Source organism: Oncorhynchus nerka, linkage group LG21 (genome assembly GCF_034236695.1).
Source record: "Oncorhynchus nerka isolate Pitt River linkage group LG21, Oner_Uvic_2.0, whole genome shotgun sequence".
In the NCBI taxonomy this organism is placed as follows: Eukaryota; Metazoa; Chordata; class Actinopteri; order Salmoniformes; family Salmonidae; genus Oncorhynchus; species Oncorhynchus nerka.
In genome coordinates, this window is record NC_088416.1 from 1,531,414 (window position 1) to 1,666,902 (window position 135,489).

At 45.9% G+C, this 135,489-nt stretch overlaps 1 non-coding gene and 2 pseudogenes across 1 annotated transcript; 2 read left to right on the forward strand and 1 right to left on the reverse strand.

Moving 5' to 3' along the window:
* Positions 1-48,055: 48,055 nt before the first annotated feature.
* LOC115104389 (claudin-4-like) lies at positions 48,056-48,537 on the reverse strand (annotated as a pseudogene).
* A 12,249-nt stretch (positions 48,538-60,786) lies between these two features.
* On the forward strand, positions 60,787-120,356 carry LOC115103671 (B-cell lymphoma/leukemia 11A-like; annotated as a pseudogene).
* LOC115104422 (U7 small nuclear RNA) lies at positions 87,795-87,850 on the forward strand. Its single transcript, XR_003859727.1, has one exon. It is a non-coding gene; the product is annotated as a U7 small nuclear RNA (small nuclear RNA).
* Positions 120,357-135,489: the final 15,133 nt, after the last annotated feature.

Consider the following 135,489-nt stretch of genomic DNA (forward strand, 5'->3'; position numbering starts at 1 on the left):
CCCCTAAAGGTGCGGACTCCCGGCCGCAAACCTGAACCTATAAGGGAGGGTCCGGGTGGGCATCTACCTTCGGTGGCGGCTCCGGTTCTGGACGCAGCCCCCCTCCTTACGCTGATCCCTCTGCTTCTGTGGAACTGGACTGTGGATCATCGCCGGATGCTCTGGACTCCTCCTCGTCGCTGAAGACTCTGGCGAGGAGCTGCAGTCTAGAGGCCCTGGATTGGGGACCGTCGCTGGAGGCCCCAGACTGGGGACAGTCGCTGGAGGCCCCGGACTGGGGACTGACACTGGAGACCCCGGGCTGGGGACCCCGGACTGTGGACCGTCGCTGGAGGTTCCGGACTGTGGACCGTCGCTGGAGGTTCCGGACTGTGGACCGTCGCTGGAGGTTCCGGACTGTGGACCGTCGCTGGAGGTTCCGGACTGTGGACCGTCGTTGGAGGTTCTGGACTGGAAACTGTCGCCGGGAGCTCTGGACTGGAAACTGTTGCCGGGAGCTCTGGACTGGGAAGGCGCACTGGAGGCCTGATGCGTGGGACCGGTACAGGTGGCACTGGGCTGAAGTCACGCACCTCAGGGCGAGTGCGGGGAGGAGGCACAGGACGTACTGGACTGTGGAGGCGCACTGGAGGTCTAGAGCGTAGAGCTTGCACAACCCGTCCTGGCTGGATGTTTATTTTCGCCCGGCAAATGCGGGGGCTGGCACAGGACGCACTGGGCTGTGCAGACGCACTGGAGACACAGTGCGCAGAGCCGGCGCAGGATATCCTGATCCGAGGAGGCGTACTGGAGACCAGGAGCGCTGATCCGTCCTGGCTGGATGCCTAATCTAGCCCAGCCAATACGGGGAGCTGGAATATAGCGCACCGGGCTGTGACTGCGCACTGGAGACATGGTGCGCATCACCGCATAACACGGTGCCCGACCGGTCACATGCTCCCCACTGTAAGCACGGGGAGTTGGCTCAGGTCTGAACCCTGACTCTGCCAATCTCCCCGTGTGCTCCCCCCCAAAACGTATTTGGGGCTGCCTCTCGTGCTTGCCTCGTTGGTATTACTCCTCGTAACGCGCCATTCTACTTTCGCTGCCTCTATCTCCTCCCTCGGACGGCAATATTCCCTGGTCCTTGTCCAGGGTCCTGCTCCCTCCAGGATTTCCTCCCACGTCCATTCCTCCTGACCACGCTGCTTGGTCCTTTTGTGGTGGGATCTTCTGTCACGTTCGATGAAAGGATCGGACCAAGGTGCAGGTTGAGTAGAGTTCCACATATTTTTAATAAACTGAAAGTCAATAAAACAAAAACAAACAAGCACAAACGAAACGTGAAGCTACTGGTGCACACAGGCAACTATCCGTAGACATAGTCAAGATCCCACAAACACAAAAGGGAAATGACTACCTAAATATGATCCCCAATCAGAGACAACGATAAACAGCTGTCTCTGATTGGGCACCATATCAGGCTAACAGACATACAAAAACCCCTAGACATACAAACACCCTAGACATACAAAAACTAGAGTACCCACCCTAGTCACACCCTGTCCTAACCAAAATATATAGAAAAGCAGAGATATCTAAGATCAGGGCGTGACACACGCGCTGTCAATCAATCTGATTTTTAATCAATCAGTTGACTATTGCTCTAATGAGCTTGCCTGCATTGACTGGATTGATATCCATTACTTTAGTCACTAGCAAAATGTCCTTTCATTTCAGGGTGTTCCCACAGCCATTTTAGAAGAAAGAGGAAGCAGCAGACTCTAGTAGCTCCGATGCAGTCATCTATTTACCAACGTTTCCACATCAAGCCGTCTTCATCAGGGTTTCATCAAAATGTATTCCTACAGCCATAGCATGGAACCGTCCCGGGGAGATCATCTTGTGTAGACGATACATTGATATCTAGTTAAAAATATATATTTAACTAGGCAAGTCAGTTAAGAACAAATGCTTATTTGCAATGACAGCTTGGCCTAGCCAAACCCAGTCAACACTGGGTCAATTGTGAGCCACCCTATGGGACTCCCAATTACAGCCAGATGTGATACAGCCTGGATTTGAACCAGGGACTTCAGTGACGCCTCTTGCACTGAGAAGCAGTGGCTTAGACCGCTGCGCCACTCAGGAGCTTAGGAGTTGTGTTGTGTTGTGTCAATACTGTGGGTACATTTACATGACATAGACGTGCGTTATTTAGCAGACGCTCTTATCCAGAGAGGCTTACAGGAGCAGTTAGTATCATTGATAAGGTTGTGTGGATGTGTCATGCCTAGCAGATGTATGCCTTAAGGCAGCGGTTCCCAAACGTTTTCACTCAGCACTGGGCAACATCCCCCCTCTACTATTACAACTTCAAGATTGAGTTGAAAGCTGGACTGAGTTCCTTAAAAAAAAGTGCATTTATTTATTTTATTTTTATTTATTTATTTATTTTTTTGGGGGGGGGGGGTGTTGTGTACCAGAGCAGAAGTAAAGCTTCCATAGTCAGTCATCTATCTTTCTGTGTTGAGGACAATCACCCACACAACCCTCCACTTCCAGATACATCTCCTCAGCCCCACCACACACACATTCTAAGAAACATACACATTTCTACCATACCCCCCTCTGGCATCCGACACACACACACACACCCCGCCCCCACACAGTCATGTCCTCAGTAGCCTGACAGCGGTAAGGTATAGACCCACAGATCACATCTCACTGTCACCCAGAGAGCTCCAAATCAGTCCTCACACACACACACACACACACACACACACACACACACACACACACACACACACCACAATGAGTTACAGGGTAGCCAGACATAGAGACATTTTAATGAGCTCAGCCTCCTGACACATCCATCAGAGGACGCCAGGGGGGGTGTCGATTTGGCCCCCTCTCTTTAGGAAGGTTCTCCTCTCACTTAGATTTATTGAAATGATATGCAGTCTTGTCGCCCGTCATGAATTTTGGAAAATGTATCTAGTCAACTCTCTTGGAAAACTTTGGGCATAGAGTTGATGCTGAGGACGATTCAGGTTAAGTGCTCTTCAAGGAAGCTGAAGTTCATGAAAAACAGTAGCATCAAATTAAATGTGGGTGTCCCATAGGCTAATAGACCAACTGCTAACCCCTATACCAGTACGTAATTGTTTCCCTGGAAAATTAGAGTCTCAATTATCGTATTCGAAGACAGTTAACATTGTATCATTTCAGCGATAATTAAATAATAATTGAATAATTCAACAACACAGTCAAATGAAACCCTCCTCACACCCTCCTCTTCAAGACTAATCCTGACCTATTCCTCCCCCATTGAGAACGATGTCTCATTGACCTTCTGGAGTAGCCATTTACATATCCAGCTTTATGATGTCTGACCTCATCATGGCTGGGTGTATAGTACTGGAGCTGACGGCTCCTTCTGACATCTCTGTTATCACCATGGTAATTAGGAGGATGGTTGGATGTGTTGTGTCTTTGGCTATGCCGGATTAAGCGATATGACATGCTATTCTATAAAATAATTTATCCGTAATTAATATCACCTGATTGAGCTAATCATGTAAATGTAATTAACTCGAGAGTCAGGCACCACAAAATAATATTTATCTTCCGAATAAACTCTTAAAGAACCAGTAATATTTTTTACATCAATAGCAGTCAATATCAATTGTCATCTTAATTCAGTCTCATCTGAAAGTTGTAAATTCTTGGTTATCTGCACGAACCCTGGCTAACAAGTTGAATCAGCAATACAAAATTGGGTTGAATTATTTATTTACTAAATACCTAACTAATTACACAGACTTACACATACACACAATTAATCATAACTTGATTACAAATTACGTCATAAAGGAAAATGTCCCTAGCGGGCGGAACAGATATGACAGCTGGTTACACAAAAGAAAAGGGGCTGGGTTTGAGTGAAAGAGCGGGAAGACTGAGGAACAAAGGGAAGAAGCTGTGTTATCGTAAATACAGTATCTTATGCATTCTAAGTTACCACCCATTTGGAAAAGGAAAATGCAATAAATATTTACACTGAGCTGCGCTTCGGTAGGTTGGTGGTAGATGGAAGGCCGTGTTGCCCAACCGAGTCTCTGGTGGTCAATTGGTTACTTTGTAGTAACGTCGTTGTGTAGTAGACGGGATACTCTGTCTGTTCCATCCTAACCTGCGTTTGCAGCTGCGGTTGCTAACTCAACGGCTAGGAGGTATCACTTCTGTAGTGAATAAGAGTTTAAAGTTCATACCATTCGCAACCAAAGCTCACGCTGATGTTGGCTTCGTTCTGTAGTTTTTATCTGAACCATTCTGACATAGGACCGTCGTCCTACATCCCCGGAACAGGAAGTTTTATTGTCGTCAAGGGCTTATATAGGAATTGAGAGGAGGGCGTGTTTGAAAAGTTTTATAGTCCCTTCACAGGGCGGGCCACTGATTGAGCAGCCCTATCTTATGAAAACCCACATCTCACATTTTAGAAGCTAAAATCTAATTTCATCCCATCATAAATCATTTCATATTCAAACATTTAAATTGAACAACAATTCCATGTGAATCCGATAACTCTGATGTGTAGACTTTCCACTGTAGAGTTTATGTCATCTTATCATTGATAAGAATGTCTCAGATGACAACCGAACTGACATCATATTCATTAAGTACCACCGCATATGTTCAATTGTTCGGATTACCAGAATATAGTTCATTTCCCCCCACCTACTGATGTTCACAGAATCTCTATGTTAACCAAGGGCTTTGCAAATGTAACCTCAGTAGGGTAGAGAGAGGAAAAAGGGAGGAAGAGGTATTTATGACTGTCATAAACCTGTCCCCAAGCCAACGTCATGACAGATGTGTTGCAATGAGGAAGGGATATTGCAAGAAATGGTGCCGACAGATATGCAGTATTTTACAGTATTTTGTTTTTGTATGTGTTATTTCTTACATCATTAACCGAGAAAATGTTTTGTGTTATTACATACAGTCGGAAATTACTTTTGGATATCAGAGCGGCGGTATCTCACCAGCATTATGACCAGGAATACAACTTTCCCGAATTGGATCCTTTGTTCGTACCCCCCAGGGCAATTGAACTTATCCCAGAGGCTGCTCCAAAACACTTCCGAAGTTCTATCAACACATTGACTGTAGTACTCGCTTAGGGAAAACACTAGATCACGGCTACTCGCCTTTTCGAGATGCCTACGAGGCCCCGCCCTCCCTTCAGGCAAATCAGATCACAACTCCATTTTGATCCTCCCTTCCCATAGGTAGAAACTCAAAGTACCCATGCTAAGGTCTATTCAACCCTGGTCTGACCAATCGGAATCCGTGCTTCAAGATTGTTTCGATCACATGGACTGGGATATGTTCCCTGTAGCCTCTGAGAATAACATTGACACTTACACAGACACGGTGACTGAGTTCATTAGAAAGTGTATAGGTGATGTCGTTCCCACGGTGACTATTAAAACCTACCCAAACCAGAAACGTAAATAGATTGCAGCATTCGCGCAAAACTGAAAGCGCAAACAACTGCATTTATCCATGGCAAGGTGATTGGGAATATGGTTGAATACAAACAGTGTAATTAGGCAATCAAACAGGCAAAACAGAGACAAAGTGGAGTTGCGATTCAACTGCTCAGGGTCTACAGACATTCACAGATTACAAAGGGAAAACCAGCCAGGTCGCGGACACCGACATCTTGATCCTAGACAAGCTAAACACCTTCTGCGCCTGCTTTGAGGATAACACAGTGCATTCGATGTGGCCCGATCCCAAGGACTGTGGGCTCTCATTCTCCGTGGCAGACGTGAGTAAGACATTTTAAGCGTGTTAGGGGCTCCCGAGTGGGGCAGTGGCCTAAGACGCATCTCAGTGCTAGAGGCCCAAATTGGTCTACACGGACAAGCTCTGGCCTGGTTTAGATCTGATCTGTCGGAAAGATATCAGTTCGTCTCTGTGAATGGTTTGTACTCTGACAAATCAACTGTAAATTTCGGTGTTCCTCAAGGTTCCGTTTTAGGACCACTATTGTTTTCACTATATATTTGACCTCTTGGGGATGTCATTCGAAAACATAATGTTAACTTTCACTGCTATGCAGATGACACACAGCTGTACATTTCAATGAAACATGGTGAAGCCCCAAAATTGCCCTCGCTAGAAGTCTGTGTTTCAGACATAAGGAAGTGGATGGCTGCAAACTTTCTACTTTTAAACTCGGACAAAACAGAGAATCTTGTTCTAGGTCCCAAGAAACAAAGAGATCTTCTGTTGAATCTGACAATTAATCTTAATGGTTGTACAGTCGTCTCAAATAAAACTGAAGGACCTCGGCATTACTCTGGACCCTGATCTCTCTTTTGATGAACATATCAAGACTGTTTCAAGGACAGCTTTTTTCCATCTACGTAACATTGCAAAAATTAGAAACTTTCTGTCCAAAAATGATGCAGAAAAATGAATCCATGCTTTTGTTACTTCTAGGTTAGACTACTGCAATGCTTTACTTTCCGGCTTCCCGGATAAAGCACGAAATACACTTCAGTTAGTGCTAAATACGGCTGCCAGGTAGTCCTGAGGCATGGTCCTAGGGCTCAGGTCCTCCGAGAGAGAGAGAGAAAGAGAGAATTAGAGAGAGCATACTTAAATTCACACAGGACACCAGATAAGACAGGAGACGTGCTCCAGATTTAACAAACTGACCCTAGCCCCCCGACACATAAACTACTGCAGCATAAATATTGGAGGCTGAGACAGGAGGGGTCAGGAGACACTGCGGCCCCATTCGATGATACCCCCGGACAGGGACAAACAGGAAGGATATAACCCCACCCACTTTGCCAAAGCACAGCCCCCCCACCACTAGAGGGATATCGTCAACCACCAACTACCATCCTGAGACAAGACCGAGTATAGCCCACAAAGATTTCCGCCACGGCACAACTCAAGGGGGGTGCCAACTCAGATAGGAAGATCACGTCAGTGACTCAACCCACTCAAGTGAGGCACCCCTCCTAGGGACGGCATGAAAGAGCACCAGTAAGCCAGTGACACAGCCCCTGTAATAGGGTTCAAGGCAGAGAATCCCAGTGGAGAGAGGGGAACCGGCCAGGCAGAGGCAGCAAGGGCGGTTTGTTGCTCCAGAGCCTTTCCGTTCACCTTCACACTCCTGGGCCAGACTACACTCAATCATATGACCCACGGAAGAGATGAGTCTTCAGTAAAGACTTATAGGTTGAGACCGAGTCTGCGTCTCTCACATGGGTAGGCAGACCATTCCATAAAACTGGAGCTCTATCGGAGAAAGCCCTGTCTCCAGCTGTTTGCTTAGAAATTCTAGGGACAATTAGGAGGCCTGCGTCTTGTGACCGTAGCGTACGTGTAGGTATGTACGGCAGGACCAAATCAGAAAGATAAGTAGGAGCAAGCCCATGTAATGCTTTGTAGGTTAGCAGTAAAACTTTGAAATCAACCCTTGCCTTAGCCTGTTGCTTCTACTCGGGACGCTTGCGTCCCAACTAGAGCTCTGGAAATGCAAATGCGCTACGCTAAATGCTAATAGTATTAGTTAAAACTCAAAAGTTCATTAAAATACACATGCAGGGTATCGAATTAAAGCTACACTCGTTGTGAATCCAGGCAACAAGTCAGATTTTTAAAATGCTTTTCGGCGAAAGCATGAGAAGCTATTATCTGATAGCATGCAACACCCCAAAAGACCCACAGGGGACGTAAACAAAATAATTAGCATTTCGGCGTTACACAAACCGCACAATAAAATAGAAAACATTCATTACCTTTCACCATCTTCTTTGTTGGCACTCCTAGATGTCCCATAAACACTATTTGGGTCTTTATTTCGATTAAATCGGTCCATATAAAGCCTAGATATCGTTATATGTAGACTGTGTGATAAACGAAAAAAACATCGTTTCAAAACGTAACGTCATTTTTTAAAATTCAAAAAGTCGACGATAAACTTTCACAAAACACTTCGAAATACGTTTGTAATGCAACTTTAGGTATTAGTAAACGTTAATAAGCGATAAAATTCATCAGGAGGCGATGTAAAGATCATTAGCTGTCCGTCTGGAAAAATGTCCGGCTAGAAACTCAACGAAAATATCCGGTCCTAGACCGGAGGAGATACGGTGTCCTGCATGTGTTTGACCAAGAAAAAACTCGAAGGGAAATGACAAGACTCTAGACACCGTGTGGAAGCTGTAGGTACTGCAACCTCAGTCAATTAATTGTGGTTCACGTTTATCAATGGGTTCAAGTAGCGCATGGATATATTTTCCCATTTTCAGTGATCAGTTTTTCCTGTGCTTTTCGATGTAAATGCCGTTCTGGTAAAGCCACAGCAGTGATTTAACCAGTTTTTTAAACGTCTGAGTGTTTTCTATCCACACAGACTAAGCAAATGCATATACTATATTCCTGGCATGAGTAGCAGGGCGCTGAAATGTTGCGCGATTTTTAACAGAATGTTCAAAAAAGTAGAGGGTCGACTTAAGAGGTTAACTCCATAATATCGACAGAAACATGGCAAACCGATGTTTAGAATCAATCCTCAAGGTGCCACTTCGACATGGCTCATCCTAATATTATATATTTCTTAATTCCATTCTTTTACTTTTAGATTTGTGTGTATTGTTAGATGCTACTGCACTGTTGGAGCTAGAAACACAAGCATTTCGCTACATCCGCAATAACATCTGCTAAATCAATTACATGTGATTTCATTTGATTTGAACGTATGTTGAAAAAGTGTGTGTGTGAGTGGGGGGGGGGGGGACTCTTTGTGACTACGCATCTATATTTCCTACTGGGCAGATAAACTGTCATGAGAGAATGGGGCCTGTCTGATAAAAGGCATAGTGACAAATGCACACCATTTTCCAGCTGTCCACCACCAATGTAATGTTATCCATTACATTGCACTGACCAATAACAAATGCCCCATCCAACCTATTATCATACACAACATAACAATAACCTGCCATAAACACGTGAACAGCCTACCAAACGACCCCAACACAGATATCACAGCACTCCCAATCCCTCACAGCACCCCTCTCCTTTCTGTGTTTATGTGGTGTTAATAACAGTGTCCTTTTGCATTCTGCTCGCCAGACCACCATCACATTAGACAGTAGCCTACGGGGGAGCTAAGGACTCTTGACTGCTCAACTGACCTCAACCTTTTCCACTCTTCTCTTCTCTTCTGCCTTTCTTGCACATTTCAATACTTCTGGGAACTACTGTTGTTGTGCTTAGGAAACAAAATGGCCACCGTAGCTGGCCCAGAGGGTAATGTGATGCGGGTGGATTGGTCGCAGCAGGTGCTGCAGTCAGTCAGAGGGAGAGAGGGAGGAAGTCAAGGTTGCCTGAGTCAAATGTCAGTGGCCCTGATGGAAGGAGACATGGGCACCCTATCCCTAGATAGTGCACTACTTTTGACTAGAGCCCTATGGGCACTGATCAAAGGTAGTGAACTATATACTGGAGGGAATAGGGTGCCATTTGGGACACAGGCAGGTCATTGGTCGTGGCCTTAACCTAACCTGATCCCTGACTGCCTGCCTCGCTGTCTGCATGACTGGTGGCCGAGGTGTCTGTGTCTGTGTCTGTGTCTGTGTCTGTGTCTGTGTCTGTGTGTATGGCCCCTGGCAGAGCCTCCTCTACTGTCTCTGGGAGGACAACAACATTCCCACTATACTGTAGTAGACAGAGACAATGGCCCAGAGAGGAAGGGATGGAGAAGGGGAAGGGAGAGACAGGAAGAGAGGACTGGAGAACAATAGAAAGGGGATGATACAGAGACAGGAAGACATGAAGATAAAGAAACAAGGGGAGTAGAGAAAGGAATGAGTGAGATCGGGAACAGAAAGGAAAGGGAGTGAGAGAGATAGAGGGAGGTCAAGAGGTGAATAAACGGGACTTTTCCCACATAACTGAAGTGTTTACATAACTGTTTGCTGTTGCTAGCTTGCTTTAGTTGGTGTGTTGCTGTGTTCTATCTGGCTGGGGCTTGACAACCTCCCCACCACCACCACTACAGCCTTACATGCCAGTGATGATCTCCTCTGACTCAGGTTGCTGCCCTACATTCCTGACACACAGATCCTCCCTTTCATCCCCTCATCCTCCAGTCCTCCATCCTCCAGCCATATCTCCTTACTACCTCACCGCTCATATTGGCACACACTGGGCTAACATGGAGGAGTTCCATTTAATGAGAAGAGAAGCATAGATAAGCATTTATAGAGGCCTTAAAATGGAGTTATGAAGTCTTTATGAGTTGTGGTTAGTTTAAAGTGGGGTTATCGCATTAATAACACTGTAGAGCATGTCTCATATTCATACACTGGGCTAGCATGGAAGAATCACATGCAGTTTAATGAGAAGTGTAGCCTTTAACACAATACCCTGGTCTCAGATCTGTTTGTGCTATCTTGCCAACTCCTATGGTTATGGGTCCGCAAGATAGCATAAACAGATCTGGGACCAGGCTGGATAACAAGGCATTGGTTGGCAGTTACTAAACAGCGCTGGGAGCAGGGATTGTCATGACTTTCCCATTGGAACTTTAAGTAAAACATTTGGTGTTCTGAGTATTTACTGGAAATACAACATGACAATAACTGGTTGTTGTAATGATAATAGTATATGCCAATTATGCAGATGCTTTTATCCAAAGCAAGTTGCAGTGTTACAGTACGCGTGCATACTTCTTTACCACACATTGGGGAGAATAATAGGCAACTCAGTCCAATCGGTTTGTGTTGACGTGTTTCTCTCCCAGGTAGAACGGTTAGAAAGTGTTTGTGACTCTATCAGTGTTGTTTTCAATTAGACAGACGAGAGAGACAAGGGGTGTTTCTCAAAAGGCATACTACCATGCTGCGAGCACGGGAGGGTCGGAGTGTGAGTCCAAATCAGAAGTCTGCGAAACAGAGCACGGAGGTCACTTCTCGAATGCGTACTCCACTTGTACATGTTTTGAACCATGCATCGATGCAAGATTCAACTGAGCGTGTGCAACGGAATATGATGCACCTACTCATTCAAGGGTTTTTCTTTATTTTTACTATTTTATACATTGTAGAATAATAGTGAAGACATTAAACCTATGAAATAACACATATGGAATCATGTAGTAACCAAAAAAAAGTGTTAAACAAATCTAAATATAGTTTATATTAAAGATTCTTCAAAGTAGCCACCCTTTACCTTGATGACAACTTTGCACACTCTTTGCATTCTCTCAACCAGTTTCACCTGGAATGCCTTTCCAACAGTCTTGAAGGAGTTCCCACAAATGCTAAGCACTTGTTGGCTGATTTTCCTTCACTCTGCGGTCCATCTCATCCCAAACCATCTCAATTTATTTTAGGTCGGTGGATTGTGGAAGCCAGGTCATCTTATGCAAAACTCCATCACTCTAATTCTTGGTAAAATATCCCTTACACAGCCTGGAGGTGTGTTGGGTCATTGTCCTGTTGAAAAACAAATTATATTCCCACTAAGCCATAAACCAGATGGGATCGCTGCAGAATGCTGTGGTAGCCATGCTGGTTAAGTGTGCCTTGAATGACAAATAAATCACAGACAGTGTCACCAGCAAAGCACCCCCACACCATAACACCTCCTCCCCCATGCTTTACAGTTGGAAATACACATACAGAGATCATCCGTTCACCCACACCAAGTCTCAAAGAATCTCACATTTTGACTCCAACAAAAGGACAGATTTCCACCGGTCTAAAGTCCATTGTCCACATTTCTTTGCCCAAGCAAGTCTCTTCTTCTTGGTGTCCTTTAGTAGTGGTTTCTTTGAAACAATTTAACCATGAAGGCCTGATGCATGCAGTCTCCTCTGAATAGTTGATGTTGAGATGTGTTGGTTAGTTGAACTCTGTGAAGTATTTATTTCGGCAGCAATTTCTGAGGCTGGTAACTCTAATGAACTTATCCTCTGCAGCAGAGGTAACTCTGGGTATTCCGTTCCTGTAGCGGTCCTCATGAGAGCCAGTTTCATCATAGCGCTTGATGGTTTCTGCGATTGCACTTGAAGAAACTTTCAAAGTTCTTTAAATGTGTCGTATTGACTGACCTTCATGTCTTAAAGTAATGATGGACTGTTGGTTCTCTTTGCTTATTTGAGCCGTTCTTGCCATAATAATAAAGACAAACCCTTAAATGAGTAGGTGTTCTAAAACTTTTGACCGGTAGTGTAGCTAGCTAATTGTTATGAAGTAAAATCTTGTTCTGTCTCTATTGCCATTACCCTGGCTAGAAGAAGGGCGGTTCAGTGAATGGGTCCATAGTAAAGTCCATAGCAAGTCAATAGGACTAACTGGCTAGCTAGCTACCCTCAAGTAATTGACATCTACTGTACCTTGCATAACATTCGTTTTTAGGTCATTTTTGCCTGTTTAACGATTCACATATATATCTAACTGATAATTCTGAAGTAAAACATTTGCTTTGTGTTTATCTTGTTTCGTCTATATTGTTGCCATTGTCCTGGCTGGAGGAAGGTTCAGTGAATGGGGAGATGCAGCGTGAGGTAATACAGTAGGGGGAGTGCAAGTGCCTCTCAAATGTTACATCTTATGCGTTCTCCACCCTCTTGTCCTAACAACAACGTACTCAAGGGAACGTCCTCATAGGAATGCACTTGGAGCATGAGAGTGTGGAGCAAGATAGTATGCATATTGAGAAACACCCGAGGTCGGTAGATTGAGACGCTGTTTTCCATAGTAATTGGATGAACTCATAATACCGGGACCGTGGAGTGTTACTGTCTTATTAGACAATAATGATGGTGGATGTTGAAATGAAGGGTTTGTGAGAGAAGTGTGTGTGTGTGTGTGTGTGTGTGTGTGTGTGTGTGTGTGTGTGTGTGTGTGTGTGTGTGTGTGTGTGTGGCTGGTTTGCAGCATTTATCTGTCATGCTTAGAAACCCCTGTGAGGGACATGTGTGTCTAATGAGGATCCAATGGAGAAGAGATTGTCATTATGTATAAACTGTAAGCTGGAGATGCTTCCTGGAGGCATTGGACAAAACAATCACTAGTTTATGCTTCAAATGCTGATTTTTACAGTTTTAAAGAGATTGCAGCCAGGTCACCCATGATACAAGTATTAGATATCTATCACAGGAGGTTGGTGGCTCCTTAATTGGGGAGGACGAGCTTGTGGTAATGGCTGGAGCGGAATAGGTGGAATGGTATCAAATACATTCAAATTCAACGACAGGAAGTTGTTTTTGTTTTAAGCCTATCCCAAACCTTAACCGTTACGTTAAAAACACTTTGAAATGTGAAGTTTCGAACAACTTCAAAATTTGATGTTTAAGAAACATGGATGACGCGATTACTGGGAGAGCTGGTTGGAAATTGATTGGGGGAAAATTTAATTAATACAAATTTTAAAAGGTCCAAAGCAGATGTTTTTTTGTTTTTTAATTTTTTTTTATCTCAATATCAAATTATTTCTAGGAAACAAATAAGTACCTTTCTGTGATTTTATTTTAAAAAATGTAAAAAATAACCGTTCTTAGCTAAATGAAATTTCTCAAGCAAGAATTGTAGGAGTGGTTTGAGAGAGGGGTCTAGTTAGAGGAGCCTAATGGGAGGGATATGTAACCTGAAAGCGAGCTGTTATTAGGAAAGATGAGGTCAAACTCTTTGTTATGGATCTATTCACTTATAACCTCTTGGTGATGTCAGCAGGAGGTCCAAAACCCCAACCCAGCCAAACAAGCTGACATTTCTGGCAGTCGTACAACTATTACACGAAAAGTGCATTATCATTATCCCATTTCACAGTATTATTCCAACCTCATAATGTGGGAATATATATATATATATATATATATATATATATATATACAGTGTATTTGGAAAGTATTCATACCTGTCACGAAGGGAAATGACCGGACCAAGGTGTAGCGCAGTGAGCGTACATGTATTTTTATTTGATAATGTCCCCAACAAAAACAAGAAACAACAAAGAAACAAAAGAAAACACAAAAAAACTACAAAAACCGAACGTAAAGCTTACCAACGCTATACAGGCCACTAACAAAGTCAACTACCCACAACTAAGGTGGCAAAACAGGCTGCTTAAGTATGATTCCCAATCAGAGACAACGATAGACAGCTGTCCCTGATTGAGAACCATACCTGGCCAAAACATAGAAACAGAAAACATAGAAATAAAGAAACTAGAATGCCCACCCTAGTCACACCCTGGCCTAACCAAAATAGAGAATAAAAGCCTCTCTATGGCCAGGGCGTGACAATACCTCTTGACTTTTTCCACATTCTGTTACTTTACAGTCTTATTCTAAAATCGATTTAATTGTTTTTTTTCCTTCATCAATCTAGTTTGGCACACCTGTATTTGGCGAGTTTCTCCCATTTTTCTCTGCAGATCCTCTCAAGCACTGTCAGGTTGGATGGGGAGCGTCGCTGCACAGCTATTATCAGGTCTCCCCCGCGATGTTCGATCAGGTTTAAGTCTGGGCTCTTGCTGGGCCACTCAAAGACATTCAGAGACTTGTCCCGAAGCCACTTGCATTTTTTTGGCTGTGAACTTAGGGTCGTTGTCCTGTTGGAAGGTGAACCTTCGACCCAGTCTGAGGTCCTGAGTGCTCTGGAGCGGTTTGTCATCAAGGATCTCTCTGTACTTTACTCCGTTCATCTTTCTCTCGATCCTGACTAGTCTCCCAGTCCCTGCCGCTAAAAAACATCCCTACAGCATGATGCTGCCACCACCATGCTTCAACGTAGGTATAATGCCAGGTTTTCTCCAGATGTGACCCTTGCCATTCAGGCCAAAAAGTTCAATTTTGGTTTCATCAGACCAGAGAATCTTGTTTCTTATGGTCTAAGAGTCCTTTAGGTGCCTTTTGGCAAACTTCAAGCGGGCTGTCATGTGACTTTTTCTGAGGAGAGACGTCTGCCTGGACACTCTACCATAAAGGCCTGATTGATGAAGTGCTGCAGAGATGGTTGTCCTTCTGGAAGGTTCTCCCATCTCCACAGAGGAACTCTGGAGTTCTGTCAGAGTGACCATCAGGTTCTTGGTCACCTCCCTGACCAAGGCCCTTCTCCCCCGATTGCTCAGTTTGGCCTGGCAGCCAGTCCTAGAAAGAGTCTTGGTGGTTCCAAACATCTTCCATTTATGAATGATGGAGGCCACTGTGTTCTTGGGGACCTTCAATGCTGCATACATTTTTTGGTCCCCTTCTCCAGATCTGTGCCTCAGCACAATCCTGTCTCTGCGCTTTACGAACAATTCCTTCAACCTCATGGCTTGGTTTTTGCTCTGACATGCACTGTCAACTGTGGGACCTTATATAGACAGGTGTGTGCCTTTCCAAATCATATCCAATGAATTTAATTTAACACTGGTGGACTCTAATCAAGTTGTAGAAACATCTAAGATGATCAATAGCTCAATTTCGAGTCTCATAGCAAAGGGTCTGAATATTTATTTAAATAAAAAAATAAAAAAATATATATTTGCACAAATTTATAAAAACCTGTTTTCACTTTGTCATTATGTGTTATTGTGTGTAGTTTGATGAGGAATTAGTTTTATTTAATCCATTTTAGAATACAGCTGTAATTGAATAAAATGTGGAAAAAGGGAATGGGTCTGAATTCTTTCGGAATGCACTGTATCTATATAAAACACAGGTAAATCTAGTTTTTGACTGCACAACACCGTTTAAAAAATATATGAAAATTTTTTGACATTTTTAAATTCATAAAAATTCACATTACTTCACATAAATGTAAATTTTTCTCAAATTGACTGAATTGAAACAAAACTGACCCCAATCCTGACTCTCCCCACAGTAGAAAGAGAAATGGGTCAGAAACAGCCTCCAGTGTCCAGTCTGTTCATCCAACCCACAGAACAGAGAGGTCTACTGAGTCTACTGAGGCCATATTGATTTTCTCCACTGTGGGCATGAGAGAGAGAGAGAGAGAGAGAGAGAGAGAGAGAGAGAGAGAGAGAGAGAGAGAGAGTGGACTGACTCGTACAAAATGGATGACCAAAAAACAAATGGTATTTTGAAGTAACAGGGTCGTATAGCGGAGGCAGAAAGATTGGCCTGGGTTCTGGTAGCCGGGCAGGAGTGGACAACTCCGGCCAATGAAAGAAATGGAGTCGTGGTCAATTAGAAATGAATCCAACAAAACCCCAACAACTACTTTCCCTTCCATGTTTCTTCTGACAGAAAAAGAAGAAGTCAGCACTTCCCTCAACGATTGAGCAATATTTTTCCTCATTTTGACAAACTAGGTGAGTTTAACTGGTTGCATCGACTGAAATGGACGCTATTTACCAACTGCTGTTCAAATGAACGTTTCAGTTGCAGCTAGTATGGATCTCTGCAGTTGCTTATTGTACCATAGAGTAACATACAATGTCAAGCCAGAAAAGATATCGGATTCACATTCAGGCATTGGAACCCATGTGCAAAGCACAAAGCTCAGATAAGAATATTCTCTCACACATTTCTCATATATTTCCGATCATACGCTCATACATTTCCAATGGCATGGACGAGTAGCCCACATATCTATATGTCGACCGGTGGACATGAGACACATACATACACCAGCATGACCTCTACATTTACAAACTGTCTGAGTTGGATGAAAACTAAAACGTCAGCTACTGAGGACACGGGAATAACACACGTCTATAGGATGAAGGTCAAAGGTACCCACAACCTCTCTCTCTCTCTCACCCTCCTCTCTCTCTCTCTCTCTCTCTCCCTCCCTCTCTCCCTCGCTCTCTCTCCCTCTCTCTCTCTCCCTCTCTCCCCCTTTCTCTCTCTCTCTCCCTCTCGCTCTCTCTCCCTCCCTCTCTCCCTCTCTCTCCCTCTCTCTCCCTTTCTCCCTCCCTCTCCCTTTCTCCCTCTCACCCTCTCTCCCTCCCTCTCCCTTTCTCCCTCTCTCTCCCTCCCCTCCCTCTCTCCCTCTCACCCTCTCTCCCTGCTTCTCCCTTTCTCCCTCCCTCTCCCTGTCTCCCTCTCACCCTCTCTCTCCCTCCCTCTCCCTCTCTCCCTCTCACCCTCTCTCTCGCTCCCTCCCCTCCTTAAACAAGGGGAAACGTTGTGTATCTGTCAGTGGCAGGGTCCACCAATGAGTCCTGACACATCTCCCTTCCTCTGAGGAGGGTAGCTGTATCCTGCACTTTACCCACCACTTCCTTCTGCCCAGATGGAAATAAAAATGTCTGCTTCCTTTTCCGTCAAAGCCCCAATGTCAGGGTCAGTGAATGGAGGTGGATCTTAGGGATCAAGTGATTGGTTTTGGCAGATCCTGTGTTTACTTCACAGACACACTGACACACACACACACATGCCAAAAGCTCATACACACACGCAAGCAAATATACACACACAAATACACACGCACGCACGCACACACGCACACACACACACAAACAACCTTATATGGATAGATGCAGTGCATATGTACGCAGGTACGCACACACATACAAACACACATGCGTGCACACACACGTGCACACAATCAGTAACTCACTCACTGAAGTTACGCAGCTAAGTCTTAACGTTATTTTAGGACACACGATGAGACCGAATCATGACGAGTTGTGACATCGTAAAAAACACCATCATCTTGCTTAATATGGTCATGTTCAACCTAGTGACTGATTCCTTTGTGGAATGAAAAGTGCCCCTCCACTGAAATAAGTAGGAACAATTGTTCTCTGAAACAATTGATACCCACAAAGCCTCCCCAACCCACACACACTGTCACACTCACGGCTTCATCAATGTACGTCCCCCGGCCTGGCGCTGCAGGTGACAGCCAATGAGATTTGGAGCGTCTCATAATCGTATTACCGCTGCACCTCCCCCGGTCGGGATCAAGGCCAAGACACATATTATAGAAATACAACAAGAGACAGACAGAGTGGGGACAGCACAGTGACTGGTACACAACCTTCTGTCCTCTCCTCATCACATTTACTGGGACTAAGCCTAGCTAGCTTACAATGCTACCTGAATAGGGAGTAAACAACACAACCTTCTGTCCTCTCCTCATCACATGTACTGGAACTAAGCCTAGCTAGCTTACAATGCTACCTGAATAGGGAGTAAACAACACGACCTTCTGCACTACGCTGTTCTTCACTGTACAATCGTAGAGGCCGAGTGTTTCCCCCTTCACAAATAAGAAAGAAGTGTATTGTGTTGTCTTTTACAGCCTCCTGTCCTCTGGATAGGGGATATGGGTAGTGGATACATAGGAAGGTTAGCATTAGCAGTGGGTGGCTAATTATAGCCAACCTTTTGCAGGTGCGAACACTGTGGCGCTGTGCTGTATGAGTGATGACGATGGAGAGGAGGAGAAGAGGAGAGGACACCTGGCCCAGGCTATCAGTCGAATGTCACATTTTAACGGCAGGAAGAGAAGAAGGAGGAGGATGAGCAGGAGGAGGGGAATTAGATAGAGTGATGAAAACCTTCGGTTTTAGTGGCACAGAGAGAGAGAGAGAGAGAGAGAGAGAGAGAGAGAGAGAGAGCAAGAGAATGACAGGTCGATAGAAAGAGCGAGAGAGAGAGAGAGAGAGAGAGAGAGAGAGATTGAGTTATCGAGGGACACACTCAGAGAATAGGTGGTAACTTCCTGCTTCTAAATCCAAAATGTATGACTATGGCTGGCATCTCGTCTGTCCAGGTTGGTGTAGTTAGGCAGCTGGAGACAGTCTATAGGCAGGGTGATCACAGCTCAATCATCCAGTCAGCCAGCCAGGCAGAGCAGACTAGCAGACTGGTGTCTTATAGCCAGGGACCATCCATTCCTTATGACCCTCTAATGGACATCTGGGGCATAGTCTCCATAAATTATCTCTGTCTCTTCCTCGCTCTGCTTCTCTCCCTCATTCTTTTTCTCTCTTCCTCTCTCATTGGTTGTCTCTCTGTTAATCAATCGGTCTCTCCAATTCTCTCCTGTGTGTATCTCTCTCTCATCATTTTTTCCCTCTCTGTCAATCAGCTTCTGTCTCTCATCCCTCTCTATTTCTATCCTCAGATCGTCCCCTTTATCTGTCTATCATTCTCTCTCTCTCTCCCCTCTCTCTCTCTCTCTCTTACACACTCTCTCTCTCTCTCTCTTACTCTCTCTCTCTCTCTCTCTTACACACTCTCTCTCTCTTACACTCTCTCTCTCTCTCTCTCTCTCTCTCTCTTTCTCTCTCTTACTCTCTCTCTCTCTCTCTCTCTCTCTCTCTTACATTCTCTCTCTCTCTCCTCCTTCTCCCCACACTCTCCCTCTCTCTCGCCCACTCTCCTCTCCCAGACAGCAGAAGATCAGAATTAGATACATGGATCAGAAAAAAATTGTAAATCAAAGCACTCAAATAGGGCCCTCACCGTCTCTCCCTGTGTCTCCAGAGATCTCCTCTGTCTCTCTAAGCAGTTCATCCATTAGAGTAGTCCAGACTCCGTCCGGAAAGGCACCCTATCCCCCGTGCAGTGCACTACTTTTGACCAGAACCCTATGGGCCCCAGTCAAAAGTAGTGCACTAAATAAGGAATAGGGTGCCATTTGGGACAGCCTTAGAATGGGCTGGGAATCTCAGCGGATGAGGGCTCTTGTTAGAGCTTGTCTGGTAGTAGAGAGTTATGGACAGGTTAATCACATGTTATCTCACCAATGGGAAGACCCCGGGGTATTTCATGTGTTAAGAACGTAAGAATTAAAGAATAAAGCACTGTCTTTAATGTGATTCACTGTAGGGATTTAGGTCTGTGCGTGAGGTAAAGGATGTGTATTGTGTGTCTTAGAGAGACAGAGGGCAGAAGAGAGCGACATATATATACATATATATATATATATATACACACAGAACCACAGCATATACATAGAGAGAGAGAGAGAGAGATACACATGAGAGAGAGACACACATGTAAACACACATTCACATGGAATTCATACGAGTAGCACGCATGCATGCTCAATCAGAGGCACACCCCTTGTACAGTACTCTGAGGGTCTGAGGCCACATCACATCCTGGGAGCAGCCTTGTTCTGATCTGGTGTGTGTAGATCCTTTAACCCAGTAGAGTGTGAATCAGCGTCAACGAGTCAGCTCAGATAACCCTCCAGTAGCACAATCATTCAGTGAAGCACTGAAACATGCTGTACTGTATCGTCTACTGTACTGTGTACTGCACTGTGTACTGTATCGTCTACTGTACTGTGTACTGCACTGTGTACTGTATCGTCTACTGTACTGTGTACTGCACTGTGTACTGTATCGTCTACTGTACTGTGTACTGCACTGTGTACTGTATCGTCTACTGTACTGTGTACTGTATCGTCTACTGTACTGCGTACTGCACTGTGTACTGTATCGTCTACTGTACTGCGTACTGCACTGTGTACTGTATCGTCTACTGTACTGTGTACTGTATCGTCTACTGTATCGTCTACTGTACTGTGTACTGCACTGTGTACTGTATCGTCTACTGTACTGTGTACTGTATCGTCTACTGTACTGTGTACTGCACTGTGTACTGTATCGTCTACTGTACTGCGTACTGCACTGTGTACTGTATCGTCTACTGTACTGCGTACTGCACTGTGTACTGTATCGTCTACTGTACTGTGTACTGTATCGTCTACTGTACTGTGTACTGCACTGTGTACTGTATCGTCTACTGTACTGTGTACTGTACTGTGTACTGTATGTGTCTACTCTACTGTGTACTGTACTGTGTACTGTATCGTCTACTGTACTGTGTACTGTACTGTGTACTGTATCGTCTACTGTACTGTGTACTGTACTGTGTACTGTATCGTCTACTGTACTGTGTACTGCACTGTGTACTGTATCGTCTACTGTACTGCGTACTGCACTGTGTACTGTATCGTCTACTGTACTGTGTACTGTATCGTCTACTGTACTGTGTACTGTATCGTCTACTGTACTGCGTACTGCACTGTGTACTGTATCGTCTACTGTACTGTGTACTGTACTGTGTACTGTATCGTCTACTGTACTGTGTACTGCACTGTGTACTGTATCGTCTACTGTACTGCGTACTGCACTGTGTACTGTATCGTCTACTGTACTGCGTACTGCACTGTGTACTGTATCGTCTACTGTACTGCGTACTGCACTGGAGTGTTTACCACATTGTGCATAGTGTTAAAGGGGCAATATGCAGTTAAACAACAACTTTTTCAAGAATCAATAGTATATCATTAATTCATTTAAAAGTCCAAAAATTGATGCACCAATACCATTTTCCCCTTTAAAATAATGTGGAAAAGCTATCTTAAGATTAACATGATGAAGGTCATGAAATCCTACCTGAGCTTGTTATATATCTGTAAAAATGGGTCTACAGAAAAGGCATACAGTCTATAGCAAAAGGAATAGAGAGCTACTGTACATAAACGCAGACAGGGTAGCCTTCATACTCATAGTTGAGTCACGACTTCACATGGCCCTGGAGTGCTGCTGTTGGCTCTCTTATTGCTCACTCTCACTCTTTCTCATCCCCTTTCCCTCTCCCTCTCTGTCTCTCTCTTTCTCTTTCTCTCTATTTCTCTCATTCTCACCCTCTCTCTCTCTCATTCTCACACTCTCTCACCCTCTCTCACCCTCTCTCCCTCACCCTCTCTCTCTCTCTCTCGCTCTCTCTCTCTCTCTCACCCTCTCTCTCTCTCCCTTTCTTTCTCTCTCTCACCCTCTTTCTCTCTCTCATTCTCACACTCTCTCACCCTCTCTCACCCTCTCTCCCTCACCCCTCTCTCTCTCTCTCTCGCTCTCTCTCTCTCACCCTCTCTCTCTCCCTTTCTTTCTCTCTCTCACCCTCTTTCTCTCTCATTCTCACACTCTCTCACCCTCTCTCTCTCGCTCTCTCTCTCTCTCTCTCTCTCTCACCCTCTCTCTCTCCCTTTCTCTCTCTCTCTCACCCTCTTTCTCTCTCTCTCACCCCCCCTCTCTCTCTCTATTCAGAAACATCTCCTCAGGCATTTGACTTCCCCCTCCGCCAGAGGCTCTGACCCTTACATCACTACCCCTGTTAACGCATCACATCCCGTGGAAGCCGTAGCAACACAAAGTGATTACCTAACACAACCAGGAAGTTACAACACGCATGATTGACAGCCCTGTAATGCATGCCTAATTGTGCTTGATTGACTGAGCACAAATCTCACCTCATGTCTAGCTGATAGCATCACAATTACACAGGCCTATGTGTGTGGAATAGATTAGCATAAACAACAATGGCCGCTCACTCCCATCATCATCAGTTTATGATACCGTAGCTGCTAAGCTATCTAGCGCAGCCATGCTAATGTAAAGCTCACTAGCGTATATGCTAGCTAACGCAGCCATGCCATTGAGGCATTAGCGTATCCGTTAGCTGTCTCACAATTTTAGCTGAAACGACCTTCAATGGACAGAGAAACGTGAAAGAATCCCAAAGACGTACATGATGTGAATCAGGAAATATTCATGACTATATAGGGGATCGGAATCTCTAATCGTAGCCGACTGGCGGGTCATGCACCACCCCCAACCGTGCCGCCACATATCACCATGGGGACAGAGCTGCTGGGAGCTGGGGTTGACGTGGCAGAAGAAGTAGAGGGAGCGGCGTGGGCAGGTCCCGAGTGGGACAGGATTGATTGCCACTTGGCGGAGCTCTACTGCACGCCCTGTAAAAGCTTCCCCTCACTGCTGGATGAAGGTATTCACGGTTCCTCTCCGTCTGGACTCCGCGGTGTGGGAATGTGGCTGCAAGGCTTGGTGGAAAATGCTGAGTGTTTGGACGGTTTGAAGAGGCTGGACTGCAACCCAATGTGGAGGAGGGAGGTTTCTACACGGCAGCAAGCCCAGAAAAGATCAAGTTACCGGGTTCCAGTAGTATAGAGCAGATGGGAGTTGTAGCAGCACAAACTCTAGAGTCTGGACTGGACAGTTTACAGATTAATAGTGTTTAGGTGTACTAAAGGTGTAGTTTAGGGGTAGTTTTCACACACTGTAGTTGGAGTTTTGGTCTTTTATTGTATCCTTGACAACTGTATCGACTTTTCTAGGTCATTTTTTTGTTTGTTTTTTTGTCTTGAAGAGGAAGAGCACGAACGTGTCACTCACCTTCAGCAACCATATGTTCATCCACCCAACACTTAAACACATGAGTACGTCTGCGTTGAGTACGTCATCAACACATTACTTACACTGCGTACATAAAAGTCCTCCATGAATAAAACCGCTCACATTTAGACAACCCCATATAGAAATCCCTATAGGCTCTTTCCCCACATAGACCCAAGTAATAATAGTTATGTCCTGAAGGCCAAATTGAAACTGAAATTGAAGTTAAATTGCTGTTCTTTTGCATAACTTAGGGACAGGCTAAACACTGCGAAAATCATTCACTCCAAAGAAGAAAATTAATGATGAACGTTCCCTACTTTTCATAAGTCCTCGATTTGTTGAGATATACGTCACATTAAGTCCCATTAGGGATATGACTCTGTATGGTAAATATGGTATCGCCCATCTGAAAGCATCGCTATAGAGATGAGTAATGGATTAATGTGAGGCTCTCATTTCGCTCACTCAGACATTATGCTGACTAAATAATGGGATTTAGAAGAGAAAAGAGGATGGAGGAGGGAGGGGAGAGAAAGACAGGGTTAAAGGGAGAGGAAGAGAGAGAGAGGGGCATAAAGTGAGAGGGAGAGAGAGGGGAATATAGTGAGGGGAACAGAGAGAGAGAGAGATAAAGAAAGAGCGAGCGAAAGAGAGAGAGAGAGAGAGAGAGAGATGAGACGTCATTCCCTGCGGCCTACGTACTGACAGCTGCGACCCCTACAGCTCTGCATGTTACACCATCTCTCGCTCGCTCTCTCTCTCTCTCTGTTCTTTCTCTATTCTCTCTCCATCCCTTTTCCCCTTTCTCTATGGCCTTTTGTATCTCTGAACAACCAAAAAGCACAATGTCTTTTGAAAACAGATGATTCTTTGAATCTGTTCAGTTTTTCTGGATCCACCATTCTCACAGGAGACACGTGTTTTAACACAACAGCATAATCACTCATCATCATGCATGTCACAGTCAACAACATCTTGGCCTTATTACCTAATCACGCATCTATCTTGACATGATTACATATTCTACAATATGCTGTCACCTATACCCCAACCTACAATAATATCAAGTACTGCCATCAAGGACTGCCTGTCACAGGTCAGGGGTCACCGTTGAGTGTACTCCCTGAGGGTGCCACTGGAGGGCACCCTTATGTCCAGGTGAGCCTGATTGGGCTTACTGGGATCACCTGGTGTATGACTATTTAGGTCCTCTGTGGACTGGGCCGGTTGCTCAGGTCTCTTGTTTTGTTTAGTGATTCATGTGCCAGTGCGTTGTTGTTTAAGCGTCAGGAAATGTTCTGGATTTATCCTCACCTCTGCCTACTGTGTTTCTCTGCGCCTTGGTCCAAGTTTGTACGGGACTTATTGTCACACTGCCATCAAGGACTGCCGTTAAGGACAGCACCAGTGTGACTCAAAAACAGCAGTCTATTTCTATACCATATCAGCCGCAACATGGCAGGCTGATCTTTGTGCCTGGGGGGCAGTAAGAGAGAGCAGCAGGCAGTCATGTTGCAGAAAAATGTCATCTGCCCCTCAGTGCCTCAGGCTGATGTATGGACATCAGGGAGAATAACAGGCTGATGTATGGGCGTCAGGGAGAATAACAGGCTGATGTATGGACATCAGGGAGAATAACAGGCTGATGTATGGACATCAGGGAGAATAACAGGCTGATGTATGGACGTCAGGGAGAATAACAGGCTGATGTATGGGCGTCAGGGAGAATAACAGACTGATGTATGGGCGTCAGGGAGAATAACAGGCTGATGTATGGACATCAGGGTGAATAACAGGCTGATGTATGGACATCAGGGAGAATAACAGGCTGATGTATGGACATCAGGGAGAATAACAGGCAGATGTATGGACATCAGGGAGAATAACAGGCTGATGTATGGACATCAGGGAGAATAACAGGCTGATGTATGGACATCAGGGAGAATAACAGGCAGATGTATGGACATCAGGGAGAATAACAGGCTGATGTATGGACATCAGGGAGAATAACAGGCTGATGTATGGACATCAGGGTGAATAACAGGCAGATGTATGGACATCAGGGAGAATAACAGGCTGATGTATGGGCGTCAGGGAGAATAACAGGCTGATGTATGGACATCAGGGAGAATAACAGGCTGATGTATGGGCGTCAGGGAGAATAACAGGCTGATGTATGGACATCAGGGAGAATAACAGGCTGATGTATGGACGTCAGGGAGAATAACAGGCTGATGTATGGACATCAGGGAGAATAAAAGGCTGATGTATGGACGTCAGGGAGAATAACAGGCTGATGTATGGACATCAGGGAGAATAACAGGCTGATGTATGGGCGTCAGGGAGAATAACAGGCTGATGTATGGACATCAGGGAGAATAACAGGCTGATGTATGGACATCAGGGAGAATAACAGGCTGGTGTATGGACATCAGGGAGAATAACAGGCTGATGTATGGACATCAGGGAGAATAACAGGCTGATGTATGGACATCAGGGAGAATAACAGGCTGATGTATGGACATCAGGGAGAATAACAGGCTGATGTACAGGCATCAGGGAGAATAACAGGCAGATGTATGGACATCAGGGAGAATAACATTAGGCAATGAGGGAATGTTAATGACTGTTGGTTTACTTCATAGTATGATTACAAAATGTGTTTTAACCTGTAGGATGTTTTTATAGAGTAGGCCTAGACAGAATTGTGGTCATTTATGGACTTGGAGGTGACAATTAACATTTTAAGACTTTTTTTTTTCAACCTTTTTATAAAAGGTAGGATAAAATGACACGTTAGGCCTACAAGGCTGGTTGTATTACACATCCCTTGTTATTTTATGTTTGTGTATTATAATGTGTAGCTAGAATCCTATCAAAGTGAGTCAATGCTGATTTCTTTATTTTCTGTGTTCAAACACGTGACCACCAGCATCCTCTCTTCTTCTCTCTCTACCAGAGTGTTGCACAACTAGCCGCTGCTGTAGCCGACAAGTGTAAAGACAAGCGGCTCTATTTTTAGCTCAGCTGACACTGAGAAAGTCAATTACAATTTTCTCATCTGCGGCTTTAAATAGCAGCCCAGCAGTTCATTTAATCCCATATCCGCTGGTCTGTTCCTCCGTATGGCTACTTGTAATTAGAATTGGAGTAGGCTAAACTAACAACCCGCGCTACCGCTAGGTTAGATTAGCACCTGTTTAACTGGACTATGATAGGCTGAACTACCCCTCTCCGCTAACCGCTACCGCTAGGTTAGATTAGCACCTGTTTAACTGGACTATGATAGGCTGAACTACCCCTCTCCGCTAACCGCTACCGCTAGGTTAGATTAGCACCTGTTTAAGTGGACTAAATTAGGCTAAACCACCCCACTCTGTTCACTGCTACCAATAGGTTAGATTAGCACCTGTTTAAGTGGACTAAATTAGGCTAGGCTACCCCCCTCCGCTAACCGCTACCGCTAGTTTCTGATTAGCAATCACACTGTGCACATCCATTACTCTGCTTGCTTGCCAACCTGTCTCCCAAGTGCCCAGGGATTATGTTATAGTTGTTTATTACCCAGACACCCCAGTCAAAGTTTTACGGTCAACACACTAGCACAAACCAATTGTCCTAGTCAAATATGGCATTTCAGGAAATGGAATCCCCCGACCAATGTTGCCAATGGCTATTTTGGAGAGGATGTTGTTTTCTTTCTGTGTGTGTGTGGGTATGCATGTGTGTGTATATGTTTCTTAGTGTGTGGCCTGTTTGTGTCAGTTGGAATGGGTGGGTGTTGGGTGGGAAGACCGTAGAATGTGATAGCAAACCGGGGTGGACAGCGATGACCTCTGGCTACAGATCTCTTTCCTCCTGCACTGACTTTCATTTCCATGGATGCCTAGCTGGGTTATCTGGGTTCCTCCAGAGTTGCAGCACTACTCTGCTCTGACTGTCAAAGTCGAGGGGATGGATCTTTGTTTGTCTTGATCAATTCTGGTTCAGAGTGAGAGAGAGTGTCAATGAATTGGTGAGTGCACTAGAAAAGTCTGCAGCACCCGGCCTCACCCTACTATAATCTGAAGAGAAATGTTTACTGTCTGCTGATGATCTGGTGCAGCACCTAGATCTTCTGCACAGATTCTGTCAGACCTGGGCCCTGACAGTAAATCTAAGTAAGACAAAAATAATGGTGTTCCAAAAAAGGTTGTTGCCAGGACCACAAATACAAATTCCATCTGGACACCGTTGCCCTAGAGCACATAAAAACTATACATACCTCGGCCTAAAAATCAGCGCCACAGGTAACTTGAACAGAGCTGTGAATGAACTGAGAAACAAGGCAAGAAGGGCCTTCTATGCCATCAAAAGGAACATAAAATTTGACATGCCAATTAGGGTTTGGCTAAAAATACTTGAATCATTTACATTTACATTTAAGTCATTTAGCAGACGCTCTTATCCAGAGCGACTTACAAATTGGTGCATTCACCTTATGACATCCAGTGGAGCAGCCACTTTACAATAGTGCATCTAAATCTTTTAAGGGGGGGTGAGAAGGATTACTTTATCCTATCCTAGGTATTCCTTAAAGAGGTGGGGTTTCAGGTGTCTCCGGAAGGTGGTGATTGACTCCGCTGTCCTGGCGTCGTGAGGGAGTTTGTTCCACCATTGGGGGGCCAGAGCAGCGAACAGTTTTGACTGGGCTGAGCGGGAACTGTACTTCCTCAGTGGTAGGGAGGCGAGCAGGCCAGAGGTGGATGAACGCAGTGCCCTTGTTTGGGTGTAGGGCCTGATCAGAGCCTGGAGGTACTGAGGTGCCGTTCCCCTCACAGCTCCGTAGGCAAGCACCATGGTCTTGTAGCGGATGCGAGCTTCAACTGGAAGCCAGTGGAGAGAGCGGAGGAGCGGGGTGACGTGAGAGAACTTGGGAAGGTTGAACACCAGACGGGCTGCGGCGTTCTGGATGAGTTGTAGGGGTTTAATGGCACAGGCAGGGAGCCCAGCCAACAGCGAGTTGCAGTAATCCAGACGGGAGATGACAAGTGCCTGGATTAGGACCTGCGCCGCTTCCTGTGTGAGGCAGGGTCGTACTCTGCGGATGTTGTAGAGCATGAACCTACAGGAACCCATTGCCCTTTATGGTTATGAGGTCTGGGGTCCGCTCACCAACCAATAATTCACAAAATGGGACAAACACCAAATTGAGACTCTGCATGCAAAATTCTGCAAAAATATCCTCAGTGTAAAACACCAAATAATGCAGAGCAGAATTAGACCGAATCCCGCTAAATATTAAAATCCAGAAAGAGCCTTTAAATTCGACAACCACCTAAAAGGAAGCTATTCCCAAACCTTCCACAACAAAGCCATCACCTACTGAGAGATGAACCTGGAGAAGAGTCACCTAAGCAAGCTGGTCTGGGGCTCTTTTCACAAACACAAACAGACCCCACAGAGCCCCAGGACAGCAACACAGTTATACCCAACCAAATCATGAGAAAACAAAAAGATAAATTCTTGACACATTGGAAAGAATTAACCCCCAAAATTTGCAAACTAGAATTCTATTTGGCCCTAAACAGAGAGTACACAGTGGCAGAAAACCTGACCACTGTGACTGACCCAAAATTAAGGAAAGCTTTGACTATGTACAGACTCAGTGAGCATAGCCTTGCTATTGAGAATGAGAATACAGCCTATGTACACACAAAAGGAGGTGGAAACTGAGCTGCACTATCTTTATGAGGTTAATATTGTTAATATTGTTTTTCGCATTAATTCAGCATGGTTACAGGGTTAATTCTGTGTGGTTACAGGGTTAATTCCATGTGGTAACAGGGTTAATTCAGCATGGTTACAGGGTTAATTCAGCATGGTTACAGGGTTAATTCCATGTGGTTACAGGGTTAATTCCGTGTGGTTACAGGGTTAATTCCGCGTGGTTACAGGGTTAATTCTGCATGGTTATTTAGAATTTAAGGCACACTTAACCAGCATGGCTAAACCAGCATTCTGCTGCGATACTCGATCCTATCTGGTTTGGGTTTAGTGGGAATATAATTTGTTTTTCAACAGGACAATGACCCAACACACCTCCAGGCTGTGTAAGGACTATTTTGACCAAGAAGGAGAGTGATGGAGTGCTGCATCAGATGACCTGGCCTCCACAATCACCCGACCTCAACCCAATTGAGATGGTTTGGGATGAGTTGGACCGCAGAGTGAAGGAAAAGCAGCCAACAAATGCTAAGCATATGTGGGAACTCGTTCAAGACTGTTGGAAAAGCATTCCAGGTGAAGCTGGAATGTTAGAATGCCAAGAGTGTGTAAAGCTGTCATCAAGTCAAAGGGTGGCTCATTTGAAGAATCTAAAATCTGAACTAGATTTTGATTTGTTTCACACTTTCTTTGGTTACTACATGATACATGTGTTATTTCATAGTGTTGATGTCTTCACTATTATTCCACAATATATAAAATAGTAAAAAGAAAGAGAAGCCCTTGAGTGAGTAGGTGTGTTTAAACTTTTGACTGGTACTGTACGTGTTTTTACAACTCCAGTTTAACGACTAAAGAGTGATTGACAGTGAAACAGCTATACAGTGAAACACAGTAGAGTAAAACTCCAATAAGAAAAGCAAAACAGAGATATTGTACATTCCACAATGAAAGGTTGATAACACAATCATGTCTGCAATAGTACGCTTTTTCTAATGCCATTTCCAGCTACAATATAGATGATATTTCAATCCATTTGTTTTACCTCTGATGCTTTTGAGAGAAAGGCTGTGTGGGCGATTTGCACAAACAATACACACGTGAATCGATGGATTTCCTGAGCTGGTTAGAAACAAGACCGGTGGATATTGAGAATGTAAACAACTGTATTTGTTTTCCAAGGCTTAGACAAATTTATGCTCTCTCTCAGTGGATTTGGGAAATGTTATCCCCATTTTCTTGATTATTGCGTTGGAGAGAGACCAGGAGAAAGAGAAAAAAAGAGAGAGGTGAACAAGAGAGGGGAGAGCGAGAGAGAGAGAGAGAGAGAGAGAGAGAGAGAGAGAGAGAGAGAGAGAGAGAGGTGAATTACAGCTTGAGTGGAGACACTAAGGTTACTGCTTGGTATTGTGATCTCTATACAGTACGTCAGCCTTCTTCAGAGCAACACAGAGAAATTTAAACGCTGCCCTTATGATGACAGTAATAAATAGTAGACCTGCTTCCGCTCCTCGATGAGAGCCATGTCTGTCTATGTACATTAAGAACAAGCTCTTTCCATTTCATAGACTGACCAGGTGAATCCTGATGAAAGCTATGATCCCTTATTGATGTCACTTGTTAAATCCACTTCAATCAGTGTAGATGAAGGGACAGGTTAAAGAAGGATTTTTAAGCCTTGAGACAATTGAGACATGGATTGTGTACAGTCTGTGTACCATTCAGAGGGTGAATGGGCACGACAAAAGATTGAAGTGCCTTTGAATGGGGTATGGTAGTAGGTGCCAGGCGCACCGGTTTGAGTGTGTCAAGAACTGCAACGCTGCTGGGTTTTTCACACTCAACAGTTTCCGTGTGTATCAAGAATGGTTCACCACCCCAAGGACATCCAGCCAACTTGACACAACTGTGGGAAGCATTGGAGTCAACATGGGCCAGCATCCCTGTGGAACACTTTCAACAGCTTGTAGAGTCCATGCCCCGATGAAATGAGGCTGTTCTGAGGGAAAAAAGTTGGTGCAACTCAATATTAGGAAGGTGTTCTTAGTGTTTTGTAGACTCAGTGTATATATATATATACACACACACACACACACACACACATGCACGTAAGCGAGCATTCACACACACCAGCCTGATCACTAGATCAAGGTCCCCAGAACATCAATATATGTCTTCCTTGGTGCTTGGAGCCAGAGCATGCTGCTTAGACCACTGCACCACCGCAGTCCACATTGCTCTAGCAAACCGTGAGAAAACTTGATGATACTTGGTAATAGTGCGTTGTTTGTAATTGAAGCCTTCCCCAAACCATAGCCCTGATCTTAACCACTTGGAATTAACGCCTAAACTGTTAACCTTTGATTTGTTTCAGTTTTAACCCTGTAACAGCACAGAATTAACCTTGTAACCATGCATAATTAATGCATAAAAAATAGACATTCATCCATAATAGGTCAAATTTAAAATACAGCACACACACCACCCAAGGGCCAAAATAAATTCTGTTAAAGCCTTGTGATTTATAACAAGCAACAACAAGCCAGCGACATGGGAATTAGCCCCCATTGAGTGTGTGTGTGTGTGTGTGTGTGTGTGTGTGTGTGTGTGTGTGTGTGTGTGTGTGTGTGTGTGTGTGTGTGTGTGTGTGTGTGTGTGTGTGTGTGTGTGTGTGTGTGTGTGTGTGTGTGTGTGTGTGTCTGCAATACATATGGGAAAAGTGGTGGATGAAAAATAATTGAAGAGTGTGTCCTGAATGGTACCATGCCCTCTACACAGTGCACTACTGTAGACTAGAGCCGTATGGGGCCTTGGTCTAAAGTACTACACTATATAGGGAATACAGTGAGCTCCAAAAGTGTTGGGAAAGTGACACGTTGTTTTGTCATTTTGTCACTGTACTCCAGCACTTTGAAATTATACAATGACTATGAGGTTAGCATGCAGACTGTCAGCTTCAATTTGAGGGTTTTTCCATCCATATCGGGTGAACCGTTTAGAAATTACAGCACTTGTTGTATATAGACCCCCCATTTCAGGGGACCAGAAGTATTGGGACAGATTCACTTGTGTATTAAAGTAGTCAAAACTTAAGTATTTGTTCCCATATTCTTAGCACGCAATGATTACATCAAGTGTGTGACTTCAATCTTGTTGGATGTATTTTCTGGTTGTTTTGGTTGTGTTTCAGATGATTCTGTGCCCAATCGAAATTAATGGTAAATAATCTATTGTGTCATTTTGGACATATTTGTATTGTAAATAAAAATAGAATATTCACCCGATATGGATGAAAATTCCTTAAAATTAAAGCTGACAGTCTGCACTTAACCTCATGGTCATTGTATCGTTTCAAATCCAAAGTGCTGGAGTAGAGAGCCAAAATAACCAAAATGACACAATATATAATATTAACCAAAATTTGCCTTCACAACTGATTCAAATGATCAAAGCTGGATGAAAACCACAAACCAAAATGTGCACCCAGTCCTCCTCCAGTCAGACTATAAGTCATGCAGTATGATACTCCAGTCCTCCTCCAGTCAGACTATAAGTCATACAGTATGATACTCCAGTCCTCCTCCAGTCAGACTATAACTCTACTACCCGGAGTCCCCGGCAACGATCCCCGGTCCGGAGTCCCTGGCGACGGTCCCCGGTTCGGAGCCTCTGGCGACGATCCACGGTCCGGTTCCACGGAAGCGGAGGGATCCACGAGTGGAGCAGGGTCTACGTCCCGAACCGGAGCCGCCACCGAGGCTAGATGCCCACCCGGACCCTCCCCCATAGAGTCAGGTTTTGCGGCCGGAGTCCGCACCTTTCCGCACCTTTATTCTCTATTTTGGTTAGGTCAGGGTGTGACTAGGGTGGGTACTCTAGTTTTGTATTTCTATGTTGGCCTGGTATGGTTCCCAATCAGAGGCAGCTGTCATTCGTTGTCTCTGATTGGGGATCATATTTAGGCAGCCTTTTCCCACCTGTTGTTTGTGGGATCTTGTTTTTGTGTAGTGCCTGTTAGTATTGCATTTGCTTCAGGTTTCGTTTCTGTCTGTATTTGTTTTTGGTGATTTTCATTTATTAAAATTATGTGGAACTCTACGCACACTGCGCCTTGGTCCATTCAGTATAACGATCGTGACATACAGTGCCTTCAGAAAGTATTCATACCCCTTGACTTTATTCACATTTTGTTGTTACAGCCTGAATTGAAAATAGATTAAATTGATTGTATTTTTATCTCACCCATCTACACACAATACACCATAATGACAAAGTGAAAACATTTTTGAAAAAAAAATTGAAAATTAAATACAGAAATATCTTATTTACACAAGTATTCACACCCCTGAGTCAATACTTTGTAGAAGCACCTTTGGCAGCGATGACAGCCGCAAGCCTTTCTGGGTAAGTCTCTAAGAGCTTTGCACACCTGGATTTGAACAATATTTGCATTATTCTTTTGTAAATTCTTCAAGCTTCAGGCTGGTTATGGATCAATGCTAGACAGCCATTTTCAAGTCTTGCCATAGATTTTCAGGCTGATTAAGGTCAAAATTGTAACTAGGTCTCTCTATTGCAAACAGGATGCATGTTTTGGGATATGTTTATTCTGTACAGGATTCCTTGTTTTCACTGTCAATTAGGTTAGTATTGTTGAGTAACTTCAGTTTTCTCTGATCATAGCCATTGGCCTCATGGAGACTGAGGTAGGAAGGATGCCTGTATCTTTGTAGCGAATGTGTGTATTGATACACCATCCAAAGTGTAATTAATAACCCTTTTTTTACCCATCTACCAATAGGTGCCCTTCTTTGCAAGGCTTTGGAAAACCTCCCTGGTATTTGTGGTTAAATTAGTGTTTGAAATTCACTGATCGACTGAGGGACCTTACAGATAATTGTATGTTTGGGATACAGAGATGAGGTGGTCAGTATTATTGCACACAGAGTGTGTCCACATGACTTGTTAATACATTGTCTTCAGGATCGGTGGGTCCCCCGTGGGACGGTTGAGCTAACTTGGGCTAATGCTATTAGCATGAGGTTGTAAGTAACAAAAACGTTCCCCGGGACATAGACATACCTGATATTGGCAGAAAGCTTAAATTCTTGATAATCTAACTGCACTGTCCAATTTACAGTAGCTACTACAGTGACAAAATACCACACACACGCCACACACAGGCACACATAGACACACACACTCGTAGAGAATGCAAAGCCTGTACCTCCATTACATAATGAGGTGTTTTTGGCAACATGAACTGTATGCTGCTTGCTGTACTAGTGGCTGTCTGTCTGTCTGTCTGTCTGTCTGTCTGTCTGTCTGTCTGTCTGTCTGTCTGTCTCTCTCTCTCTCTCTGTCTGTGTCTTTCTCTCTGTCTCTGTCTCTTTCTGTCTCTGTCTCTTTCTGTCTCTCTCTCTCTCTCTCTCTCTCTCTCTCTCTCTCTCTCTCTCAATGTATTCTATGTAGAGTGGAAACCTCCCTCAGCTCAACATTATGTAGTTATCTCAATGTATTCTATCTAGAGTGGAAACCTCCCTCAGCTCAACATTATGTAGTTATCTCAATGTGTTCTATGTAGAGTGGAAACCTCCCTCAGCTCAACAGTATGTAGTTATCTCAATGTATTCTATCTAGAGTGGAAACCTCCCTCAGCTCAACATTATGTAGTTATATCAATGTATTCTATCTAGAGTGGAAACCTCCCTCAGCTCAACATTATGTGCTTATCTGAGTTTATTCTGTGTGAACCAGGTAAATCACATGGTGTACCTGGTAGTCATGATACAGTAACTCACACTGCCACCTACTGGTTGACAATGTAAGTACCACTATCTCTTCCATCTGTGTAACAGTAGCATTAACATTGTAAAAAATTATAGTTTCACAAAAATAAAACAAGCATCAGATAATCAATGTTATATAGCTCATTGCCAATTCACTGATTTATATGCCCTCTTTCTTTTCCTCCTAGTTTATCTCTCTCTCCATCTGTCTCTCCATCCCTCTCTCCATGTCTCTCCATCCCTCTCTCCATCTGTCTCTCCATCCCTCTCTCCATCTCTCTCTCCATCTGTCTCTCCATCCCTCTCTCCATCTGTCTCTCCATCCCTCTCTCCATCTGTCTCTCCATCCCTCTCTCCATCTGTCTCTCCATCCCTCTCTCCATCTCTCTCTCCATCTGTCTCTCCTTCCCTCTCTCGCTCCATGTTCGATCCACGCTGAGTCACGGGTCAGATAGAGCAGATACTGCAAGACAGAAACTACCCGGTAAATTGTCTCCAGTCCACAAACCCCAGATGGATCAATATGAGATACTGTAGGCCAATACCTAATGACCCAATATTTTATATCATCTGCCACTATGGAAGTGATTGAATGTCATCACAGTTCAATGTCATAATATTATAGTTTGTCTTGGCACAATGTTTTATGGACTACAATATTCAAATACATATCTACATATGTACAGTATGCTGCACATTCTACAAATGTTCATTTCATACTCGCTACGGGATGGTAAACTTGAAACAACTAGTTGTTATTAGCGTTGTTATACTGTGACACTATTGACTGTAATACCACACAAATATCTCTCTCACTTTTATCATCGCTTCCAAATGTACCTTTAGGCTTGAGGGCGTTTCTCTCTACCCAATCAGCACCACAGTCCTTTCCTCCTTGTTAGCGGTCAGCACCATGGCCCGGTTGAACCCGCTAACAACCCCTCTCTGCCATCGTATTGATTGAGACACAAGACGAGTCATTAAAGTCCCATTCCACTGCTGTTATTGTGAAACCGTTTAGGAGAGAGAGGGCAACGCACGCTTCGGTGTTGACACCGTCTACTAGTGTATGGAGAGAGGACAGGGCCCACTGCCTGGAACCAAGCCAAGGTACTCTGTTATTCTGTGGATCCAGAACATCTGTGAGTCTGCTGGACCATTAGAGAGAGAGAGGGACGGAGTGTAAAGGATAATCCATTCACCCAGTACCCAGAGATACTAAAAGGGTACCATTGATTGTGCTGTGCAGACATGTCTACCAAACTAAGCTAGAATGGTAACCTCAAACGGGCATCCTGCCACCCCCTGGCCTTGTAGTAGTGGTAGTGGTGATGGAGAATAGATGGACTGGGCTGAGGGACAGGACCAGGCCGTCTGGCAGTCCAGAGGGACGTAGGCCTTGTTTCAGTCTCTATCCGGTGTCGATTTCTCAGCTGAACGATACAATCTCATCTTGTTCACGTCGTGACTGGCTAAATTGTCATGCCTCATTCCTGGCTCACCCTGTGACACGGGTTTGGACTGGAGAACAGTCAGGGACATAGACGGATATAGAGAGACAAGAGCAGAGACTCAAACGCACAAACAGATAGGCAGACCGATACACACATGCACACGCATGCACTGACACCTTTTGTTCGGAGTTATGTTCCAAGTCGAGTGGTTTAATCTGTGGTTTAATCCGTGTTAATCTGTGTCAGGTGGCCTTCAGATGCACTGAATCTGTGAGAAACACATTTCACCTTCTCTTCTTTCATCTTTTCTTCTTTTCACACCTCCTTTCACTCCTATCACGTTTGACTCCGCTCCATGAATTCCATTCCAGCCATTACAATTTGCCTGTCCTCCTATAGCTCCTCCCACCAGCCAAGGTTGCGGGAACTCCTTGAAGCTGCTTACCAAAATAAAAGTCCTGCACATGCGCCATGTGTGGTCAAAGAAGGAATCACATTTGGCGGATTCTTATTTTGACATGAGGTAAGCAGAGAAGAGGTGGGTCTACAACAGACCCACGTTTGGAAAGTCTGTTTAATAATGCAACCCTTTAGATACACTACAAGACCAAAAGTATGTGGACAACTGCTCGTTAAACACCTCATTCCAAAATAATGGGCATGTGATTTGGTCCCCTCTTTGTTGCTATAACAGCCTCCACTCTTCTGGGAAGGCTTTCCACTAGATGTTAGAACATTGCTTCCAATCAGCCACAAGAGCATTAGTGAGGTTGGGCGCTGATCTTGGGCAATTAGGCCTGGCTCGCAGTCGGTGTTCAAATTCATCCCAAAGGTGTCCAACGGGGTTGAGGTCAGGGCTCTGTGCAGGCCAGTCAAGTTCTTCCACACCGATCTCGACAAACCATTTCTGTATGGACCTCGGTTTGCTCACAGGGGCATTGTCATGCTGAAACAGGAAAGGGCCTTCCCCAAACTGTTGCCACAAAGTTGGAAGCACAGAATCATCTGGAATGTCATTGTATGCTGTAGCGTTAAGATTTCCCTTCACTGGAACTAAGGGGCCTTAGCCCGAACCACGAAAAACTGCCCCTGACAATTATTCCTCCTCCACCAAACTTTACAGTTGGCGCTATGCATTGAGGCAGGTAGTGTTCTCCTTGCATCCGCCAAACCTATATTTGCTCATCAGACCAAAGAGCTATTCAGTAAGGCCATTCTACTGCTAATATTTGTCAATGAAGATTGCATGCCTGTGTGCTCAATTCTATACACCTGTCAGCAACGGGTGTGGCTGAAATAGCCGAATCCACTTGAAAGGGTGTCCACATACTTTGAATATATAGTGTATTTTGTCACATATTCCCCCGTCATAATGACCAACCGTCCTGCCCAAGATGAAATGGAATTGTACTTAACATCTGGCTTCCTGCGGACAGTTTTTGTGCAACCCAATACAATTGGGAGCAACGCTAGTGTATGTAAACACACTTGCATTGATCAAATTCTGTCAACTCAGGAGGTTAATTGAAATTCCGTTTCCAGAATTGAAAATTATAATTGAAAATCAATGTCCTTTTTAAATGATTGAATCAGAGGTTCAGTTCTGCTGAATGAATTGACGTGTGTGTGTGTGTGTGTGTGTGTGTGTGTGTGTGTGTGTGTGTGTGTGTGTGTGTGTGTGTGTGTGTGTGTGCTAAGTTGTAGGTTCCTGTGTTAATGAAGACATCAGGATGATCTCAGTTTTCAACGGACCAATGTTTTGTGGTCCAGAGAAGCAGAGAAACAAGATTCTCTGGTCTGATGAAACCAAGATGGACCTCTTTTGCCTGAATGCCAAGTTCAAGTCTGGAGGAAACCTGGCACCATCCCTATGGTGAAGCATGGTGGTGGCAGCATCATGCTGTGGGGATGTTTTTCAGAGACAGGGACAGGGAAAATAGTTAGGATTGAGGGAAAGGTGAACAGAGCAAAGTACAGAGAGATCCTTGATGAAAACCTGTTCCAGAGTGCTCAGGACCTCAGACTGGGGAGAAGGTTCACTTCCAACAGGACAAGGACCCTAAGCACACAGCCAAGACAACAAGTCTCTGAACATCCTTGAGTGGCCCAGCCAGAGCCCGGACTTGATCCCATCGAACATCTCTGGAGAGACCTGAAAATAGCTGTGCAGCGATGCTCCCCATCCAACCAGACAGAGCTTGAGAGGATCTGTAGAGAAGAATGGGAGAAATTCCAAAATACAGGTGTGCCAAGCTTGTAGCGTCATACCCAAGAACACTTGAAGGTGTAATCGCTGTCAAAGGTGCTTCAACAAAGTACTGAGTAAAGGGTCTGAATACCTACATACTAATGTGTTATTCTGTTTTTTTTTAACCTGTTTTCATTTTGTCATTATGGGATATTGTCACGACTTCCGCCGAAGTCGGCCCTTCTCCTTGTTCGGGTGGTGTTCGGCTTTCTAGTCACTACCGATCCATTTTTCTGTTTCGTTTTGTTTAGTCTGATTACACACACACCTGTTTTACATTCCCTCATTACATTCCCTATTTAACCATCTGACATTGTAAACATTCTAATAAAGGTGATAAGTGTTAAATCAAGTTGCCTCCTCATTACCCCCCCCCCCCCCCCCCCAAATACCATATTGTAAAAGCGTGGTGAATCTTCTGTGTAATCATCCTGTCCTGCCACACTGATTCTAGACCTGCTCTCTCATTTTTACATAGAGGTTATGGGGAGGGCTGACACAGGTCTTGGTAGTGGTGGTCAACTAGTTAAGTGGTCACTTGCGTAATCACTTCACGTAGCCTAGGCTAGTCGTCTCCCTAATGATTTTGAAATGTGGGAAAGCCAAATAAAAAATGGTTAAGAAAAGGCAATCGATTTTGACATTTTTTTATGTCCCAAAAAATCCTGAGAAAGATGGTGAATCGAATGCAGAAGGAGCCAGAGAACTGTCAGTGCCGGAGAGGAGTGAATGCATCCACGACAAAGTGTCACGAGCAGGTGCAATTTGTGCAATTTGCAGTTCGAGAACAAGCAAACGTATATCCCCTGGCTTGTCATGTAGAATTCAAAGCTGGGCTGTACAACATGCAAAAAAAGTAGGGATTAAACTTGCAAAAGAGTGGGTGGAATGTACAGTAACATCCTCTGCCTCAGACGTAAAACAAAAACAAAGAGCCCTCAGAAAAAAAGTTTTTGAACATTTCGCGAACCGAGGTGCATTTGATGGCAGCAAGCATTGTAGACAAGGCTAAAGAGGACACACAGGTTATAGTTAACACTCAAAATGAAGAAAAAAAAATAGACACCACAGCCAGAGTCTTCAGAACAACCTTAGAAGGAGGCTAAACGTCACAGCCACAACCCCGCCCATGGCTTTGAGCAAGAAATTGACTGTCAGTTAGTTAAATAAAATTGATATGTGGAGAGTCATTGTGCGAGGTTCCTTTACAAACTTGTTCTGTGCTGTGAAGTTAATCGGGATATGTGCTTCATATTATCACGTAGGCAGGAGGCCTTTTCTCATATGTGTGTTCTGCTGCAGCCTACATTGATTTATTTGATTTGAAGTTATCTTCCTATATTGTGATACTTCTACTGCGACATTGATGTCTTGATGATATGGAACGTGGGTCTTGTCAGTCCCTCTGCTGTGTCTGTGTGCAGATGGCGTGTGTTCTAAACTGGGACATGCTTAAATATCACCCCGGCCTTCCTACAATGTATGCTAGATGACCTCAATCTCACAAAAAAATGATCAATTAACCTACCAGGTACAACCCAATTCCGTAAACATGGGCACGCTCATAGATATCATCCTGACCAACCTGCTCTCCAAATACACCTCTGCTGTCTTCAAACAGGATCTCAGCGATCACTGCCTCATTGCCTAGGTCCGTAATGGGTCTGCGGTCAAACGACCACCACTCATCACTTTCAAACGCTCCCTAAAACACTTCCGCGAGCAGGCCTTTCTAATCGACTTGGACCGGGTATCCTGGAAGGATGTTAACCTCATTCCGTCAGTAGAGGATTCCTGGTTATTCTTTAAAAGTTATTTCCTCACCATCTTAAATAAGCCCCATTCAAAAAATGTAGATCCAGGAACAGATATAGGCCTTGGTTCACTCCAGACCTGACTGTCCTTGACCAGCACAAAAACATCCTGTGGCGTACTGCAATAGCATCGAATAGCCCCCACAATATGCAACTTTTCAGGGAAGTTAGGAACCAATATACACAGGCAGTTAGGAAAGCAAAGGCTAGCTTTTTCAAACAGAAATTTGCATCCTGTAGCACAAACTCCGAAAAGTTCTGGGACACTGTAAAGTTCATGGAGAATAAGAGCACCTCCCAGCTGCCCACTGCACTGAGACTCGGAAACACTATCACCACCGATAAATCCACGATAATTGAGAATTTCAATAAGCATTTTTCTATGGCTGGCCATGCTTTCCACCTGGCTACCCTTACCCCGGTCAACAGCCCTGCACCCCCCACAGCAACTTGTCCAAACCTCCCCCATTTCTCCTTCACCCAAATCCAGATAGCTGATGTTCTGAAAGAGCTACAAAATCTGGACTCCTACAAATCAGCTGGTCTAGACAATCTGGACCCTCTCTTTCTAAAATGATTATTGTCGCAACCCCTATTACCAGCCTGTTCAACCTCTCTTTCATATCGTCTGAGATCCCCAAAGATTGGAAAGCTGCCACGGTCATCCCCCTCTTCAAAGGGGGAGACACTCTAGACCCAAACTGTTACAGACCTACAGTTGAAGTCGGAAGTTTACGTACACTTAGGTTGGAGTCATTAAAACTAGTTTTTCAACCACTGCACAAATTTCTTGTTTACAAAACTATAGTTTTGGCAAGTCGGTTAGGACATCTACTTTGTGCATGACACAAGTAATTTCTCCAACAATTCTTTGCAGACGGATTATTTCACTTATAATTCACTGTATCACAATCAATCCCAGAACAATAGCAAAGGACCTTGTGAAGATGCTGGAGGAAACAGGAACAAAACTCTCTATATCCACAGTAAAACGAGTCCTATATTGACATAACCTGAAAGGCCGCTCAGCAAGGAATAAGCCACTGCTCCAAAACCACCATAAAAAAAGCCAGACTACGATTTGTATCTGCACATGGGGACAAAGATCGCACTCTTTAGAGAAATGTCCTCTGGTCTGATGAAACAAAACTGGAACTGTTTGGCCATAATGACCATCGTTATGTTTGGAGGAAAAAGCGGGAGGCTTGCAAGCCGAAGGACACCATCCCAATCGTGAAGCACAGGGGTGGCAGCATTATGTTGTGGGGGTGCTTTGCTGCAAGAAGGACTGGTGCACTTCTCAAGACATCAGTCAGGAGGTTAAAGGTTGGTCACAAATGGGTCTTCCAAATGGACAATGACCCCAAGCATACTTACAAATGTGTCGCAAAATGGCTTAAGGACAGCAAAGTCAAGGTATTGGAGTGGCCATCACAAAGCCCTGACCTCAATCCTATAGAACAATTGTGGGGAGAACTGAAAAAGCGTGTGCGAGCAAGAAGGCCTACAAACCTGACTAAGTTACACCAGCTCTGTCAATAGGAATGGGCCACAATTCACTTATTGTGGGAAGCTTGTGGAAGGCTACCCAAAATGTTTGACCCAAGTTAAACTATTTAAATGCAATGCTACCAAATACTAATAGTGTATATGTTAACTTCTGACCCACTGGGAATGTGATGAAAGAAATAAAAGCTGAAATAAAAGCTGAAATAGATCATTCTCTCTACTATTATTCTGACATTTCACATTCTTAAAATAAAGTGGTGATCCTAACTTACCTAAGACATGGAATTTTTACTAATTAAATGTCAGGAATTGTAAAAACGTGATTTTAAATGTATTTTGCTAAGGTGTATGTACATTTCCAACATCAACTGTATATCTATCATACCCTGCCTTTCTATAGTCTTCGAAAGCCAAGTTAACGAACAGGTCACCGACCATTTCGAATGCCACCGTACCTTCTCCGCTATGCAATCTGGTTTCAGAGCTGGTCATGGGTGCACCTCAGCCACGCTCAAGGTCCTAAACGATATCATAACCGCCATCGATAAGAGACAGTACTGTGCAGCAGTATTCATCGACCTGGTCAAGGCTTTCGACTATGTCAATCACCGCATTCTTATCGGCAGACTCAACAGCCTTGGTTACTCAAATGACTGCCTCGCCTGGTTCGCCAACTACTTCTCAGACAGAGTTCAGTGTGTCAAATCGGAGGGCCTGTTGTCCGGACCTCTGGCAGTCTCTATGGGGGTGCCACAGGTTAAATTCTCGTGCCGACTCTTTTCTCTGTGTACATCAATGATGTCTCTCTTGCTGCTGGTGATTCTCTGATCCACCTCTACACAGATGACACCCTTCTACAGATGACACTGTACTTCTGGCCCTTCTTTGGACACTGTGTTAACAAACCTCCAGACAAGCTTCCATGCCATACAACTCTCCTTCCGTGACCTCCAACTGCTCTTAAATACAAGTAAAACTAAATGCATGCTCTTCAACCGATCGCTACCAGCACCTGCCCGCCTGTCCAACATCACTACTCTGGACGGCTCTGACTTAGAATATGTGGACAACTACAAATACCTAGGTGTCTGGTTAGACTGTAAACTCTCCTTCCAGACTCACATTAAGCATCTCCAATCCAAAATTAAATCTAGAACCTATTTCACAACAAAGCATCCTTCACTCATGCTGCCAAACATCCCCTTGTAATACTGACTATCCTATCGATTTTTGACTTACAAAATAGCCTCCAACACTCTACTCAGTAAATTGGATGCAGTCTATCACAGTGCCATCCATTTTGTCACCAAAGCCCCATATACTACCCACCACTGCGACCTGTATGCTCTCGTTGGCTGGCCCTAACTACATATTCGTCGCCAAACCCACCGGCTCCAAGTCATCTATAAGTCTTTGCTAGGTAAAGCCCCGCCTTATCTCAGCTCGCTGGTCACCATAGCAGCACCCACCCATAGCACGCGCTCCAGCAGGTGTATTTCCCTGGTCACCCCCAATGCCAATTCCTCGTTTGGCCGCCTTTCCTTCTAGTTCTCTGCTGCCAATGGCTGGAGACTCATATCTCCCTCTCTAACTTTAAGCACCAGCTGTCAGAGCAGATCACTGCACCTGTACACAGCCCATCTGTAAATATCCCATCCAACTACCTTTTTGCTCCTTTGCACCCCAGTATCTCTACTTGCACATTCACCTTCTGCACATTTTTCACACCAGTGGTTAATTGTTCAATTGTAATTATTTTGCCACTTTTGCCACTCATCTTACCTCATTTGCACACACTTATGCACTGCTTAGCTTTATCTTGGCCAGGTCGCAGTTGTAAATGGGAACTTGTTCTCAACTGGCCTACCTGGTTAAATAAAGGTGAAATCATTTTTTTTAAATAAAAGTTTTGCTATGTTACAGCCTTATTCTAAAATTGATTAAATAGTTTCCCCCCTAATCAATCTACACACAATACCCCATAATGACAAAGCAAAAACAGGTTTTCAGACATTTTTGCAAATTTCAAAAAAGAAAACACTCAAAAATCACATTTACATAAGTATTCAGACCCTTTACTCAGTTCTTTGCTGAAACAACTTTGGCAGCGATTACAGTTTGGAGTCTTCTTGGGTCTGACCCTACATGCTTGGCACATTTGGGAAAATGTGGGGAAAGTCGGTTCAGTATTACATAGTATTGCTATGAGCAAGAAGGTAGTTAAAAATACACCGTGGGGTTCAGATAAAGCAACATCGACAATAGAGGATATGTCAATAGAAAGCCCCTTGGTAATAACCAGGTCAAATCAGATCAAAGTTGATTTGTCACGTGCGCCGAATACAACAGGTGTAGACCTTACAGTGAAATGCTTACTTATAGGATCTAACCAATAGTGCAAAAAATATGTTAGGTGAACAATAGGTAAGTAAAGAAATAAAACAACAGTAAAAAGACAGGCTATATACGGTAGGGAGGCTATAAAAGTAGCGAGGCTACATACAGACGCCGGTTAGTCAGGCTGATTGAGGTAGTATGTACATGTAGATATGGTTAAAGTGACTATGCATATATGATAAACAGAGAGTAGCAGTAGCGTAAAAGAGGGGTTGGCGGGTGGTGGGTGGCGAGACACAATGCAGACAGCCCGGTTAGCCAATGTGCCACTGTTTGGTTGGCCCAATTGAGGTAGTATGTACATGAATGTAGCAGCAGTGTAAAAGAGGGTTTGGGGGGGGGGGTTGGGGGGACACACAATGCAAATAGTCTGGGTAGCCATTTGATTACCTGTTCAGGAGTCTTACGGCTTGGGGGTAAAAACTGTTGAGAAGCCCTTTTGTCCTAGACTTGGCACTCCGGTATCGCTGGCCATGCGGTAGTAGAGCGAACAGTCTATAACTGGGGTGGCTGGGGTCTTTGACAATTTTTAGGGCCTTCCTCTAACACCGCCTGGTGTAGAGGTCCTGGATGGCAGGCAGCTTTGCCCCAGTGATATACTGGGCCGTACGCACTACCCTCTGTAGTGCCTTGCGGTCAGAGACCGAGCAATTGCCGTACCAGGCAGTGATGCAACCAGTCAGGATGCTCTCGATGTTGCAACTGTAACGACCTTTGTAGGGTCTCAGGACCCATGCCAAATATTGTTAGTTTCCTGAGGGGGAATAGGCTTTGTCGTGCCCTCTTCAGGACTGTCCTGGTGTGACATCCTCCCTATAGGCTGTCTCGTCGTTGTCTGTGATCAGGCCTACCACTGTTGTGTCGTCTGCAAACTTAATGATGGTGTTGGAGTCGTGCATGGCCATGCAGTCGTGGGTGAACAGGGAGAACAGGAGGGGACTGAGCATGCACCCCTGTGGAGCTCCAGTGTTGAGGATCAGCGAGGCAGATGTGTTGCTACCTAACCTCACTACCTGGGGGCGGCCCATCAGGAAGTCCAGGATCCAGTTGCAGAGGGAGGTGTTTAGTCCCAGGATCCTTAGCTTAGTGATGAACTTTGATGGTACTATGGTGTTGAACGCTGAGCTGTAAGCAATAAATAGCATTCTCACATAAGTGTTCCTTTTGTCCAGGTGGGAAAGGGCTGTGTGGAGTGCAATAGACATTGCATCATCTGTGGATCTGTTTGGGTGGTATGCAAATTGATGTGAGCCATCACCAACCTTTCAAAGCACTTCATGGCGACGGATCATGAGTGCTACGGGTCTGTAGTCATTTAGCCACGTTGCCTTTGTGTTCTTGGGCACAGGGACTATGGTGGTCTGCTTGAAACATGTTGGTATTACAGACTCAATCAGGGACATGTTGAAAATGTCAGTGAAGACACCTGCCAGTTGGTCAGCACATGCCCGGAGCACACGTCCTGGTAATCCGTCTGGCCCCGCAGCCTTGTGTATGTTGACCTGTTTTAAGGTCTTACTCACGTCGGCTATGGAGAGCGGGATCACACAGTCATTCAGAACAGCTGATGCTCTCATACATACCTACTTGGGCGGCAGGGTAGCCTAGTGGATAGAGCGTTGGACTAGGAACCGAAAGGTTGCTAGTTCGAATCCCTGAGCTGACAAGTTACAAATCTGTCGTTCTGCCCCTGAACAGGCAGTTAACCCACTGTTCCTAGGCTGTCATTGAAAATAAGAAATTGTTCTTAACTGACTTGCCTAGTAAAATAAAGGTAAAATAAATAAAAAGTGTTGCTTGCCTTGAAGCGAGCATAGAAGTGATTTAGCTCGTCTGGTAGGCTCGTGTCACTGGGCAGCTCGCAGCTGTGCTTGCCTTCGTAGTCTGTAATAGTTTGCAAGCCCTGCCAGATAAGACGAGCGCCGGTGTAGTGGGATTCAATCTTAGCCCTGTATTGACGCTTTGCCTGTTTGATGGTTCGTCGCAGGATTTCTTGTAAGCTGCACCTTGAAAGCGGCAGCTCTACCCTTTAGCTCAGTGTGAATGTTTCCTATAATCCATGGCTTCTGTTTGGGGTATGTACGTACAGTCACTGTGGGGACGAAGTCCTCGATGCACTTATTGATAAAGCCAGTGACTGACATGGTGTACTCCTCAATGCCATCGGAAGAATCCCGGAACATGTTCCAGTCTGTGATAGCAAAACAGTCCTGTAGTTTAGCATCTGCTTCATCTGACCACTTTTTTGTAGACGGAGTCACTGGTGCTTTCTGCTTTAACTTTTGCTTGTAAGCAGGAATCAGGAGGATAGAGTTGTGGTCGGATTTTCCAAATGGAGGGCGAGGGAGAGCTTTGTACGCTTCTCTGTGTGTGGAGTACAGGTGATCTAGAATTTTTTCCCTCTGGTTGCACTTTAAACATGTTGATAGAAATTTGGTAGAACTGATTTAAGTTTCCCTGCATTAAAGTCTCCGGCCACTAGGAGCGCCGCCTCTGGGTGATTGGTTTCCTGTTTGCTTATTTCCTTATACAGCTGACTGAGTGCGGTCTTAGTGCCAGCATCTGTCTGTGGTGGTAAATAAACAGCCCCGAAAAGTATAGCTGAAAAATCTCTAGGAAAGTAGTGTGGCCTGTAATTTATCACAATATACTCTACCTCAGGCGAGCAAAATCTTGAGACTTCCTTAGATTTCGTGCACCAGCTGTTGTTTACAAATACGCACAGACCGCCCCCCCCTCGTCTTGTGCTGTTCTATCCTGCCGGTGCAGCGTGTATGCCGCTAGCTGAATATCCATGTCGTCATTCAGCCACGATTCCGTGAAACATAGGATATTACAGTTTTTGATGTCCCGTTGGTAGGATATTCGTGATCGTAACCCGTCTAATTTATTGTCCAATGATTGCACGTTGGCGAGTAGTATTGACGGTAATGGCAGCTTTCTCAGTCGCCTTCTCCGGGTCCTGACCAGGCATCCGGGTCTTTGTACCTGCGTCACTTCCTCTTGCAAATAACGGGGATGTCGGTCCTATGGGGTGTTTGGAGAATGTCTTGTGCGTCGTCTTTGTTGTAGAAAAAATCTTTGTCTAATCCGAGGTGAGTGATCTCTGTCCTGATATCCAGAAGCTCTTTGTCTAATCCGAGGTGACTGATCTCTGTCCTGATATCCAGAAGCTCTTTGTCTAATCCGAGGTGAGTGATCTCTGTCCTGATATTCAGAAGCTCTTTGTCTAATCCGAGGTGAGTGATCTCTGTCCTGATATCCAGAAGCTCTTTGTCTAATCCGAGGTGAGTGATCTCTGTCCTGATATCCAGAAGATCTTTGTCTAATCCGAGGTGAGTGATCTCTGTCCTGATATTCAGAAGCTCTTTGTCTAATCCGAGGTGAGTGATCTCTGTCCTGATATCCAGAAGCTCTTTGTCTAATCCGAGGTGACTGATCTCTGTCCTGATATCCAGAAGCTCTTTGTCTAATCTGAGGTGAGTGATCTCTGTCCTGATATCCAGAAGCTCTTTTTTGCCGTAAGATACGGTTGCGGAAACATTATGTACAAAATAAGTTACAAATAACGCAAAAAAGAAATACATAATAGCACAATTGGTTGTGCGCCCGTAAAACTGCTGCCATTTCTTCCGCCACCATTTTACACAGGTCCAGAGTATAGCCACGGTTAACATGTTGGATGAAGTCCATAGAGCTCAAAAGATTCATAAATTCAATGGCCTTGGAGACAGTCTTTTTGTTAACATGAATGTCAAAATCGCCCAACACAATGATTTTATCATAGTTCGTAATGAGGTCATTCACGAGAAAGGCTTTACTAAGGATTGCTCTAACATTTAAAAGTGCCATATTCAATGACTGTGGGCCACTCTATCCCTGGGGCATCTGCCTCGATGTAATCATTATGATTGGACCCTCAAAATACCAATTGGGGCCCTAGCCGGTGTAGAGCGTGGCTCCCAGCTCCCTTTGGTAGCCTGAAAGGGGGTTGTAGAAGTCTTGGTCTTGGATGATGGTGTTGGCCAACAGACTGGGACTAAGACCAGGAGGGCAGTGATGAGGAAGACGACCCAGCTAGCGTTGTATACCTTGGCCTTGGACCTCTCGTCATCCACTGAGTTGATGCACTTCCCCCCGGCGATGCCCAACAGGATGGCGTACACTCCGGCGATGATTGCGATGATGGTCAGAGCCTTGGTGGCCTGCAGGTCCAGGAGCAAGGGCAGGAGGGTGTTGTAGACCTTACACTACCTCTGGCCCATGCTCCATAAACCCTGTCAGATGACCTGAGTGGTGAGGGTTTGGTGTGAGATGGCGGCTGTCGCCTTCCACATGGGCAGAGAACAGATGATGATATGTCCCAGCCAGCCAATGATCGCCAGGGCCGCGCCCAGCATCTGTAGCCCAGCTGACATCATCCTGATGGAGCCCTGGCAGTCTGGACGGATTGAGCTGATGGAGGGAGTGAATGAGAGACAGAGGGGAGAGAGTATAGCCTGTACGGTGGAGAGGTTGTCAATGAAGAACAAACTTCCTCTACGGCTCTGAAAACAGGGTTACTGTGAAAAATGGACAGAAAGGGCAGAGTTTTATCATCTTTCTGTCTCTCTGTATCTCTCTTTCTCTCAAGTGAAACTCGTTTCCAAAGGTATCTCATCTGACCAGATTACTCTCCTAACTTAAACACACCCCACACACATGCACACACACACACCCTACACACACTCACACATGCACACACACACACACACAGAAAGACAGACAGACAGACAGACACTTAGAGATTTCAAAGCCTATACCTCCATTACATAATGAGGTGTGTTTTGGCAACAGGAAGTGACATGTATGCTGAGCCCCGCACAAAGCTGAGCATTCTATGGTGTCAATAATTAACTAAGGCCAGGACCTTCAGCCCTTCAGCCCTGCTGCTGCTGCTGTCCCCTCAGAATGACTCTTAAATCTGTCACACACACAGGCACACGCACGGATGCACACACATGCACATACACAACCGTTCAATCTGTCTCCTAGCTGCGCACTGTCTGTCGCACACATTCACTGCATACATTAAATATGGCTGCTGTATGCTGATTACTGTACAGGGGGGTGCACTCTCTCTGTCTGTCGCTCTGTTGCTCTCGTTCTCTCTCTTTATGTCTCTGTTTCTGTCTCTCTCTCTCTCTCTCATTCTGTCTCATTCTCTCTCTCTCTGTTTCTCTCTGTCTCTCTCTCTCTCTCTGTCTCTCTCTCTCGCTCTCTCTCTGTCTCTCTCTCTCTGTCTGTCTGTCTCTCTCTCTCTCTCTCTCTCTCTCTGACTCTCTCTCTCGCTCTCTCTCTGTCTCTCTCTCTCTGTCTCTGTCTCTCTCGCTGTCTCTCTCTCTCTGTCTCTCTCGACATTTGGGGAACCAATTAGAAATCTGGTCCCTCGTTCCCATATTTACCATAATGCTATAATATTGATGGATATCCTACATCAGTTTTAGCTGTATAAACACTTCCCTGTTTGGTATTCAAAGTCTGATTCCATAGATCACTTACAGTGTAAACTGGAGACCTCCCTCAGCTCAACATTATGTAGTTATCTCAATGTATTCTATCTAGAGTGGAAACCTCCCTCAGCTCAACATTATGTAGTTATCTCAATGTATTCTATCTAGAGTGGAAACCTCCCTCAGCTCAACATTATGTAGTTATCTCAATGTATTCTATCTAGAGTGGAAACCTCCCTCAGCTCAACATAATGTAGTTATCTCAATGTATTCTATCTAGAGTGGAAACCTCCCTCAGCTCAACATTATGTAGCTATCTCAATGTATTCTATCTAGAGTGGAAAACCTCCCTCAGCTCAACATTATGTAGTTATCTCAATGTATTCTATCTAGAGTGGAAACCTCCCTCAGCTCAACATTATGTAGTTATCTCAATGTATTCTATCTAGAGTGGAAACCTCCCTCAGCTCAACATTATGTAGTTATCTCAATGTATTCTATCTAGAGTGGAAACCTCCCTCAGCTCAACATTATGTAGTTATCTCAATGTATTCTATCTAGAGTGGAAACCTCCCTCAGCTCAACATTATGTAGTTATCTCAATGTATTCTATCTAGAGTGGAGACCTCCCTCAGCTCAACATTATGTAGTTATCTCAATGTATTCTATCTAGAGTGGAAACCTCCCTCAGCTCAACATTATGTAGTTATCTCAATGTATTCTATCTAGAGTGAAAACCTCCCTCAGCTCAACATTATGTAGTTATCTCAATGTATTCTATCTAGAGTGGAAACCTCCCTCAGCTCAACATTATGTAGTTATCTCAATGTATTCTATCTAGAGTGGAAACCTCCCTCAGCTCAACATTATGTAGTTATCTCAATGTGTTCTATCTAGAGTGGAAACCTTCCTCAGCTCAACATTATGTAGTTATCTCAATGTATTCTATCTAGAGTGGAAACCTCCCTCAGCTCAACATTATGTAGTTATCTCAATGTATTCTATCTAGAGTGGAAACCTCCCTCAGCTCAACATTATGTAGTTATCTTAATGTATTCTATGTAGAGTGGAAACCTCCCTCAGCTCAACATTATGTAGTTATCTCAATGTATTCTATGTAGAGTGGAAACCTCCCTCAGCTCAACATTATGTAGTTATCTCAATGTATTCTATCTAGAGTGGAAACCTCCCTCAGCTCAACATTATGTAGTTATCTCAATGTATTCTATCTAGAGTGGAAACCTCCCTCAGCTCAACATTATGTAGTTATCTCAATGTATTCTATCTAGAGTGGAAACCTCCCTCAGCTCAACATTATGTAGTTATCTTAATGTATTCTATCTAGAGTGGAAAACCTCCCTCAGCTCAACATTATGTAGTTATCTCAATGTATTCTATCTAGAGTGGAAACCTCCCTCAGCTCAACATTATGTAGTTATCTCAAAGTATTCTATCTAGAGTGGAGACCTCCCTCAGCTCAACATTATGTAGTTATCTCAATGTATTCTATCTAGAGTGGAAACCTCCCTCAACTCAACATTATGTAGTTATCTCAATGTATTCTATCTAGAGTGGAAACCTCCCTCAGCTCAACATTATGTAGTTATCTCAATGTATTCTATCTAGAGTGGAAACCTCCCTCAGCTCAACATTATGTAGTTATCTCAAAGTATTCTATCTAGAGTGGAGACCTCCCTCAGCTCAACATTATGTAGTTATCTCAATGTGTTCTATCTAGAGTGGAAACCTCCCTCAGCTCAACATTATGTAGTTATCTCAATGTATTCTATCTAGAGTGGAAACCTCCCTCAGCTCAACATTATGTAGTTACCTCAATGTATTCTATCTAGAGTGGAAACCTCCCTCAGCTCAACATTATGTAGTTATCTCAATGTATTCTATCTAGAGTGGAAACCTCCCTCAGCTCAACATTATGTAGTTACCTCAATGTATTCTATCTAGAGTTTAAACCTCCCTCAGCTCAACATTATGTAGTTATCTCAATGTATTCTATCTAGAGTGGAAACCTCTCTCAGCTCAACATTATGTAGTTATCACAATGTATTCTATCTAGAGTGGAAACCTCCCTCAGCTCAACAGTATGTAGTTATCTCAATGTATTCTATGTAGAGTGGAAACCTCCCTCAGCTCAACATTATGTAGTTATCTCAATGTATTCTATCTAGAGTGGAGACCTCCCTCAGCTCAACATTATGTAGTTATCTCAATGTATTCTATCTAGAGTGGAAACCTCCCTCAGCTCAACATTATGTAGTTATCTCAATGTATTCTATCTAGAGTGGAAACCTCCCTCAGCTCAACATTATGTAGTTATCTCAATGTATTCTATCTAGAGTGGAAACCTCCCTCAGCTCAACATTATGTAGTTATCTCAATGTATTCTATCTAGAGTGGAAACCTCCCTCAGCTCAACATTACGTAGTTATCTCAATGTATTCTATCTAGAGTGGAAACCTCCCTCAGCTCAACATTATGTAGTTATCTCAATGTATTCTATCTAGAGTGGAAACCTCCCTCAACTCAACATTATGTAGTTATCTCAATGTATTCTATCTAGAGTGGAAACCTCCCTCAACTCAACATTATGTAGTTATCTCAATGTATTCTATCTAGAGTGGGAAACCTCCCTCAGCTCAACATTATGTAGTTATCTCAATGTATTCTATCTAGAGTGGAAACCTCCCTCAGCTCAACATTATGTAGTTATCTCAATGTATTCTATCTAGAGTGGAAACCTCCCTCAACTCAACATTATGTAGTTATCTCAATGTATTCTATCTAGAGTGGAAACCTCCCTCAGCTCAACATTATGTAGTTATCTCAATGTATTCTATCTAGAGTGGAAACCTCCCTCAGCTCAACATTATGTAGTTATCTCAAAGTATTATATCTAGAGTGGAAAACATCCCTCAGCTCAACATTATGTGCTTATCTGAGTGTATTCTGTGTGAACCAGGTAAATCACATGGGGTACCTGGTAGTCATGCTACAGTAACTCACACTGCCACCTACTGGTTGACAATGTAAGTACCAACATCTCTTGTCCAAGCAGGATTACATCTGAGTAACATTTCAAGGTTGATCATTTCAGAAATGTAAAATAAGTATCATATGATCAATGGAAATGTTGTAGAATTAATTTCCAATGCACTGATGTCCATGCTCTTCTTTAAAGTGTCCTCTTTATTTTCCTCCTACTTCATCTCTCTCTCCATCTGTCTCTCCATCCCTCTCTCGCTCCATGTTCGATCCACACTGAGTCACGGGTCAGATAGTTTCTGTCTTGCAGTCTCTGCTCTATCTGGTAAATTGGCTCCAGTCCACAAACCCCAGATGGATCAATATGAGATACTGTAGGCCAATACCTAATGACCCAATATTTTATATCATCTGCCACTATGGAAGTGATAGAATGGAATTGCAATTTCATCTCACAATAGTATAGTTTGTATTTAAATAATGTCATAATTGACAGACTACTAGTTGTTATATTAGCATTACAATAATGTACCACTACTATACACCACCATAATTCCACTATAATTATCTGTCTTGTAGCGGTATTTATTAGAGAGGGATAAAGAAAGATTTTGTTCGGGCGCCAGGCAGGTATTAACCATGCCGAAAAGAAAAGAGTAGAATAGAGAGAGTACCACTACCAGACCCACACACATCAGCAGAAGAGACTGCCTAGAGTGTAGCCTGTTTACCAGATAGCCAGTGGAGAGAAAAGAGAATACACCTCCTATATTACCCACATCACAGCACAGGGGTAACCCCAACAAGAATACCTCATACAATAATAATAATAATAATAATAATAATAGTAATAATGGCAGAGCAATTGAACAGCAACTTCATACAAGAAAGAACCCAGTCATCAACAGAGGATTTGCAATAATCTGTGTTATCTTCCAGTGGATGAGTGCAGAGTGACTATGTCACTTTATCCCCCACTGTCTGAGGGTGTCTCAGGGGAGGTTCGGATATGTAAAAAACACATGTCCAATTGACAAATGTATATAATACACTCTTGTACATGTGTAAAATACAACAAATGTATATAATACACTCTTGTACATGTGTAACATACAACAAATGTATATAATACACTCTTGTACATGTGTAAAATACAACAAATGTATATAATACACTCTTGTACATGTGTAACATACAACAAATGTATATAATACACTCTTGTACATGTGTAAAATACAACAAATGTATATAATACACTCTTGTACATGTGTAAAATACATCAAATGTATATAATACACTCTTGTACATGTGTAAAATACAACAAATGTATATAATACACTCTTGTACATGTGTAAAATACATCAAATGTATATAATACACTCTTGTACATGTGTAAAATACAACAAATGTATATAATACACTATTGTACATGTGTAACATACAACAAATGTATATAATACACTCTTGTACATGTGTAAAATACAACAAATGTATATAATACACTCTTGTACATGTGTAAAATACATTAAATGTATATAATACACTCTTGTACATGTGTAACATACAACAAATGTATATAATGCACTCTTGCACATGTGTAAAATACAACAAATGTATATAATACACTCTTGTACATGTGTAAAATACAACAAATGTATATAATACACTCTTGTACATGTGTAAAATACAACAAATGTATATAATACACTCTTGTACATGTGTAAAATACATCAAATGTATATAATACACTCTTGTACATGTGTAACATACAACAAATGTATATAATACACTCTTGTACATGTGTAAAATACAACAAATGTATATAATACACTCTTGTACATGTGTAAAATACAACAAATGTATATAATACACTCTTGTACATGTGTAAAATACATCAAATGTATTCACCCACCTAATTATTATTATTATTATTTCCTCCCTGACAACTATGTTTTTACATCCTGTGGTCCCAGACCTGTTTGTGATGTCTTGCCAAACCCATGGTCTTTGAGGCAAGACAGCGCAAACAGATCGCGAACCAGGCTATATTTCTAGGCTTGAAGAAGTTTTTCTCAACCGAATCAGCATAAGACACTCCCCTTCTCCTCGTTAGCAGTCAGAACCACAGCCCAGTTCAACACACTAATGACCTCTCTCTGCCACCATATTAATCTGGGCATAAAACGAGTCGTTAAAGTCCCATTCCACTGCTGTTATTGTAAAACCATTTAGGAAAGAGAGAGAGCAATAATTATTCGGTGGTGGGTGGTGACACCCTATCCTAGTTTATGGGGAGAAGGTCCACTGCCCCAGAACCAAGCCAAGTTGGCTGTGTTTCATTCCAGCAAGATGTTCCTCCTCCCTCTGACCTTGCTCACTCCCTTTCTATGGGTCTGTATGTTACTGTAGAGGTAAAAGAAACAGCTCCACCTAGGATCCGCCACATTGCTTTCCCCTATCCAGTTCGACCAGTCCTGACAGCGAGATAGGGAGAGAACGAGTGCAGGGGGGAGAGAACATCTTGCTGGAATGAAACCCAGCCACGGTCTTCTGCGAGTCTGTTAGAGGACCCAGAGGAAAGCTGTGGGCCATTAATTATTGTTCTTTTTTTATAGACCTGAAGACTTGTGAATAGAGAAAGACTGGAAGTTCAATGAAGAATGTTATTATGTGTGTTCGAAAAAAAGAAGCGCGTTTGTTTAATAATTAAACAAACGCGCTTCTTTTTTTCGAACACACATGTGGTCCACTGACTACTTTTTACACATATTCCTCCCCCAACTGTCCTAAGAAGGAAACCCCCAGCTAGGTGACTCCTCTCCCCCATGTGGGCAACATGCCACCCCCTGGGACAGGTGTTAGTGGTGATGGAGGGGGCTGAGGGACCTGGCAGCCTGCCATGCCAGTGGGACGTAGGTCTTGTTTTAGTCTCTATCCACTATAGATTTTTCAGCTGTACAATGCAATCTTATCTTGTTCACTCTGTGTCTGGCTCGATTGTCATCCATCATTCCTGGCTCACTGTGACACGGGCTTCGACTGGAGAACGGGCAGGCACACAGGCGGGGGTAGACGAGAGAGGAGCAGACAGACATATGGACAGACAGTCAGACAAAAATGCACGCACCAATGCTCATTGCCTTCAGAAAGTATTCATATCCCTTGAATTATTCCACATGTTGTTGTGTTACAGCCTGAATTCTAAATGGTCTAAATAGATGTATTTCTTTCTCACCCATCTACACACAATAACCCATAATGACAAAGTGAAAACCTGGATTTGTACAATATTTGCACATGATTCTTTTTTTGATTCTTCGAGCTCTGTCAAGTTGGTTGTTGATCATTGATAGACAAGCATGTTCAAGTCTTGCCATAGATCTTCAAGTCGAAACTGTACCTAGGCCACTCAGGAACATTCAATGTCAACTAGGTAAGCAACACCAGTGTATATTTTGCCTTGTGTTTTAGGTTATTGTCCTGCTGAAAGGTGAATGTGTCTCCCAGTGCCTGTTGGAAAGCAGCCTTTTTTGAATGACTACCTCATCTTTGTACCCCACACAGACAATTATTTGTAAGGTCCCTCAGTCGAGCAGTGAATTTGAAACACAGATTCAATCACAAAGACCAGGGAGGTTTTCCGATGCCTCGCAAAGAAGGGCACCTATTGGTAGATGGATTAAAAATAGAAGACATTGAATATCCCTTTACACCCAGTCACTACAAAGATACAGACGTCCTTCCTAACACAGTCGCCAGAGAGGAAGGAAACCTCTCAGGGATTTCACCATGAGGCCAATGGTGACTTGAAAATAGTTACAGAGTTGAATGGCTGTGATAAGAGAAAACTGAGGATGCAGGCAGGTCACTTGTGATACAAGTCAGAATTCGATGTCCATCCATGTCTGAGGATGTTGGGAGATGGAGGAGACGTGGAACCCGGCAACTAGGGGTAACTAGGGGTAACAGTGAGTGCTGTTACCTTAAAGTAGGTTTCTGCTTTTTTGTGTGGAAATGAGATGGTGGATGGGTGTAAGCATCTGCCTTTGATTTGAACTGTTGCATGATCAAGTACAGTGATAGAGTATTTTTTACATTTATTTTCGTTTTAAGCCTACCACAAACCTTAACCCTTACCTTAACCATTCAGAGTTAATGCCAAACGTTTAGAATTCAGAGTTAATGCTTAAACTTAACCTTAAACACGTCAAAATGTGAAGTTTTGAACAAACATGGATGAACGTCTAATTCTGAAAATAAGGAAGCCTGTACAGAATAAAAAACATTCCAAAACGTGCATCTTGTTTGCAATAATGCACTAAAGTAAAACTGCAAAAGATTGACTAAGAAATTAACTTTATGTCCTGAGTACCAGTCTTTATATTTTCAAGTATAGTGATGGATACACCATGTTATGGGAATGCTTGTCATTGGCAAGAACTAGGGAGTTTTTTAGGATAAAAATAAATGGAATGTAGCTAAGCACAGGCAAAGTCCTAGAGGAATAGCTGGTTCAGTCTGTTTTCCAACAGACACTGAGAAACAAATTCACCTTTCAGGAGGACAATAACCAACACAATGCGAAATATACACTGGTGTTGCTTACCAAGACAACATTGAATGTTCCTGAGTGACCTAGTTACAGTTTTGACTTAAATCGGCTCGACAATCTATGGCAAGATCAACGATCAACATCCAACTTGACAGAGCTTGACACATTTTGAAAAGAATCATGTGCAAATATTGTTCAACCCAGGTGGGCAAAGCTCTTAGAAACTTACCCAGAAAGACTCCGCTGTAATCACTGCCAAAGGGGATTCTAACACGTATTGACTCAGGGGTGTGAATACTTACGTAAATGAGATATTTCTGTATTTCATTTTCAATACATTTGCTAACATTTCTAAACATGTTTTCACGTTGTCATTATGGGGTATTGTGTGTAGATGGTTGAGAAGAAAATATTTCATCAATTTTGAATTCAGGCTGTAACACAACAGAATGTGAAATAAGTCAAGGGGTGTGGATACTTTCTGAAGGCGCTGTATATACAGATGTCTGGCTCATCTCCTCTGTTACCTTAGACCTTTTTCAATAGGAGGCGAGGAGACGATGGAAGACAGAGGAGTTGAGCAGGCCAATTTATTGAGAATCTCTTGTGGAAACAAATGTTCTCGTATGAAATGAGACTCTTTTTCTCCACTCATGTGTCATTAGGCAAATGGAATTCTAAAATAATGGGTAAAATGATAAAAACTACACTAATCAAAAATATAAACGCAACAATTTCAACAATTTTACTGAGTTACAGTTCACATGAAAAAAATCATTCAATTAAAATAAATAAATGAGGTTCTAATCTATGGATTTTACATGACTGGGCAGGGGTGCAGCCATGCCCACCCACTGAGGAGTCAGGCCCAGCCAATCAAAATGAGGTTTTCCCCACAAAAGAGCTTTATTACTGACAGATATACTGCTCAGTTTCATCAGCTGTCCGGCTGGCTGGTCTCAGACGATCCCGCGGGTGAAGAAGCCGGTTGTGGAAGTCCTAGGCTGGCGTGGTTACCTGTGGTCAGCGGTTGTGAGGCCGATTGGACGTACTGACAAATTCTCTAAAACGATGTTGTGCCAACAGCTCTGTTGTGTGACAAACTGCACATTTTCGAGTGGCCTTTTATTGTCCCCAGCACAAGGTGTAGTCTGTGTAATGATCATGCTGTTTAATCAGCTTCTTGATATGCCACACCTGTCAGGTGGATGGATTATCTTGGCAAAATTGAAATGCTCACTGACAGGGATGTAAGCAAATGTGTGCGCAAAACTGGAGAGAAATACGTTTTTTTTTTGTGTGCATGAATCATTTTTCATCAATCTTTTATTTCAGCTCATGAAACATGGGACCAACATTTCATATGTTGTTTAAACTTCATAAAGGAAAGGATAAGAAGAGAATATTTTTAAGTGTGTGCATTATTTTCTCCTCTAAGAAAACAATGGGGTGGCAGATTTGAAAAGACTTTTGCTCTAGCCACCAGGAGGATATTCTTGTGCATAGGACCTCTGTTCACCTACTAACGAATTGACACCATCCTCCACTACTCGACCCTGGACCACTAATCCGTTTCAAGGAGAGGAAGGACTTCTTTTCCAGTTGAGAATCTCCCCTGGTTTCATCTCCCTTAGTTTAAAATCCAGGCAACTGCTGTTCATGTATGTGTTCATTTATGCACATAGAAGTAGAACTGGTTCCAATTAGAAGACCGAATTGATGATAACAATTCATTAATAATACAATAATCTGTACAAAGCACATAATACATAGCTTAAATTAAACGACGTTGAATGGCTCTTTGAACTGTGTTGAACTGTGTCTAATGTAAACTATAGGCTACAGGAGCAAGCACTTTGCAAGGTAGATGTGGATTCTACTCTGATCCTTTAGCATCATCCACTGGAAGATAACATGAAGTGCAGGGTGAAGCTTCAAACAATGTCTCCTTCGCAGTATTAGCAAAGGACCGCTAGAAAGCGCCGTTGTATCGACGTGTGATGGTGCAGTAGCAGGCTACACGCTACCACAGGGTGCCTAAAGACGTCGAGGCCAAGCGCAAGTAAGCTGTCAACAGTAGCCTGTCGAAGAGCACACTGGTTACATGAAAATAGTTTCGTTTCCAAAAACTAAAAAACTTCTGCAAGGCTGATAACATCTCCAGTTTTGTTTGTATGGCTCGCCTGTAATTTAGGCTATGTTACGATGTATCAAACATTTTAATTGGCACTTTTACAATATATTTTTACACTATATTACACTAACAGTGGGCCATATGGACAGAAATATGTCGTATATATATGTTTTATCTCCGTGGGCAACGATAACTTTACGCATGTGGATTAGACTACACCAATAGATAACCTTATGAGGAAAAAGCACAACATTTACACATATGATGACCTATTTGTTAACTAGGCTACTTATTTTATTATTGTCGACTTTTGTTAATGTGGTAAATATAGGTTATTAAACATCAAAAACATAATAATAATGCAAACGGTATTAAAAAAAACGAAGAGAAGAATGTCAAATATGTATATGTATATATATTTCTGTGAAGTAGTAGCCTATGAATTCTCTTCAAGATGGCATGACAACTCAAGTCCGTGAGAAACAAATACTAACAGGTGTACTGTAGCCTAAAGAATATCTGTATTTTACTGTAGGCTATTTTACTTCATTGAATAGTAAATAGTGTGAACTAGATCATCCGATAGCAAAAACAATACGAATATATATATCCTCATGTCGACAGGCTTTGAAATTAAATCCAAATGTCAAAAGTGTCCACTTTGAGGAAGTAACCTGCCTGTTATAGGCCTGTGATTGGTCCATTGGTGTTGACAGTCTTCGGAACACCGATGGTATCACTACCAATAAAATGTACATGATTTGATAGGCCTAGTTTTTATGATTTATGATTTTATGATGTATTAACCTTTAAAATGGAATGTATTCCTATTATGTGACGTCGTAATAGTATGTCGTTAGTGCAAGATGTGGAGTGCTTTTGCGCAAGAACCAACATTAGGGTATTATTTAGTGGACAAAATATGGTGGTATTCTATGGACTGCTAAGATATGGTGGTAGCCTATGGACCACTAAAATATGGTGGTAGCCTATGGACTGCTAAAATATGGTGGTAGCCTATGGACTGCTAAAATATGGTGGTAGCCTATGGACTGCTAAAATATGACATTCTTAAATATAGCCTATTTAATAAAGCGTATCATTGTAACATACGTTTCATTAATGGTTACTGAAGGCACGGAGATCGATGTCCAAAATGAATTAAACAGGACTATTTACTTGATTATATCCAATTAAATCGATCCGTAAAGTGCCCTCGCATCCTTTCCTCTCCACTATAAATTGTTGTTTTCCATGCTGTAATGGGGTAACGGTTCATATTTATTTTTAGGATCATATACAATGGTCCCATATTTTCTCGATATTTGTTGCTAAGAGTCCTTCCACTTGGATGTGCTGTCTCCCAAGGTTCACGTTCGTTTCCAATCTCTCTCTCGCTCTCTCCTTCTCTATTGGCCCGGCCCCCCTGATCTCTCTGTCCATTGGCGTCTTCGGGGTCCCTTTCTTCTTTCATATACGGATCCACTAATGACTGTCCATTGGTTTTGTTATTCTATCTCCACCTCCTACTCCCCAGCGTTGCCCTGCCCATGTGTTGTATCTCTATGTCCATCCATCGACTGACGTTCAAGTTCGTAGGAACGTCACGTCCGCACTTGAACTTGCAGCTCAGGGGGCTTTGCTCATATCCCTCTCTCTGTCTTTGCAAAAAAGTCATGAAGACTGCCGCACAGCCCGTACCCCGCGCGTCACCGTGATGTGATCTATAATTCATTTTTTTGGATGTCAAACGCATCGATGAAGACATTTTATCTGGAGTCTATTACATTGTAGGACGCCTCTGCCAATGTGAACTAAGCTAAACGCCACCACTTACCAACATGTCTCGCCGCAAGCAAGGCAAACCCCAGCACTTGAGCAAGCGGGAGTTTTCGCGTAAGTAGAATTGAAAATTGCTTCTTTTATAATCTGGTAAACAAGAACACACACAGCAGCCTCTTCTCAATTTATTTGGAGAATGTTTGTAGGCAACTGGACTTGACGCGGACCCGTGGACATAACCTAAAAGCGTGTCAAGAACGCCGTCATTGAATCAGATAACTTTCTATCGAAAAAAGTTGGACCTTGGAAAACATTGTATATTTGGTAAACAATGAGGCTATTTTGCATGTATGTGCCGATGCTACAACACAGGCTTCTTTCGCTATTAAAGGACATCTAGGCTGTAGTGGAGGGATACCTTTTGCCTATCAAGGTATTCTGTGAATATTTATATTTAGTCTATCTGTATCCGATATGGAAACGCTACGAATAGCAAAGTGTATCCCCAAATGAGCAATTCCACTTTGTTATTACTATTTGTTTGATAGCGTAGATTTTTTTTTCGAGAGATGCGTTTCTTTTTTTGAATGGGGAGAACGGGGTGTTTACATACTCATAGCCCATACAGAAGACCTCGTGTGTGGAACGTTGCCAGCTTTGATATCGAGGGATATAGGATAGAGTTCACGATCCAAGAATAACACTGCACCCCCGTATAACCTAGTGATCCAATTACATTGTTATCGTTTACACCGTGAGTTAATGTGAATGGATGCAATAAGCATTGGACAGTTGGAGACGTTCTATTAAATCTACTATTGGACCTCTCCTCTACGTTACATTTAACGAATAGGTTCATTTCAGAGGGGACACGGGAGGTTAGGCTTTTATGCAATAACATATTACATTTGGGCAGGCATACTGAAGTGGTGTTTTAGAGTCATTTATTAGTTATAAATGTATATTCAATAAGCTATTGCTTTTATGCTGTTTATGCCGTGGTGTATAATGGCATGATTTCAACTGTGCTCATTTCTTTTTTTTTCTTACGTTACCGGGGGCTAGATCATTTGGAAACGAGAATACATAATATGATTTTCCGTTAAAAAAAAAATGTTTTGTTCCACGTATTGTGTAAATCGCTACAATGTTTCCACCCGGTTGTTTCTCTTTTACCATTCAATTATCGGAGGAAGCAAATTAGGTTCTCGTAACATATGCCTTCAATTGTAGTATATTTATGGACGGCGCCGGTAGGGGGCAGAATATGATTGTGGAGATACACGTCGATGAACTTGAACTTGATCTAGGCTACTTTATAGCTTTATCTACGTTGCCTGCTCTAGACCAAGCGCAGTTGTTCGTGGTCGTATATTTGATGTTCCTTGTTATGCCGTTGTGATATCTTATCAATAGACCTATTATAGTATTCCAGATCAATTAAAAGGGAGTTATTTCAATAGATTTCTTCATGAATATTCAGTATTTTCACTTTCTTTCGAAGAGGGATAAAACAATGGCCATCTGAGAACGTTTTGTTTTCTGCAAGAAAGGATCAGTAGGCAAAATGTGACATCATTTCAAACATCCATAGGCCACTGTGAGCTACCTCTGTGATATGAGTCGTTTTCAGTTAAGTAGCCTCATATTGGACCCTAGAGCATATTGCATGCCTATTCACTCTTCCAGGTATATTAGTCCCCTATTTCAACAAAATCTTAGTCTATCACGGTGTTTTTCAATTAAATGTCAAAATATGACAAAAATGTACCCTAATTGCCAAATCCTTAGTTATATCCACATTCTGACGAGGGACCTAGTTCATCATTCAAATATGACAAATGAGACGTATAGGTCTATATGATCACAGCGTTACTGGCAAGTGCATGGTAATATTATTCAAATTGAATACTCTGTTATTTACATGCATAGGTTGAACTATTTGAATAGCTCGTTATGGCCTATTGAAAAACAGCTTCCGTTCAAGTAAGATTCCTCCTTGTCCATATTGGCTGCGTTGTATGAATCCCTGCAATAGCAGCTAGGGAACTTGACATACGGGATCATTACCATGTTATAATTAGGTAATAGCTATTTAAATAACCTATTGCCTAATTTCAGTAGTTATTTGATAAAGTTCAGTCATTTGAAATTCTGGTGCTCATTTGGATGTTGAGGAATAATATATAGTTTTTTATTTTTTGTAACTTATTTTTGTAACCAGTTGCCGATACAAGAAATGAGATTATTTGCGTTTGAAGGTAGACTTTTTCGCACAGAGCCTCAGTCAGACTGCTATGTCCTGACAGCATAAGCTGTAGGAATTCAACTCAAATAAGAAGGAAAAATATTCCTTCAGCCCCTCCTCCCCGCCTCCTTCTCGTTTGACCCGACACAGAATTAAAGGTTCAGAACAGACAGGGAGAATTCATCACATTTTATCTTAACATCCCAGTTGGGCCTCGATATGTCGTTTACTGTAGATAGATGAACTATTTAAAAAAAATGCTCCTTGACTGCTTGTATACATCAGGGACCTACTCCACATACACCCCTCAATATCTAACCTCGGTTCACGAGATCCCAGCACTTTTAACGGAAATGGGGTCCAATCATCTTGAACTCAAATTAGAATCTATTTTTTGATTCTCCGAGGTGTTAGGTTCATTAAAAACGCGAGATTGGCAGCACAATAAAGAGGGTCAAGCGCCTTAATCGTTCAGGCAGCGAGCAGCACGCTGACTGAACGGTGTCACTGGCAGGCTTATCGAAAAACAGTGCTGTAGTCTTGTCTAAGTCTTCTTCCTTTCTCCCTACTTACTTTCCTTCCTTCCTTCCCCCCCTTTCAAAGATGTCTCTCATACCTTTTCTAAGACAGTGCATCACCTGGAAATGCAATCACTATAAACCACAGGTGCCGTCTAGATTATGGTGATATTCATTATAACACTGGAAATGATCATGCCAATAACACTGAAAGTAGTAGTTAAAACGATAGGACTGTAATAGAATTGAATATGATTCTACGATCCTGCTACTGGATGTTCATTCCTCTCTCTTCGTTGGTTGTGCCTTCTATATTATCAGTAATAATAGTCCTAAAAACGATAGCAAGAGATGCATATGCAGATTTGCAACACTATAATAACCTATATACTGTGTCTCACTCTTCCTTGAAATGATACTTGAGTGTAGATCTCAGTGTTTTGTGTCCACGGTCTATAAAGTATCTAACTCTCCTCCACAGTTTGTCAGCTGCCTTGGATGAAATGTCATAGTCCTCTATGTAGATTTCAACCCTGTCATGTATTCTGTATAGAAGTGTAACTGTCTATCTCCCCTCTCCAGCTGAGCCCCTGTCGGCCGTTCTCCCCCCAGACGAGGAGCACGAGGACCACCCCAGGCTGGGGCAGCATGGGGACGACAGGATCCTCCTCAAGGGGGACCAGGACCTGCTCACCTGTGGCCAGTGCCACGCCCGCTTCCCTCTTGCCCACATCCTGCTCTTCATCGAGCACAAGAGGCGGCAGTGCCGCGGCGCCCCCTGCACGGACAAGACGTTAGACGACGGGCACAGGCGGTCGCCCTCCGCCGTTCCCCTCGCCTCGCCCCGTCCCTCCTCAAACAAATGCCGAGACAAACACCCGTCGAGGCGCCCCATGGAGGTAGCCGTTCAGGTGTCGCCGCGCAACGATGATGAGGATTGTTTATCGACGCCCACCCACGGAATTATCCTCAAGCAGGAGAATATCACAGGTAATGACGTCACCATGACGACGATGATGATGATCGTAACAAACAGGGCTGCCGATGTAAAGAACTTAAGCGACAAGCAAGGTGTTTGGGTCTGAGGTTTCACTGTAAGGTTTGGGTGATGACGGTACTTGGATGGTACTTTAACGTTGTGAGTAGGGTTGCAAAATCCCTAAGGTTTCCAGAAATCCAGGTTGGAGGAATCCCGGAATCAGGAAGGAATAAACAGGGATTCCTCCAACCGTTGTTCTCCCAACGGGATTGTTTTGTGAAAACCTGGGAATTTTACAACCCTAGTTGTGAGTAAGTGCCTTCGTTTTGGTGTCGCTTAAAGCAAGATTATTGGATCATAGATCAAAAAAAGGATTTACAGTCCAAACTGCACAGAGCAGATGGACTTCGAGTTGGGTTCAATTTTGACTGGTGGCGATGGATAGCCACGAGGTATGACGTTCTTACTGCACTGCTGGGTGTAGGGTTGTTGAGTTTATCTCTGCAATGGGGATAGAAGCCCAATATAACTCCCATTCTACTCTCCTAAAGAAAGAGAGAGGGAGAGAGAGACGGAAAAATAGAGAAAGGCCTGCGTCCCAAACGGAACCATATTCCCTATATAGTGCACTACATTTGATACAGGGCCATATATAGTGGGCTCTGATCAAAAGTAGTGCACTGTATAGGGAATAAAGTTCCATTTGGGACGCAGGCCTTAGTTTCTGTCTCATGTGGTCTCGATAGATGTATCTCCATCTCGCTGTGGTTTTCACAGAGACATATCTCTTCCCCTCAAATACATGCTTGCCAACTCATACTCTGGCGCTAAAATATAAAATGATTTTTTTTTAAACGTGTAGGAAAGTAATTACGGCGAACTGTCAAGGAAGAGGCATTTATTTGAGGAATCCTACTCGAGCCGCTAATTGTCAGGGTTCTCTTAGTCTTCATTTAGTTAATTAAGGACTTCTTACGGCGGTTGTCTAACCACAGCTAAATGAAGCAAAACCATGATGAGCAGCTCAAACAAATAGTTCTGTTTTACAGACGTTGATGGAAATGACCTTTGTGTGTTTGACAGTTTAATTTTCATTTTTGAGTTATTATAAACATTTCTAAAAACAATTATGGCTGTAAATGCGGCTTTAGTATAAAGAAAAGTAGTATGCTGCATTGAACTTATCAATGTGAGGTTGGTTTTCAGTTCAATGTTTTATCAGTGAGGGTTCACCAAATGACAAATACCCAATAGGCAAACACACAGCTCCATGTACAATACAGTGGGGTATAGGTAAACACACAGCTCCATGTACAATACAGTGGGGTATAGGTAAACACACAGCTCCATGTACAATACAGTGGGGTATAGGTAAACACACAGCTCCATGTACAATACAGTGGGGTATAGGTAAACACACAGCTCCATGTACAACACAGTGGGGTATAGGTAAACACACAGCTCCATGTACAATACAGTGGGGTATAGGTAAACACACAGCTCCATGTACAATACAGTGGGGTATAGGTAAACAGACAGCTCCATGTACAATACAGTGGGGTATAGGTAAACACACAGCTCCATGTACAATACAGTGGGGTATAGGTAAACACACAGCTCCATGTACAACACAGTGGGGTATAGGTAAACACACAGCTCCATGTACAACACAGTGGGGTATAGGTAAACACACAGCTCCATGTACAATACAGTGGGGTATAGGTAAACACACAGCTCCATGTACAATACAGTGGGGTATAGGTAAACACACAGCTCCATGTACAATACAGTGGGGTATAGGTAAACACACAGCTCCATGTACAACACAGTGGGGTATAGGTAAACACACAGCTCCATGTACAATACAGTGGGGTATAGGTAAACACACAGCTCCATGTACAATACAGTGGGGTATAGGTAAACACACAGCTCCATGTACAACACAGTGGGGTATAGGTAAACACACAGCTCCATGTACAATACAGTGGGGTATAGGTAAACACACAGCTCCATGTACAACACAGTGGGGTATAGGTAAACACACAGCTCCATGTACAATACAGTGGGGTATAGGTAAACACACAGCTCCATGTACAACACAGTGTCTATTGGTATAGACCCCATAGGCCTAGATATAGCTCCATATACAACACAGTGTCTATTGGTATAGGCCCCATAGGCCTAGATATAGCTCCATGTACAACACAGTGTCTATTGGTATAGGCCCCATAGGCCTAGATATATCTCCATGTACAACACAGTGTCCATTGGTATAGGGGGTATAGGTAAACACACATCTCCATGTACAACACAGTGTCTATTGGTATAGGCCCCATAGGCCTAGATATATCTCCATGTACAACACAGTGTCTATTGGTAAACATAGGCCCATGTACAATAGGCCTAGATATATCTCCATGTACAACACAGTGTCTATTGGTATAGGCCCCATAGGCCTAGATATATCTCCATGTACAACACAGTGTCTATTGGTATAGGCCCCATAGGCCTAGATATATCTCCATGTACAACACAGTGTCTATTGGTATAGGCCCCATAGGCCTAGATATATCTCCATGTACAACACAGTGTCTATTGGTATAGACCCCATAGGCCTAGATATATCTCCATGTACAACACAGTGTCTATTGGTATAGGCCCCATAGGCCTAGATATAGCTCCATGTACAACACAGTGTCTATTGGTATAGACCCCATAGGCCTAGATATATCTCCATGTACAACACAGTGTCTATTGGTATAGACCCCATAGGCCTAGATATAGCTCCATGTACAACACAGTGTCTATTGGTATAGGCCCCATTGGCCTAGATATATCTCCATGTACAACACAGTGTCTATTGGTATAGACCCCATAGGCCTAGATATATCTCCATGTACAACACAGTGTCTATTGGTATAGGCCCCATAGGACTAGATATAGCTCCATATACAACACAGTGTCTATTGGTATAGACCCCATAGGCCTAGATATATCTCCATGTACAACACAGTGTCTATTGGTATAGACCCCATAGGCCTAGATATAGCTCCATGTACAACACAGTGTCTATTGGTATAGACCCCATAGGACTAGATATATCTCCATGTACAACACAGTGTCTATTGGTATAGACCCCATAGGACTATATATAGCTCCATGTACAACACAGTGTCTATTGGTATAGACCCCATAGGACTAGATATAGCTCCATGTATAACACAGTGTCTATTGGTATAGACCCCATAGGCCTAGATATATCTCCATGTACAACACAGTGTCTATTGGTATAGACCCCATAGGCCTAGATATATCTCCATGTACAACACAGTGTCTATTGGTATAGACCCCATAGGCCTGGATATATCTCCATGTACAACACAGTGTCTATTGGTATAGACCCCATAGGACTAGATATATCTCCATGTACAACACAGTGTCTATTGGTATAGACCCCATAGGACTAGATATATCTCCATGTACAACACAGTGTCTATTGGTATAGACCCCATAGGCCTAGATATATCTCCATGTACAACACAGTGTCTATTGGTATAGACCCCATAGGCCTAGATATATCTCCATGTACAACACAGTGTCTATTGGTATAGACCCCATAGGCCTAGATATATCTCCATGTACAACACAGTGTCTATTGGTATAGACCCCATAGGCCTAGATATATCTCCATGTACAACACAGTGTCTATTGGTATAGGCCCCATAGGCCTAGATATATCTCCATGTACAACACAGTGTCTATTGGTATAGACCCCATAGGCCTAGATATATCTCCATGTACAACACAGTGTCTATTGGTATAGACCCCATAGGCCTAGATATATCTCCATGTACAACACAGTGTCTATTGGTATAGACCCCATAGGCCTAGATATATCTCCATGTACAACACAGTGTCTATTGGTATAGACCCCATAGGCCTAGATATATCTCCATGTACAATACAGTGTCTATTGGTATAGACCCCATAGGCCTAGATATATCTCCATGTACAACACAGTGTCTATTGGTATAGACCCCATAGGCCTAGATATAGCTCCATGTACAACACAGTGTCTATTGGTATAGACCCCATAGGACTAGATATATCTCCATGTACAACACAGTGTCTATTGGTATAGGCCCCATAGGCCTACAGATATATCTCCATGTACAACACAGTGTCTATTGGTATAGACCCCATAGGCCTAGATATAGCTCCATGTACAACACAGTGTCTATTGGTATAGACCCCATAGGCCTAGATATATCTCCATGTACAACACAGTGTCTATTGGTATAGACCCCATAGGCCTAGATATATCTCCATGTACAACACAGTGTCTATTGGTATAGACCCCATAGGCCTAGATATATCTCCATGTACAACACAGTGTCTATTGGTATAGACCCCATAGGCCTAGATATATCTCCATGTACAACACAGTGTCTATTGGTATAGACCCCATAGGCCTAGATATATCTCCATGTACAACACAGTGTCTATTGGTATAGACCCCATAGGCCTAGATATATCTCCATGTACAACACAGTGTCTATTGGTATAGACCCCATAGGCCTAGATATATCTCCATGTACAACACAGTGTCTATTGGTATAGACCCCATAGGCCTAGATATATCTCCATGTACAACACAGTGTCTATTGGTATAGGCCCCATAGGCCTAGATATAGCTCCATGTACAACACAGTGTCTATTGGTATAGACCCCATAGGCCTAGATATATCTCCATGTACAACACAGTGTCTATTGGTATAGACCCCATAGGCCTAGATATATCTCCATGTACAACACAGTGTCTATTGGTATAGACCCCATAGGCCTAGATATATCTCCATGTACAACACAGTGTCTATTGGTATAGACCCCATAGGCCTAGATATATCTCCATGTACAACACAGTGTCTATTGGTATAGACCCCATAGGCCTAGATATATCTCCATGTACAATACAGTGTCTATTGGTATAGACCCCATAGGCCTAGATATATCTCCATGTACAACACAGTGTCTATTGGTATAGACCCCATAGGCCTAGATATATCTCCATGTACAACACAGTGTCTATTGGTATAGACCCCATAGGACTAGATATATCTCCATGTACAACACAGTGTCTATTGGTATAGGCCCCATAGGCCTAGATATATCTCCATGTACAATACAGTGTCTATTGGTATAGACCCCATAGGCCTAGATATAGCTCCATGTACAACACAGTGTCTATTGGTATAGACCCCATAGGCCTAGATATATCTCCATGTACAACACAGTGTCTATTGGTATAGACCCCATAGGCCTAGATATATCTCCATGTACAACACAGTGTCTATTGGTATAGACCCCATAGGCCTAGATATATCTCCATGTACAACACAGTGTCTATTGGTATAGACCCCATAGGCCTAGATATATCTCCATGTACAACACAGTGTCTATTGGTATAGACCCCATAGGCCTAGATATATCTCCATGTACAACACAGTGTCTATTGGTATAGACCCCATAGGCCTAGATATATCTCCATGTACAACACAGTGTCTATTGGTATAGGCCCCATAGGTCTAGATATATCTCCATGTACAACACAGTGTCTATTGGTATAGACCCCATAGGCCTAGATATATCTCCATGTACAACACAGTGTCTATTGGTATAGACCCCATAGGCCTAGATATATCTCCATGTACAACACAGTGTCTATTGGTATAGACCCCATAGGCCTAGATATATCTCCATGTACAACACAGTGTCTTTTGGTATAGACCCCATAGGCCTAGATATAGCTCCATGTACAATACAGGGCTGTGGTCTAGTTATCCTCTATTCTGTCAAATCTAATGACCTCTTGTATTTGATCAGTAATTATGCATCCGTTTGTTAAGCAACACACATACACATATACACACACACACACACATACACACAGACAGACACAGGCCCACTATGCCTCTTGGCTCTAGTCAGCTGCCTCTACAATCTTTCTATGCTCATTTAGATCTTGATGCGTAACGTCTCCACATGATATCACTGGGTCACTAACGTTATGCAATGGCCTGTTATTAACAGTACAAGCCTAATGGATCATGTGTGTGAGTGTGTGTGTGAGTGTGTGTGTGAGTGTGTGTGGTGTGAGTGTTTGTGTGTGGTGTTGCGTGTTGCGTGAAGTGAGATTGATGAAGGTGGTCTTCGTCATCCTCACGCTCATCTTATGAGTTCGTTGCTATCCTCCTTGTCGAGAGAGAGCGAGAGAGAGAGAGAGAGAGCAAGGAGATCCAACGAGATTGGGATGATGAGAGTCAAATGGAGAAATACACACGATGCTCCTCTAAATGTTGTTCTCGGCTTTAACAGACTGACTCAAACAGACACTGTGGACCCGTATCGTGCCATCAACGATACATACTGTCCCCAGCATCTCCACGGTTACATCCCAAATTACACCTTATTCCCTGTATAGTGCACTGCTTTTGAACAGAGCCCTATGAGCCCTGGGCAAATGTACTGTAGTGCACTATATAGGGAAGAGGGAGCCATTTGAGACATAGGTCAAAATACTGTTTGCTAGTGCGGGTGTCCCATGGCCAGACAGGATACACTGTGATACTGACACCCTTATATTTACACACACACACACACACACACACACACACACACACACACACACACACACACACACACACACACACACACACACACACACACACACACACACACACACACACACACACACACACACACACACACACACACACACACACACACACACACAATGCCCTTTTTGAAATGCAGAGTCCAACAGGGCTGATGTCTCTCTATGATCCTGTGTGTGTGTGTTTGTTTGTGTTATGGACCATTAGGAGGAGCAGACAGAACAGAACAGCGTACCCCCATTTGCATGATAAACAACTTAAGATATGCACAGGGACACACACAGGCCGGCTCCACATTATAAACAGAGCAGATGATCAGATGATCACATACAGGCTCAGGGTCAGACACAGACAGAGACACAGACAGGGTCAGACACAGATAGAGACACAGACAGGGTCAGGCACAGAAACAAACATGGTCAGACACAGACATAGTCAGACACAGACACAGACATGGTCAGGCACAGACACAGACATTGGCAGACACAGACATAGTCAGGCACAGACACAGACATGATCATACACAGACATGGTCAGACACAGACATGGTCAGACACAGACACAGACATGGTCAGGCACAGACATGGTCAGGCACAGACACATACATGGTCAGGCACAGACATTGGCAGACACAGACATGGTCAGACACAGACATAGTCAGACACAGACACAGACATGGTCAGACACAGACATGGTCAGGCACAGACACAGACATGGTCAGGCACAGACACAGACATTGGCAGACACAGACATGGTCAGACACAGACATAGTCAGACACAGACATGGTCAGACACAGACAGACATGGTCAGACACAGACAGGACACAGACACAGACATGGTCAGGCACAGACACAGACATGGTCAGACACAGACATGGTCAGGCACAGACACAGACATTGTCAGACACAGACATAGTCAGACACAGACATGGTCAGGCACAGACACAGACATGGTCAGGCACAGACACAGACATGGTCAGGCACAGACACAGACATTGGCAGACACAGACATGGTCAGACACAGACATAGTCAGACACAGACACAGACATGGTCAGACACAGACACAGACATGGTCAGACACAGACATGGTCAGACACAGACATTGGTCAGACACAGACACAGACATGGTCAGGCACAGACACAGACATGGTCAGGCACAGACACAGACATTGGCAGACACAGACATGGTCAGGCACAGACACAGACATGGTCAGACACAGACATAGTCAGACACAGACACAGACATAGTCAGACACAGACACAGACATGGTCAGACACAGACATGGTCAGACACAGACATGGTCAGACACAGACATGGTCAGACACAGACATAGTCAGACACAGACACAGACATGGTCAGACACAGACACAGACATGGTCAGGCACAGACACAGACATGGTCAGGCACAGACACAGACATTGGCAGACACAGACATGGTCAGACACAGACATAGTCAGACACAGACATGGTCAGACACAGACACAGACATGGTCAGACACAGACATGGTCAGACACAGACATGGTCAGGCACAGACACAGACATGGTCAGGCACAGACACAGGTCAGGCACAGACACAGACATGGTCAGACACAGACACAGACACAGACATTGGTCAGACACAGACATGGTCAGACACAGACATGGTCAGACACAGACATGGTCAGACACAGACATGGTCAGGCACAGACACAGACAGACACAGACACAGACATGGTCAGGCACAGACACAGTGGTCAGACACAGACATGGTCAGACACAGACATGGTCAGACACAGACATGGTCAGACACAGACATAGTCAGGCACACAGACACAGACAGACATGGTCAGACACAGACATGGTCAGACACAGACATAGCACAGACACAGACATGGTCAGACACAGACATAGTCAGACACAGACATGGTCAGACACAGACATGGTCAGACACAGACATCAGACACAGACATAGGACACAGACACAGACATGACATGGTCAGACACAGACATAGTCAGACACAGACATGACACAGACACAGACAGTCAGACACAGACAGGGTCAGGCACAGCACAGACACAGACATTGGCAGACACAGACATGGTCAGACACAGACATAGTGGTCAGACACAGACATGGTCAGACACACAGTCAGACATGGTCAGACACAGACATAGTCAGACACAGACACAGACATGGTCAGACACAGACATGGTCAGACACAGACATCAGGCACAGACACAGACATGGTCAGACACAGACATGGTCAGACACAGACATGGTCAGACACAGACATAGTCAGACACAGACATGGTCAGACACAGACATGGTCAGACACAGACATAGTCAGACACAGACACAGACATGGTCAGACACAGACATGGTCAGACACAGACATAGTCAGACACAGACATGGTCAGACACAGACATGGTCAGACACAGACATAGTCAGACACAGACATGGTCAGACACAGACATGGTCAGACACAGAGACACAGACATGGTCAGGCACAGACACAGACATGGTCAGACACAGACATGGTCAGGCACAGACACAGACATGGTCAGACACAGACATAGTCAGGCACAGACACAGACAGTGGTCAGACACAGACACAGACATAGTCAGACACAGACACAGACATCAGACACAGGTCAGACACAGACATAGTCAGGCACAGACATGGTCAGACACAGACACAGACATAGTCAGCACAGACAAAGACAGACATGGTCAGACACAGACACAGACATGGTCAGACACAGACATGGTCAGACACAGACATGGTCAGACACAGACATGGTCAGGCACAGACACAGACATGGTCAGACATGGTCAGACACAGACACATAGTCAGACACAGACATGGTCAGACACAGACATAGTCAGACACAGACACAGACATGGTCAGGCACAGACACAGACATGGTCAGACACAGACATGGTCAGGCACAGACACAGACATGGTCAGACACAGACATGGTCAGACACAGTCATAGTCAGACACAGACATGGTCAGACACAGACATAGTCAGACACAGACATGGTCAGGCACAGACACAGACATGGTCAGACACAGACATGGTCAGGCACAGACACAGACATGGTCAGACACAGACATGGTCAGACACAGACACATAGTCAGACACAGACATGGTCAGACACAGACATAGTCAGACACAGACACAGACATGGTCAGGCACAGACACACAGACACAGACATGGTCAGACACAGACATGGTCAGACACAGACATGGTCAGACACAGACATGGTCAGGACACAGACACAGACATGGTCAGCACAGACACAGACACAGACATGGTCAGACACAGACATGGTCAGACACAGACATGGTCAGGCACAGACACAGACATGGTCAGACACAGACATAGTCAGACACAGACATGGACACAGACACAGACATGGTCAGACACAGACATGGGCACAGACAGGGTCAGACACAGACACAGACATGGTCAGGCACAGGCACAGAAACAAACATGGCCAGGCACAGACACAGACATGGTCAGGCACAGACAGGGTCAGGCACAGACACAGACACAGACATAGTCAGGCACAGACAGGGTCAGGCACAGACATGGGCAGGAACAGACAAAGACATGGTCAGACACAGACATGGGCAGGAACAGACACAGACATGGTCAGGCACAGACATAGTCAGACACAGACATGGACATGGTCAGGCACAGACATGGTCAGACACAGACATAGTCAGACACAGACCTGGTCAGGCACAGACACAGACACAGACATAGTCAGGCACAGACATGGGAAGGCACAGTCATGGAAGGCACAGACAAAGACAGGCACAGACAAAGACATGGTCAGACACAGACATGGTGGACAGACACAGACATGGTCAGACACAGACATAGTCAGACATCAGGCACAGACACAGACATGGTCAGGCACAGACACAGACATGGTCAGACACAGATCAGACACAGACACAGACACACATAGTCAGACACAGACATGGTCAGACACAGATACAGACATAGTCAGACACAGACACAGACATGGTCAGACACAGACATAGTCAGACACAGACATGGTCAGACAGAGACATAGTCAGACACAGACATGGTCAGACACAGACATAGTCAGACACAGACACAGACATGGTCAGGCACAGACACAGACATGGTCAGACACAGACATGGTCAGGCACAGACACAGACATGGTCAGACACAGACATGGTCAGACACAGTCATAGTCAGACACAGACATGGTCAGACACAGACATAGTCAGACACAGACATGGTCAAGCACAGACACAGACATGGTCAGACACAGACATGGTCAGGCACAGACACAGACATGGTCAGACACAGACATGGTCAGGCACAGACACAGACATGGTCAGACACAGACATAGTCAGACACAGACACATAGTCAGACACAGACATGGTCAGACACAGACATAGTCAGACACAGACATGGTCAGGCACAGACACAGATATGGTCAGACACAGACATGGTCAGGCACAGACACAGACATGGTCAGACACAGACATGGTCAGACACAGTCATAGTCAGACACAGACATGGTCAGACACAGACATAGTCAGACACAGACACAGACATGGTCAGGCACAGACACAGACATGGTCAGACACAGACATGGTCAGGCACAGACACAGACATGGTCAGACACAGACATGGTCAGGCACAGACACAGACATGGTCAGACACAGACATAGTCAGACACAGACATGGTCATGGTCAGACACAGACATGGTCAGACACAGACATGGTCAGGCACAGACAGACACAGACATGGTCAGACACAGACACAGACATGGTCAGGCACAGACACAGACACAGACATGGTCAGACACAGACATTGGTCAGGCACAGACACAGACATAGTCAGACACAGACACAGACACAGACATGGTCAGGCACAGACAGGGTCAGGCACAGACACATACATAGTCAGGCACAGACACAGACATAGTCAGGCACAGACAGGGTCAGGCACAGACATGGGCAGGAACAGACAAAGACATGGTCAGACACAGACATGGGCAGGAACAGACACAGACATGGTCAGGCACAGACATAGTCAGACACAGACATGGTCAGGCACAGACATGGTCAGACACAGACATAGTCAGACACAGACCTGGTCAGGCACAGACACATACATAGTCAGGCACAGACAAAGACATGGTCAGACACAGACATGGGAAAGCACAGACATGGTCAGGCACAGACACAGACATGGGAAGGCACAGACATGGTCAGGCACAGACACAGACATGGGAAGGCACAGACATGGTCAGGCACAGACACAGACATGGGAAGGCACAGACACATACATGGGAAGGCACAGACATGGTCAGACACAGACATGGTCAGGCACAGACATGGGAAGGCACAGACATGGTCAGACACAGACATGGTCAGACACAGACATGGTCAGACACAGACCTGGTCAGGCACAGACACAGACAAGGTCAGACACAGACAAGGTCAGGCACAGACACAGACATGGTCAGACACAGACAAGGTCAGACACAGACATGGTCAGACACAGACAGGGTCAGACACAGACATGGTCAGACACAGACAGGGTCAGACACAGACATTGTCAGACACAGACAGGGTCAGGCACAGACAGGGTCAGACACAGACAGGGTCAGACATGGTCAGGCACAGACACAGACATGGTCAGGCACAGACATGGTCAGGTACAGACAGGGTCAGACACAGACATGGTCAGGCACAGACATGGTCAGGCACAGACATGGTCAGGTACAGACAGGGTCAGGCATTGACATGGTCAGACACAGACATGGTCAGACACAGACATGGTCAGGCACAGACATGGTCAGGTACAGACAGGGTCAGGCATTGACATGGTCAGACACAGACATGGTCAGACACAGACATGGTCAGGCACAGACATGGTCAAGCACAGACACAGACATGGTCAGGTACAGACAGGGTCAGGCATTGACATGGTCAGACACAGACACAGACATGGTCAGGCACAGACAAAGACATGGTCAGGCACAGACATGGGCAGGCACAGACATGGGCAGGCACAGACACAGGCAAAGGCAAGGTTAGGCACAGACAGCCCCAGGGTCAGACACAATACTCAGTCAATTACATGTACAGAGCAGACAGTTTCCCTTTAAGGAAGAAAAGGACTCACATTATAACCATCCAACACCCCATCAAACCTTCCCTTTAAAATGTAGGAAAGGAATCCAAACATACACCAGACTAGTGGTTTAGTGTATCTTCGTTAGCCGAGCCTACTTTCTGTTTCTGGGGGAACAAAGGTATTTAGCCAGGCTGTGTTGGCACCATGCCACCTTTCTCCCACCAGTCCCCCATCCGCCCCCTCTTTCACTGGGGGCGTCTGTCAGGCCTGGACGAGGGACTGAGGGTGGGGGTTGGGCAGTGGAAGGGCGGTGTCGGGGGAGAAGGAGTCCGACTCCTCGTTAGTGACATACTTGTCCCTTGTGTGACGGAGAATTCAAAGTGCAGAAACAGAGTGTGTATATCCTTCTGTTTGTATCATTCCGATTTTCCTCTACTTCCAAAATGTCTTCTTTTCTGTGTGAGAAGAACTTGTTACAGATGAGCTGTGATGCCACTGTACCTCCTCCTCCAATAACGTACACACCTGGGTTCTAATAGTACGTTTTAACCATAGAGCCACATTCATGTTTTGAATATGAATTGTTCATGAAGAATGTTGTATTCCAAAGCCTGAGTCCTAAATACACACACACATGTTGTCTACAGAGATTCACCAGCAGGCTTTGTTGTTTGGTTAGTGAGTGTTAGTGTACTTGTATAAATCTGAGTTTCCAAGTGTGTGTGTGGATATCAGTGTGTGAGTGTATGGGGGTATCAGTGTGTCTGTGTGTGGTGTGTGTTTGTTAACGTTTTACTAGCCCGAGCATGCAGGCTGAGCTGTACATGAAAGGGTCTTTGACTTGGCAAGCGGAGCCGGAGGACACCCCTCTGTGGACCGTGCCAGGGCAGACTTGGAACAGAGCACAGCGTCCCGGGGGGGGGGTCTGTGGAATGGGGGCGGGGGATAAAGGTGTGTGTGTTGGGGAGGAGGAGGTGTGGGGTTGTCGGGGGCTGTGAGATAAGGAGTGGACGGGACAGGTTGGGTAATGGGTGTGTGTGAGTGTGTGTCCCTGTAGGGCTCCTGGCTGGGTGTTCTGTCTTAACAACCACAACGCCACGGCCCCAGGGGCTTCAGGTGGAGGCTAGTTTGGGGAACACACACACACGCCCCTCCTCTCCACTCCCCCCTGTGTTTTGTCTGTAGGAAATGTGTTGTGTTACCAGGGCTCCCTGATGTGATGATGAGTGCTGTAAGACAGGAACATATGATCCCTATTTCAGCCCTGAGCTCTGGCCAGACCCTCTCTCTAGCTCTCGCTCTCGCTCTCTCTAGCTCTCGCTCTCTCTAGCTCTCGCTCTCTCTAGCTCTCGCTCTCTCTAGCTCTCGCTCTCTTTAGCTCTCGCTCTCTCTCTCGCTCTCTCTAGCTCTCGCTCTCTCTAGCTCTCGCTCTCGCTCTCTCTAGCTCTCGCTCTCTCTCTTTCTGACTCTACTCCCATTCTCTCTCTCTCTCTCTCTCTCTCTTTCTGACTCGACTCCCTCTCTCTCTCTCTCTCTCTCTCTCTCTCTCTCTCTCTCTCTCTCTGACTCTACCCTCACTCTCTCTCTCTGACTCTACTCCCACGCTCTCTCTCTCTCTCTCTCTCTCTCTCTCGCTCTCCCTCTCTCTCACTCTCTCTTTCTGACTCTACTCCCTCTCTCTCTCTCTCACTCTCTCTCTATCACTCTCGCTCTCCCTCTCTCGCTCTCTCTCTCTCTTTCTCTCTCTCTCTCTCTCTCTCTCTCTCTCTCTCTCTCTCTCTCTCTCTCCCCTCTCTCTCTCTCCTCTCTACCAAGGTCTGGTCTAGTCCCAGGTGACATGGAGTCTCTTAGCCCAGTCCACATAAGCACATCTCAACCTCTCATCAGCTTCCAACATTTACTCAGTCCGGACTAATTCTCCTGGCCTTGTCTTTGCTCTGGAGCGAGCCAGAAGACACACACACACACACACACACACACACACACACACACACACACACACACACACACACACCGGCATGAGTCAATGTGATGCCTGGACGCATGCATGCACTCACGCACGCTTAAAACACACACACACACACACACACACACACACACACACACACACACACACACACATACACACCGGCATGAGTCAATGTGATGCCTGGACGCATGCACGCACGCACGCTTAAACACACACACACACACACACTCCAAAAAATACCTCTGCTTCCTCCTCAGACAGAGAGAGCGTTGTTTACACAAACCAGGATAAAAAACCACCCTTTTCCCTGTCAGAAGTAAACCCGTTCCCATCCCGTCTGGTCAATACTGTGGCAGACAGGCTGATACAGAGGTCAGGGGTCATCTCTGTCTCGGCCGTCGCCACGCCAAGGCTGTCACACCCTCGCCACCACCGCTCTCAGCTGCCAGGTTAAGGATGCTATTTTTAGATTTTTGGAGGGGGAAAAATGAATTTGACACAGAAGAGCATGTCTTTGATACTGGCCACAGAAGTAAAGGTTCTGTATTAGTTTGGTAACTGGGGAGGAAATGGCATATCCATAGCATCTACTGTACACTGATTTGATCATTTTATCCAGAAAGTCATGAAGATATTATATCTCCTGGCTCCATTGACTTTGCGCTGTCTCTGTTTGTAAAATAACTTTCATACATTTTCTTTCGTACTTTTTGACATAAATGGAAGTGACCCATTAGATAAACGTACACTGTCAGTAACGCCCATTTACTCTGTGTTGTTTCCCACACCACATCATCAACCTCTGACCTGAGGGGCTGAGGAGTGCCTCAGTGATGCTGGGAAATGACATTTAACCCCCTGCTGCTGCTGCTCAGTGTCTCCTTGTGTCTTACTGCAATATCAGTGACCTGTCAGATACTGTTCCCAACACTGGGCCCAGTGGAAGTGTGTGTGTGTGTGTGTGTGTGTGTGTGTGTGTGTGTGTGTGTGTGTGTGTGTGTGTGTGTGTGTGTGTGGTCATCTACAGCTGTGGCTGGCGAGCTCTTATCTTCAGTCCAGAGATAGAGATACGACTCTGAGAGGCCCCATGTGTCGTTCTACATATGTGCGAAAACTCACAGGTGTGTGTGTGAGAGAGAGAGAGAGAGAGAGAGAGAGAGAGCATGTTTGTGTGTGTATCAGTGCAGTTTCTGGGCCTCTTGGGTCTTGTTTTCAACTGCTCGTTGACTCCTAATAGGCAAAGTTAAGAGAATATTTGATCTCTGATTCAAATCCCAAATCTGTTAAATGATGATCAGACGATGAAGAGTTGATCAGTTCTTCAGAGAGTCTGGTTTCAGTCATTAGAACTAGAGGTCGACCGATTAATCAGAATGGCCGATTAATTAGGGCCGATTTCAAGTTTTCATAACAATTGGAAATCGCTATTTTTGGAAACCGATTTGGCCGATTTTTTTTGTTTGTCATAAATATATTGTTTACACCTTTATTTAATCTTTATTTAACTATGCAAGTCAGTTAAGAACACACTTTTATTTTCAATGACCTAGGAATGGTGGGTTAACTGCCTCGTTCAGGGGCAGAACAACAGATTTTCACCTTGTCAGCTCAGGGGATTCAATCTTGCAACCTTTCAGTTAACTAGTCCAACGCTCTAACCACCTGCCTCTCATTGCACTCCACGAGGAGACTGCCTGTTACGCGAATGCAGTAAGCCAAGGTAAGTTGCTAGCTAGCATTAAACTTATCTTATAAAAAAATCAATCAATCAATCAATCATAATCACTAGTTAACTACACATGGTTGATGATATTACTAGTTTATCTAGCATGTCCTGCGTTGCATATAATCGCTGCGGTGCGTATTCGTGAAAAAAGACTGTCGTTGCTCAAATGTGTACCTAACCATGAACATGAATGCCTTTCTTAAAATCAATACACAGAAGTACATATTTTTAAACCTGCATATTTAGCTAAAAGAAATCCAGGTTAGCGTTCATTGCACGCAGAGTCAGTGTATATGCAACAGTTTGGGCAGCCTAATTTGCCAGAATTTTACGTAATTATGACATAACATTGAAGGTTGTGCAATGTAACAGGAATATTTAGACTAATGGATGCCACCCCTTAGATAAAATACAGAACGGTTACGTATTTCACTGAAAGAATAAACGTCGAGATGATAGTTTCCGGATTCAACCATATTAATGACCTAAGGCTCGTATTTCTGTGTGTTATTATGTTATAACTAAGTCTATGATTCGATAGAGCAGTCTGACTGAGCGGTGGTAGGCAGAAGCAGGCTCGTAAGCATTCATTCAAACAGCACTTTCATGCCTTTTGCCAGCAGCTCTTCGTGGTGCGTCAAGCATTGCGCTGTTTATGACTTCAAGCCTATCAACTCCTGGGATTTGGCAGGTGTAACCGTTGTGAAATGGCTAGCTAGTTAGCGGGGTGCGCACTAATAGCGTTTCAAACGTCACTCGCTCTGAGACTTTGAGTGGTTGTTCCCCTTGTTCTGCATGGCTAACGCTGCTTCGAGGGTGGCTGCTGTCGATGTGTTCCTGGATCGACCCCAGGGAGGAGCGATGTGTTCCTGGATCGACCCCAGGGAGGAGCGAGGAGAGGGACGGAAGCTATACTGTTACATTGGCAATACTAAAGTGCCTATAAGAACATCCAATAGTCAAAGGTTAATGAAATACAAATGGTATAGAGAGAAATAGTCCTATAATTCCTATAATAACTACAACCTAAAACTTCTTACCTGGGAATATTGAAGACTAATGTTAAAAGGAACCACCAGCTTTCATATTTTCTCATGTTCTGAGCAAGGAACTTAAACGTTAACTTTCTTACATGGCACATATTGCACTTTTACTTTCTTCTCCAACACGTTTTTGCATTATTTAAACCAAATTGAACATGTTTCATTATTTATTTGAGGCTAAATTGATTTTATTGATGTATTATATTAAGTTAAAATAAGTGTTCATTCAGTATTGTTGTAATTGTCATTATTACAAATACATGTAAAAAATCGGCCGATTAATCAGTATCATCCTTTTTTGGTCCTCCAATAATCGGTATCGGTATCAGCGTTGAAAAATCACGAAGCTGTGCTGGAGTTGATATGTTTTGCTTTTGGTTGATTCATTAAAAACAGCTATCATGATGTATGTGCAGTTTGGTGTGAAGATTTGAAGTGAATGAGCACACACACACACACACACACACACACACACACACACACACACTACACAACCTCTTATTTCCAACCTCCATCCACTCTTTACGTCCATCCTGAATCTCACTGATGATATGCCGGTCTCCTCTCCTCCGTCCCTCATTTGAATTTGAAGCGTTCCTCTTCTTTAATCTTCAAAGCCCTGATTGCTTTATCTGAATATATGAATATTCATGGAGTGGGCAGCCAGACTCTCAGTTCATTACCTTGCTGTAAATTCTAATGAGCGTTAGGCCTCCTCACGGTAATTGCCAATTGTTTTGCATTTTTGATTAGGCCATTATTGCCGTGCATTCTGAACATGTCTGCCCTGCCTGGCTGCCAGGACACAGCAGGAGATGAGAGAGATGGAAGGATGGAGAGAAAGCTGTAGCGAGAGTGAGTGAGAGAGAGAGAGAGAGAGACAGAGACAGCGAGAGAGAGAGACAAAGATGGAAACAGAGGAGCTATGGTAGTAAAAAGAGGGGGAATTGAAGGAGAGGTGGGGATGGATGGATATATGGAGGAATGAAGAGAGAGAGATGGTTGAAGGGAACAATGCAGGAGAGTCTTACACATCAGCATTCATACTTGTTTTCTGAGTGTGTGTGTGTGTCAGTCTGACTGTGTCATCCTGAGTGTGTGTGTGTGTCAGTCTGACTGTGTCATCCTGAGTGTGTGTGTGTGTGTGTGTGTCAGCCTGACTGTGTCATCCTGAGTGTGTGTGTGTGTGTATGTGTCAGCCTGACTGTGTCATCCTGAGTGTGTGTGTCAGCCTGACTGTGTCATCCTGAGTGTGTGTGTCAGCCTGACTGTGTCATCCTGAGTGTGTGTGTGTCAGCCTGACTGTGTCATCCTGTGTGTGTGTCAGCCTGACTGTGTCATCCTGAGTGTGTGTCATCCTGAGTGTGAGTGTGTGTGTCAGCCTGACTGTCATCCTGAGTGTGTGTGTGTCAGCCTGACTGTGTCATCCTGAGTGTGTGTGTCAGCCTGCCTGGGTCGTCCTTAGTGTGTGTGTGTCTTTGTCAGCCTGTCTGTGTCATCCTGAGTGTGTGTGTGTCAGCCTGACTGTGTCATCCTGAGTGTGTGTGTCAGCCTGACTGTATCATCCTGAGTGTGTGTGTTTGTCAGCCCGACTGTGTCATCCTGAGTGTGTGTGTGTGTGTGTGTGTGTGTGTGTGTGTGTGTGTGTGTCCGCCTGACTGTGTCATCCTGAGTGTGTGTGTCAGCCTGACTGTGTCATCCTGAGTGTGTGTGTTCGTCTGACTGTGTGAGTATCCTGAATGAGTGTGTGTGCTCATCTGACTGTGTGAGTATCCTGAATGAGTGTGTGTGCTCGTCTGACTGTGTGAGTGTCCTGAATGAGTGTGTGTGCTCGTCTGACTGTGTGAGTATCCTGAATGAGTGTGTGTGCTCGTCTGACCTAAATATGTGTGCATGTATTTTGCATGCAGTGTCATGCTCCCAGTAGTCCGTCCGAATGCAGCGTGATGATGCTGCTGGTCTATGAATCATTGATGTCTCCTAGAGGAATGGTATTGGCCTGCTAAGACTTGAACATCTAATGGATAATTCAGACATGATAACATCTAATGGATAATTCAGACATGATAACATCTAATGGATAATTCAGACTTGATAACATCTAATGGATCATTCAGACTTGATAACATCTAATGGATAATTCAGACTTGATAACATCTAATGGATAATTCAGACTTTATACCATCTAATGGATAATTCAGACTTGATAACATCTAATGGATAATTCAGACTTGATAACATCTAATGGATAATTTAGACTTGATAACATCTAATGGATAATTCAGACTTGATAACATCTACTGGATAATTTAGCACTCTAAAATGAACAGGCCAGACCTTCGACAGGAGACTGGAGAGAGAGCGTTGGAGGGGCTGTGGACACTTGTGGCCGTGTGTGTGTCCACGTTAGTTAACTGCTAATGAGTGTGTGTGTGTGTGTGTTGTCAGTAGCTCCCTGATCTCTCAGGTGGTGTGTGTGTGTGTGTGTGTGTGTGTGTGTGTGTGTGTGTGTGTGTGTGTGTGTGTACTGTCATGCTGAGTCTCTCACCTGGAGTGAGTTCTAGGTGTCAAGAGTTGATTAGCCGGCTCTCATTGCAATCGTTAGCCAGGAGAAACTTGTCTCTCTCTCTCTCTCTGTCTTCCTCTATTTCTCTCTCTCTCTCTCTCTCTCTCTCTCTCTCTCTCTCTCTCTCTCTCTCTCTCTCTCTCTCTCTCTCTCTCTCTCCCTCTCTCTGTCTTCCTCAGAGCACATTTAGGGAGGAGAGTAGTAGAGACCTGGAGACCACATTACATTGACTGATTCCCTCTCAGTATGAATGAGACTTCTCCTATAGACTACCTCCCAGCTGTGTCGATATCTCACTCTACACAGCCTCCATAGACTTCACTGTGTTTACATAGTTCTACAGCCCTGATGTCCCTTCCTGGTACTCCTCTTTCTACCACCTATCAAGCCGCCAACAGTGTTGTTAATTGTCCTAGTACAGCCTTACCCCTGGTAAGAGAGACGGTCCAGAGACGGAGGAGTGGCTCCAAGGCATTCAAAGTGACTGGTCAAGCCCTCCTCAAGCCCCCTGGCATGAGGTGTGTGTGTGGGGGGTAGGAGCGCAGGGGCGAGGGGCTAGTCTCCTAGGCCCGTGGGGGTTGGTGTGTTTCTGACGGGAGCACAAAGGGGAAATTGTCCGGCTGGAGCATAGAGGCTGCCTGAGAGGCCGAGGCAGAGAGAGCAGGAGGAGAGGTAAAGAGAGAGAGAGAGAGAGTACTATATGGAGACAGAGACCAGAAGAGGTAGAGACAGCAGCAGGGCTGGTGGTGGCTGAGAGAGAGAGAGGCCTGGCCTGGCAGACAGGATGATAGATGGCTTTGTTAAAGGGTCCCAGGGTGTCCCCTGAACTTGAAGCACTTTGTTTATCTTGAATAGAGTGGGAGGAGGGGAGGGGGAGAAGAGAAGAGAAGAGGAAGGGGGGAGAGGGGAGAGAGAAAGGAGCAGGAGTGATCTACGTCTAGGGAAGAGAGAGAGGGAGAGAGGAGGGGAGAGGCCTGTATCTGGGCAGGCATGGTGGGTTGGAGAGGTTGGGGGGGGGGTCGTGAGTAGGGACGGCTGCTGGAGGGGGTATGAAGGGGGATGGCTCGGCCCTCAGAGTGGCTGTCCATTAACAGATGAACTTGGCAGTGGTCCAGGCCTGGAAGGTCTAGGGAGACACACACACACACATCTCCCTTATACCTGCTGAGTCTAAATCGAATGCCACCAGGATATTTTTTGTCCGGAGGCGAAAAAAGACAAGGCTCTGGTTTACCTATGTCAGAACCAGTTCAGACTGGTTAGCCAGCCAGTGCCTGTGTGTGTGTTTGTGTGTGTCTGTGTGTGTGTGTGTGTGTGTGTGTGTGTGTGTGTGTGTGTGTATGTGTGTGTGTGTGTGTGTGTATGTGTGTGTGTGTGTGTGTGTGTGTGTGTGTGTGTGTGTGTGTGTGTGTGTGTGTGTGTGTGTGTATGTGTGTGTATGTGTGTGTGTATGTGTGTGTGTGTGTGTGTGTGTATGTGTGTGTGTGTGTGTGTGTGTATGTGTGTGTGTGTGTGTGTGTGTGTGTGTATGTGTGTGTGTATGTGTGTATGTGTGTGTGTGTGTATGTGTGTGTGTATGTGTGTGTGTGTGTGTGTGTGTGTATGTGTGTGTGTGTGTGTGTGTGTGTGTGTGTATGTGTGTGTGTATGTGTGTGTGTGTGTGTGTGTGTGTGTGGGGGGTCACAGGCCAGGATGATACAGATAATAAAGAGGACAGAGGAAGAGCGAAGGAAAGGGAGGAGTGTGTGAACAAATGAAAAGAAGAACAAGAAGTCCTCATAAACATCTGGGGACAGCAGGGGAAAATATGTGGTTCTCTTCTTCCTTTTTGTCTTGATGGAGGGGTGTGTGTGTGTGTGTGTCTGTGTTCATATCCTCATGCCTCAAACGGTTGTGTGCGTGTGTGTTTAATGTCCTATACAGTAATGTACAGAAACAATGTTGTTCTCTAATTTGTCCTTAATCACCTCAGGGACTCTCGAAGAAGGCTGGTCAACATTGTACTACAAAGAACTTTTCTCTTCTCATTTCGTGTGTGTGTGTGTGTGTGTGTGTGTGTGTGTGTGTGTGTGTGTGTGTGTGTGTGTGTGTGTGTTATGCTGAAGGTGTTGGTGGTGAGAATTGAAGGGCTTAGAGTAGTCACCTTTCTGCACTTGCTTCACAGGTGTCCCTGTTGTCTTCCTGTTGTCTTCCTGTTGTCTTCCTGTTGTCTTCCTGTTGTCTTCCTGTACTCAGGTCTGCTGTATGTAGCTGATGAGCTGATGAGAAATGGTCACAGACACGGGACTGAAGGTCAGGCAGATATCCAGTAGCCTAATCCCAGATCTGTTTTTACTGTCTTGCTATGGTCATTAATGGCATGACAGTGACTATATGAGAAGGCTAAACAGCACAAACAGATCTGGGATCAGGTTAGAAATTCAGTCCTAACCCACATAAAGAAGACTATAGTTTACTATAGAATACTACAGTACTTACTATAGAATTCTGTATTAAAATGTAGTATACTGTAGACTACTATACTAGACACTGTAGTATCCCTTGATCATGTGTAGTACATACTATAGAATTGTGTAGTATACTGTAGAATACTATAGTAAAATCCACCAAACAAATGTCAGCAAAAGCACTACACTCTGCAAAAACTCATTGTTTTTACTGTAGTAAAAACTACAGTATTTAAGTTGCATATACCCTGCCCATTCCCCTCCCCCATATCCACATTTGTGCCACACATGAGAAACCTACATGCCAAGTGTAGACCATATATTGTGTTCCTTACAGGTTATGAAAAAGAGCAGAAGTTCTGAACTCTCTGTTTGGGACCTAGTCCTACCTACCTAACTACCTACCTACCTACCTACAGGTTATGGGAAATTAGCTCTTTGAGTATTTCTCCAGTAGGTTTCCTGAAGGCGAAAGACCCCCACTTCTATGTCAAAGATATTAAAACAAAAACACTTTAGTAAATGCTGCAGTAATGTCCCCAAAAACACTACAGTAAATACTACAGCATACTACAGGCCCCAAAACACTACAGCGATTACTATAGTATAAACTACTCTTTTTTTTAACTACAGTATTTATACTATAGTAAACTGTAAATACTTCAGTATACTACAGTAAATCCTACCGTATTCACTGTAGTGTTTCTTCAGAATTCAGTAAAGAATTCAGTAAAGTACAGTATAAATACAGTATAAAGAGTAGTGTACACCATAGTATTTCTTTATGTGGGAACACATCACATCGTACATGCTAAGTAGTTAGAAGATCGCCTTAACATTTCACCAAGAAAACCCCATTCTAACCCTTATGGACAAACCACCCCACCAATTAATCAATGGACTATTTCATTGTCTTAAGGCATTTCTTTGAATGAAATATTCATTGAGATATTCATGTCTGATCTATGAAAAGATGTGTTTCTTTCCCATCGGGGCCATTCTCTATGGGATCCTCCCGGGAGATGGTGGGTGTTGTTGAAACACCTTGGTCCAAGTAGCTTTCATTGATCAATTCTTTTTTCATATTTATGAAGGAATTCTTTCCTCATTCCTCATGTGCCAGAGGGAAACTGTGGATATACAGTACCAGTCAAAAGTTTGGACACACCTACTCATTCAGGGGTTTTTCTTTATTTTTTAAAACTATTTTCTACATTGTAGAATAATAGTGAAGACATAAAACTATGAAATAACACAAATGGAATCATGTAGTAACCAAAAAAGTGTTAAACAAATCAAAATATATTTATATTTGAGATTCTTCAAAGTAGCCACGCTTTGCCTTGATGACAGCTTTGCACACTCTTGGCGTTCTCTCAACCAGCTTCACCTGGAATGCGTTTTCCAACAGTCTTGAAGCAGTTCCCACATATGCTGAGAACTTGTTGGCTGCTTTTCCTTCACTCTGCAGTCCAACTCATCCCAAACCATCTCAATTGGGTTGAGGTCGGGTGATTGTGGAGGCCAGGTCATCTGATGCAGCACTCCATCACTGTCCTTGGTCAAATAGCCCTTACACAGCCTGGAGGTGTGTTTTGGGTTATTGTCCGGTTTAAAAACAAATTATAGTCCCACTAAGCGCAAACCAGATGGGATGGCGTATCGCTGTAGAATGCTGTGGTAGCCATGCTGGTTAAGTGTATCTTGAATTCTTAATAAATCACCGACAGTGTCACCAGCAAAGCACCATCACACCTCCTCCTCCATGCTTCACGTTGGGAACCACACATGTGGAGATCATCCGTTCACCTACTCTGCATCTCACAAAGACACAGAGGTTGGAACCAAAAACCTCAAATTTGGACTCATCAGACCGAAGGACAGATTTTCACCGGTCTAATGTCCATTGCTCGTGTTTCTTAACCCAAGCAAATCTTCTCATCCTCTGCAGCAGAGGTAACTATGGGTCTTCCTTTCCTTTGGTGGTCCTCATGAGAACCAGTTTCATCATAGCTCTTGATGCACTTGAAGAAACTTTCAATGTTCTTGAAATTTTCCGGATTCACGGACTGTCATTTCTCTTTGCTTATTTGAGCTGGTCTTGCCATAATATGGACTTGGTATTTTACCAAATCTTTTGTTAACCACCCCTACCTTGTCACAATTGATTGGCTCAAATGCATTAAGATCGATTAAGCATTAAGAAGTTGCACAAATGAACTTTTAACAAGACACACCTTTTAATTGAAATGCATTCCAGGTGACTACCTCATGAAGCTGGTTGAAAGAATGCCAAGAGTGTGCAAAGCTGTCATCAAGCAAAGAGTGGCTGGCTACTTTGAAGAATCTCAAATATAAATATATTTTGATTTGTTTAACACTTTTTTGGTTACTACATGATACAAATCTCTGACCATTACTCTCTTTGTATATGGGCAGGTTTTTCTTGTCTTTCGCCTCTTCTTTAAACATGAGCTCTCGTTCTCTCTTTCTCTCGTTCTCTCTTTCTCTCAAACATACTTATTTATTTTCTTGAGCGGCACATGCACCGGGTGTTAGTTTGGCGTGAAGATATCGGATGAATATGTCTCTTCTCTCACTGTGTGTGATGACGGCTGCTCTTAGCGACCCCCCCATCCACACAAACACACTCACACACACATTTGCATATGTATATGTGCAGATTGTATGAGAAGAGACTTTCACATTTGGGGATAGTAATGGTGAGTGGGTGAGGGGTGTTTTAGGGGGGGGGGGGGTGATGGACCCAGACAAAGCCGGCCACCACTCCCAGATGGCTGTCTGCTCTCTCCGGCCATGTGTCTGGTGGGGAGAGGGAGGGAGAGGAATGGAGGGTGGGATAGAGGGAGAGAGAGGGAAAGTGAGAGAGAAAGAGAGAGACAGAGAGAGAGACAGAGAGAGACAGAGACATAGCATGGAGAGGTAGGGAGAAGAGGGGGGGATACACTCTTAGATAAAAAGGGTTCCCAAAAGGTTTCTTTGGCTGTCCCCATAGGAGAACCCTACCTGGAACCAAAAGGGGTTCTTCAAAGGGTTCTCCTATGGGGACAGCCGAAGAACCCTTTTAGGTTCAAGATAGCAACTTTTCTCTAAGTGTGTAGAAAGACCAGAGAGAGAGAGAGGCTGAGAGAAGGAGTGAGAGTTCGTAGGGTTCATGGACCCATTCGCGTGACATCCGACTGAGAAAGGCAGAAGACTCTGTGGAACTGCCGTGTTCCCACATCCTTGTACTGGATACATTATAATTCATTATGCATGAGGGAGGGAGGGAGGGAGGGAGGGAGGGAGGGAAATGAGGTCTGGATGTTTTCAGACGTGGTATTGTTGTTTATCTCAGGGCTAAGATGTCCCCATGGTAACCTACTTGTTAATGGGGTCACCATAGCAACCAGGCCGTGATGTGATTGTGATGTCAGGATTATGTTATGACTGTAGCTGGACTTCACTGGAGTTTGACTGAGTTAAATGTGGTTTGATTTAGTGTGATTTCTGGGAAAATGGACTATGAGAAGTTTATTACAATGTAACTAGCTTAATATGTACCTCAAACAGATAAAAAATGAAGGTAAAGTGAGAAATAAATGCCAACCCCAAATCACCCCTGCACTTTCCCTTCTAAATCATCTTAAAAGGCCTGTCTCAGAAAAGTTTAAGCTGCCATGCAGACCTTTCATATCTGGTAAACAGGTTTTAGAACTGATCTGAGAACAATTGAAGCAGCCTTTCGGACCTGTCAGAGGTGCTATGATCTGGACAGACTCCCACGTTTCCTTGACCTTGATGTTTGTTTAACTTGTAGCCCAGATGTCATCATAGACACCATCGCAGACAGGAAGTCTCTAAAGTTTGGCTCAGAGTCCAAGGTGACCACTGTACTCTCTCTCTCTATAGTGGTTTTGGCTATTTTCCCCCTCTCCTTCCTGTTGATCCGGTTCTTGGCTCTTTTGTTGCAACAAATCACCTGTCCTCTTGACCAGCCAGGCAGCATTGTGTTATCAGCCAAGGGGATACGTCAGCCAATCACCTTTACTACAACCCTTATCCTATGGGGTCATAGTGTCAGAGAAATGTTTTTATGCTTTGATACATATACTTTTCTATGAGAAACTGTCTGGTCTGTGCCGCTGTGCTGTGCTGGGCAGCATTGTTCATGCTGTACAGCCCCGTCCTTCCCCAGACGTTCACACTAGTGTGATGTGCGAAGTTGGAGGGACAGACTGCTGGTTGGTGCTAAGGCCAGTGATTTGTCTCTCATCATCTGGTGCCACTCTGGATCCAACCTCGGAGTCCAAGGAGGGCTACACTGTCGAATTTAAAAGGTTCATTTGCTTTAGCGTGTCTCTCCTTCCAATTTCTCTCTCTCTCTCTCTCCCTCTCATTTTCGACTCCAGTTTCAACAAGTAGTGTAGGAGCTTAAGTCAACACATCTAACTCCTTGGAAACTGAAACCAAGGTACGGTAAACTGGGAGGCAAGCACAACCCCCCCCTCTCTCTCTCTCTCTCTCTCTCTCTCTCTCTCTCTCTCTCTCTCTCTCTCGCCCTCTCTCTCTCTCTCTCTCTCTCTCTCTCTCTCTCTCTCTCGCTCTCTCTTCTTTACCAGTACATTATTCTTTACATAGCTTCAATAATATTTAGATAGAAAAATCAGTATCTTTAGTGTAGAGGACGATGTTAAGGCGAGAGCTGTGTGAGAGAGATACCAGACCCCCTCTCCCCTCATCAGTGCAGCTCCAGCCAAGGGCTCACTGTGTGGTAGGATGTATGTGTTCCCTGCAAACATTTTGGAAGTGAAAATCTCTCCCAGACCACTGATGGACGGTGCCCCCCCCCCCCCTCTCTGCCCCTCCTCCACCCCACCGACCGACTGGACTGACTGGCCTTCCCCCAGCTAACCCCCCTCCGTCTCCCCTCTCTATCCCTCACCACGTATCCTCCTCTCCCTATTCTCCGTCGTCCCTGTCTGGATCCTGTCATGTCATTATCTGAGGGTCGGCGCAGAGGGGCCTCTCTTCCTCTCTTTATCTGTCTCACACACACACATGCCAAATGCAGGCACACACATTTGTGTATAGCAAGTTTGCTGGAATTTTGTTCAGTTTTACAAGGATTACATTGTTGGTGTTCATACTACCTAACCCCCCACCATATCTCCCCGCTTAATTTAAAGCCAAAGTGCCCACAGCTGTTGTTGGGTAGCGGTCCCGCCGGTGGCTGAAAAGAAAGTGCGGGTCAGTCAGGGTATTAGCATAGGCTAATCACTAGAGGATGAACAGACCAGGGGGAGAGGTGGGGAAGCTGTCTGGTTCTCTGGTGGCTCTGACCACCACCACCATTAGGGCTCTACCACTGGCCAGTCACACACAGGGGCAGCCAGTTTCCTATGCACTAAAACATCACCTGGTTACACAAAATGGATGCCCGGTCGCGGCTTTGCCTATGGGCTGCATGAGAAGCTGTGGGCAGCTATTATTAGCGTATTCTCCCTTTAGTTATCTGAGAGTGGTGCTTTTAGCCCCCATTTGAGTGGCTGACACTTGGGTTTCTGGAGCAGATGAAGTGACATTTTAGCAGCTTTTCGGGCCCTAACCGTAAAACCACACAAAGGAAGCAGCTGGCGCTAATGTAATCTAGCACCCCTCTAGGATGGGCTCTCTGGTTGTCTGTTGTGGCTGTCTGTCTGTCTGTCTGTGTTTCTGTCCAACAACACTCTTTTGTTTTTCATTTTTTCTCCCTCTGCCCTCTCTCAAAAATAGTATATACTATCCCCTATTTCCCACTACCTCCCTTCATAGTTTATCTCCTTGACTCTTGCCATACAACTATCATTATAAATTGTATAGGCTTGACTTTTTGTCTTGACTTTTCTTCATTATATCTGTTCATCCTCTTCCACTCTCTCTTTCTGTAAAGGTGTCCATCAGAAATGATTACGCCTGTCGCTCTATTTCTGAACAAGTCGCTGAGCAAGTTTCTCATCTGTCATTTCTCCCAGTATTTCTCCTGAGCATCATATCAGGCTTAGAGACCAGTATATACATATTGACCCAGCATAAACCCGAGCCCAGTTACAGTTCACCTTCTGAGTATGTTTAGTTCATCTTCCCAGAATGCAACACAACGCGGCGAGGCAGTCGAGGTCGTCGACCTGGGGAGCCGGCGTCTCTGAGAAGCCGTCAATTCCCCCCTCGTCGCCGTGGGAACATGAGTGGCCGCCGTTAACGGGGGAGCATGGGGGACCAGTGTAGCCCCATAGCGTGACAGAGCTGTAGCCGTTAGGGGTGACACCAGAGGGGTGTCGGAGTGTGTGTGTCAAAGTGTGTGTGACTTGACTCGTGTGGCATGAGTGCTGGTAGTTTCCCCTAGTGTGACGCAGGCCCTCTGAAACGGGGACACGCTTAGAAAAAAAGAGTTCCCAAAAGGGTTCAGCTGTCCCCATAGGATAAGCCTTTTTGGTTCCAGGTAAAACCCATTTTGGTTCCAGGTAGAACTTTCAGTTTCCATGTAGAACCCTCTGGGGAAAGTGTTCTACCCGGAACCAAAAAGGGTTCTTCAAAGGGTCCTCTTATGGGGACAGCCGGATAACCCTTTTAGAGTCTGGACAGCACCTGTATCAGAGTGTACTGTTGATTTGCACTGGCACGGGTTGTCTGTAGATGTACACGTTAGGCTTCACTGTACATGTGTATCATTTTCTACTGCCAATGACAATTGATACATCTCATGTGGTACCACATTGCTGCAATGTTCCATTGTGAGGCCCCACTCTCCACTGTTTAAACATGGCGCTCTCTCTCTCACTCTCTCTGTCAATTCAGTTTTATTGTCTGCTAGAGAACAGCTAGGGCACAAACATTTGCCACATAAATCTTCTCCCTAGTTGTTCTTCTCTGTTCCAGACAACGTTGACAGTCAGCCGTACCCTCTTTTACCCCTGCACATCCCAGTTTCCTCACACTGTGGGCATTGGCAAAAGGGGAGAGAAAATACAAGCCGATACTCGCTCTGCTCACTCGCTGAAAATGTATCCACAACTCAGAAGTCATTGGACATCTTTCAAAATGATGTTTTGATCCAACTCTGTCCCCGCAGCGGGGCCACGTATGTGTGCCGTCTTGCCCAGTGCCTGTGTGGAATGTCTGTCAGTGAGTCTGTGGGTCCTGTGTGTGTGTGTATGTGTGTGTGTGTGTGTGTGTGTGTACGTGTGTGCGTGTGTGTGTGCGTGCGTGTGTACGTGTGTGTGTGTGTGTGTGTGTGCGTATGTGCGTGTGTACGTGTGTGCGTGCGTGTGTACGTGTGTGTGTGTGTGTGTGTGTGCATGCGTGCGTGTGTGTGTGTGTGTGTGCGTGTGCATGTGAGCGTGTGTCAGTGTACTCCTGTCTGTGTGTGTGTTAAAGAGTATGGCTGGACAGTGCTGTGTGGGTATCCTGCTCGTTGCAGCTGTCTGTGTATAAATCCAGTTGTCACTAAAGGAACATAACTTCTCTTCTAGAACTCCTGCTCTCCCTCCCTCTCTCTCTCCTGCCTTCAAACCCTCCCTCCCTCTCTCTCTCCTGCCTTCAAACCCTCCCTCCCTCTCTCCTGCCTTCAAACCCTCCCTCCCTCTCTCTCTCTCCTGCCTTCAAACCCTCCCTCCCTCCCTCTCTCCTGCCTTCAAACCCTCCCTCCCTCTCTCTATCTCCCCTCCCTCCCTCTCTCTCCTGCCTTCAAACCCTCCCCTCCTCTATCTCCTGCCTTCAAACCCTCCCTCCCTCCCTCTCTCCTACCTTCAAACCCTCCCTCCCTCTCTCTCCTGCCTTCAAACCCTCCCTCCCTCTCTCTCTCTCCTGCCTTCAAACCCTCCCTCCCTCCCTCCCTCTCTCTCTCTCCTGCCTTCAAACCCTCCCTCCCTCCCTCTCTCCTGCCTTCAAACCCTCCCTCCCCTCTCTCTATCTCCTGCCTTCAAACCCTCCCTCCCTCTCTCTCCTGCCTTCAAACCCTCCCTCCCTCTTCCTCTCTCCTGCCTTCAAACCCTCCCTCCCTCCCTCTCTCCTGCCTTCAAACCCTCCCTCCCTCTCTCTCCTGCCTTCAAACCCTCCCTCCCTCCCTCTCTCCTGCCTTCAAACCCTCCCTCCCTCCCTCTCTCTCCTGCCTTCAAACCCTCCCTCCCTCTCTCTCCTGCCTTCAAACCCTCCCTCCCTCTCTCTCTCTCCTGCCTTCAAACCCTCCCTCCCTTCCTCTCTCCTGCCTTCAAACCCTCCCTCCCTCTCTCTCTCCTGCCTTCAAACCCTCCCTCCCTCTCTCTCCTGCCTTCAAACCCTGCCTCCCTCTCTCCTGCCTTCAAACCCTCCCTCCCCTCTCTCTCTCTCCTGCCTTCAAACCTCTCCTGCCCTCCCTCCCTCTCTCCTGCCTTCAAACCCTCCCTCCCTCTCTCTCTCTCCTGCCTTCAAACCCTCCCTCCCTCTCTCTCTCATGCCTTCAAACCCTCCCTCCCTCTCTCTATCTCCTGCCTTCAAACCCTCCCTCCCTCTCTCTATCTCCTGCCTTCAAACCCTCCCTCCCTCCCTCTCTCTCTCTCCTGCCTTCAAACCCTCCCTCCCTCTCTCTCTCTCCTGCCTTCAAACCCTCCCTCCCTCCCTCTCCTGCCTTCAAACCCTCCCTCCCTCTCTCCTGCCTTCAAACCCTTCCTCCCTCTCTCTCCCCTCCCTCCCTCTCTCTCTCCTGCCTTCAAACCCTCCCTCCCTCCCTCTCTCTCTCCTGCCTTCAAACCCTCCCTCCCTCTCTCCTGCCTTCAAACCCTCCCTCCCTATCTCTATCTCCTGCCTTCAAACCCTCCCTCCCTCTCTCCTCTCTCCTGCCTTCAAACCCTCCCTCCCTCTCTCCTGCCTTCAAACCCTCCCTCTCTCTCTTGCCTTCAAACCCTCCCTCCCTCCCTCTCTCCTGCCTTCAAACCCTCCCTCCCTCTCTCTCTCTCCTGCCTTCAAACCCTCCCTCCCCTCTCTCTCTCTCCTGCCTTCAAACCCTCCCTCCCTCCTTCTCCCTCTCTCTCTCTCCTGCCTTCAAACCCTCCCTCCTCTCTCTCTCTCCTGCCTTCAAACCCTCCCCCTCCCTCTCTCCTGCCTTCAAACCCTCCCTCCCTCCCTCTCTCCTGCCTTCAAACCCTCCCCCTCCCTCTCTCCTGCCTTCAAACCCTCCCTCCCTCCCTCCCTCTCCTGCCTTCAAACCCTCCCTCCTCCCTCTCTCCTGCCTTCAAACCCTCCCTCCCTCCCTCTCTCCTGCCTTCAAACCCTCCCTCCCTCTCTCTCTCTCCTGCCTTCAAACCCTCCCTCCCCTCACCGAACGGGGGGGAATGTATAAACAGAAAATGTGTAAGATGGCATGTAACGAAAAAGATAAGGAATTCTTTGTCTGTTTTGGATTTAACTGTTGACCGTTGAATGCTTGAGTCAGAGTCACTGCCTTCAAAGCCTCTCCCTCTCAATTCAATTCCTTTCAAACCCTTTATAAAAATCCCTTAACATAAAAATGTACAATAAACACTACACTCACAAAAGTTCCAAAAGAATAAAGACATTTCAAATGTCATATTATATGCAAATAGTTAAAGTACACAAGGGAAAATAAATGAACATACATATGGGTTGTATTTACAATGGTGTTTGTGCTTCTCTGGTTGCCCTTTTCTTGTGGCAACAGGTCACAAATCTTGCTACTGTGATATTTCACCCAATAGATATGGGAGTTGATCAATATTGTGTCCCCCTTTCCTACCCCTCCGCCCTCTCTCTCGGACCTCTCTCTCGGACCTCTCTCTCACCCCTCTCTCTCGGACCTCTCTCTCGGACCTCTCTCTCGGACCTCTCTCTCACCCCTCTCTCTCGGCCCTCTCTCTCGACCCCTCCTCTCGTCCTCTCTGCCCTCCCTTAGTTCTGGGCTGCAATACTGCTATACACTTCTCTGCCTTGTGGTTATCTATAGGGCCTTGGGACAGATTGTTGGCACGGGTTCACAGGTAACATTCCAGCACGGTTTGAGATCTTAGGCCCGAGCCTTGTTAAAATCACCATTTATAGGCTCCAGCCGGCTACAGGGAACCAACTTCCAGGCTGGTGGGGCTACCTATTTAATTCTTATTAACTCATTGGTGTTAGTGTTATAGTATGCCTATGCACGAGGACTGAGGAGAAGAGACTCTCTGGGAATAGCCTGGCTAGATTCCACGTAGCTCGGTAGCATCGCATTCAATGTACTGTATTTAGCTGAAAACATGCTGTAACCCGAGGTGAATACCAACATGTTTAGTGAATTTGGGCTTTCAAAATGTAGTGCTGCCTGTGACTCTTAGCCAAATCACAAAATAACGTCTATCAAATACATCTGCTTATACAAAGCAGACCCACTTCAGGCCAGGCTGTGGTAGAAATGAGAGAGGTGGTGACGGTGGGCCATTACAACTCCAAGGGTCCTAGCGCCCCTCCCTTTCTCCTCCCTGGCTCTGCCCAGGGCATGTATTCAACAAAGCGTCTCTGAATAAGAGTTCTGATCTAGGATCAGGTTTGACTTTTCTGTCATGATGAATAAGAGGAGGGGACCTGATCCCAGATCAGGCGCTTGGTGAGTTTGAGCCCTGCTCTGCTCTAGTCTACACAGTACTGTGGCATGGCATAGATTAGAGTCTTAGAGACCACATGTGTCTAATTAAGAGAGAGACTGCATGGAATCTGGTACGGCAAGGCCCTGAGATGAAGAGTAGTGGGGAGCGTGGGCTGCCTTCGCCAAGCGTATGGCCCATCCATCTTACAGACTGTTATTGAGGGTCAACGTTACATGTGTGGCGCTTACTGCTTCCCATGCACCCCTCCTTTCCACCCCACCTTTCCTCCCTCTTTTCCCGCACTCCTCTTCACAGTGAGTGGGCTTTCAAATGGTGTGAGATAGAGAGCGCGGAGAAGGACACGCGTGGTTCCAACGGTGAACTTGTCTTGGCGTAAGCCGACACAAAAAAACGGTTTGTAGGTCAGCGTTGAGCGTGTGCACGCACGACCACTTCCCGAAAGTGCGCTGTGTGTCTCTTCCTGCTATTGTCAATGACTTGGAGGGGAGGGGGGGGGGGCTGGGAGGGGGGCTAGGGTGAGGGGGGAGTTGTGGCTTGTTGAACAGGAGGCGATTTTGCAATATTAATACTGTTTGGAGCTTGTTTCCGGGTTCTTGCGCCATTTCCCTCAAGTCCTTTATGAATTAGTTAGGAACAAACAGCAGTAGGGGTGTTGGACGGGACCGGGACATTGTGTGGGCTCAGCATGCTGGTCTTGCTGTCTCTACATACATACTGCTTGAGATTAGACGTTGTCCTCGTGTGCGGTGTTACGCTGGAATAGACTTCTGGTGTGACGTGATTCAAGGCCGTTTGATTTAAACCCGATCAGAGGAAAGAAATCCAACTCTTTACTACGTCCAATGAAATACTTACTATGTTGCTGCATTATAGACGAACACTCACCTCTCTCGGCTCTGCTTTACGTCACTAAGAGTTGTGATCCTGGTTGAGTTTGACCGCGGACTAACCTTAACCGCAGAGCAGCAGCAGAGTCCATCGATTGACGACGATTGACCTTGAACTATTTAACCAGCTGACCACACTGTGACCACTGTGTAACCGCAGTCGGGAACACAGCAGATGGGTAGCGTGTTTAAGGACGCTGCGGGCGACTCCTCCGACACACTGGTCTCGTTGTCTTCTGTCCCATTTTTTTTCATTCTACCCCATTCCCCCCACAATGCCTTGGGGTGTGATATGCTTGAACAGGCTCCTCTGATTGGCCGCGGCTCGCATGACCTTTCCAAGCCACTGGTTGTCTCGCGCCTCGACGTGCCCTGAGAGAGCGAGGGAAACATACAGTAACAAGGTGTCTGAAGCAACCTTTGTTTGGTCATGAGTAAATGTTGAGCCAGGGTAGAAAAGACAGTGAGTTTTCCCCCTTAAGGAAGGTCAGATTGTTCTGATAGCCACGTTCTCTGTCGTCCAGATCCTTGTGAGAATGAGAGCGGACTTGGAGAGTAATGGCTTCCTACCTTGTCCGATGGGGACGGCGGTCAGAGGGAGAAGGAAACACATCTGGAATACTTCACCCTCTCTCCCTCCCTCTGTTCCTCCCCCTTTCTCTCTCTCTCTCTCCCCCCCCCTCCCCCCCTCTCTCTCTCCCTCCCTGCCTTCCCCCCCCTCCCTCTGTTCCTCCCCCTTTCTCTCTCCCCCCTCTCTCTCTCTCCCTCCCTGCCTTCCTCCTCCCTCCCTCTGTTCCTCCCCCTTTCTCTCTCCCCCTCCCCCTCCCCCTCTCTCTCTCTCTCTCTCCCTCCCTGCCTCCCCCTCCCTCTGTTCCTCCCCCTTTCTCTCTCTCCCTCCCCCCCTGATTCTCTCTCTCCCTTTAAACCCTTCCTCCCCCTCCCTCTGTTTCCCCCAATTACTCTCTCTCCCCCCTCTCTCTCTCTCCCTCCCTGCCTTCCTCCCCTCCCTCTGTTCCTCCCCTTTCTCTCTCTCCCCCTCCCCTCCCCCTCTCTCTCTCTCTCTCTCCCTCCCTGCCTCCCCCTCCCTCTGTTCCTCCCCCTTTCTCTCTCTCCCCCCCTCCCCCTCTCTCTCTCTCCCTCCCTGCCTTCCTCCCCCTCCCTCTGTTCCTCCCCCTTTCTCTCTCCCCCCCCCTCCCTCTCTCTCTCTCTCCCTCCCTGCCTTCCACCCCCCTCCCTCTATTCCTCCCCTTTCTCTCTCTCTCCCTCCCCCTCCCCTCTCTCTCTCTCTCTCTCCCTCCCTGCCTTCCCCCCCTCCCTCTGTTCCTCCACCTTTCTCTCTCCCTCCCCCTCCCCCTCTCTCTCTCTCTCCCTCCCTGCCTTCCTCCCCCTCCCTCTGTTCCTCCCCCTTTCTCTCTCTCTCCCCCTCTCTCTCTCCCTCCCTGCCTTCCTCCCCCTCCCTCTGTACCTCCCCCTTTCTCTCTCTCTCCCTCCCCCTCCCCCTCTCTCTCTCTCCCTCCCTGCCTTCCCCTCCCCCCTCCCTCTGTTCCTCCCCCTTTCTCTCTCTCTCCCTCCCCCTCCCCCTCTCTCTCTCTCCCTCCCTGCCTTCCTCCCCCTCCCTCTGTTCCTCCCCTTTCTCTCTCTCTCCCTCCCCCTCCCCTCTCTCTCTCCCTCCCTGCCTTCCTCCCCCTCCCTCTGTTCCTCCCCCTTTCTCTCTCTCTCCCCCCCCTCTCTCTCTCTCTCTCCCTCCCTGCCTTCCCCCCTCCCTCTGTTCCTCCCCCTTTCTCTCTCTCTCCCTCCCCCCCCCCTCTCTCTCTCTCTCCCTCCCTGCCTTCCTCCCCCCTCCCTCTGTTCCTCCACCTTTCTCTCTCCCTCCCCCTCCCCCTCTCTCTCTCTCCCTCCCTGCCTTCCTCCCCCCCTCCCTCTGTTCCTCCCCTTTCTCTCTCTCTCCCCCCTCTCTCTCTCCCTCCCTGCCTTCCTCCCCCTCCCTCTGTTCCTCCCCTTTCTCTCTCTCTCCCTCCCCCTCCCCCTCTCTCTCTCTCCCTCCCTGCCTTCCTCCCCCTCCCTCTGTTCCTCCCCCTTTCTCTCTCTCTCCCTCCCCCTCCCCCTCTCTCTCTCTCCCTCCCTGCCTTCCTCCCCCTCCCTCTGTTCCTCCCCTTTCTCTCTCTCTCCCTCCCCCTCCCCCCTCTCTCTCTCCCTCCCTGCCTTCCTCCCCTCCCTCTGTTCCTCCCCCTTTCTCTCTCTCTCCCTCCCCCTCTCTCTCTCTCTCTCCCTCCCTGCCTTCCTCCCCTCCCTCTGTTCCTCCCCCTTTCTCTCTCTCTCCCTCCCCCCTCTCTCTCTCTCTCTCTCCCTCCCTGCCTTCCTCCCCCTCCCTCTGTTCCTCCCCCTTTCTCTCTCTCCCCCCCCCCCCCTCTCTCTCTCTCCCTCCCTGCCTTCCTCCCCCTCCCTCTGTTCCTCTCCCTTTCTCTCTCTCTCCCTCCCCTCTCTCTCTCTCCCTCCCTGCCTTCCTCCCCCTCCTCTGTTCCTCCCCCTTTCTCTCTCTCTCCCCCCTCCCCCTCTCTCTCTCTCCCTCCCTGCCTTCCTCCCCCTCCCTCTGTTCCTCCCCCTTTCTCTCTCTCTCCCTCCCCCTCCCCCTCTTTCTCCCTCCCTGCCTTCCTCCCCCTCCCTCTGTACCTCCCCCTTTCTCTCTCTCTCCCTCCGTCTCTCTCTCTCTCTCTCTCTCTCTCTCCCTCCCTGCCTTCCTCCCCCTCCCTCACCCCTCTCTCTCTACCTCCCTGCCTTCCTCCCCCTCTCTCTCTCCCTCCCGCCCCGCCCTCTCTCTCCCTCCCTCCCTGCCATCCTCCCCCTCCCCCCCCTCTCTCTCTCTCTCTCTCTCTCTCTACCTCCCTGCCTTCCTCCCCCTCCTTCTCATCCCCCTCCCTCTGTTCCTCTCCCTTTCTCTCTCTCTCCCTCCCCTCTCTCTCTCTCCCTCCCTGCCTTCCTCCCCCTCCTCTGTTCCTCCCCCTTTCTCTCTCTCTCCCTCCCCCCTCTCTCTCTCTCTCTCTCCCTCCCTGCCTTCCTCCCCCCTCCCTCTGTTCCTCCCCCTTTCTCTCTCTCTCCCTCCCCTCCCCCTCTTTCTCCCTCCCTGCCTTCCTCCCCCTCCCTCTGTACCTCCCCCTTTTCTCTCTCTCTCCCTCCGTCCCCCTCTCTCTCTCTCTCTCTCCCTCCCTGCCTTCCTCCCCCCCTCACCCCTCTCTCTCTACCTCCCTGCCTTCCTCCCCCTCTCTCTCTCCCTCCCGCCCGCCCTCTCTCTCCCTCCCTCCCTGCCATCCCCCCCTCTCTCTCTCTCTCTCTCTCTCTCTCTCTCTACCTCCCTGCCTTCCTCCCCCTCCTTCTCATCCCCCCTCCCTCTCTTCCTCCCCCTCTCCCTCCCTGCCTGCCTTCCTCCCCTCCCTCTCTTCCTCCCCCTCTCCCTCCCTGCCCCCCCCTCTCTCCCTCCCTCCTTCCTCCCCCTCTCTCCCTCCCTCTCTTCCTCCCCCTCTCCCTCCCTGCCTTCCTTCCTTCCTCCCCCTCCCTCTCTTCCTCCCCTTCTCTCCCTCCGTCCTGTGAACGAGCCAGTCCCTTCGGTTAGGCCTGTATGAGCTTATGTCTTCTTGGAATATGATTTCCAGTGAGTTAGATCAGAGGGCATGGAGAGGGGGAAGAAAATACAAACCACCTGTATAGTTCTCTCCTCCTCCCTAACCCTGATGGAAGGAGAGTAGGTGGAGAGTAGGTGGCTGGGAGGGCAGGGTGGGCGAGGCCAAGGGTAGAGGCTCCAGAGGGAAAACAGAGCAAGAGGAGATGGAGAGAGACGGCGAGAGGGAGGGAGACCGACCCTTCTCAGTGCTGTTATCATAAATATAAGAAAATACTGGTAAAGAAAGGAAGGAGGAGGAACAGGGGAGTATGCTGGCATGAGGGAGAGAAGATAGAGAGAGAAAGTATGAGTGAAGGGGTACAGAGTGAGAGAGAGAGAGGGGAGAGAGAGAGTGTGAGAGTGTGTGAGAGAGAGAGAGAGAGAGAGAGAGTGAGAGAGATGAAAGAAGGGAGTAGGGATAGAGAGAGAGAGAGAGTGTGTGAGAGAGAGAGAGTGTGTGTGAGAGAGAGAGAGAGAGTGTGAGAGAGAGAGAGTGTGTGTGAGAGAGAGAGAGAGTTCCTAACCTCCTGCCAAATGTATGACCATATTAGAGACATGCACAAAGAATTTGAAAACAAATGCAATTTTGATAAACTCCCATTTCTACTGTCTGAAATACCACAGTGTGCATCACAGCAGCAAGATTTGTGACCTGTTGCCACAAGAAAAGGGCAACAAGTGAAGAACAAACACCATTGTAAATACAACCGATATTTATGTTTATTTATTTTCCCTTTTGTACTTTAACTATTTGCACGTCATTACGAAACTGCATATAGACAATAATATGAAATGTTTCTATTTCTTTGAAACTTTTAATGTTTACTGTTAATTTTTGATCGTTTATGTCACTTTAGTTTATGATCTTTTTCACTTGCTTTGTCAATGTAAACCTGTTTCCCAATAAAGCCCTTTGAACTGAATTGAGTGAGACACCGGAACCAGACAGACAGAAGTGTTTGTTCACCCTGGAGGGATTCTCTCAGTGGAGGGAGTGTGTGTGAGTGTGGCTGGGAGTGTGTGTGTATGTGTGTGTGTGTGTGTGAGTGTGGCTGGGAGTGTGTGTGTATGTGTGTGTGTGTGTGTTGTGTATCCTCCCAGCCTTCCAGCTTCTCGTGGCCTCGCCAGTCTGCAGGTCCCTGCCTGTAGATGCCCCCTAGCCCTAACCCCCACTACCCCCTACCCTAAACACCCTCCCCTCTCCTCTTCTCCTCCGCTCCTCCTCTTCTTCTCTCCTTCTCTCAACACTGTCTGGGCCCTCCAGTGAAAAGTTGCTACAGTGATTGCTGACCTACTGCATGGCTCAGAGGGGCCCCCCTCCCTTAGAAAGAAATACACAACTAAATGGAGGGGAAACATCTATTTACAGCTATTCCCTCACTGATATCAGCAAAGCTGTGTGCGTTTCCAATGAGCAATCGACACGTCCACTCTAGTCTCTAACGTCTAGTCTTTCAGCCCCTGTTCATCTCTGCTCTTCGCCCTAAGATACACAGCCGAGGCCACCTGGGATGTCGTCCAAAAATAACCCGACTTGATTAAGTCTTCTCGTCTACAGTACCTGTAGAATAATGTATTGAAACAGGCACACGGCAGTCTGGGGTTTCCCTGATATCTCCTTTCATTTCTGTTGTCCATCCACTCTGCTTGACTTTAAGGACACAACTGTTAACAATGACAATGTGAAGGATATTATCATTCTCCATAGTAGGCCATGTCTAATGCAAGTGTTTATGTAATTGGCTCGTTAACTGTTACTGGTTTAAACCTCATGACCCAGAGGTCATTATGTCTTTCTTATGACACACACACACACACACACACACACACACACACACACACACACACACACACACACACACACACACACACACACACACACACACACACACACACACACACACACACACACACACACACACACACACACACACACACACACACACACAGCTCTCAGTAAGCAGCAGATAGCATATAATGATCTACAGGGGAGAACAAACAGACCAGACCCATTACAGGGGCAGTCGGACCGAGAGATGCCCGAGCGCGGAGCCCTCTGACTGGGCTATAGGGAGAGACAGGAGGTCATGTAGATGGCTGGATGCCCTTTCTGGTCAGCTCAAACAGAGTTCAACCGACTGGAGATGGAGAGGTCCATTGGTCGGGAAAGGAAACAGACATCGGACAGACACATTACACACACACACAGAGAAAACACACACACTCATATATGAATGGAATTCACACACACTGAGACTCTTAGAAGAACACACAATCAGACAGACACACTTTTTGTCTCTCCCTCTCGGCTCTGTCTATTGTGCAGTGTGTGCATACAGTGAATTTGTCCTCTGTAGCCATCTGTCTCTTAATGGTTCTAGTGGGTCAGAGACACACCGTCCCGGTTCTGGCTGCTCCTATCATCTGTCTCTAATGGTTCTAGTGGGTCAGAGAAACACAGTCCCGGGCCTGGCTGCTCCTATCATCTGTCTCTAATGGTTCTAGTGGGTCAGAGAAACACAGTCCCGGTTCTGGCTGCTCCTATCATCTGTCTCTAATGGTTCTAGTGGGTCAGAGAAACACAGTCCCGGTTCTGGCTGCTCCTATCATCTGTCTCTAATGGTTCTAGTGGGTCAGAGAAACACAGTCCAGGTTCTGGCTGCTCCTATCATCTGTCTCTAATGGTTCTAGTGGGTCAGAGAAACACAGTCCCGGTCCTGGCTGCTCCTATCATCTGTCTCTAATGGTTCTAGTGGGTCAGAGAAACACAGTCCCGGTTCTGGCTGCTCCTATCATCTGTCTCTAATGGTTCTAGTGGGTCAGAGAAACACAGTCCAGGTCCTGGCTGCTCCTATCATCTGTCTCTAATGGTTCTAGTGGGTCAGAGAAACACAGTCCCAGTCCTGGCTGCTCCTATCATCTGTCTCTAATGGTTCTAGTGGGTCAGAGAAACACAGTCCCAGTCCTGGCTGCTCCTATCATCTGTCTCTAATGGTTCTAGTGGGTCAGAGAAACACAGTCCCGGTTCTGGCTGCTCCTATCATCTGTCTCTAATGGTTCTAGTGGGTCCGAGAAACACAGTCCCAGTCCTGGCTGCTCCTATCATCTGTCTCTAATGGTTCTAGTGGGTCAGAGAAACACCGTCCCGGTTCTGGCTGCTCCTATCATCTGTCTCTAATGGTTCTAGTGGGTCAGAGAAACACAGTCCCTGTTCTGGCTGCTCCTATCATCTGTCTCTAATGGTTCTAGTGGGTCAGAGAAACACAGTCCCGGTTCTGGCTGCTCCTATCATCTGTCTCTAATGGTTCTAGTGGGTCAGAGAAACACCGTCCCGGGCCTGGCTGCTCCTATCATCTGTCTCTAATGGTTCTAGTGGGTCAGAGAAACACAGTCCCAGTCCTGGCTGCTCATATCATCTGTCTCTAATGGTTCTAGTGGGTCAGAGAAACACAGTCCCGGGCCTGGCTGCTCCTATCATCTGTCTCTAATGGTTCTAGTGGGTCAGAGAACACCAGTCTCAGGTCCTGGCTGCTCCTATCATCTGTCTCTAATGGTTCTAGTGGGTCAGAGAAACACCGTCCCGGGCCTGGCTGCTCCTATCATCTGTCTCTAATGGTTCTAGTGGGTCAGAGAAACACAGTCCCAGTCCTGGCTGCTCCTATCATCTGTCTCTAATGGTTCTAGTGGGTCAGAGAAACACCGTCCCGGTTCTGGCTGCTCCTATCATCTGTCTCTAATGGTTCTAGTGGGTCAGAGAAACACAGTCCCAGTCCTGGCTGCTCATATCATCTGTCTCTAATGGTTCTAGTGGGTCAGAGAAACACAGTCCCGGTTCTGGCTGCTCCTATCATCTGTCTCTAATGGTTCTAGTGGGTCAGAGAAACACAGTCCAGGTCCTGGCTGCTCCTATCATCTGTCTCTAATGGTTCTAGTGGGTCAGAGAAACACCGTCCCGGGCCTGGCTGCTCCTATCATCTGTCTCTAATGGTTCTAGTGGGTCAGAGAAACACAGTCCCAGTCCTGGCTGCTCCTATCATCTGTCTCTAATGGTTCTAGTGGGTCAGAGAAACACAGTCCCAGTCCTGGCTGCTCCTATCATCTGTCTCTAATGGTTCTAGTGGGTCAGAGAAACACAGTCCCGGGCCTGGCTGCTCCTATCATCTGTCTCTAATGGTTCTAGTGGGTCAGAGAAACACAGTCCAGGTCCTGGCTGCTCCTATCATCTGTCTCTAATGGTTCTAGTGGGTGAAACACAGTCCAGGTCCTGGCTGCTCCTATCATCTGTCTCTAATGGTTCTAGTGGGTCAGAGAAACACAGTCCCGGTTCTGGCTGCTCCTATCGTCTGTCTCTAATGGTTCTAGTGGGTCAGAGAAACACAGTCCAGGTCCTGGCTGCTCCTATCATCTGTCTCTAATGGTTCTAGTGGGTCAGAGAAACACCGTCCCGGGCCTGGCTGCTCCTATCATCTGTCTCTAATGGTTCTAGTGGGTCAGAGAAACACAGTCCCAGTCCTGGCTGCTCCTATCATCTGTCTCTAATGGTTCTAGTGGGTCAGAGAAACACAGTCCCAGTCCTGGCTGCTCCTATCATCTGTCTCTAATGGTTCTAGTGGGTCAGAGAAACACAGTCCCGGGCCTGGCTGCTCCTATCATCTGTCTCTAATGGTTCTAGTGGGTCAGAGAAACACAGTCCAGGTCCTGGCTGCTCCTATCATCTGTCTCTAATGGTTCTAGTGGGTCAGAGAAACACAGTCCAGGTCCTGGCTGCTCCTATCATCTGTCTCTAATGGTTCTAGTGGGTCAGAGAAACACCGTCCCGGGCCTGGCTGCTCCTATCATCTGTCTCTAATGGTTCTAGTGGGTCAGAGAAACACAGTCCCAGTCCTGGCTGCTCCTATCATCTGTCTCTAATGGTTCTAGTGGGTCAGAGAAACACAGTCCCGGGCCTGGCTGCTCCTATCATCTGTCTCTAATGGTTCTAGTGGGTCAGAGAAACACCGTCCCGGTTCTGGCTGCTCCTATCATCTTTTATGACTGTGGAAAGGTAAGTATGAAAGTGATTTGAGAGTCGAACCAACACAGAACACATTACTTACTGGCACAGTACACAGCTAGACAGAGCTAGATCCCAAACCAAAGACCACTAGGCTTCACGTAGTCAGTTATCTCACAGTAAATCTCCCTTCATGCCAGCCAAGTTCTTTCTCTCTGTCTCGGTCTCTCTCTCTCTCTGACTCTTTTCTTTCCTTGTGATGTGTCTAGTCTGTCTTTTTCTGCTCCCTCTCTCTCTCGCTCTTTTCTTTCTTTCTCTCAGACTCTCTTCTTTCCTTTCCGTTTGATGTGTGTAGTCAGTGGGTTAGCAGTCTGACTGAACCTTGCTGTTGCCACACTAATGTCTGTTTTTCAAACCTGGAATCCCCGGACGGACTGTTTCTTAGAACACGGTTAGCTCTCCCCTTCTCTCTTCTCCCTCACTGTGTTTTCTCGTTGGTAAGCCGCATTTCCTGCATCAGGCCTTGTTTCAGAGCAAGTGTTGGTCAAACAGGCTCTTTGTTGGTGGCCAGTGGCTCAGTGCACCACAAAGTAGTCTGGCCTGGGACAAAGGCAACTGTGCGTGTGTGTGTGTGTGTGTGTGTGTGTGTGTGTGTGTGTGTGTGTGTGTGTGTGTGTGTGTGTGTGTGTGTGTGTGTGTGTGTGTGTGTGTGTGTGTGTGTGTGTGTGTGTGTGTGTGAGAGAGAGAGAGCGAGCAGGGCTGCGACCACTTGGGACCCACCGCGTTGGGGTGAATACTGATGGAGAGAGGGCAGACACACACACACACACACACACACACACACACACACACACACATGGGAAAGCTAATGGCAGACTGGACCCCCCCCATCCTCCTCCATCACCAGTCTCTTGTCCATGAATCCACAAATGACATGAACAGACTAGTAGTCACATTTACACTTTCTATCACAGCACTCTGAAGAGGTCTCCATATCCTCCCCGACCACTCCTACCAACACCCAGAAACACTTAGGAATATTGGCAGGGACCGTTATTAGCATAATTACTTTTCAGGTGGAAGTCCAAAATGTCTGAGCTGACATACAGTGTTCTCCTGGCTCTCTCTCTCCTCCTCCGATGCCTTGCTAATCCTATAACAACATTCCTCCATTAAATGACCGATATCTGTGAGAGCCAGCTGGGACGGTCGGGAGGAGGAGAGAGAGACTTAGCAGGGGTTGGTCAAGAACAAAACAAAATGGTGGAAAAGTGAAGTCCTTGCAGGAACAGTAGAAAGTTGGCTTGGGGACGGAGAGTTGTTACCGTGGCGTTGTGAACTTGTTACCTCAGGGTTCAAGGTCATTGTTGATTGTAGCCAACGGCTGTTGTTTGTGTGTCGCTGTGTTTGAGTGGTAGGGGTTCAGTTGGGGTGGAGGGGGTCTGGCTGATACTGACACTAGTGTAGGGGGGTGAGGGGTTACGGGGGCGGAGGGTTGGGAGTAGGGGATGTGGAGGTGCATATTGCAGCAGAGGAACAATGAGAGGGTCTGGATCTGCGTGTACAAAGTGGCTGCAGGCTGCAGTACCTCCCTAGACTAGACTGTTTATAATCATCCCATCACTATTGCTTTGTCTAGCCCGGCCTTGTCTCCTTCTGTCTGACTGGCTGAGACAGTATTGGAATACATGTGATCCTGCCGAATGGGCCATATGGGCAATATCTTGCTGTTTAACATGTCCTTTCCCATTTGTCCTTGTGCTCTTTGCATGGCTGCGGATCATATTCTCTGGTGATAGCAGTGCATTGTACAGAGGAAGACACTGTAATAGCCCTCTTCTGCTTTGTGTTGCGACAGGCTGCAATGTCCTTGGTAGGCTTGTTATCCTCTTTTTCTGTTATTCCTCTTTTCGTTCTTTCTTTCTCGCTCTCTCGCGCTCCCTCTCTCCATCTCTTCTATTCTCTATCTCTCTTTCTCTCTCCTTTTTTCTCTTTTATTCTCCCCCCCCCTATCTCTGTAATCCTTCTCCCCAGCCTTGGTTTCAGCCCAGTCTCTCCTCTCCTGGTCCTATTTCAAAGGGACCTCGACTTAGTTTTAGCTTTAGAGCTTCTAGAATCTGGAGACCGCTCGCTGAAAGGGTTCTCTTCTTTTTCTTTCCATTGGAGGACTAGAGAAATTTCAGAAGATAATTCCCCCAAGCTCACATATTCCTTCCCTTTTTATAATCTTCAAGGCCATCAAATGCCCTGTCAGGACGTGTTTCTCTGCTTCCTCACACGCTGTCCTTCCCTTTGAGCCGGGATCATTAGAGAGGGATAGGCTGCGTGCCAAATGGCCACCTATGGGCCCTGGTCAATACTATATAGGGAATAGAGTTCCATTTGAGAAGCACCCATAGTCTAGTCAAGGCCAATTTAGATATCTTCTTTTTGTTGTTGTGTGTCTGCCGGACAGGCGGGTGGGAACGGGTACGTCACATTGGTCCGGCTCGGTGCCAATCAATATGACGAGGGCATCAATTATCCACCCTGTTCTGTGTTGTCGTCTCGTGAGCAGGGAGGTTTTAAACGTCATCTGGACCAGATGATTGCACAGCGAGAGATGGATGTTTTTGATGTATAGGCAAATGATTTAGGGGCCGGCCGTGTTGTGGCGCTCCGCTGTCCTTCACGACTGTCGTCTCAGGCAGCCATTACGAATGGCACCTTCACGCCTGGCACCTTCATGCCGCACTACCCCACGCTTGGGCCTCGATCCTCCTCCGACAGATAGACAGGTGTAGGCCTCAGAGGAAGAGAAGGTGTATATGCCACGCTTGGGCCTCGATCCTCCTCCGAAAGATAGACAGGTGTAGGCCTCAGAGGAAGAGAAGGTGTATACGCCACGTGTGTGCCTCGATCCTCCTCCGACAGATAGACAGGTGTAGGCCTCAGAGGAAGAGAAGGTGTATATGCCACGTGTGTGCCTCGATCCTCCTCCGACAGATAGACAGGTGTAGGCCTGAGAGGAAGAGAAGGTGTATACGCCACGTGAGCCGTTCTCCTCCTGCCTCGTCCTTTTCAACAACATCAGTTTCCCCACATAGGGAGACTGTAGGGTGGCACGTGTTGTCAGGAAAGGGTTGCAGATCACCGTAAAATCCAAGCAGAACAGGACCACAAAGCTTGGTTGTAAAGGAACGTTTTAAGAGTAATTTGGGTCTTTGGTTTCGTTCAGTAAAAAAACATGTTGGAAATACATAAGATGTCAATCAAATCAAATCAAATGTTACATAAGGTGTATAGGCTGCTATACCTCCACTACATCAATATAATGACCCCCAAAAAATGCAGTGCATTTTTACATGTGAGTATATGTGGAAAGGCAGAACGTGGGCAAATTGCCTTTTTATGATGGAAAAAATCCATAGGAGGTCAGAGCCCCTTGCAGGTGGCAGCAATTAACTGTAATTTTTGCGGATTGTAATGATCCATAATTTGCCAGCCCCCCAGATCTCTTTTCAGTGGAAAAAAGAGGTTCTGTGGAGCTGCCTTTGATTGGATGCACATTTCCCTGTTGCTTGCTGGCCTTTAAAGGCCCACCCCTTGATTCGAAAAACAACAAAACGGCAGCCCCACTCAGTTTGCTATAAAGCTGAGGGATGAATGGATCAATGGGTATAGCTATATCATTGACAAGGGCCGTACATATCAAAGAGTGACTCTTTAAGTGGGATTGTCATGAGAGGGCCAGGGTGGCAGGGAGGCCGACACGTGAGAATCTGTTTTTCACCGCATTCTTCTTCTCCTCCTTCAGGCTGCTCTAGCAGCGGGGAGCCCAGCCTGCACAGTGTCCTCCTCACCCCTAGCCTCGACAGCCACAGTGGGGTACAGCAAGGCTGGGCTTCTGCCCTGTCCGCCATCTTAGCAACGGCTAATCTTTATAGCTGGCAGAACATTCATGTTTTTGGTTAAGTGACTGCCTGCCTGCCTGCCTGCCTGCCTGCCTGCCTGCCTGCCTGTCTGTCTGCCTGCCTGGCTGACAGATAAAACAAAACAAAAAAAGAAACAAAAGGAGAGAAGAAACGAAAGCAGAGATGAAAGAGAAGAGGCACATTTGAGGAGTGGTGTAGAGAATGTGCTACTTTGCATATCTCACTTCTCTTTTCTCTATTCTTCTTTTCTATTCACCTGAGAGGATTTCAAATCAAGCTGTAAACCATGAAACTATCCCAAATAGAATAATAATACATGAAATGCATTTTCATAGCACCACCCTCAAATCATTTTCTGGCTCTCTCCTTTTTTTGTCACCGGCAGTGTCACCAGCAAAGCACCCCCACACCATCACACCTCCTCCTCCATGCTTCACGGTGGGAACCACATGTGCGGAGATCATCCGTTCACCTACACAAAAATCAAACATTTAGACTCATCATACCAAGGGATCGATTTCCACCGGTCTAATGTTCATTGCTCGTGTTTCTTGGCTAAAGCAAGTCTCTTCTTCTTATTGGTGTCCTTTAGTAGTGGTTTCTTTTCAGCAATTCTACCATGAAGGCCTGATTCACACAGTCTCCTCTGAACAGTTGATGTTGAGATGTGTCTGTTACTTGAACTCTGTGCAGCAGTTATTTGGGCTGGTACCTGTAATGAACTTATCCTCTGCAGCAGAGGTAACTCTGGGTCTTCCTTTCCTGTGGAGGTCCTCATGAGAGACAGTTTCATCATAGCGCTTGATGGTTTTTGCGACTGCACTTGAAGAACCTTTCTAAGTTCTTAAAATTTTCTGGATTCACTGACCTTCATGTCTTAAAGTAATGATGGACTGATGTTGCTCTTTGCTTATTTGAGCTGTTCTTGCCATAATATGGACTTGGTATTTTACCAAATAGGGCTATCTTCTGTATACCAACCCTACCTTGTCACAACACAACTGATTGTCTCAAACGCGTTAAGAATGAAAGAAATTCCACAAATGAACTTTTAACACGGCACACCTGTTAATTGAAATGCATTCAGATGACTACCTCAGGAAGCTGGTTGCTTTGAATAATCTCAAATATGAAATATATTTTCATTTGTTTTAACACTTTTTTGGTTACTACATGATTCCATATGTGTTATTTCATAGTTTTGATTTCTTCACTATTATTTTACAATGTAGAAAATTGTAAAAATAAAGAAATATCTTGGAATGAGTAAGTGTGTCCAAACTTTTGACTGGTACTATATATATATATATATATATATATATATATATATATACAGTGAGGGGGGAAAGTATTTGATCCCCTGCTGATTTTGTATGTTTGCCCACTGACAAAGAAATGATCCAGCTATAATTTTAATGGTAGGTTTATTTGAACAGTGAGAGACAGAATAACAGCAACAAAATCCAGAAAAACGCATGTCAAAAATGTCATAAATTAATTTGCATTTTAATGAGGGAAATAGGTATTTGACCCCTCTGCAAAACATGACTTAGTACTTGGTGGCAAAACCCTTGTTGGCAATCACAGAGGTCAGATGTTTCTTGTAGTTGGCCACCAGGTTTGTGCACACATCTCAGGAGTGATTTTGTCCCACTCCTCTTTGCAGATCTTCTCCAAGTCATTAAGGTTTCGAGGCTGACGTTTGGCAACTCCCTCCACAGATTTTCTATGGGATTAAGGTCTGGAGACTGGCTAGGCAACTCCAGGACCTTAATGTGATTCTTCTTGAGCCACTCCTTTGTTGCCTTGGCCGTGGGTTTTGGGTCATTGTCATGCTGGAATACCTATCCACGACCCATTTTCAATGCCTTGGCTGAGGGAAGGTTCTCACCCAAGATTTGACGGTACATGGCCCCATCCATCGTCCCTTTGATGCTGTGAAGTTGTCCTGTCCCCTTAGCAAAAAAACACCCCCAAAGCATAATATTTCCACCTCAATGTTTGATGGTGGGGATGGTGTTCTTGGGGTCATAGGCAGCATTCCTCCTCCTCCAAACACGGCGAGTTGAGTTGATGCCAAAGAGCTCCATTTTGGTCTCATCTGACCACAACACTTTCACCCAGTTGTCCTCTGAATCATTCAGCTGTTCATTGGCAAACTTCAGACGGGCATGTATATGTGCTTTCTTGAGCAGGGGGACCTTGCGGGCGCTGCAGGATTTCAGTCCTTCACGGCGTAGTGTGTTACCAATTGTTGATGACTATCGTCCCAGCTGCCTTGAGATCATTGACAAGATCTTCCCGTGTAGTTCTGGGCTGATTCCTCACTGTTCTCATGATCATTGCAACTCCACGAGGTGAGATCTTGCATGGAGCCCCAGGCCGAGGGAGACAGTTCTTTTGTGTTTCTTCCATTTGCCAATAATCGCACCAACTGTTGTCACATTCTCACCAAGCTGCTTGGCGATGGTCTTGTAGCCCATTCCAGCCTTGGGTAGGTCTACAATCTTGTCCCTGACATCCTTGGAGAGCTCTTTGGTCTTGGCCATGGTGGAGAGTTTGGAATCGGATTGATTGCTTCTGTGGACAGGTGTCTTTTATACAGGTAACAAGCTGAGATTAGGAGCACTCCCTTTAAAAGTGTACTCCTAATCTCAGCTCGTTACCTGTATAAAAGACACCTGGGAGCCAGAAATCTTTCTGATTGAGAGGGGGGTCAAATACTTATTTCCCTCATTAAAATGCAAATAAATGTATAACATTGTTGACATGCGTTTTTCTGGATTTTTGTTGTTGTTATTCTGTCTCTCACTGTTCAAATAAACTTACCATTAAAATTATAGACTGATCATTTCTTTGTCAGTGGGCAAACGTACATAATCAGCAGGGGATCAAATACTTTTTTCCATCACTGTATATTTTTATAAAGTATTTCATTAACTTTTTTCCCCCTTACTAGCTCTGACTTTGCAGTTAGCTACTCTATTTAGGAAAATGTACTTACTATGGCTGTGGTTGTCCCACTTATCTATCTTAAGATGAATGCACTAATTGTAAGTCGCTCTGGCTAATAGTATCTGCTATATGACTCAAATGTGAAATGTAAATGTGTCAGCATTAGATACATGTTCTACTTTAGCCCCTCTAATTCTCTAAACACATCTATGGAGGATGGTTGAGTGTGTTTAACGAGATTACAAACGCATTGTCAGGCAAATCTCAGGTCATCGTGCAAGGGCCATTGAAATTCAATTATTGTTTAAAATATTCCTAATTACCTCCTCGTCTGTGTAAATTGTATACACTGATTGAGATCTCGTTTCTGGTGTTGTTTTAGATGGGCTGTGTAATTGAATGCATGTTTAAATCTCAGTGTATTAATTAAGCTGGTAAAAGCTGAAGCTCAATTATTTATCAAAGACAATGGATTTCTTTGTTGTCGAACTGAAATATGAAGTGTTACGGTCTAGCAATCCTAGAGGTCCTCATTCTCTTTCAGTCAAGTAACCCTTCTTCTTTCTCTCTCCTATTCACAGATAAGGATGAGCCCAGTAGTTACACGTGTACGACCTGCAAGCATCCGTTCAGCAGTGCCTGGTTCCTGCTCCAGCACGCCCAGAACACCCATGGCTTCCGCATCTATCTGGAGAGCGAGCCAGGCAGCCCCCTCACCCCCAGGGTAGCCGCCCCGCCTGGGATGGGGGGTGACTGCACCTCCCAGCCCCCCCTCCACGGTGTCCACCTGGCCGATGGGAGCCCCTTCAGTCTGCTGAGATTGCCTGGGTCCGGGTGTGGCCGGGAAGGGGCCACCTCTGTCCCCCACGAGGGGCGCTACCCCGGACGCCTCCTCTGTTTAGTCCGCCTCCACGGCACCACCTGAGCCCAGAGAACCTGGCGCTGGCCACCCATCACCCGAGCACCTTCGACAGGGTGATGCGGCTCAACTCAGTGGTCCTGGACCCACCGCCCGCCATGGACTTCTCAAGGAGACTGCGGGAGCTGGCGGGTAACCCCACGGGGGCCTCCCCACCCCTGTCGCCCAACAAGCCCATACAACGGCTGCTGCAGCCCTTCCAGCCGGGCTCCAAGCCCCCCTTCTCAGCCACGCCTCCCCTCTCCACCTCCCAGTCGCCCTCGTCTGGCTTCCGATCCACCCCCAACCCGGCCCAGCCTACCACGCCGCTCAAGGCCAAGTCGTGCGAGTTCTGCGGGAAGACCTTCAAGTTCCAGAGCAACCTGATCGTGCACCGGCGCAGCCACACAGGAGAGAAGCCCTACAAATGCCACCTGTGCAACCACGCCTGCACCCAGGCCAGCAAGCTGAAGCGCCACATGAAGACGCACTCTCAGAAGAACTCCCTCAACACCAAGTCGGATGACGGCCTATCCACCGCCAGCTCACCCGACCCAGGCACCAGCGCCCTGGTGGGCAGCGCTACCAACGCCCTCAAGTCCGTGGTGGCCAAGTTCAAGAGTGAGAACAACGGGCTGCTTGAGAATGGTGAGGAGGAGGAAGAGGAAGAAGAGGAGGAGGAGGGAGATGAAGAGGAAGAGGGAGATGAGGAAGAAGAGGAGGAAGAGGAGGAAGAAGGAGAGGAGGCAGAGGAAGAGATGGAGACTGAGGAAGGTGAGAAGACCGATTATCATTTCAGCCTGCTGTTGGAAGGGGCCCGGCACCACCAGAACAGCCAGGCCCTCCACCCCCACTCCCATCCCCACAGACGGAGCACTCCCCGGGACGCCTGTGAAGAGGACTTGGCACTTGAGTCGGACCGGGCCGACAAGGTCTGTGGCACCACCCCAACGGTCAATGGCCTGGGTCCTCTCTCTAATGAGGCCCTGACCAGGAAGCTCCTGATGGGGAGCCCCGGGTCCCTCAGCACCATGACCAAGCGTATCAAGGTGGAGAAAGAACTGGATCCTCCCACGCCCACCATCCCCAACACAGATAACGTCTACTCCCAGTGGCTGGCCGGCTATGCCGCCTCCCGACAACTCAAGGACCCCTTACTCAGCTTTGGAGAGTACTCCACCAGACAATCGCCCTTCGCCACATCCTCCGAGCACTCCTCCGAGAACGGCAGCATGCGTTACTCCACGCCTCCCGAGGAGATGGACGGCGGCTGCGGGGCCTCGGGCCACAGCGGGACGGGGAGTGGGGCCAGCACCCCCCACCTGTCAGGGAGCGGCGGGCGCCCCAGCTCCAAGGATGGCAGCCGGCGGAGCGACACATGCGAGTACTGCGGCAAGATCTTCAAGAACTGCAGCAACCTGACAGTGCACCGGCGCAGCCACACGGGAGAGAGGCCCTACAAGTGTGACCTGTGCAGCTACGCCTGCGCCCAGAGCAGCAAGCTCACTCGCCACATGAAGACCCACGGCCAGATGGGCAAGGACGTTTATAAATGTGAAATCTGCCACATGCCTTTCAGTGTGTACAGCACTCTAGAGAAACACATGAAGAAGTGGCACAGCGATCAACCCATGCCAACCACCCTGGAAATTAAGACTGAGTAGGGGAGGCAGGGCAGCTCCCTGATTCGCTGAATCATGGCAAAAGGTGGGGAGACTGACAGGGGTTAGACACCAGTCAAAAACCCGGTACCTTTGAAAAAGCTGATCCATATTTGGGGCAATACTATTGCATCGGACACAAAAACTTTTGAGCCTTTCTATTGTGCAATAATTGACATGTTTTGTACTTTTGTATCTGGACGGCATGCTCAGTGTGTTTTGGCTACTTAGAGAAAATTGTCCTTCATTGGTTGGTTGGTTGTAATTGTGTTGCTGTTGGTTGGTACTTTTGATTTAAAAAACGAAAAAGATAAGAGGAAGAAAACCCCCATGCTGCATATACGTACTGTTTTACATATCTTGTACAGTTTGGTGTTGGAAACATGGTGGGCAGTGTGAATGGTCTAACCCTGAACAACAAAAAGCAGGGTCAAATTTTGGCTGATCTTTTAAAAATATTTTCTGTCCGTTACTGGGTTGAAAATATCAATTGGGTTTGCCTAGGAAACTGTAGCCGCTTAGCAACATAACATTTTCTTTTAGAAGATATAGTGGTGGTCAATTTGAAATGAATAGTTATCGTTTGAAAAAGCAAAAAAAATGTGCCTTGGAATATTTGACCTGCATTAGTTAATCCTCCTTTTTGCTATAAGCTCGGAGATTCAGCTACAAACGATAGCTAGCGGACATGTGTTTAACGGGGGAAAAACAGGTTCTTGCATCAAGCACCTGTACAATATGACATCGTCCTCCGTGACACAGCGAAACACAAGGAACCAGTTGAAACAAAAAATATATATTTCTGGTAAATCATTTTATCTGCCTGACTCATTGTATAATATACTTCAGATGCTCATTCTGTTTACTGGCATGCTAGCTACATGCTATTTTGGGGATTATGTGGTGTTTATATAAAGGGTTTTATTTGTGTTTTGTTTGGTACCTTACATAGGGGTACTAAATGTAATAATGAGTTGTTATAATTCTGTAAACTTAAGCTCTTAATGTGTTGGAGTGTTTTGTTTTGAAATGAAAGGTTTTACAGTTTTTTGTAAGTAGCACAAAACTATGTTGTTGTCCTTGTTGCTGGGATCTTCGGTGAGTCGGCCATGACAGTGTGTTGCTGTGGCGGCTGGGCACCTGAAGACTTGTTTTTCTTAGTTCTGACATGTCAGGCTGATTTTGAAAAGGGGGTGGGGTTGGGGGCACGGAATGACCAGATTTGGATCAATTCATCATTTGTAAATGCATTATAAGCTTTTTAACAAGCTCTTATTTCTTTTTTTCCGCATGTCATATCAGATTTCCTAAAAGCTGAAATGTTGCCTCTTAAACTAATTGATATTGGAAAGTCAAAAAAAAAAATTTTTTAAGAACAATTTTGAGAAGTGTATTCAGTAAAACACATCCCCCGCTCAATTTTTTACATCATTTGAATCTTTCACATCGGTTTGTGCTCTTTGAGGTGACACGTTAGACCTCACCGCTGTTGTTTTGATTTTACAGACTTACATCAACCCCCCTTTCATAATGTTGTTGGTAAAGCACTTGTCACTCTGCCTTGGATCCTGTATCTGTCTCTCTAATCGGAGGTACAGTCGGTTGAGTATAAAATAATAAGAACTGGGACTTTTCCCAGGATGAAATATGTGCACTGTTCAATTTTCCCAGTTTACAGTTGGACACTCAAGGGAAATCTTTGCTCTAATGCAGACCGATTGATGTGGTGTCATTGCTTCATGCAGATAAGAGTGAAACGAGAAACCGTCGCCAGCCATTTTGTTTCCCAGGGGGCCTAGCAGTTTTGGGGCCTCTGGGTAATACAGTATCAATGCAGGAACCGCCATACTCCCTCCTGCTTCAGAAAGAAAGAAAGAAACCTTGCTGCTCAAAAAGGGCAATATTTTTTTTTCCTACCACAAATTTTATAAAAATGAATAAATAAACTCTGTTTTTTAATGTAACACTTCAATGTCTTTAGGGGAGACTTTATTTAAGATTGTTTTGATGATATTTTTGAGGTTTCTCGTTAAATCTTGATGATTATGCTCAAGATTCTATCACTATATCATGAATATGAAATGAACAGGACTCTCATCTTTTTGCCTTTTTGCTATATACACAGGTCTTCAGGTTAAACAACATTTTCATCGGCGAGAGATTTTATGATTATATGTGAATATATAGAGAGAACTTTTTAAAAACCATAGGAAAATGCACACTCATGTTTCTATGCTAAAATACACATTTACGGTCTACTTGTTCTTGTATTTAGAATGGTATTTGAAATTAATGTTCACTTAGCGTAGGCACTTGTAGTATTTATGTTGAAGCCTGTATTTTTAACTGTTCGCTTGTTCTCTTTAAAAGGTTCCAATGTACTATTTTCAGTAGTTGAAGAAAAAAATGCCCAACCAGCTGCCACCGTATATATTTTCTTAATTTGGCAGGATAATACTATTATAGTGTGAATAATTTGTACGCTTGAACAAAAATTAAGTATGTTTTTGAAAATTGAAACGTTGTGGCGTTCTATGGATAAGAGGAGCCATGTAATGGCTTTTCTCAAGCAGTACCGTTGGAAAGTGCCACAACATGGCAACACAGGGGGTTGTATATGTCTATTATTTTCCTTTTTTAAACTGTTTTTTTTCCTCCTGTCATTTTATATGCAGTAACACAAGCTATTGTTGGGTTCTCGGTAGTGTAACTTTCTACTGTCCGTTCCTCTCGACCGCCTGACCACATTCCAGTCACATCAATGAAGTAAGAACTATTCCAGTCATTATGCAGTCAATTGATTTAAAAAGGACATCAATCTGGAAATCAATTTAGCGGTTTTATTTTAAGTCTATTTTTCATTGCTAAACCGTACATGGTGCTTCATGTTTTTTTTGTTTTTTTAAGTGGTAAATCTCATTTGCAAAACATTTCTAATGAAAACAGAAATGATTGGGGTGGGAAAAGAAAAGCCTACTTGAGCTGGTACAGTAAAGTAGGCTACATGTTTTGTGTACATGACAATGCTACGTTGGTACGTTTAGGGTTTTCAGCCTTTTTTTCCTGTCTGTTCTAAACGCTGATTATTCTGAACTGAACTTGAACTTGGCCTCCGACAGTGAACGTCCCTATTTATTATGACTATACACAGCTTTGTTGAAAACAGAGTCACACACAGCAGGAATCAATACATTTTCTCTCTCTTGTTGAATATCTGATGTTTTTAACATGTATTTTTAATGACCAAATGTCATTGACCACACCACTCAGTTTCTGGGAATTCTACTCTCTTCTGTTGAGTTCTTGTTCGTTTGGAGATGCCACTCTTTTTTCAACAACGGTTGACTGCGTTATTCTCTACACTCAGCCATTTTGTCTTGAAAAAATGAAAAATAAAAAGTATTACATACATTTATGGAATTGTTGGTTGTTTACCTAAATACCTAAGGTATTTAGTTTGGGATGACACCCACACATGCAAACGTGCACACACGCACACACATACACACACACACACACACACACACACACACACACACACACACACAGAAACACACACACACACACAGAAACACACACACTTGCAGTTAATATACAAACTATGACACCTCTCATTGTCTTGAAATATCATCACCACCCATAGAGAGTTATCTATGTGTCTGTGTGTGAGTGTGTTTGTGTGTGTGTGTCTCTGTGTGTGTGTGTGTCTCTGTGTTTGTGTGTGTGTGTGTCTGCATGCGATAGTGTCTGCCAGGTGTGTTTGCCCGGCTGAACTTGAGTCGTCGTCAGACGGGGTGGAAGTTCAACTCCCTTATCTCTGGTCTTGTCTGGTCATCTGGGTGTCTGCATTACATCTCCAACCTCTTCCCTCCCTCCCGTCCTCCCCCTCCCTCTATATCTCAGTCCCGTCCTCCCCCTCCCTCTATATCTCAGTCCCTCCCTCTCTTTCTCCCCCTCCCTCTATATCTCAGTCCCTCCCTCTCTTTCTCCCTTCCTCCCCTCCCTCTATATCTCAGTCCCTGCCTCTCTTTCTCCCTCCCTCCCTTCCTCCCCTCCCTCTATATCTCAGTCCCTCCCTCTCTTTCTCCCTTCCTCCCCCTCCCTCTATATCTCAGTCCCTGCCTTTCTTTCTCCCTCCCTCCCTCCCTTCCTCCCCTCCCTCTATATCTCAGTCCCTCCCTCTCTTTCTCCCTTCCTCCCCCTCCCTCTATATCTCAGTCCTTGCCTTTCTTTCTCCCTCCCTCCCTCCCTTCCTCCCTCCCTCTCTTTCTCCCTTCCTCCCCCTCCCTCTATATCTCAGTCCCTGCCTCTCTTTCTCCCTCCCTCCCTCCCTCCCTTCCTCCCCTCCCTCTATATCTCAGTCCCTCCCTCTCTTTTCTCCCTCCCTCCCTTCCCCCCCTCCTCTATATCTCAGTCCCTCCCTCTCTTTCTCCCTTCCTCCCCCTCCCTCTATATCTCAGTCCCTGCCTCTCTTTCTCCCTCCCTCCCTTCCTCCCCTCCCTCTATATCTCAGTCCCTCCCTCTCTTTCTCCCTTCCTCCCCCTCCCTCTATATCTCAGTCCCTGCCTTTCTTTCTCCCTCCCTCCCTCCCTTCCTCCCCCTCCCTCTATATCTCAGTCCCTCCCTCTCTTTCTCCCTTCCTCCCCTCCCTCTATATCTCAGTCCTTGCCTTTCTTTCTCCCTCCCTCCCTCCCTTCCTCCCCCTCCCTCTATATCTCAGTCCTTGCCTTTCTTTCTCCCTCCCTCCCTCCCTTCCTCCCCTCCCTCTATATCTCAGTCCCTCCCTCTATATCTCAGTCCCTGCCTTTCTTTCTCCCTCCCTCCCTTCCTCCCCCTCCCTCTATATCTCAGTCCCTCCCTCTATATCTCAGTCCCTCCCTCTCTTTCTCCCTACCTCCCGCTCCTCCCCTCTATATTTCAGTCCCTCCCTCTCTCTCTTCCTAGGTCTCGTATACATTCATTATTTGACCTTGCTCCCTCCCTCGTCTCCTATCTCCCTCCCTCATTTCCTCTCCTCTTTCTTTTCCAGGACTGGAGGGCTGACGTGACAGACTAATCGTTCTTCTGGTCCTAGCCCGAGCTGTTTGGCGAGCAGGGCCAGATCAAAGTCCACAGATAGAGGTTCGTGCTTTGGCGAGGTGTTGACAGTTAAGATGAAGCCGAGTTGTAGGGATGTGTGGGTGGGGGTAGTGGGAGGTGTGGACGAAGGTGCTGTGTGTTGGTGGGGGTAGTGGGTGGTGTGGAAGACGGTGCTGTGTGTGTGTGCGTGTCTGTGTATGTGTGTGTGTGTGTGTGTGTTTGCTTAGGGAGGGTAGGGGAAGGATTTCCCTCTGTCTCCCATATACCAAGTTCAATGCTATGCCCCCACAAATCCCGCCACCAAATAATCCATGCATAGCAGACATACTTTTCCCATAGCTCTCGCTCTCTCTCTCTCTCTCTCTCTCTCTCATCCCCTCTCCACCCCTGTAGAAAGAAAGAAACGTAAATCTAATAAAGACAACTGTCAACTTTCTTTAGTTTGTAATGGAAAGCCAAGTTAATAGATTATTTTTTAATTTGTAAAAATGGATTTGAAGAAATTAAATATGCTATTTCTGTTACTTTATTTTCAACCTTGCCTCCAGGAAAAACACAGATTCACTGTTGTGAGGCCAGTTTTATTGGCTCATTATGCAACAGTTTATTAGTTCATTAATGCCCTGAAAAGGCAAACAAAGAACTGTCCCCTCTCTCTTTTTCTCACTCCCTGTTCCTCTCTTTCTCTCCCTTTCTCTCTTCCCTATCTATCTATCTATCTATCTATCTATCTATCTATCTATCTATCTATCTATCTATCTATCTATCTATCTATCTATCCTAGTAGTGATCTCATAGCCTGAAAAGAAAAGATGAAAAACTGATTTTAAAATATTTATATTTAAAAAAGATAAACTGATTTCAGCTGCAGACTGAAGAGGAGAGAAGTGTAGCGGGGGAGAGGAGAAGAAGAGAAGAGTGGGTTCTTGGAACAATATAAAAGACCTAATCACCCTGGACAGCTGACAGTGGGAGAGAGAGAGAGAGAACCTCACATAGTTGTCAGGATTGTCAGTAAGGTTGAAGGAGTGGAGAGGCCAGGAGAGCTCTGCCCAAACAAGAGCAGCGGTCTGGTGGAGCAAGAAAACAAAGTCTGTGTTTTGTCTACAGGCTACAACGCTCAGGGGCTGAAGGAGAGGGAGTGTTTGGTGTGCTCTCGCAAACACACACACACACATACAGGGTCGCACACACAGGCACAGGCACAGGCACACAAACAGGAGAGTAGAAATGCAGACTTCTTTGAGGAATGAAGGCACATAGAGTGCCTTCAGAAAGTATTCATACCCCTTGACTTATTCCACGTTTTCTTGTGTTACAGCCGGAGTTCAAAGTGGATTACATTGATTTTTTTTTCTTACCCATCTATACAAAAACATGTTTTTAGACATTTTAGAACTTTAAAGAAAAATTTAATACAGAAATATCTAATTTACTTAAGTATTCACACCCCTGAGCCAATACTTTGTAGAAGCACCTTTGGCAGTGATTACAACTGTGAGTCTTTCTATGTAAGTCTTTAAGCGCTTTCACACCTGGATTGTGCAACATTTGCTCATTATTATTTAAAAAATATTCAAGCTCTGTCAAATTGGTTGTTGATCATTGATAGACAACCATTTTCAGCGCTTGTCATAGATTTTCAAGTAGATTTAAGTCAAAACTGTAACTCGGCCACTCAGGAACATTCACCATCTTCATGGTATGATTTGATAGTATAGATTTTGCCTTGTATTTTAGGTTATTGTCCTGCTGAAAAGTGAATTCATCTCCCAGTGTCTGGTGGAAAGCTGACTGAACCAGGTTTTCCTCTTGGATTTTGCCTGTGCTTAGCTCCATTCTCTTTATTTTTTATCCTGAAAAACTCACCCGTTCTTAACGATAACAAGCATACCCATAACATGATGCAGCCACCACTATGCTTGAAAATATGGAGAGTGGTATTCAGTAATGAATTGTATTAGATTTGCACCAAACATAACATTTTGTATGCAGGACAAAAATGTAATTGCTTTGCCAAATTATTTTGCAGTATTACTTTAGTGCTTTGTTGCGAACAGGATGCATGTTTTGGAATATCTTATTCTGTACAGGCTTCCTTCTTTTCACTCTATCAATTAGGTTAATAATGTGGAGCCCTTAAATTCTGTAACTGTTTTAAAGTTACCATTGGCCTCATTATGAAATCCCTGAGTAGTTTCCTTCCTCTCCAGCAACTGAGTTAGAAAGGACTTCTGTATCCATTACAAAGTGTAATTAATAACTTCATCATGCTCAAAGGGATATTCGATGTTGACTTTTTCGGAAAGCATAATTCCACTTTGACATTATGGGGTATTGTCTGTAGGCCAGTGGTAAAGCAATCTCAATTTAATCCATTTTAAATTCAGGCTGTAACACAAAAAAATTTGGAAAAAGTCAAGGGGTGTGAATACTTTCTGAAGGCACTGATAAGTGCACAATCAATCACACTTGCATACAGAACGCAAACACACATACACACACACACACACCAACACATGCACTCACACACACACGTGTGCACACAGTGTCTTGGGGAATGTGACCTTTTCCCGAAAGCCTCCCTCTTTCCTGCCCTCCTCCTCTCCCTCTCTCCTTATGTGAAGATGGAAGGGGTTAGAGGTCAGCTTTTGGGGGGTTCTAGATTAGGTTTCACATGACTGAACACCTTTGTTGGAGCAGGCCGGCAGAAAGGAAACGTCCAGGAGGTTTGCCATGTCTGTCCGAGGGTGAGGGAGATGGGGGTGGAGGGGGTTAGGGAGAGAGGGGACGGGTAAAAAGAGAGAAAGAGAGAGAGAGAGAGAGAAAGAGAGAAAAGAGAGAGAGAGAGAGAGAGAGAGAAAGAAAGAAAGAAAGAAAGAAAGAAAGAAAGAAAGAAAGAAAGAAAGAAAGAAAGAAAGAAAGAAAGAAAGAAAGGGAGAGAGAGAGAGAGAGAGAGAAAGAAAGGGAGAGAAAGAAAGGAAGAGAGAGAGAGAGAGAGAGAGAGAAAGAAAGAAAGAAAGGGAGAGAAAGAAAGAGAGAGAGAGAGAGAGAGAAAGAGAGAGAAAGAGAGAGATAGATAGAGAGAGAGAAAGGGAGAGAAATAAAGGGAGAGAGAGAGAGAGAGAGAGAGAAAGAAAGGGAGAGAAAGAGAGAGAGAGAGAGAGAGAGAAAACCGCTAGAAATGTATAGAAACTCTCCCCCCCACATCAACTTCCCCTTCAACTGCCCCTCTCCCTCCCCCTGTCCCTCCCACTCTCTCCTCCACATCCTCCCCCACCATGAGGCTTCTGTGTGGGGTTGTGGCCAGGCAGGCAGAGCGGGATCCATGGCTGTCGGCCCTGTCGGGGCTTCTTCCCCCTCCATGGCCACACAGAGAGAAGAAAGAGCCAGAAGAGTAAAGTGTGTAGCAGATCACAGAACCCCCTTCAGGAACATCTGACAACTCAAGTGTGAGACAGTGGCTCCGTCCCAAGTGGAACACTATTTATTCCCTATAGTGAGCTACTTTTCACCAGGGCCCATGGCTCTGGACAAAGGTAGTGCACTTTATTAGGAATGGAGTGCCATTTTGGGACCAAGCCAATATGTGGGGGGAGAAAAATAAGTCTTGGCAATGGACTGGTGGTTTTGGGTTGTGAAACGTTCCTTTAAGGGCTTTAGGCCAAGGAAACGACCTGCAGCCGTTTAAACACAACTCCTCGTCAAGGTGTCCCACCTGGTGACAGAAACGTTTCAACTTTGACCCTGTGTCTGCGGCACCAACACAGGCTTTTTAGGGGGCATTTGGGGCAACGTTAACCCTGTGTCTGCGGCACCAACACAGGCTTTTTAGGGGGCATTTGGGGCAACGTTGACCTGTATTGAACAGTCTGTCTCTGTCTGTACCGTACATCACATGTTCTCCTATATGTCATAGTTTAGCGTATTGTCACACGTTTGTCAGTTAGTGAGTCAGGGCTTTCCACGGGTCAGGACGCAGGGGTCGGTTAGTTCGCCCGGAGGGGGGTAGATTCCAGAGGCCCTCCGCCCCTAACAGGAACAGGAAATGAGGTCATAGTCTGCCCTTGAACCAGGAGCGTGGCGCTTAAAGTGGCGCAATGTCCCAACTGCCTGTAAAAAGGGTCATGTTATCACTGACCTCGGCTCTTTGTCTCTCTCTCTCTCTCTCTCTCTCTCTCTCTCTCTCTCTCTCTCTCTCTCTCTCTCTCTCTCTCTTCTCTCTCTCTTTCTCTCTCTCTCTCTCTCTCTCTCTCTCTCTCTCTCTCGCTCTCCCTCGCTCTCTCTCTCGCTCTCTCTGCTGTGTGTAGAGTACAGCAATAGACAGTAGGGCACCAGTTTACAGCACCATCAATAAAGGGCCAAAGTTCAGCCCCTGTCTTTTTCCGTGCTGTTAAGGAATGACACTGCACATTTCTGTAACTGGGCATAGGGCAGTCCACTGACCTTTCAACCTAGTACATTATACGCGCATTGCCTGATGCCTGACCATGTGACCTAAACCTCAGGCCATAGTTTGTCCTGGTCAGGAAAAAAACTAATAGCCTGACTACAGAAGGTAGCCCAGCGGTTAGAATTAGGGGGGGGGGGATACCTAGTCAATTGTCCAACTGAATGTATTTAACTGAAATGTGTCTTCCGCATTTAACCCAACCCCTCTGAATCAGAGCGGTGTAGGGGACTGCCATAATCGACAGCCACATCTTCAGAGCCCGGGGAACAGCCTTGCTCAGAGGCAGAACAACAGATTTTTACGTCAACTCAGGAATTCAATCCAGCAACCTTTTGGTGACTGGCCCAACGCTCTAACCACTAGGCTACCTACCGGCTAGTAACTGATCGGTGGCTAGTTCGAATACCTGAGGTGAAAAATATGTCAATGTGCCCATGAGCAAGGCACTTAACCCTAATTTGCTCCACGGGTGCCCTGTAAACAACACATTTCACTGCACCTATCCGATGTATATGACAATTAAAGATATATATATTATTTTTTACATATAACATACATAATTACTAAATCACTAGTTCCTCTGTGTTTAGTTCTCTCTCGCCAGCATGTCAGGTAAAGGTGTGTGAGTGTGTGTGTGTGTGTGATCTGTATCCCTGTGGGGGCAGTGTGTTCTTTGAGCTGGTCCAGTTGCTGGGGGGGGTGAGAGAGGTCCTGGAGATTCTGGACGTTTCGCAGAAACGGTACGCCACCCTGCTCCCAAGGCCCCTGGCCCCTCAGGGGTGAGGAGGGGTGAGGGAGGAGGAGGGAGGTGAGAGGGTGGAATGGTCACATGCTTCACCTGCTTGACTGGCTTTATACCACCCTGAGCATGTTTTCCCCTCTCTCTGGCATGTGTGTGTCTGGTTTGTGTAATGTGTGCGTGTGTGTGTGTGTGTGTGTTTTGTGTGTGTGTGTGTGTGTGTGTGTGTGTGTGTGTGTGTGTGTGTTTGTGTGTGTGTGTGTGTGTGTGTGTGTGTGTGTGTGTGTGTGTGTGTGTGTGTGCATGCTTCTTAGAATGTGTGTGCTAGTACACCTGCATTGCTTGCTGTTTGGGGTTTTAAGCTGGGTTTCTGTACAGCACTTTGAGATATCAGCTGATGTACGAAGGGCTATATAAAAATAAATTAGATTTTTTTGTTGTTGATTTTTTAGTATCTGTATCATTATACAGAATTAGCTATAGCTTGAGAATGTTCATTTGCGTGTTAGTGTGTTTGTGTGCGTGCCTGTGTGCGTGCCTGTGTGCGTGCCTGTGTAACGTGTGTGTGTGCATCTCCTGTATGTGTGTCTGTGTATTAACACGCAACCCTGTCTGTGTATCAGTAAGGCTGCATTTGTGTCTGTATGTCAATGTAAGGGTGACATACTGGCCTCTCTCAATGTCAATTCAAGGGCTTCATTGGCATGGGAAACATATGTTAACATTGCCAAAGCAAGTGAAGTAGATAACAAACAAAAGTGAAATAAACAATAAAAATGAACAGTAAACACTTCACTCACAGAAGTTCCAAAAGAATAAAGATAATACAAGTGTCATATTATGTGTGTACACAGTGTTGTAACGATGTGCAAATGGTTAAAGTACAAAAGGGAAAATAAATAAATGTAAATATGGGTTGTTTTTCTCTCTCTCTCTCACAGGCCTCCCCATCCTCTCACCCCCTCACCAGCGGGCCTCCTCATCCTCTCAGCCTCTTAACCAGGGGGCCTCCCCATCCTCCCACCCCCTAACCAGCGGACCTCCCCATCCTCTCACCCCCTAAACAGCGGGCCTCCCCATCCTCTTACCCCCTCACCAGCGGGCCTCCCCATCCTCTCACCCCCTCACCAGCGAGCCTCCCCATCCTCTTACCCCTAACCAGCGAGCCTCCCCATCCTCTCACCCCCTCACCAGCAGGCCTCCCCATCCTCTCACCCCTCACCAGCGGGCCTCCCCATCCTCTTACCCCTAACCAGCGAGCCTCCCCATCCTCTCAACCCCTCACCAGCAGGCCTCCCCATCCTCTCACCCTCTCACCAGCGAGCCTCCCCATCCTCTTACCCCTAACCAGCGGGCCTCCCCATCCTCTCACCCCCTCACCAGCAGGCCTCCCCATCCTCTCACCCCCTCACCAGCGGGCCTCCCCATCCTCTTACCCCCTAACCAGTGAGCCTCCCCATCCTCTCACCCCCTCACCAGCGGGCCTCCCCATCCTCTCACCCCCTCACCAGCGGGCCTCCCCATCCTCTCACCCCTAACCAGCGGGCCTCCCCATCCTCTCACCCCTAACCAGCGGGCCTCCCCATCCTCTCACCCCCTAACCAATGGGCCTCCCCATCCTCTCACCCCTAACCAGTGGGCCTCCCCATCCTCTCACCCCGAACCAGCGGGCCTCCTCATCCTCTCAGCCTCTTAACCAGAGGGCCTCCCCATCCTCTCACCCCTTAACCAGCGGGCCTCCTCATCCTCTCAGCCTCGTAACCAGGGGGCCTCCCCATCCTCCCACCCCTAACCAGTGGGCCTCACCATTCTCTCACCCCATAAACCAGCGGGCCTCCCCATCCTCTCAACCCCTCACCAGCGGGCCTCCCATCCTCTTACCCCTTAACCAGCAAGCCTCCCCATCCTCTCACCCCCTCACCAGCAGGCCTCCCCATCCTCTCACCCCCTAACCAGCGGGCCTCCCCATCCTCTCAACCCCTAACAAGCGGGCCTCCCCATCATCTCACCCCTTAACCAGCGGGCCTCCCCATCCTCTCACCCCCTAACCAGCGGGCCTCCCCATTATCTCACCCCGTAAACCAGGGGTCCCTTCCAAGGGCCACTCCTCGGACAACCCATTCCCTGGTTCTATTGCCTTTATGGGGGCTGCCTGAGACACTAGTGCTTGGCAGAACCCTGACTGAATGGGCCTCGACCCACAAAGCACATTGTCAGTCATTGTGGTCAACTTGTCTTGTTTTTATGTAGCCTAGTCGCACAGCTGCTGGGGCCTGTTCAAAGATAGTGGGGAGAGGGGAGTGGGGCTACTCTGGAGGAGCTCCTTGAAAGGGACAAACAAACAAAGCATGAAACCCGAGCCAGACCTCAATAAGGAGTACACAAAAACACACATTCACAAAATAAAACGTCTTACCTAATTGCTAATTGCACCTTGGTGGATTTCGTCTTCCGGCCAATCAGGGGTGAGTTTGTAAGTGTATGTGTCTCCCAGCCCTTGGAAGGGCCACAAAAGACTCGGCCCTCGGCCCTCGAGGCCCTGAGAGGACAGACAGCCCTATTGGCTGAACTCGTCCCATTCAGATGGTCTGGCCTAGCCTCTCACACACAGGTGTGCCCTTGTGTGTGTATCTCTCCATGCCTTTAAGTGTGCCATTGAAAACAAGACAGAGAGGAGGAGAGAGGAAACCAGAGGGAGTGAAAGAGATAAAGTGTAAAAAAACAAGGAGATTTTAAAATAAAAGACAGTGGCTCTTTTGCTTTTCAGCAACTCTCCCACGCTCCCCAGAAACTACAACCTAACCTCTTGTTTATGACAACATACACTGTGACAATATACTGACAACATAAGGTATTGACCTCTGACAATATATTTCCCTTTGTGTGTTTATGTTTATATTTGGATAAATATATTGCAAACAACCTACATATACTGTATATCATAGATATGTGTTATATTTAGGATATATGTTTCTCCTATATCTGTACCCGTCCTGTGTTGTTGTATATGAGTACCTTCTCCAGACAGGCAGACAGACAGACAGACAGACAGACAGACAGACAGACAGACAGACAGACAGACAGACAGACAGACAGACAGACAGACAGACAGACAGACAGAGACACAGACAGGCAGACAGACATGGCCAGTGAGTGTCTCAACGCCAAGGCCAATTGAGAGGTGGCTGTTCCAAGTCCAGAGGGTTAGATAGATATTCATCCATTATTCATCATGGCTAAGTCTAAATAATTCCCTCTAGGATTGGTCTGGTCTGGGGGACACACTGCTTTGCTGGGGTAACGGTTGGGAATTGGACTGGGGTGGCTGGGGCGACTGGCTGGGAGGGGGGGGTGGACATAGCGGAGGAAGTGTGAGGTAGGGCGGGGGGGTTGGAGAATTAGATGCAAATATGCCTTTGATAGCTTTCACAGTCTGGGGGTCCCTTTCTGTTTCTGGATATTCATATTAACCTAATCTTTCTAAACAGTCTAAGTCCTGGAGGTAGAGATGAGGGCTGGGGAGAGATGGGGACTGGGATGAGATGAGGGCTGGGGAGAGATGGGGACTGGGGAGAGATGGGGACTGGGATGAGATGGGGCTGGGGAGAGATGGGGACTGGGATGAGATGGGGCTGGGGAGAGATGGGGACTGGGATGAGATGAGGGCTGGGGAGAGATGGGGACTGGGGTGAGATGGGGACTGGGATGAGATGGGGACTGGGTGAGATGAGGGCTGGGGAGAGATGGGGACTGGGGAGAGATGGGGACTGGGAGAGATGGGGACTGGGGAGAGATGGGGAATGGGGAGAGATGGGGGCTGGGGAGAGATGGGGACTGGGGAGAGATGGGGGCTGGGGTGAGATGGGGACTGGGGAGAGATGGGGGCTGGGGAGAGATGGGGACTGGGGAGAGATGAGGGCTGGGGAGAGATGAGGGCTGGGGAGAGATGGGGACTGGGGAGAGATGGGGACTGGGGAGAGATGGGGGCTGGGGAGAGATGGGGACTGGGGAGAGATGGGGACTGGGGAGAGATGGGGGCTTGGGAGAGATGGGGACTGGGGAGAGATGGGGACTTGAGAGAGATGGGGACTGGGGAGAGATGGGGGCTTGGGAGAGATGGGGACTGGGGAGAGATGGGGACTTGAGAGAGAGGGAGGGCTGGGATGGACCACAGAGGGGGTTTCTAGGGAGAAGCAGCAGGGGGTTCTAAAGGGGAGGGAATGGGGATGAATGGGGTCTCCTGTGACCTGGATCAATGGCAGGTCTGGGGCAGGAATGGGCTGGCTGGGCTGGCAGGACGCCCGCTGGGGTGTGTTTGTGACCACTGGTGTGTGTGTGTGGCCGTCAGGGACATGTAGACCCAGAGACCGAAACCCTTACCAGACAGAGTGGAGGGTTGCAGACCTAGCGAACTCTGACCTCTGTTGGCCCTGTTGTCTCTACTCACACAATACATGGACAATATACAGATACACACACACACACACACACACACACACACACACACACACACTCCTGTTCTCAGACACAAACCCAGATACACATGGACAAATGCATGCACTTTTTCTCTCTATCTATCTCATATCTATATCTCATATCTTTCTCTCTATCTCTCATATCTGTCTCTATTTATCTCTCTCTATCTCTCATATCTACCTCTCTCTCTTTCTGTTCTCCACACATGGCTCGTGATTTATTTGTCTAGTTCATTGTCCGCTGCCAGGGCCGTCTCTCTGTCTCTGTGTTGTGTCTGCTACTTCCCTCCCTCAAGGCAGCTGGTCCAGAGGACTTCCTCACTGGAGAGGGAGGTCCCTTCATGCTGGAAAACCAACACAATGAAAACACCAGTTAGTAGTGAAACATTGCAGAGAGAGAGAGAGAGGACGTGTGAAGGAGTCACTTATATTGACCCACAGATGTTAAAACATATTCCTACTGCAGAGTTCAAAGTGCAAGAGCTGACGACGGACGGGAAGGGGGAGGGAGGGGGAATGAGAGGAGAGGTGGGGTTCTCCCCCGTCCTATAGCCAGCTGGACCCCTGGTCTCCCCTCTCCACAGACGTCCTCCCTGGTCCCTCCCCCTCTCTCTGGTAGTCTGCTAGGATCGTCTGGTCCAGGGTCAGCCAGTTCCTAACCAGGGTGTCTGGGTTTCCGTCCTCTACTCTACTACTGCTGTAGAGTCTCAGGGGCTTCAGGAGAAAGGGAAGAAGACCAGACAGAGCAGTGGGACACACATGAATACACAGGAACGGATACACACACACACACACACACACACACAGGAACGGATACGCACACACACAGACACACACAGGAACGGACACACACACACACACACACACACACACACACACACACACACACACAAACATACACACACACACACACACATACACACACATACACACACACACACAAACATACACACACACACACACACACACACACACAAACATACACTCACACACACACACACACACACACACATACACACACACACACACACACACAAACATACACATACACACACACACACACATACACACACACACACACACATACACACACGCACACACACACAAACATACACACACACACACACACATAAACTCAATAACTGTACATCTGTCCCGCCTTCTCTCCTCCTGGCAGACGAAATAGAATCTACCAGTCACTTAGAGCAGTTGTAACAGATGACCCATGTTAGGAAGACATGATGGTGTGAGGTGACACACACACCAGGAACTTTGAAAGGGTCAAGTTCATTGTTTTCCTTTGAGATGTTTTTGATTCCATAAGCTCCTAGTCTCTATACAGGTCTGTAAACGTGCAGCACGACAGCTCAGTAAACGGTTGGGAGAGTGTAACTCGTCTGGGAATGATCCTAACTGTGTCATTATAACTATTATTATGATAAATATGAATAGTCTGATTCTAATCGTGTTTATTGTCATAGCAACTTTGGGCGGAGGGGGGCTAATGAGTGTTGTTATTTACATGGTAAGGAGACGAAGGGGCCGTAATAACGGTCCGCGTTCTCCATGTGAATGTGATCATTCTTTTATTCAGACCAGAGCTGGTGGTGGGGGGGGCATTGTCTGGTGTCTGGGGGGCCAGTCCAGGCTGATCAACACATATAAATCTCTTTCAAACTGCCCTCCCTTTCAATCGAAGAGACCCTTCCAGACATTTGTGTACATATGCATGTGTGTGTGTGTGTGTGTGTGTGTATGTGTGTGTGTGTGTATGTGTATGTATGTATGTGTGTGTGTGTGTGTTTGTGTGTGTGTGTGTGTGTGTGTGTATGTATGTGTGTGTGTGTGTGTGTGTATGTATGTGTGTGTATGCATGTGTGTGTGTGTGTGTATGTGTGTGTGTGTGTGTGTGTGTATGTGTATGTATGTGTGTGTGTGTATGTGTGCATGTGTGTGTATGCATGTGTGTGTGTATGCATGTGTATGTATGCATGTGTGTGTATGCATGTGTGTGTGTGTGTGTGTGTATGCATGTGTGTGTGTGTATGCATGTGTGTGTGTGCGTGTTGTCCTAGCCTGTGCGTATTAAGTGTTGCCAAATTATAGTATCCTTCAATAAAGAAGAGAAGGGGCGGGGGTGAGGGCTAGGGGGTGTTGGTGGTTGGGGAAGGGGAGGGGGTCTTGGGACCCCGTTCCCAGACACACACTGACCTTTCCAACCAGACAGGGATAGGGGGCCAAGGAGAGGGCGGGGGGGGTTGTATCATGGACTCTGAACCAGCCCAGTTCCTCTGTCCTGCTGAGTTTGCCCCCCCATCCCCAATATACACCCCTCCTCATCCCCCTCTCCTCTCCTCTTTTGTTGGACTCTGTCATTGTGTTCCTGTGAGGGGATCGTTCTGTATGCGTAAAGGGGCTCACAGGGCCTGGCAGCTTTGGACCTTTGCAAATCAATTTGTCTGAGCTGGCGAGGAGGCCGTCCCACACTGAAGAACAGAGGAGCAGGGTAGCGGGGAGAAGAAGGGGGACCCACGAAAAATGTACCTCTCTCTCCCCCTCTGACATCACAGCATTCTTCACCACTCCAGTGTAAACAGCATCCGTCCAATGAGAACCGTTCAGCTAATGAGGTGGTAATAATAGAATTATAGCCACTGTATTTCCCCGTTCAGGTCAGTAAGGCCATGCGGTTAGTTCTATTTCTATCGGCAATTACATTTGAGGTAATGAAGGGATGATTTACGAGGTATTAATATTGACCTATAGGGTGGATCCTAGCCATGGTCTGGACTAGAAATACTGTAGAATAGACACTTCTAGTTTTGTTGAAAACAATCGTCCCTATGTGATCACTCTCAAAGTGGAGACATACAAGGGAATGTAAAATACAACTCTCTCTGTCTCTCTCTCTCTCTCTCTCTCTCTCTCTCTCTCTCTCTCTCTCTCTCTCCCCCTCTCTCTCTCTCTCTCTCCTCTCTCTCCTCTCTCTCTCTCTCTCTCTCTCTCTCTCTCTCTCTCTCTCTCTCTCCTCTCTCTCTCTCTCTCTCTCTCTTTCTCTCCCTCCCTCACCCCCCTCTCTCTCTCTCTCTCTCTCTCTCTCCTCTCTCCTCTCTCTCTCCCTCTCTCTCTCTCCCTCTCTCTCTCCCTCTCTCTCTCTCTCTCTCTCTCCCCCTTTCTCTCTCTCTCTCTCTCTCTCTCTCTCTCTCTCTCTCTCTCTCTCTCTCCTCTCTCTCTCTCTCCATCTCTCTCTCTCTCTCTCTCTCTCTCTCTCTCCTCTCTCTCTCTCTCTCTCTCTCCATCTCTCTCTCTCTCTCTTTCTCCCCCCCTCTCTCTCTCTCTCTACAGACAGACAGACCCAGCCTCCCCCTCCCTAAGGTACACAGGCATTAAGTATGTGTGCTGGTCGATGATCAATACTTGTCACTTTGCTCTGGTCACGCCTTGTTTCTGTATACCCCTGGCCCCCCTGAGCACAATGGTAGTCTCTGACCGTCACACACACACACACACACATGCACACATGCACACATGCACACACACACACATATGCACAGATGCACAGGGTGGATAGGCCCAGACAGCTGGGGTCAGGCCACAAGGCCAAGGTCTCTCCTCCTCCCCTCTAACCCTCCCTGACACGTCAACTCTCTGTCCAGTCAGGAACAGGGGGTGGGGGTGGGGTGGGTCGATGGCTGGAGGTAATGGGAAGGAGAGGAAGGGAGAGAGGGGCTAAACGAGTGGTTCACCATCATCAATAACTAGTGGATTGTGTAGATGTCTTGTATGCATCAAACAGTT